The sequence below is a fragment of the Meriones unguiculatus genome, chromosome 7 (assembly GCF_030254825.1).
Source record: "Meriones unguiculatus strain TT.TT164.6M chromosome 7, Bangor_MerUng_6.1, whole genome shotgun sequence".
In the NCBI taxonomy this organism is placed as follows: domain Eukaryota; kingdom Metazoa; phylum Chordata; class Mammalia; order Rodentia; family Muridae; genus Meriones; species Meriones unguiculatus.
The window spans coordinates 83,333,579-83,463,504 of NC_083355.1; the positions used below are offsets into that span (position 1 = coordinate 83,333,579).

At 46.2% G+C, this 129,926-nt stretch overlaps 5 protein-coding genes across 22 annotated transcripts; 4 read left to right on the forward strand and 1 right to left on the reverse strand.

Annotated features, from left to right (window-relative positions):
- The first annotated feature begins 2,445 nt into the window (after positions 1-2,445).
- Positions 2,446-11,079, forward strand: Akap5 (A-kinase anchoring protein 5). Its single transcript, XM_060387672.1, has 2 exons — positions 2,446-2,701; positions 5,114-11,079. Exon 2 carries the CDS (start codon positions 5,348-5,350, stop codon positions 7,571-7,573), a length of 2,226 nt encoding a protein of 741 aa, XP_060243655.1. The 5' UTR covers positions 2,446-2,701; positions 5,114-5,347; the 3' UTR covers positions 7,574-11,079.
- An 8,999-nt stretch (positions 11,080-20,078) lies between these two features.
- Zbtb25 (zinc finger and BTB domain containing 25) lies at positions 20,079-41,764 on the reverse strand. Of its 4 annotated transcripts, none has more exons than XM_021635567.2 (3): positions 41,629-41,764; positions 29,502-29,681; positions 20,079-26,455 (listed from the first exon to the last, which is right to left on the reverse strand). In XM_021635567.2, exons 2-3 carry the CDS (start codon positions 29,672-29,674, stop codon positions 25,312-25,314), a joined length of 1,317 nt encoding a protein of 438 aa, XP_021491242.1. In that variant the 5' UTR covers positions 29,675-29,681; positions 41,629-41,764; the 3' UTR covers positions 20,079-25,311. The 4 variants fall into 4 exon arrangements, with proteins under 4 accessions (XP_021491242.1, XP_060243659.1, XP_060243660.1 ...); XM_060387676.1 differs by having other exon boundaries at positions 41,526-41,651; XM_060387677.1 differs by lacking the exon at positions 41,629-41,764 and adding an exon at positions 41,522-41,593.
- Positions 41,765-42,780: 1,016 nt separating this feature from the next.
- Zbtb1 (zinc finger and BTB domain containing 1) lies at positions 42,781-66,213 on the forward strand. 5 transcript variants are annotated; one of them, XM_021635539.2, is made up of 3 exons: positions 42,781-42,918; positions 54,563-56,476; positions 64,126-66,213. In XM_021635539.2, the coding sequence occupies exons 2-3, from the start codon at positions 54,579-54,581 to the stop codon at positions 64,160-64,162; spliced, it is 1,935 nt and encodes a 644-aa protein (XP_021491214.1). In that variant the 5' UTR covers positions 42,781-42,918; positions 54,563-54,578; the 3' UTR covers positions 64,163-66,213. The 5 variants fall into 5 exon arrangements, with proteins under 5 accessions (XP_021491214.1, XP_021491211.1, XP_060243657.1 ...); XM_021635536.2 differs by lacking the exon at positions 64,126-66,213 and having other exon boundaries at positions 54,563-57,767; XM_060387674.1 differs by lacking the exons at positions 42,781-42,918; positions 64,126-66,213 and adding an exon at positions 43,301-43,926 and having other exon boundaries at positions 54,563-57,767.
- Positions 66,214-72,483: 6,270 nt separating this feature from the next.
- Positions 72,484-75,314, forward strand: Hspa2 (heat shock protein family A (Hsp70) member 2). The gene is made up of 2 exons (XM_060387675.1): positions 72,484-72,629; positions 72,872-75,314. The coding sequence occupies exon 2, from the start codon at positions 72,877-72,879 to the stop codon at positions 74,776-74,778; it is 1,902 nt and encodes a 633-aa protein (XP_060243658.1). The 5' UTR covers positions 72,484-72,629; positions 72,872-72,876; the 3' UTR covers positions 74,779-75,314.
- Positions 75,315-83,381: 8,067 nt separating this feature from the next.
- Positions 83,382-99,919, forward strand: Ppp1r36 (protein phosphatase 1 regulatory subunit 36). Of its 11 annotated transcripts, none has more exons than XM_060387680.1 (11): positions 83,382-83,499; positions 84,805-84,869; positions 85,845-85,931; positions 86,978-87,075; positions 87,186-87,252; positions 88,174-88,272; positions 95,578-95,712; positions 97,817-97,859; positions 98,181-98,359; positions 98,502-98,747; positions 99,405-99,919. In XM_060387680.1, the coding sequence occupies exons 1-11, from the start codon at positions 83,431-83,433 to the stop codon at positions 99,589-99,591; spliced, it is 1,275 nt and encodes a 424-aa protein (XP_060243663.1). In that variant the 5' UTR covers positions 83,382-83,430; the 3' UTR covers positions 99,592-99,919. The 11 variants fall into 11 exon arrangements, with proteins under 11 accessions (XP_060243663.1, XP_021491239.1, XP_060243664.1 ...); XM_021635564.2 differs by having other exon boundaries at positions 98,559-98,747; XM_060387681.1 differs by having other exon boundaries at positions 84,808-84,869.
- Positions 99,920-129,926: the final 30,007 nt, after the last annotated feature.

Sequence of the window (129,926 nt, forward strand, 5' to 3'; positions counted from 1 at the left end):
TACCAAGACGCTCTGTATTGCTGTCATTTCCACTTGCATCTCTCATTTCCCAATGCTGGCTTGTTTGTTTGTCTGTCTGTCTGTCTTGCTGTATAGCCCAGCCTGGCTGGGGACTTGCCATCCTCCTGCTTCAGCTACTCAGGCCCAGGAATGGGCTACCACTCCTGGCTCCAGGTGCTTTCTAATAAGATAGCTGTGACCCCAGCCTCGTCGGGATCAGCCGCCTTCTTTTCCTAAAATGACTGCCACCCCCCAGGTCTGCTGGATCTGAAGCAGTTTGCTGCCTGAGGGGCATGGATTTCTTCTACCTTGTTTCAAGTTCAAAGCTGCAAGGCTAACTTGGAACCTCCATGTGGCTATCAAGACCCTTTTCACACACCTGCCAGATGAAAAATGCTAAATCAAATTCATTTTGGTTTTTGAGATGGGGGGGGGTCTCACATAGCCCAGGCTGACCTCAGGCTCCCTGTATAGCCAAGGATGGTTTTGAGAGTCTTATCTGACTGTCTCTCCCTCCTAAGTGCTGAGATCACAGTCTTGTTTCACCATGTCCAAACCCCGGGCCTTGCGAATACCAGGCAAACGCTCTACAAATTGACCTACATCTTCAGCCCTTCGATCATGTGTGTATGTGTGTGTGTGTGTGTGTGTGTGTGCACATGAGTGTGGTGCCTGCAGCAGGATCCCCTGGAGCTGTTTTGAGTGGGTGACCTGAAATGTGCTGGGAATTGAACTCTGGTCCTCTGCAAATCAAGAAGAGCTCTTTTTTTAATTATTTAATTTTATTTTATGTACATTGGTATCTTGTCTGCTTGTATGTCTGTGTGAGGGCATTGCATCCCCCGGAACAGGAGTTACAGACATTTGTGAGCTGCCATGTGGGTGCTGGGGACTGAACCCGAGTCCTCTGGAAGAGAAGCTGGCGCTGTTCACTGAGCCATCTCTCCAGCCCTCTGATTGAACTCTTCAATTACAGCTTAAATAGTATCTGCATTTCCAGTTTTACACTTCTTATCACTGACTTTTAAATCTACAGACTTAACATAGAGTCAGATCTGTTTTGTGCCCCAAGAGTTTATTCCTTGTCAAGACTTGGTGGGGCAAATCTAGACTAAAGAATCTTAGGAAGGTAAAGTACATTCCTAGAAAAACTATCCCCAAATGGACATCTGAGCTTGGCCCTCCCAGAGATCATGGTCCACTCAGGAAAGAAAGGGTCCTGTTCTTCCACATTACTGAAGCTCCTGAGATCTGTGCGAGGAGAGCCCTGGAGGAGGCTGAGATGTAATTTTTTTTTTTTTTTTTAGAATCTCAGTTCTCAAAAACACCCCCAGAGTCGCCGGCCCTGGGCTGTGGAAGCCACACCTTGTGTGCACAGACATGTATTTGTGCACTGTTTTTCACCCGAGCAGACGCCTTCCCTTTCCAGAGTGCGGACCATGAGCCAGTACCGTTTGCTCCTTAAGTGGCTGGAATGGGGAGTGCCCTCTCCATCTGCGAGGGGAGCAGACCCTAAGGAACACCTAAAGAAATCAGTAATCCGGTGGCGCGCTTGCGCTTCCGGTGTGAGAGGTCAGAAGGGCAGGGGTCTGGGCGCTCTTTACCTGTCAGCTCCATCCAGCTGACCCTCAGCGTGGCCTCTATAGGTCTGGAGTCCTGCTTGGCAAAGTTGTTTCAGTTTCTTCCCACACACCCGTAGTTTTCTCTCTAGCCAGGTGTGGCTCCCGAGGCAGAGGTGGGCGGATCTCTGCGAGTTCAGTGCCAGCCAAGCCCACACAGTGAATTCCAGGCCTGTCATCCAGAGCTACACAGGGAGACCCTGTCTCAAAATAAAATGTCTTTTTTTTTTCTCCAAGTGACCCACTGCGATTCTGTACGGTTATGCATCGTGCTCTTCTATTTGATTTTCAGGCATGTGGGGAGGCGGGCATGGGCACTTGAATACATTTTGCCCGCAGAAGCAAGAGCTCCCTCAGGACCTGGTGGTTACAGGTGGTTGTGAGCCGCCTGAGAGGCTGCTGAGGATCGAACTCCGCCTCCTCTGGAAGAGGGCCCCTTGGAAGCAAGCTGCTCGCCGCCGAGCCATCTTTCCAGCCCCGTCAGTCTTTCTTTGAAGATATGCTGTCTACCTTGCTTTTAATGTTCGAGGGGGATTTATGGTGGGAACCTTATAAATTAAAGATTTTTTTTTTTTTTTCGGCTCCGCGTCTTAGGAAACGAGCGGTCCTCCACCTTCTTCTCGAGGTCCTCCTGCCCTGCCTTAGTGGTCCCTCCACCCAGGCCCTGATGTCATTATGCAGCGGGGATGCGTCCGGGGCGGAAGGACGGAGGTCTCTTCCAGGCGGCGGGGCAGGGGGCTGGCAGGTGGCTGGCTGCGTTCGCCCCGCCCCGGGCCGTAGCCCCGCCCCGCTGCTCGGCGCGCATTGGCGCGGCCGGCTGTCTCTCTCGGCGCTGGGGAGGGGGCGCGCGGCTGCGGTCCCTCTGCAGAGGGCTGCGCGCCTCCGGAGCTCCCCGTTGTTTGGGCCCGTGCGCCTCGACCTCGGGATCAGGGATCTGGGTAAATGGAGGCAAGAGCAGAGACTCTGGGTCGGGATCGGATGCACTGAGCCCCTGGTGACAGAGAGCGGCAGACCCCGGGTCCCGGTCATCAGAAGGCGAGGAGCACGGGCTGCAAGGTCGCTTGATCCTCAGGCGTCTCAAGGTGGGTGACCCTGGGCAGTTCTGCCGCCCGCTCCCTTCGCACGCGGTGCAGCTGGTACCCTGGCCCGGCTGCCCAACCGTTTTCCTTCTTCAAGGCTTTTTAAGGGGAACTGTGGTTTGCAGCTCCGGGCTATGATAATTCTGTAGATAGCTTGAAGCTGGGCTATCTGCTCCACGCCCCCGGTATTTTCCTTTCTGAGCACTTTATCCGGAGCTCTGTCTCCTGCCACAGCGGCGTCGAGTCTGGAGAATCCTCCCTCCAGGAGGAAGCTTCGCGGTTCGGAGTCCGGCTCTGTCCGGATAGTGAGCAGCTCTTTTTGCTGCTCACGGAGAAGGACGGTGGTTGTTTTCTGTGGCCTTAGACATGGGCTTCTGCCAGGAAAGGACAGCAGGGACTTTAAGGTTTCCAAGGCAATAGAGCTCCTCTCGAAGATAAAGGCTAACCGTTTGCAGTCTTAACCCCGCAAAGTTTTACAGCCTGCAGGCTGCGTCCTTTCCCTGCCTCGCATACACTTGTTGTGGTGTTTATGTCTGTGGTGATGTACATTAAGAGAAGCCTCTGGTGCAAACATCTAGGCCATTCAGGTTAGTTTCAGATACTCTCCTGAATATGCTCTCATTTGAATATTTCTTCTATCAATACACACATCCTCTGCTGAGAGGGAGTGCTCGCTGGAGCTCTGAGAACACTTGGAGCCATTAAGGCTGGGTTCTAGTGCTTACACAGTGTGTGAGGAGAGACTGTAAATGTTTCCTTGATTCTATTACTATTCTAGAATTTTGTTTCTGCGTCGACAGATGAGGCAGACAGCACTTACCTTTAAAAAATTATTTCCTTAGATCTTGAAATGATTTTTTTTCCAGGGTTCCAGTTCGACAGAGAATTAGGAGCTGGTACCCAAATGAAAGCTTGGTGAAGAATGTACATGAAAGCAGAATAAGGAAGGAGTCCCTTTGCCAAACCCAGGACACCTGTCACCTAAAATTCATGGGGCTGTTGTCAGCTAATCACCCCAGGTCCCCATTCTTTAAGCCATGACATTCTATGGATGATTATTCTTTGGTGGCACTGGGGATCAAGTCCAGCGTCCTGTGGCATGCTAGGCCATTGCTGTCACCAAGCTATATGCCCAGACCAAAAGCTTAGTTCTACACTTTTTTTTCCTCTCTTGAGACATGGTCTCACATAGCCAGTGCTGGCCTCAACTCCCCTATAGCTGTGGGTGACCTCCATCGATTCTCTTGCCTCCACCTCCCACTTGCCAGAATTACAGCCATGCACCACCATAACCAGCCTCAGCTTAGCATCTTAAAGCTGTTCAGTCTCTCATGGAGACAGGCAGTCTTGGGTTAAATCTCAGCACTGTCGCCGCCTGCCCGGGAGCTTGGTAGTCTCAGGCAGGCTGCTTAACTGCAGATGGAGACATCACCACCTCCTCACTCTGGAACGCCGGGTGCGGGTTAGAGATGCATGTGAAAGTGCTCAGCGCTGCCTCGTACAGGAGAGTTGCGCAACCAACGCTGGCTGTTTTGTCGTCGCTAACTCACCTCCAGCTGTGCGCAGTCACGGTGGGAAAGTATGAGTAGCAGGCGCTGCGGTGCAGATGCCGAAGTTACACAACGCATTTAAGAGCAGAGAATGACAGCAAGTGCTGGGTTTTTCTGAGCATATGTATGGAAAGTAGCACCTCCTTGATGGAATGCACATTTTTAGAACAGAAACCTTATGCTACAATAGAAAGAACAGCAGAGAGTCAGAATTTCTACTTCTGACTCTGGCAAGGTCCTCATCTAGCCTAAGGCTTTCTGCAAGCCCCACTGCCCACTTGGGAGCTCGATTTTGTCAGTAATTAATCTTGAGTCATCTCTCAAGTCCCTAGCAGCATCTCAGTCCTTCACTGTCTGCAATGAGAAAATCATCCAGCTTCCCTAACTCCCTGCCTGCCATTGTTTTTTGTTATTTGCTAAACTTTCAGTGTGGGGCCATAAACAATTCCTGGAGAGGAGAACTAAGGGCACACTTGCAGAGTGACCCCAATCAAAGCTTTAACAAAAATAACACAATAAAATGGGGTCCCACTAAAATCTTTTTGATGGTGAAAAAAACAAGACTCAGTTTGTAGCCATACGTTTTAGTATGTACTTCCGTGGAACACTTGCCCCGTGTGATACGGTTTACATTGAAAATAATAAGCTTCCCCTGGGCGGTGATGACACACACCTATAATCCCAGCGCTCGGGAGGCACAGGCAGGTGGATCTCTGAGTTGAGGGCCAGCCTGGTCTACAGAGTTGAGTTCTAGGACAGCCATAGCTACATACAGAAAGAAACCTTATCTTGAAAGACAAAAAATAATAATAATAATAATAAATATGCTCACAGTGAAATAAACTCCACGCTTTTCTCTCATCAGGTTGGTCTTTGAATAAACGAGAATTTTGCCCAGGACAGAACTTTCATTCAAAGAGGAAATTAATAGAAAAGAAAAACCATGAGAAACAGATAAACAAGGCATTTGTGTCCTGAAGAAGCCATAGAAATAACTGTGGAGTGAAAGCAGGGTAGACGCCAGGGAAAAATCGGACTTGGTGTGATATTTTTGTCACAAAAGTCTTCAAGAGGAAGAAAGTAGACGCTTTTCCAGAGAATGAAGGAGTGCAGTGTCAAAACGGAGGAGACCGTGGTTTCTGAGATTCAAGTAGAAACTAAGGATGAGAAGGGGCCGGTAGCAGTTAGTCCTCAGGAGGAGAGGCAAGAGAGAAAAACAGCTACACTCTGCTTCAAGAGAAGGAAGAAAGCAAACAAGATGAAGCCCAAGGCTGATTCCAAGACTGTTGAGGTGACAAAGAAGCATCTCCCAGAAGCCGGGGATTCTGGTCAGTCGCAGCCAGCGGGGGCCTGGGCCTCCATCAAACGCCTTGTGACACACAGGAAAAGGTCCGAGTCTTCAAAGAAGCTGAAGCTATCTGAGCCTGAAGAGCCTGAGGACTTGGCCCTTCCTAAGAAAAAAGCAAAATCCAGACTTAAGATTCCTTGCATAAGATTCTCAAGAGGGGCAAAGCGAAGTCGCCATTCCAAACTCACGGAAGACTCAGGCTACGTCAGAGTCCAGGGAGAGGCTGATGATTTGGAGACAAAAGCCCAGACCCAGCTGGCTGACCAGGCAACCCAGGCTAAGTCCACCCAGGAAGGTGTGTTGGCAGAAGCTGGTAAGGAGGTCCGAGAATCGCATGTAAGCAACAGCGTCACGTCGGGGGAGAATGTGATTTCCGTACAACTGGAATTAGAAAATGAGTCTTCTGCTATTCAGATGGGCACCCCGGGGCTTGAAACAGAAACTAAAGTGATTAAGGAAACGCAGCATGTACAGGCGCAGCGAGCAAGTTCAGAAGCAGGCAGCCCGCGACCAGTGGCTTCTGCTGCTCCTCCCTCACCAGCAACCGCACATCCACATCGGTGCAGTGTGGGAGAGCCCAGTGAGGACACCCAAGAAAGCACACCAAGTGGGAAAGATGAGAGGAGCAGAAAGAGTGCTGCTGCAGAAAAGAAATCAGGAGGAATTGTGCTGAGCCAGGCAGAGGAAACTGCCGTGAGCCAGGCAGAGGAAACTGCCGTCAGCCAAGCAGAGGAAACTGCCGTCAGCCAAGTAAGGGAAGTTACAGTCAGCCAGGCGGAGAAAACTTCAGTGGGCCAAGCCAGCCAGGCAGAGGCAGCCACAGTAGCACAGGCAGAGGCAGCCACAGTAGCACAGGCAGAGGCAGCTACAGTAGCACAGGCAGAGGCAGCTACAGTAGCACAGGCAGAGGCAGCTACTGTAGCACAGGCAGAGGCAGCTACTGTAGCACAGGCAGAGGCAGCTACAGTAGCACAGGCAGAGGCAGCTACAGTAGCACAGGCAGAGGCAGCTACAGCAGCACAGGCTGAGGCAGCTACAGTAGCACAGGCAGAGGCAGCTACAGCAGCACAGGCTGAGGCAGCTACAGTAGCGCAGGCAGAGCCAGCTACAGTAGCACAGGCAGAGGCAGCTACAGTAGCACAGGCAGAGGAAGCTACAGTAGCACAGGCAAAGCAAGCTACAGTAGCACAGGCAGAGGAAGCTACAGTGCAGACAGAGGAAGCTACAGTTGGCCAGGAGGAGGAAGACATAATGGCCCAGGCAGAGGCAGCTACAGTCAGCCAGGCAGAGGAAGACACAGGGGCCCAGGCAGAGGAAGACACAGTGCAGGCAGAGGAAGCTACAGTTGGCCGGGCAGAGGAAGACACAGGGGCCCAGACAGAGGATGACACAGTGCAGGCAGAGGAAGCTACAGTTGGCCGGGCAGAGGAAGACACAGGGGCCCAGACAGAGGAAGCTACAGTTGGCCGGGCAGAGGAAGACACAGGGGCCCAGACAGAGGATGACACAGTGCAGGCAGAGGAAGCTACAGTTGGCCGGGCAGAGGAAGACACAGGGGCCCAGACAGAGGAAGACACAGTGCAGGCAGAGGAAGACACAGGGGTCCAGGCAGAGGAAGCTGCAATAAGCCGGGCACCAGATCTGAAAGAAAATGGACTTGATACAGAGAAACCCAGATCAGAAGAAAGCAAAAGAATGGAGCCAATTGCTATTATCATTACAGACACTGAAATCAGTGAATTTGATGTTAAGAAATCTAAAAATGTCCCTAAGCAATTCCTAATTTCAATGGAAAGTGAGCAAGTAGGGGTTTTTGCTAATGACAGTGATTTCGAGGGGAGAACTTCAGAACAATATGAAACACTCTTAATAGAAACAGCTTCTTCTCTCGTCAAGAATGCCATCGAGCTGTCTGTAGAGCAGCTGGTTAATGAAATGGTCTCTGAGGATGATAAGATAAATACTCTGCTACAATGACTTCATTTCCAGACCGCGCGAAGAGGGGGGAAAAACAACCTTTAAAGACGGATTCTTTTCTACACTTGTGGCACTTCTTTCTCAGTAACAAATTAGAGGCTTACCATCTGCGGGATCTCAAGGTGCGAGTTCAGCCCAAAAGTGCCAAAGAATAAATGAAGTTTGTAAAACCCTGTCCCTGGAACACAGTTCTGGACTGGGGGCGGTCAGCACAGATCACAGGGTGCAGTGACAGGCAGGGAGGAGTGGGAAAGGCTTGTGATGAGCCCAGCGCTCTGAAGAAGACTATTTCTTGAGCATTGGTATGCTAGATGCCCCTACTGTTCCCTAATGTCACAAAGGTTGGGTTTTGTTTTGTTTTTGTTTTTTTTCCTGATGGTTCGACCCTGTGTATAGGTGAACGCTGCATCCGCTTTTCTTTTACAGTGTGTGCTCCTGTTGTGTCTGACGGTGAATCACGTGAGTGGGGTTCTAGTCCCGAACAAGTTCCCTACAAAAGCCATTCACGGGTTCCTTCTGCCAGGCGAATAGCTACAAGTGTGTAAGCGTGGAAACAGAGTGTGTTCTCTCTCCACCTTCCTTCTGCCCAGCAGACCTGTGTATATACCCATCTGTGGGTGGACCCGTGTGCAGAGAAGTCAAAAGGGAAAGAGTAATTTTTATCCAGAAGGCAAACTTCCCAGATAGCAGAGCTATCTCCCCCTAGCAGAGTTACTTTTTTTTTTTTTTTTTTTTTTTGAGACAGGGTTTCTCTCTGTAACCCCTGGCTGTCCTGGAACTTGCTCTACAGACCAGGCTATGTGACAGCTAATTACAAAAGATGCAGGACAGAGAGATGGCTGGATGGCTGTTGAAGAGCATCCTCTTCAGGCCTGAGCACCACTGCCTCCTGAGCGCTGGGGTTAAAGGCGCGCGCCGCCGCTCCCCATCAAGCTCCCCTGGTTTTCATCTGCTCTGCGTTTACACTGTGTTCATGAACTGTGTACGTGTTCACTGCTTCTTCCTATATTTTCTCTCTATAAATACACACTGGGATCGAGTACAGAAGTAACTAACGCGGCTTTGGAATTTAACCAAGTGGTGGATGTTTAGCAATATTCTTGGCTGGAATGTGAAAATATTTCCTTCAGGCTTGCCTATCTTCTTCGTGTGCTTAATGGGTGGTGGGGATCTCATTCAGTTTAGCTAGACAAAAACACGTGGTCCCCTCAATAAATTTCTTTTCATTGTGTCCCCTTTAGACATAAAACCAAGAGTCACTGATAAATCCTCTTTAAAAACCACCTTATCCCACTGTATATGGTGCTAATAGACTTGTATACATAGCTACCAGCAAATATGTTTAAAAACGAGAAGTTTTAAAAGCCTGGTTAAAGTTGGTGCACTTTGCAGTATTTTAAATAATCCTGTATCTATTTACTTATAAGGATGGCTCCAAGTCAATATACTTGCATTAAAGTTTCTAACAGTCTTTTATGAGTGAGTAAAATCTATAAAATACACAGCTCTTAGCATTTATTGAAGGCGTTTTGGATTTGGGGATTTCTGAAAAGTAGGCACAAAGTGTGTGCTTTTGGGGGTAAGAAAGTAGCCTCAGGTTTCAGGTTTTGGGGGTGTGTGTTAGATCACTACGACTTTGGTCAGAATGTATTCTAATTGATTGGTTTATATAAGAAAATATATTCTCCTTCATTCTTAAAATGGTTTCTCTGGCTTTTCTGAGGACTTAAATAAACAGAATTTCCATCTGTAAACAGAATGCAGAAATTTGTTACCCGGTTGCAACCTGATACATCTGCTCTATGGTCAAATTACAGTGAATTTTAAGGTGAGCCGAACCAGAGAGCTGGCTTGTAAGTCTGCATAAAATATTTTTTTATAGGATGTACTTCAGGCAATTTGACCTTCTATGCAGAGCATGTAGAAAGATTCTGACTCCATTTACACTCTTTTGGCCTCAAACTGACCAGATTAAAGGTATCAGCTTATGGCACTCACATTAATTTTAATTGTAATCTGCCTCTAATGTACATTTATTAGCTAGAATCAACTTTCTTTTTGAACTCAGAATTTCCTAAGGCTGGGGGCGTCGATCAGATACCGGATGATCTTTCAGTATATTATCTTCACCCTCTTAAGAGCTGAGTATTATTCATTCCACTTCTTACAACACAGAGAATATAAGCACTTGCTGAAATTGTGTGTGTGTGCGTGTGTGTGTGTGTGTGTGTGTCACTATTCACTTAACATTTTTTCAAAGCCCTTTTTAGGGTATTAAAAATAGTACCCGGTAACATTTAAGTAAAGGTAGCAGAAAACAAAAGAACTTTCCAACAGAAATCATGTTCCCTGCCACCTCCTCCACCTCCAGGAATAATCAGCACGTGGCACAGATGAAGCTCTTCAGAAAAGCTGTCTGCATAATTTTCCTCCCAGGCAATGGGTTTGACAGCGTGAAGATGGCGGTGCTCTTAATTGATCTACTATTTAGTGGCGTCTTAGACAGGGCTTTACTTCTGAGAGATGATGTGCCCTCGACAAGATATTGAGTGAGGTTCCTTGCTAGAGGGGACTTAGTGGGCTTGGCCTGTGAGAAGGCCCAGGGGCCAGCCCTGCCCATGCGCACCACCCAGAGTTCATTTCGTCTGCAAATGTCTGACTTCCAACAGAATTTTCTAGGGGTTTGTGGCAGAATTTTTGAAACAATTGTTATACTTTTAAACCCTGTTGTTTGATCGCTCAGCCAGCTTGACTCAATAAGTAGTCTGCTTTCTAGTTTAATACTAAACACAGCAGGATTTGACTTTTCTGCCTGCCATTTGTGTATCTTTTAAATATCTTCATTTAAGTTGTAGAGTTCTTTCGAATTCCTGTTTTACCATGTAACAAAGTTTCTTATATCGAAGTGAAACTTTCAGTCCATTCTGCATTTTTATCACACCCTTTTAAAAAGAATTTTTGTAATGATCCTTGATGACAAAAATTTATTAAAATGAATCTACACAAAGTATGGGCACCCCAATTAAGTTAGAGTCATCCCTGATAACATGACCTCCCACACTCATCCTGGATAGGGTGTGTGTGTGTGTGTGTGTGTGTGTGTGTGTGTATGTGTGTGTGTGTGTGTTGGGGGCAAAGGAGGTGGCAACAGAAGCCAGGAAGGGGTAAGACAGAGCCAATGCTGAAAGATAAGTGCCAAACAGGGACGTTTGGGATGGGGAAGCTGGAATCTAACTACAGGGGCGGTCTGAACATAAACAGTGAACCCATTCTGATGTGTGCCCCTGTGCAGGAAAAGGCCTGCACAAGGCCATGTCAGTTCTTCTCCCGTAGAAATGCTGTGTAGATGAGCCACTATAAAAGTAAGAGCACCGTTTTGTATTCTCACTAAAATTAGTATTACTGTGAATCAAAGGCTAATACTACAGAAATAATACTCTGTAGAGAAAAGGTTTTCAAGCTAAATTAATTCATGTACCGACTAATACAGAATAAATGTTATATTAGCTCGTTTACTTATCTGTGTCTTTGAAAAGGAAAGTGGCTAATTATGTGTATTTCCTAAAACTGTAAAGATCGCACTGAAGAGAGAACATTTAGTTCTACAAAAAGTTCCGCTCCGTTGGGGGTTGGACAGACGTTACAGCGCCCATGTAACGGAGTCCAACTCCAGCAGAGAAATGCGAACAGTCGGACGGACTCTGAACCGATGGAACCGCAAGAACAGGCGGTTCTGAAATTGATGCCATTCAAATCGAGTGGTCCAGTACTGTTCCATGCATAATGGGGCATGCTATATGCCCGGTTCCCAGGACCTCGAAACCAAATGAAATCCAACCAAGGAAGGTTTTGTTGTGTCTCACCAGTCACATGGGTTGCTTTTCTGTATCGTTATTTATTATTATTTTCTTTGTTTTTGTTCTTCAAGACGGTTTCTCTGTGTAGCCCTGGCTATCCTGAAACTAGCTTTGGAGACCAGGCTGGCCTCGAACTCAACAGAGCTCCACCCACCTCTGCCCTCTTGCTGCCCAGGCTGTCTTTTCTTTATTATGTTAGTCTATGAGTTGCTAATAATCTCTATGGTTTCCTAGATGAGCGCCGGTGCAGAAGGACTTACATTATTCACACAAGAGCAGCTTTAGTTTGTTTCCTAAAGGCCTGATTTCATTCTGCTACCACTACTACCTGGGATGCACTGTGGTACAGGTGGCCTTAAACATCTGTCTAATCCTCTTGCCTCAGCCTCCTAAGTGCTGGGATTACAGGCATGCACCGTGAGCTGTTTTTTTTTTTTTTTCCTAACTACAACCTAATTATCGTAATTGGTTCCGATGAGACTGTATTTCCCAAGTCTTGGGACCCACTGAAAAGCTGACATCACCTTCCGAGGTCCAGAAACTACATCTGGCTTCAGACTCGCTTACTGCCTGATGTACAAGCACTGCACACACATTATAAAGTTCACATTCTTCAGAATTTTTATTATCATTACTATGTTTTAGTTCTTTTGAGGCAAGAGTCTTTCCATGTAGTCCTGCTGTCCTGGGGCTCACCACATAGACGAGGCTGGCCTTGAAATCACAGAGATTCCCCTGCCTCTGCTTCCTGAATGATGGAATTAGAGCTATTTGCAACCACACCTGGCTCTTTAGCATTTCTGGAAAGTTATTTTAGTTATTTGAGACACAGGTCTGTGTAGCTCAGGCTGTCCCCAGACTCAAGATCCTCCTGCCTCTGCCTGCACCTGATGAGTGCTGGGATTACAAGTGTGTCACTACACTTGGCATAAAGCTTTGTGAAATCAAATTTCCTAACAGAAGGGGCACGCTCCCACCTACAGATCATGTGCTCATCACCAAGAGTTCCTTACAGACTCACCTTCAAACCTGAAGTCTAGAGTCCTCTTGCCCCCACCTCACTTTGGTTTCCTGGCTAGATTTAGTAACTGTTTTGGAACTGGAACCCAGAGCCTTGTGCTCGCTGGACAAGTGCTCTATCATTGAGCCACATTCCCAGCAGCCATGCCCTTCGTGACCATGCGGTTAGTGGTCAGGATTAAGCTTCTCATGTAGCTTTCACACCTATATACCTGATGAGCATTCCACTTCTGCGATCCTGTGCCACAGAGCACAGGAGGGCGCTGGAGGAGATGAAGTCAGGTGCAAACGCACAAATCTCTATTTGACGATTGAATCACGAATTTGCACGTGTTCACCATGGACTTCACCCCTGGAAACCTGCCCTCGAACCTATTCACTACCGAATTCCTGCACCGACATCTCTAGGTTCATGTGACAGGAAGGTCTGGTCAGTACGGTCAGCAGCGGATCTCTGGCCACACTGTGCAGAATCGTTCTGATGACTAATGCCACCTGGCAAGAGGCAAGATCCTAGGACGGGCTTTCTGTGGGACTGTGTGCAGAACGAGGGCTTTAATCAACAAGAATGTCACACCTCTAAAAGAGGTCATCCCGAGCCGGGGCATCTCTAGCCTGTCAGAATCGCCCTCGGACTGCACAGGCAGGATGCTGGAACAAATGGCCACTGCTTGGTTCAGGGGAAGCAGCCAACTTGGCGTGAGCACTCCACCAAATACGACACAGAGCCAGCAGTGAGCCCTGATTCCACAGGAATCTTACTTAAAACTCTCTTTAATTTTCTGGACTCTCCCTGATCCCTTAATCTTTTGGTTATCTTTTTTCCTAAAGGATTACATGTTTGGACACAACTTAAATTTTTTTTCTATGTCTGTCTGTTCACAAATAGTAAAATCTACCATGTTTATTTAACTGATGTCATGTGTGAGTGTTCTGATCGTATGTGTATGCATCAGTTGCATGCCTGGTGCTCCTGGAGGCCAGATCCCCCGGAGCTGGAGTTAAGGGTGTCTGTGAGCTTCCATGAGTGCTGAGGATCAAACCACGGTGCCCTGCACAAGCAGCAAGCGCTCCTGACAGCGCAGCCATCTCTCCAGCCTGAACTTCTGGTGCTCTTGCTTTCACATCACAAATGCTGGTACTCTAGGTGTGTGCCTCCACACCATTTATGGGGTGCCGGGCATCCAATCAGGCCTTTAGGCATGCTAAGCAAGCACTCTAGAAACTGAGCTACAACCCCCTTCATTTGAAGTCTTAGATCTATAGACTGCTTTAGTTTCTTGTTGCTGTGACAGAATAAGTGGCAAAAACTTGAGGGAGGGTTTCTTGTCGCTCAGGGTTTGAAGGTCCAGTCCATCACTGTGGGAGAGTCAGTCCTGGGCTTCCTCAGGCTTCCGGTCACACTGGCTCCACAGTCAGGAAACAGGGTGAACGCTGGTGCTCAGCCTCTGTTCGGTACGGGACTCCAGCTCATGGACCAGGGCCGCTCAGGATAAAATTGGGATTTTCCACTTGAGTAATCTGAGACAGATAATCTCACAGACGTGCTTAGAGTGTCCTGGGTAGTTCTAGATCCTGCTGACAATCACAATTAACCAGCCGGATGTGGCTGCATGGCAGAGGCAGGAGAATCTCGAGTTTGAGGCCAGCCTGATCTACAAAACAGTTCCAGGACAACCAGGGTTACATAGAGAGACCTCTAAAACAAACAAACAAAAGAAACAAAAAAGTAACCTTTAAGATACCATCTGAGTATTTTTAGTTTAATATGATTTTCTATGTTAGTAAAACTTGGCTTTTTGTGAAAATCCAAAATAACTTCCCCGCCCCCTACCCCACTGGGTTTCTCTGTAAAATGACCCTGGTTGTCCTGAAATTTTTTTTGTAGACAGGCTGGCTTCAAAACTGTCAGAGATCTACCAGCCTCTGCCTCCCAAGTGCTGGGAATAAAGGCATGGGCCACCGCACCTAGCTAAATTAAATTTTTTAATCTCAGTGTCTAAATTTAGGAGAATCAGGCATACGACACAGCCTGCACCCATTAACCCACTAATAAACAGCAAAATACCAGGAGAAGCAAGGCTGGCATGCCTCACTGTCCAGCTGCACAGCTAAGCATTCAGTGATGAGCTTTGTTTCCCAAGTGGAATTGACTATCATCTCCAGCCATTGTGGCTCTGGGTGCAGCCATCAGAGAATGATCCGTTCCCACAGGTGCTGAACATTGGGTTTCCCTGATTACGCTTCTCATCCCAGTTTAAAAACACCATTTCAAAGAGAGAATAGGAAGGACTGTGTGTCTGTGTCGGAGTGCTTGCCTGGAGTGTGCAAGACCCTGGGTTTAATGCCCAGCACTGTGTGTGTGTGTGTGTGTGTGTGTGTGTGTGTGTGTGAATTTAATCTGGGTATGGTGGTGTCTCTCTGTAATCCTTGCTCTCTGGAGTCATGGTGACAAGAGAAAAAGTAAGCTAATCAGGAACCACTTTCTCACGGCACCTGAAAGTGCAGGCTTGTGTGGAGTGAGAGGGTGATGGAGGGCGAGATTAGCCTAGGAAGAAGAATGCTGAGTTTTCCCTCTCCCACCGAGTCTTTGGTGTGCAAAGAACTTTCCCAGATCTTCCCTGGACCTTCCTGCAAGTCAAAGAGCAAACAGCCACAGAAGGGAGGCGGGATGTTTAGGCCTCCTTCTTTGTATGGGCTTCTAGTCCTTTCATATTCAAGAGTCCTCTGGCAGCGCGGCCATTCCTTCAGGTTTCTGGCAGGAGGGGACACCATGGGAAAGCTTGAGGGATACTTTGTTTCTGTTATTTTGATACAACAGCACCAAAGCGTTTCAGCTGGAAGAGGTTTAACTTGTATAAACACTGGGAGGCAATTTAACGGAGGGAAAACCCGTCATTTCTCCAGAAGGCTCAGCTGTACAGAAACTTAAATGTCTAGCACAAAGCCCTGGACTACTGATAATGCTGCAGACAGGCCGGGGCAGGGCACTGAAAAAGGCAGACTATGACTTGAGAGGTCTAGTAAAGAAGGACCTGGGTTGAAGTGAGGAAGGAGGGAATCTGAGCGCATCTGGTCAGTTAGCTAGCGGGAACTGTAATTTTGAAAGGCAAACAGCTGATCTTGCAGGCAGCACGTGTGAGGAGAGGGAAGGAGAGCCAAGATGAAAGCTGAGCAGCCTCAGTTCTAGCCTGGGGAAGCTCCACGCTGATTTCCAATGGCTGTGCCTCTCTGCGTGCCCACCAGCAGTTCATGAGGCTTTCTTTGCCTTCCTCTTGCTTTCTTGAAGTAGCCATGCTGACTGCTGAGAGGTGGAATCTCAGTGTGGCTTTAATCTGTGTCTCAGTGCCGAATAAGGAGGCTGAGCACGTTTTAATGTTTACTAGCCATTTGTACTTCGTCTTCTGAGAACTGGCTGTTTATTCCATTAGCCCATTTAGTGCCTGGATTGATTTTGTTTTGTGTGTGTATTTAGCATTTTTAGTTCTTTACATAGTCTAGATAGCAGTACTGTCAGATGCACAGCTAGTCAAAGGTTTTCTCCCTTGCATAGGCTGCCATTTACTCTTTTCTTTTGCTACAGGAGTTCCTCCTCTTCTTTTCCCTCTCTTCTCCCCCCTCCTTTCCTTTTTCTTCTGTGTTTTTGGTGCTGGGTCTATGTGGCCCTGGCCGTCCTGGAACTCACTCTATAGACCAGGAATAGTGCTTCCTCAAGATCCAGCTATACCACTCCTAGGCATATATCCAAAAGATGCTCAAGTATACAACAAGGACATCTGCTCAACCATGTTTGTAGCAGCTTTATTCCTAATAGCCAGAAGATGGAAACAGCCCAGATGCCCCTCGGTTGAGGAATGGATACAGAAATTGTGGTACATCTACACAATGGAATATTACTCAGCGATAAAAAAACAAGAAAATCATGAAATTTGCAGGTAAATGGTGGGAACTGAAAAAGATCATCCTGATTGATGTATCTCAGAAGCAGAAAGACACACAGGGTATATACTCACTCATAAGTGGATATTAGACATACAACATAGAATAAATCTACTAAAATCTGTACACCTACGGAAGCTAATCAAGAAGGGGAACTCTGGCTAAGATGTTCAATCCCCATTCAGAAAGGCAAAGAAAATGGCCATCAGAGGAGGGAGAAAACAGGGAACAGGACAGGAGCCTAGCACAGAGGGCCTCTGAAAGGCTCTACCCTGCAGGGTATCGAGGCAGATGCCGAGACTCACAGCTAAACTTTGGGCAGAGTGCAGGGATATGAAAGAAGTGGAGATAGTAAGACAGGAGCTCCACAAGGAGAGCAACAGAACCAAGAAATCTGGCACAGGGGTCTTTTCTGAGACTGATACTCCAAACAAGGACTATGCATGGAGATAATCTAAGAACCCCTGCACAGATGCAGCCCATGGCAGTTCAGTGTCCGAGTGGGTTCACAGTAATGGGAACAGGGGCTGTCTCTGACATGAATTCAGTGGCTGGCTCTGATCACCTCTCCCTGAGTGGGGAGCAGCCTTACCAGGCTACAGAGGAAGACAATGCAGCCACTCCTGATGAGACCTGATAGACAAGGATCAGAGGGAAAGAAAGGAGGACCTCCCTTATCATTGGACTGGGGGAGGAGCAGGAGTGGGAAGAGAAAGGGAAGGTGAGGCTCGGAAGGGAGGAGGGAGCTACAGGGGGGATACAACGTGAATAAATTTTTATTAATAAAAATAAAAATAATTAAAAAAGAGAAAAATAAGATGGATACAGAAAGAAAATGTATACATTCCTTCCTCACTTCCTGCCTCGTACACATATACATACAACAAAAGGAATAAGGGAAAGCTGGGCATGGGGGTACACACGGAAGGCAGAGGTACGCAGATCTTTGTGAGCCTGAAGCCAGCCTCGTCTATACAGTGAGTTGCAGAATAGCCAGGGCTACTAACGGAGAGAACTTGCCTCAAAAACAAAGAAAATAAATAAATAAAACTAAACCAAAACCAAAAAAAATTGAAAGGGAGACAAGTGGGTGTGGGAAGGAAGGGGCTGGGGGAGGAAGTGGGAAGGGCTGACTGTGGTCAAAGGACACGATATACTTGATGGACCATAAAATCCAACAGTAAGTACAATGAATATATGCCAATAAAAGAATGAAGAAAAAAGGACCGAGCAAGGTAGGATTTTCTTGAATCTTTCCATTTAGCTCTCAGCCAGGCAAAACATTAACTGAGCTTGATAAATGATTAGAGGGGTCAATGTCTTTGGAGTAAAATCTCCATGACCTTACTCTCAATGACTTGCAAAAATCCTCAGACCTGTTCAATAGTACAGTCATGAGTGCGCTGCTCTCTGCTGATGTATTTCTTGTACATCAGACACACGAAAGGATGTCAAGATGCTATTACCTAACCCTGAACTGACTGTCAGGTAAGGAAAGATCCAAATGCAGCGCATCAAATACAAAAAACGCTGTGTAATGCCAAAACGGAGTAGTACCGTTTTTATGGTACACTGGTGCCATCTTTTGGCCAGATTAAAAGTCACACAAATTACAAACTACAATCATATCTTTCATTCACCAGACTTGAGGTACGGTTTCTTTAACACTGTCTTGACTAGAAAGTGGCAGCACGTCTATAATCCCGGAATTTGGGAGGCCGAGGTAAAAAGATTATGAGTTTGAAGCTAGCCTGCGCTACAGAACAAGAGGACTTGAGCTTTTTGTTTTGAAAGCATGTTGAACTTGAAATTGATGCCGAGGAATGTATCTGGTTTTGTTTTACTCGTGTTTGTGGCGTGTCCGTGTGTACTTGTTAGTGGGGGCCGGAGTATGTGAACAGAGGCGCACACGGGGCTTCCTCCACAGCTTTCCTCTTTCATATTCTGAGGTTCCTCCCTGAACCACTGCACTTCAGGAGTCCGCCTGCCTGTCCGGGGCCTCCCATCTTCACCACATCCTGTAGCTACAGGCATGCACACCGCACGGGCTCCACACGTGGCTTCTGGGGATACAGCTGACTTTAAATAAAACAGTTTAAAACATCTAACAGATGAGATAAAGGAGAATATAAATAGGACTTTGGAACAGAAACATCATACACTCCAAGAGATCAACATTAACTCCCAAATGACTAGAAAGAAATCCCAAACTTTTGTGCTCTTATGCACTATCACAAATTTTAAAGTTCTTAGAACTAGCCAACCTCAATTCCACTGACATCTTGAGAGGGCAATTGAGTGGGATAGGAACGGGAGATAGCCTTTTTATTAAGACACGGTCAGCAACCCCACTGGTCTCTACTCACCAGATGCCAGTAGCAGCCTTACCATGCCCTCCAGCCCAGGCATAATTACCCCAAAACCTCCATGCTGCCAATCATCCCCATGGTGAAGTGTTTTTACTGTCAGTTACATCTGTGCTGACTGAGCTACAGGATATGTTTCTGGGTGTGTTATTCTGCAGGACTGAACTCAAGTCCTTGTGTGGACTAAGCAAGCACCCTACTGAGCTACATTCCCACCCCTACGCTGGGTGTATGTGAATGGGGCTTTTTGTCTGGTTTTGCTTTGGGGACGAGCTCTTCTTGCTCAGTGGTCTCCATGTGAGCTGCTGATCATCCCACTTCAGTCTTAATGGAAATACAGTGTGTCGGCCATCGTGTCTGTCTTGGGCGGTGGCATTTTGGGATTAGAGCAGCATTGGAATTAGGAGAGTGGGTAAAACAGACTGCCTTCATTTAACCAGTTGAAGGCCTGAGCGGAAAGGTCACCTTTCCCTGCCTGAGAGATCCATCTTTCCCTAACTTTGGGCAAAAACTCAAACAGCTCTTTCTGGGTCAGCTATCTCTTCGGGTTTTTTTTTTTTTTTTTTTTTTTTAGATTTACAATAGGATCACATCATTTAGTTTCTTGGCACACTTGCAGAGTGCAGGTATTCATAATTCTGTCTTCTTAAAGGCATGGGTCAAGGTCATATTTACTATATTTTTTTTTAAATAGGGGCTATGGAAGCATAATTATACAGTGGTCTGTCCTACATTTGCTACAAATGCCTGATAACCTGACGATTTACTCATTAGGCCCTTTTTACTATGCAAGGTCTTGGGTTTGCTTGGGGCTTATTTTTAACTGTGTGTTTCTGCATGGGTATGTGCACACACATGGGTGCAGGTCCCTTGGAGATCAGAGGCATTGGATCCTGCCACAGCTGGAGCTACAGGCAGTTGTGAGCTGCCTGATATGGGTACTAAGAACAAATCTGGGTCCTCTAGACGCACAGCCAGTGCTCTCAGCCACGGAACCATCTCCCCAGTCCCTTTAAGACTCAGCTCAGCCTGGCCTTAAACTCCATCCTACTGCTTCAGCTTCCTGAGTGTCGACAGAGGCCTGGCCTGCACAGGCCTGAGCTTCTTTTAAAGTATTGGGAGTTTCTGTTCTGACCGATTCTGAAGTGACTGAGGAGCGGACGGCTGTGCTGAAGGCGTATCCAGGGACTCAAGTGAACACTCACACGGAAGCACTATGGGCTCTTACAGGGCAGGATGAGTCAGTATGGGGTACTTGCATGTAAGACATCCAGATTTAGGACGGTAACGTGCCACATTAAAAGAAAGACCAATTACACGAGCACGAGTAAGCACGGAAGCGTTTACAGAGTTCACTCCTAGGAATTTAACAGCTTATTAATGACACACCAGACATATTTAGTTTAAGTACACTCAAAGACACAAGTTACATTGTAAAAATTCTCCACACAACCTACTTGCAGCAGTTTCCACACAAACACCTATGGAGTAGTCACCAGGAATCCAAATTTCAGGGTCAACAGTCCACCTGTGCAAGCAGGCTTCAGGAACCGTCCGCTTTGCAGCCTGTTCTCCTCTCGTGACTAACAGCCATTCCTTCAGGGGTCAGAGAAAGCTCCTCCAGCTCTACTTCAAAAGAGCATTGATAGTTCCTATGGATTATCCTCTTTCCATTTCTCATCCCTATCTGCTAATTGGAGCATCTTCATCCAAGAAACAATGTTTTTTTTGTTTGTTTGTTTGTTTGTTTTTTCATTTTCCTTTTCTTATATGTAAATGGTGTATTTGGGAAAAAGTTTCGTTAGTGCAGAAATCAGTGTATTTTATTTCCAATAATGCTGACTCCTACTTTCCTTGCTGAACGGTAGGGAGCAACAGTAGAGTAAGAACTCAAGCGGCACTCCTGTGTCCAGAGTTTTTATGAAAGCGCATTTTCTCAATTGTCTACCAAGTAGTACGTGGCTGCTGCAAACATGCTCTACAGTCTACAGGGTGGAATATCAAGTAGGGCTCGCTGTGGAACTTGGCTCATGTTGGTTTTCATCCGTATACTAACACCGTTTCAGAACGAAGCCTCACACCACCCCTGTGAGGTAGGTGCTGCTGACACCCACTTTACCAGGGAGACGTAAGTAACCATCTCAAAAGTTACATGTCTTAAAAGGCAACGACACTTTTGAAGGCGGTCTGCACTTCCTGAGGCCTCCTCACTAAGGACGGACACCGAAAAGGTCTCCGCTTTTCTGCAGAAAACAACTACATGCAGGATCTGGGAAGAAGGGAAGACTGAACGCTGACCCAATCGGAAAAGACATTTACTATCTGCCTAATGCAGGGACGGGTGATAAGAACTTAGGTTTCTGCTTCACGGAGCCTTCAAAACGTCACCCAGCAGACACTCTGCTTTCCTCAACACAAGAGGGCGACATCTGGCAACAAAGTAATATGGCAACTCCTGATTCAACTTGGCAACCATTACACAAACCACACTGCCTCAGAGGGAGGGAGGGAGGGAGGGAGAGAGAGAGAGAGAGAGAGAGAGAGAGAGAGAGAGAGAGAGAGAGAGAGACTCCATTTTGCATATGTGACAAAAAGTAAAGGTTTTTCCTGGAAAAACGTTTAAAATATGAACACCCTTTCCCCCCCAATGAAGAATCATGTCTTAAAAAACAAAACCAAAACTCCCCAGACTGCGGGTATGATAGTGCTCGCCTGCCACCCCAGGCACTTAGGAGGTGGACGTGGGATTGTTTTAAGTTCCAGGCCAGCATGGGCCCTAGAGTAAGATCTCATCTCAAAAAACCACAAAGGGCTGGAGGGCCGACTCCGTGCTTAAGGGCACTTGCTGTTAATGCAGAGGACCTGGGTTCAGGTCTAGCACCCACATGGGTTCCAGAGGTTCCGACGCCCTTTTCTGGCCTCCACAGGCACTTTGTGTGTGCTATGCACAGAAACACGTGCAGCTGTGACACCCTAACGTGTAACATAAAAGATTTTAAAAATCAAAACAAAGCAACAGCAGTCACACACCACTCACTACATGCCTCTGTAGAAACCAGCTCTGGGGAACTTTCTCCATAACATGAGAAACTTTCTCTATAAAATGAGTTCTAAAACAAACTGTTGTTGGGGTTTTTCTCTTGAGACAGGGTCTTCCCATGTAGCTCCAGGCTAGTCTTGAATTTACCATCCTGCCCCAGTCTACTGACGGCTGGGTTACAGATGGCCGAGAACCAGCTTTCTGTTTTGTTTTTTTTTTTTTAGTTCTCCGAATTAAAAGGAACTTTATGAGTAATAGGAATAAGGTGAAGATCACAGTATTAAAGGAATTTTAAGGATGACAGGAACCAAGTGAACCACTCATTTATTCTATATGTGATGGGGTATGCGTGTCCATGGGTGTCTGCACCCATGCAGGCATGTGTTGAGATCAGAGACGATAACATGATGTCTTCCACCGTCACTTCTGTTCCTCGGTTTTTTGAGAGCGAGTCTCCCTGACCCTGGAGCCTGCTCTTTCTGCAAGGCTGGCCCGCCTGACCCCTGATATCTTCCTGTCTCTGCTCCTCTACCAGCACTGGGGCTACAGGTCCCACACCCAGCTGTCACCTCAGGTTCAAAAGCACGAGCAGCAATCACTTCCCATGGAGAGCCATCTCCCTGACTCCGGGTATGGTCTTATTAACTCCTGGAGACTCTCTACATACAGCTCCACTTTAAACAGTGTCTAGCACGGCCACTAGCTGTTGGCACACTCTTTTAGCACTTCTCCTGGAGCTCCTGTAGTCACCTACTCTGCAAGCACATCTCTACTCCCACCCTTTAGCTATATAGGGGCTTCCTGTGGGCAAGACTAATGACTTGGTAAACAGAAAAAAAAAAAAAAAAACATAGAAAAGTTGAAGGATAGAGAGAGCTGGGAACGGGCAGGAGAGGAATGGTCCTAGAATGCCAGTGCTTGGAGATAAGAGACAGGCAGATCAGGAGTTTAAGGCCATCTTCAGTTACGTAATGAGTTTGAGGCCAGCCTGGGCTAAACATTACTCTGTATCTCAAAAAAAATAAAAGTAGGGAATATATCCTAAATAGCCTAAAATACATGAAATCCCTATTTGTGTTTCTGTAAGATTAAATCATTGAAGATAGTATAATTGAGTAACTGCTTTGATGAATTAAGTGTAATGTGTCATTATGACACACCCCTCACATTTGTTTAATCAATTGATCCTACCATTGTGAGATTTGCTCTCAAAGCACGTCAGTCTTGATCCCAGAGGCAAATTTTCTAAATTTGAAATTCAATTACCTTAAAACAATGACCACCAGGGTTCTTCATTTGGCCCTCAAAAGTTACCAGTCTGAAGGCTGGCTGCTGCTACACCCCACAGGAGGCAGGGGTGAGGGGGGAAGGGGGAAACACAACCACTGGAGGACAGTGAGTTCAAGACCAGCCTGGACCAAAGAGCAAGGACGTCTCAAAAACCTAAAAAAAGGAAACTGCTACTTTGTTTTGGTGTGTGGTGGTGTGTGTTGTGTGTGCTGTGTGTGTGTGGTGGTGTGTGTGTGGTTTTTGTTTGAGACAGGATTTCACCATGCAGCTGCCTTGAACTCACCAAGATCAAACTCACAAAATCTGGAATTACAGGTGGGACCATTTTCTCTGAAACTTTTCACATGAAATCACTGTTTAACAGTACCCCCCAACAATTCCTTTCATTTCAGAATTAGCTGGATTCCTCTGCCCTTCTGACAGAAAGAGGTAGCTGAGCCTCTTAAGAAATGTCTTCAGAGGCATTCTCTCAGGGGATGGGGATGATTTGTTTTGTTTTTTTTTTTTTTTTTTTTTTTTTTTGCTTGTGGCTAAAATCGAAGAATCACAACAAAACAGATGTATCAAGTATCTGTGAGGCACATGCCCATGGTCCTGGCCACTTGAGAAGCTGAAGCAGAAAACTGCTTGTGCCCAAGCGTTTAAGGCCAACCTGGGAACATTGCAAAATTCATGTGTGTCAGGACCACCTCAAATGTTCTCAAATGTCTGTGAGGCTTAGACGTTATTTAATAGGATAGGGGAAGGAGACGGGGAGGCTGTTTTAGTCTTTCTTGCCTTCTGATCCTTGAGAACAGAACTTCACATTTAAACCCTTCAGAAACAATAAAACTTGCTGGGCTATTTTTAGGTACAGAAAATCCATCACTTAGTCCATCAACTTCAATTTTCCTGGGGCTCTAAGTTTCTAAGTGTCACCACTATAAAAGTGAAGTGAATATAGTCACAAAAGAAGAGCTTCCAGCAGGGGGTTTAAATAGTTCCGAGACACTGAACACACCCACTTCACTGGTTTTACTAACAGGAAAGTGAAAGCCATGGCACTGCACAGTTAGTTACCTCTATTAGGGACTTAGGAAAACTACCGTTGCTAGGCCTGGTGGCACACACCTTTAATCCCAGCGCTTGGGAAGTAGAGGCATTCGGATCTCTGTGAGTGCCTGGTCAACAAAGGAGTCCAGGGCAGCCAGGGATGTTACACAGAGAAACCCTGTCTCAAAATAACAAAACAAAACACAAACAACAACAAAAAATACCATGGACCCAGGCAGCCATGGAATGTCTGCTACGTTAAGGTAGAGAGATACTTGTATCATTTTTCTCTTAAAACTTGGGCAAACCTCTTGTTATAAAAATCTGAAACTGCCCTTACAGTCTCTAAGAACACTGTAGCTGTGGCTACCCACACGGCAAGGGGTTAGCTCTCGCTGCCTCTGGGCTCTGTGTGTATACTAGTTTCTCTATTCAAGGCTTCCTTACCACTGGCTTCTCTAGTCCTTTCTTTTAGCTGAAATACTTTCATTAGAAATGAGGTATACTTGATGTTAAGTAAATAAAAGGTCATGTAAAGATCAGAATGCTAGTAAGTAGCCAGTTAAAACTACTCGTGGTGAATTGGTATAGCCACGTCTTAAAAGAAACTTTTTATATATGATTATATATATATAGATAGATCTACATTAAAATAACTACTGATTTCCAATGTGGCAGAAAATACTTAAAATCACTTTCATAAGAAAATAATTCATATGAAACTTAAGACAAGAGTGACAGCTTAGAAATGTGAGCGTGTGTGTGTGTGTGTGTGTGTGTGTGTGTGTGTGTGTGAGCTGGAGACTGAACCTAGGGCCTCACACATGCTAGGCAAGCACTCTACAGATGGGCTTCATTTCCAGTCCCTAAAACATTCTTTGAAACAGATCTCATCTGCTTCATATTCATTTTACTGATTCTGCAGCCTGGAAAAACAAGAGATGTTGTAGTCATTCACTCTAAAGCTTCTATAGTAGCTTCTGATTTTCAAGTGATGATTTAATTTATAACAAAGCTCATAGGATAATTTGAACATTACATTTAATAGTCATGTCTTATATTAAGAACTGGTATGTACAACCTCAAAACCAGGGACAGATTATTTTAAGTTAAAAAAACCATGAGGAGGTGAGTACTTTGGGACTTCAGAGTGGCCTGTGACCCATGACAGTGAGACTTCTCGGGGAGAAGGTGCTACTCCACAAGGATGGTGTCCACACCTCCTTGGGTGAGCTCTGACTCTAAGGCACAAGGCAAGTCTAAGCGTTCCTGGGACAGGCGAGAACCTTTTAAGGGGACCTCGGGCAAGCTGTCATAATACTGCTGAAACCTCTGGGCCAATGAGTTTCCAAACCTTTGGCATCGGTTGTATCTGTAAGCTTTACCTTTATGTGTGTACATGTGTTCCAGTAACTGGCTCTTTCGAAGAAATTTATGACCACAGATGGTACAACTGATCTTTCTTTTCCTTGAAAAAGAAAAATTACAGTTTAACTCTACTGGCTCTGAGTCTTTGGAGATCAGGGACACCTGACTGATCTGCAAAGGCTCTACGGTCCCCCGGCTGGAGTGCTCAGGCGGAGGCTGCTGTGGCTCATTCTCCTTGACAGTGAAGGAGCTCAGCCTCCTGCACTCGAGAGCCTCGCTGCTGTCACTAAGTGGATGCACTTCCCCAAGGTCATTACTTTCCAAAATGGAGGCAGGGACAGCAAACGGGAGAGATCCAGACACATGGGTATGGAGGTGCTGCCTCAGGTTACTCCGGGATTCAAAGCGCTCCCCACAGTAGTGGCAGAAATGGACTTTGAGGCTGCTTTCTGTAAAAGAGGGGCCAGTCACCTCCAATGAGGTGGAGGAGTGGCCTTGGGAGCTCATAGACTCTGGATCACATCTCTCCTGTTTGATGGACACTGGGGGCTTCTGGTGCTCCTCCAAGGCCTGGGCAGCAGGATGGGCCCGCTGCTGCTCTGCACTGCCATCGTCTAGCCCAATTGCAAGAGAGAGCTGCAACTGGGGGTGGTCACCTTGGACAGCAGCTCTGTTTCCACTGCTACTGGGAGGCTTTTCTTTGATCTCCAGCCCTTGCTTGACAGCTGTTTTCTGAGTTGTTGAAATCTGAATACCATAAAGATTGGAGGTCTGCACAGTCTCTGGTGAGAACACTTGATTCATTTCAGTTGCAATGTGAGAAAGGTAGTCAGCGTGAAGAAACCGGATCCCTTCCTCCAAACGACTATGATCCACAATCTGTTTTGGCCCTTTTCCTGTGTACATAATATGCAACAAGTAGCTGAATATATCGGGCTGGATGTCAGTTGGTTGTATTTTTATGCATTCACTGTTAAAACAAAAACAAAACCACACAAAATGAAGCACAACCTTCACTGGCCTTTTGGTCTCTAGCAATCTTAGGTTAAAACAATCTTAGGTTAAACCTCTTCCTAAGAGGTTTAAATCTAGCAGTTTGCCTTGATGAAATAGAATAGCAAAAAATCACTCTGATTTTTAACTGCCTTTATGATGTATCAACAAGCCTTTGTGCATCCATTCTATTGCCTAACACCAAAACATACAGACAGGTATTTGGGTTAGTTCAACACTGAGTAACTCCTAAGCAATATGATCTTTTCTAGGTGCCACAGGATAGAAAAAACAGTGACTAAAATAGGCGCTGTTTTTATATTGAACATATAACAAAAGGAACTATACAAAGAAACTCAAAAGGATACCTATCCGCTGGTTTCACTGTAGCATTGTTTATAGTGGTTAATACTGGAAACAACTAACTATCCACCAAAAGATGAAATGGAGCCAGTTGTTGTGGCGCAGCCTTTAGTCCCAGCACTTGGAAGGCAGAGGCAGGTGAATCTCTTGAGTTTGAGGCTGGCCTGGTCTAATCAGAGAGTTTCAGAACAGGCAGGGCTACATAGACAAACCCTGTATCGAAAAAGAAAAAGAAAAAAGAAAAGAAAAAAAAAAGAATGGATATACAAAATAAGGCTGTAAATACAACTGTATGTTATTCTGTCATAAAAAACAATTAAGTTCTGGTGTGTGTTGTAACTCAGTTCAAGGCTGAACTCTTGAAGAGATGCTAAATAAAAAAGCCAGACACGAAAGACCAAAAATTGTATCATGTCCATGAAATATATAAAACAAAGCCGGGCAAAGTGGCACATGCCTTCAACCCAAGCACTCATGGAAAGCCAGGGATAAAGAATCCCTGTCTTGAAAAAAACAAAACAAAACGAAACAAACAAACAAAAAAGAAATAGCCAACAAAAACACATTCAAAGAGACAGAAGTGGGCTGGAGAAATGACTCAGTGGTTTAAAATACTTGCTGTTCTTCTGAAACCTGGTTCTGATGCCTGGAACCCACATGGGTGGCTCACAGCTGTCTGTAACTCCAGCTTTGGGGCACTTCATGCCTTCTCCTGGCTTAGTGGGCACCAGGCGTGCAAGTGGAGCACAGACATGAATGCAGACTAAACAGCCACACACAAGGGACGGGGACAGAGACGTATGGGGCAGGGGGAACCTTCAGTGAAATAAGGGTGGTTACAGGTGGCTGAAGGAGACCCAAGAGTTACTGCTTAGCTTCGCTTTAGAGTGATGAACATGTTCTGGAGACAGCAGTGATAGCTGCAGGTGTAACATGATGAATGTAATTATTGCCATTTAGTTGGATGATTTAAAATTGTTAATTATAGAGAGGCCCTATCTCAGAAAAAAAAAAAAAAAAAAAAAACAGGGGGCTGAAGAGCTGGCTCAGTGGTTAAGAGAACTTTGCTCTGGCAGAAGACCTGGCTTCAAATCCCAGCACCCTTGTAACAACTCACATCACACAGGCAAAACACTCATTCCTATATAAAAAAAAAAATCTTAAAAACAAACAAACAAAATGACAAACAACCAAAAGCAAACCAAACCAAACAAATATTCATATTTCTAAAGAAATTTTATGACATTATTAACAATTAAAATGTAAGTGATGCTAAATTTATTTTGGATTCTAAAGCTTTAAATCACAAATTCTGAAAAGCATTATAATAATTTCAAACTCAATTTGGTTACTAGATAGAATCAAGAGAAAGGGAAATGACGCCATGGAGAGGCAGTGGGCAGCATGGATGGACTCAGTCTCTCTGAAGCAGTGACTCTGAGTCAGAACACACTGGGAGTCAGCACACTGGCAACCTAGTTTCTCTAGCCCTTAACCCTGGGATCCCGTTTCCTCGATCAGGCTTCACTGCCTTTGCTCTGCTCTGTCTATTATTCACTGGCATGTTCGGTGACAGCATTTTGGGAGTTACCTGAAGGTGTCTGGCTGATGAATACAAACACAAGGCAGGGCAGGCCTCACCTTCTCGGTGCCGGTGTTTAGGTAGCACCTGGCCCACTGCAGGTACTGCAGAAGCTGAACAACCCACAGCTCAGAGGAAACTGGGGGGAAGATGGCATTTGTAATGTGGTAAATGTACCTACAGTGTCCTCTCGGAGACAAAGGCTTCCCGTTACCTGGCTTGCACTCCAACCCCGCCTTCTTACCGTGCCACACTTTCTAATCACCTCCTCTGTTCTGTTCTCTGAATGGTCATACCTTCTTCACACCACAAATGTTTTTATACCCCTTTTGTTTCGTTTTGTTCTTTTGAGACAGGGTTTTACTGTGGCCTGGCACTTGCAGTCTAGCTTAGGCTGGCCTCAAACTCAGTGCTTGGGGTTTGGCAAGTCTTTCTGTTGGTAGTGCTCTTTTGAGACAGGATCATACTAGGTAGCCCTGGCTGGCCTGGAACTAGGTAGACAAGTTGGCCTCAAACTCAGAGATGCACTTGCCTCCAGCGTGGTAAGATTAAGGTAGTGCACCACTACACCTGGCTGGGCTAAGCCTTGAGTCAATTTTAGTTATGCTTGTTTTCATTAGTATGTCCTCCCATGGGCATCTTGTGCTGAATTTAATACTGATACATAAATGTTATTATAAATAAAAAACTGTATTAGGGTAACCCCATAGTAATCCCTGAAACCAGTGGTTCTTAACCTGTGGGTCATGACCTCTTTTTGGGGAGTCAAACAACACTTTCAGAGGGGTCGACTAGGGCTTGGAGAGATGGCTCAGAGGTTGAGAGCACTGGCTGCCCTTCCAGAGGAGTCTACCATCAGATACCTGCATATCAGATACTTACATACGATTCATAACAGTAGCAAAATTAGTTATGACAGCAAAAAAAGAAATTTTATGGTGGAGGTTACCACAACATGAGGCACTGCATGAAAGGGTCTCAACATTAGGAAGGCTGAGGAACCACTGCCTTAAATGATATTATAAGACATATACATCACAATATTAAGCATTCTCATTTTACAAAAGCACATTCTTACCTTGTTTGGTGAATAAATATCATCTTGAAATAGTTAGAAAAAGCAGCAAGCACCGCTCTGTGGGCTTTGAAGTAAACATCTCCAATAGCTACTGTGCAATCACACAGAAAACCAAATTCTCGCTGCATGTTCAGCTGCTGCAGAAGAACAAGGCTATGGCTAGCAGTGTCCATTGTGGCTCTGAGAAAAACCAACATAAATACATATGTTCGGTATGTATAGCTACTTATACACAAATACATGGGCTTATACACAGAACTTATACACACTATTATTCACACAAACCTGCAGCACTAAGGCCTAATTTTCAATGAAATTCTCAGCACTGTTAACCTCACTCCCTATCTAACGTTAACCCCTTAATTATGAAAAACTAAGATAAGCTCTACTCAACAGTAACACAGTCTTCTTTAACCAAGGAAGAAGGTCATTTGTATGAGTGACTCATGAGTGAAAGAGATGTTCATTCTTTTCCACGTGATCATGTGTATCTGACCCAGGGCCTTGCACATGCCAGGCAAGCCCCACTGCTCCTCTCCTTCTGGCTCTAGGGATGAGCCCAGGGCTTCATCTACAACAGGTAAGCACTCCACTACTGAGCTCCACCCGCATCTTGTGATCACGTTTCTAATGCTGTTTCTTAACTGGAGAGATGGAAATGAGACACTGATGTGCGGCTCAGGGGCACATGAGACAACCTAAGTGAAAACTGAGTTGTAACAGAAAGTGCTATTCAAATGTTAGTTTTAAGGAGGAATCAACAAGGCATCCTACCTGGTTGTGAGCCCAAGCTATCTCTCCAGCCCCACAGGCATCCTACCTGGACTAGAGCTGCCAGTTTTCTTCTGAGACCCTCTGGCATTCAGGAGACACTGGCCTCTTGAGGGTCATAAAATGTGTGTGGGACTTAGCAGTCACAGATGTCAACCATACTCTGATTTATATGGGGCCTGGAAGCTCATGAGAAAGAACCTACAACCCGACCTCACATACACCTGCAAGCAGATTCTCCAAGGTAAGAAAAGGGAGATACGGCAAATGAGCCTCAAGGGGAAAATCCTGCATCAGGATATGCAAGCCAGTCCTGGCCAAGACAGACGATGTGACTGTGTGACTGTGACTAACAAGGACGCAGTAGGTCACAGCTGCAGGCAGGTGGGAGGCTGTACTTCACCACCACCTCTGCCCTAGCTGTGCAAACAGCCCTGGTGCTTTGGGGAGAAGGCAGCTGAAGTTCAATGGCTGTCACTGGGGACATCCTTTGAAAGAGCAGATTTTGAAAATGAGAATGAGGCTTCTGCAAGAGCCAGACAGACCAAGGTCTAAGGAGGTCAGTGATGAAGGGCGGGGCTAAACATCAGTAGATTAGCAGTAGCATGACTGGCAGACAGGTGAGCAATCAATAATACAATAAAAATAGCTAAGACTTCACAGTGAGTGCTTCCTATGTGCTGGGCACTCTACCCCATTCTGTTCTTAACAGAACTTCAGAAACAAAGGAGTATTAAATTCCCTCTACAGATGAAGGGCTGAATAAAAAAAACAAAAACAAAACCACCCAAAACAACACTGCTAGTAAGGGGCAGAGGATCCCAACCCAAGCTGCAAAGCCCAAATCTCCACCCCCATATTCCCTAAAAGGGAACATGACTCACAAACCAGAGGGGCACAGAGGAGGGCCTGTGCCTCCACGGGAAGCTTCAGGAATATTTGCAAAGAGGAATCAGGGAAGACACTTGGCTTTCTTGCTGGTTAAGCAGATGTTATACAGCAAAAGCTATACATACATGTATGTGTGTATATACACATATATGCACAAGTAAATCCCAAAATATAACTCAATAATGTTGTTGCTGACAAAAAACCTGTTTTTATTAAAAAACTACACAACATAGATACCACATAATCTTTAAGATATATTTGTATAAAACTATATAAAGAACACTATGAAAAAGGAACAGAATTGTTATTTTACTTTTAGACATGGGAGAGAAGGTTTTATGAAAATTCTGGGAAAGAAATTAAGGAATACAGGTGAAAGGATGGCAGCGGGGTGGGGGGGGAAGGTTACACCACCTGAACTTAACTTTATAAATATCCTGGATAAGCAAGTAGTACAGAGAATAAAAAATAAACCTAGCCACCCACAACCTCCACAGGAAATAATCACTGCACACACGGCAGGAGCCCATTAGCACATTCATTTCACCCTCCACCCACCTTGCCTCCAAACATAACCATCATCTGAATTTAGTGTTTGACTTTCTTACACATCATCATTACACATTCTCCTGTGTAGGACCAAACTCTTGACCAAAGGATAGTACTGCTTGCAAGTTTTATTTTTCCAATAATTAACTTCAGGAACTCCATGACTTGATCCGTTTAACTCTCTATTCAGACATTAGGGTTGTATTTATTTCAAATTATGTGTTTATGTGTCTCTGTGTGGATACTGGACATGAGTGCAGATGCTCCTGGAGGTGCTGGATCCCCAGAAGCCAAGTACAGGTCCCTGGGAGTCATTCTGTGTTGGTGCTAGAATTGAACATGGGTTCTCTGCAAGAGCAGTACAGACAATCTCATGCTGACAATTTTTTTATGTATATGGATTGGTGTTTTACATGTATGTGTATCTGTGTACCACACGCATGCAGTGCTGAAGAAGGCAAGAAGCTAGGCATGATGGCACACACCTGTGATCCCAGCACTCAGGGAGGCAGAGGCAGGCAGACCTCAAGTTCGAGGCCAGCCTGGTCTAAAAATCAAGGCTACACGGAGAAACCCTGTTTTGAAAAACAAAACAAAAGCCAGAAGAAAGAAAGAGTTAAAAATAGTTCTAAGGTATTATGTGGGTGCTGAGAGCTGAACCCAGGTCCTCTGCAAGGGTGACAAGTGCTCTTATTTGCTAAGACTCATGTATTACCTTTTTTTTTTTTTTTTTACAGTGTTCTGTCTGCATTTTTGCCTGCAAGCCAGAGGAAGGCACCAGATCTCATTATAGATGGCTATGAGCCACCATGTGGTTGCTGGGAATTGAACTCAGGACCTTTGGAAGAACAGCTAGTGCTCTTAATCTCTGAGCCATCTCTCCAGCCCCCTCATGTATTACCTTTATCCCTACGTATTAATGTCTCCACTCAGCCTCCAATAAAACAAAACCCTAACCTATCATCCCATCTACATTTAAAATATTATTTTAGGGCTAGAAACATAGCTCAGCAGAGTGTTTCCTGCTCAATCATGAAGAGCAGATTTCAGATCCCAGCACTGACATAACAAACTATGTGTCTTCCTAAATGCCTTTACCCACAGCTTCTGGCCTCCATGCCTAAAGGTGCCATGTACCCATTCATGTACACACACATATGCACACATTAAACTACGGAAACTTTTAAAACATTTATTGTGTGTGTTTGGGTCCAAGCATGCCATGGTACACATGAAGAGATAGGATTATGGCATGTAGAAGTGTCATGGTTCTATAATTCTACCGCGTAGGTCCAGGGGTTCTAACTTAGGTTGTCAGGCTTGGCACTTGTACTGCTAAGTCATCGCACTTAAAAGCTCATTATTATTACTTTGTATGTGTGTGGGCATGCAAACTACCAGGGTGTGCGTGTGAAGGTCGGAGCGCAATGTTGTGGTGTTGGTGCTGTCTCTACTATGTGCGTGCTGGGGCTCAAGCTCAAGCCATCAGACTAGAACAGCAAGTGCCTTCTTATGCTGAGCCTCCTCTCAGCATCACTGACATAATCAAACAGAAGTTACAGAAACTTGAGCCTACCCTTTGAAATAAACACCAAACTGCAAACTCTGAGTCTTACTCTAAGAGGTTATTTGATCAAAGGTTACTATTTACAATCATCACATTTGGTTCTAAAACATCATCAATTTACAAGAGGTTTTTTTTTTTTTTTTGAACTTTCATATGTTTGAAGTTTCAAATATTTGAAGTTTCAGCATACAAAAACACTTTAGAGTCAATAAACTGGCTCAAAGTGAAATACTCTCAATTAGCTGTTTAAAAAATGCTTCAAAAACAAAAACAAACAAACAAACAAAAAACAACAAACCACCAAATAAACTCCTGGATCATAGGTATTTTCATAGGTTTTCCTATATATATGGCCCTTTGGCATAACTACTGAGCCTTACAGAAGGCCATTGAGCCTTACAAAAATGAGAAATAGCATACACAAAGCTACAATACAAAGACCTTGTGGTTAGTGGGCTGAATAACAGTTAAAAATTGCACTTCCTCAGCAGATAACTCACTGAAACACACACGTCAAAAGTACACGTTGTACTACACTACAAACAGAAAAAAAAAAGATATAAATGCTAAAGTCAAGAATACAGAATATGATAAAACAGGATCAGATGAAAGGGGAGGAGGTCCTCCCCAATCAGTGGACTTGGAAAGGGGCAGTGAGGAGATGAGGGAGGGAGGGAGGGTTTGGGAGGGAATGAGGGAGCAGATATAGCTGGGATACAGTCAATAAAATGTAACTAATAATAAAATAAATAAATAAATTTATAAAAAAAAAGAATACAGAATACAGGCTAAGCAAGGACGTAAAACACAAACAATAATTATATTATAAATAAAAAATCTTAAAGTGCCACCAGAACAGCTGGAGATAAGTACAAAGAAGACAATAAAAATAAGACATTCAATCTTGTTTTATTTCAGCAGGCACGGACAGATAAGACTGAGTAACATTACAGGGAGGGTGTGAGTATTTTGATGTCAGGAGAATTCAATTCAGTATTAAGGGGGAAAGAGAAGGAGCAAACAGAAGAAAACGACAGGCTTGGCTCACTGAAGATGCTAAGTATGCCAAATTATACTTGAAGGTGCCCAATTGTGCTGGAAATGAGCTATGTAACACGATTGTGTGGAAACAGCACTGTCTCTTACTTATTCTGTGGCAGGGAGAAGAGCACAGTACTGAGAGCTTGGACCCTGCAACCCAACTAAAAGAATTTCAGCTCTGCCACTAACTACGTCATAATCTTGACAGGACATCCAATTCCATGGGCTTCAGTTTCACTTACAGAATACGGATGATGGCAGCATCTTCCTGGGAGGTGTCATATAAGGACGGGTGTGGTGGCACACTCCCGTACTCAGGAGGAGCCAGCCTCAAATATACGGTGAGACTTTGTTGATGAGGCTGTGTGTGGGGAACAAGAGGGTGTATCTGAGAGCAGAGCCCTTAGTAAGTGGTCAGTAAGTACCATCACTAGATGTGTCAGTCAAGGAGCCAACTAGAAACCATGTAATGGCAGTGGGGATAAAGAGAGAACACAAGAGCTATACCACACACCGCGCTGACACAGCCTGGCAGCAGACCGGATACAGCCAACCACAGACTGCAAGTTAAAGGTGAGTCTCGGAACTCCAGGACGGATTACTAGACGATGTCATTCATTTCTTCAGAACACATTTTCAGAGTAACTGCCATGCTCTTGATGTTGTATAAAGGTAAAACACCAGAGCTAGCCACAGCAACTGGCTTAGCAGAGGAGGTTTCTTACACAGTGACTTCAAAGTGTCTACTCCAGGAAGAGGAAGTAGAAAAGTTTGGTGATGAGTAGAGACAGCTCTCGAAGGCGCAGAGCCAAGGAGGCCTCTGAAGTGACATGACTGAAGTATGTATAGAGCTAACAGGGAAACCAAGTTAAGAGAAGAATGAAAAGCTAGGAGTGAGTTGGGCTGGTGACACAGGCATGCTGTAGGCAAAGGCACCCTGGATGCCGGGTACCTAGGTCACAAATTCAAGGCTTCCCTAGGATACAGCATAAGCTTAAGACCTATTTGGGAAACTTAGAGTTGGGTCAAAATAAAAAATATTTTTTTAAAGAGGTCTAGGTGGTGGCGGAGGACTTGTCTTTCATGCATGAGCCCCTTTTTTTTAAAAAGTACCGAAAACTTGGGAAACAGGAAAGACACAAGGTAAAGCAGGAAAACAGGAGAGCTGAGGGGAGGCAGAGGTGAGGAAAGGAAAGAACCCTGGGAGGGGGGCTTCCACAAGGGCAGGGAGGTGGCTGAGGCAAAGCTTCCGATTAAAGGGACCTTTCAAAATAGAGGCGAGGAGGGGCACAGTCAGGGCGGGGCACTGACGAAGAGCAGCTCCAAGAACTCTGGTGGAGGTGAGCCCTCTTCCAGCCAAGCCAGAAGGCACGCTCAAGATTAACTGGATCTCTTTCCAGCTGCAGAGATGACTGACGATGGATGTCTGAGCACCGTACAGAAAGGGAAAGGGCACCTCAAACACTAAGAGGATTAAACTGTGTAAGGAACTTTCATACACAATCATTTCTACTTTAGTTTCCATTAGTCTATTCTCAACATCACCGATGCCTGTCTTTTCTAACTGGCTAAACCCACTCCAGGAGATTCCAGATCTTTTATTTTCAGCTCTAAAATGGTTTCAAGTTCTGCCTCTCTTTCTCCAAGCATGTTACCTCTCCACTATCATCGGGCACCTTTGCCAACTTTCTCAAAAAAATGTTGAACCCCAACCTGGCAGCCATGCCCTCCTGGGCCTTGGTGCCGTTCCTTTTTTTTTTTTTTTTTTAGTATTTTCTGTGCTGAGATTTCCTATTTGCTTACAACCTTATTTTATATATTTAATCTAACAACTCTTCTGTCACTGTGGGGTCAATCTTCATGTCATTTATATCCTAAAATCTATGATTAGGGGCTAAAGAAATGGCTTCGTGGCTGAAGACCCTACTGTTCCTGTAAAAGACTTGGGTTCAGTTCCCAGCACCCACCTGACAACCCACAATCTTTGTTAAGTCCAGTTGCAGGCAACTGGCTCTCTTCTGGGCTCCATGGATACCAGGCATGCACGTGGTACACACATACATATACAAAGTGCTCACGCACATAAAATTAACAATTAACGTAAGAGACTCTAGATTCAGTAAAATTCCACCAAAGAGTAATGTTTCTGTTTTTTATAGTTCACTTGCCCGAATTTAACACTCCCAAGTTCTATTCCCTCCATTGTAGGCATCAACTGAAATCCGTGTTTTCGGCCTTTGGTGTGCTGTATGGAGGCTGCTCTAACAGTCAGGAGTATATATATACACATTATCCCAACATACCATTTCATGGGCAATCCCCTTACGTTCCCTCTGCATGTCCTGTGTTCTGCCCTTTTTCTCTTCAAGCAATAGTTAGCCCCAGTTTTAGCCAGCCACCAAAGCCATAGAGACAGAAGCGTCCACTGCTAACCCTACTGCCAGTTCAATTTTCAGTCACACATGTATAACAAGACCATGTGGGTGAAGCACCCACATACCAAAGTAATAAAAAATTAAAATCTGGTAGAAAGACATGGTGTTATACCCCTGTAGCCAAGGGCTTGCTGCAAATTCAATGGTAGCTAGCACTACGCATGAGTTCAAGGCTGGCTGGTCTGGGCCTATAAAAAAAAATTTTTTTTTTGGTGGAAAAAAAAAAGATGTAAAATAGGCTGCAGAAAAATGATTTCCCCTTCATTATTTATATTGAGATGCAAAGAACTTAAAAATTTTTATTAGCAAGTTAGTATTTTTAATATTTTATTCTTTGAGAATTTCATACATGCACACAAGGTATTTTTATCACAGTCACCCCAATCCTCTTCATCCAAACATCACGCCCTCACCCCAAAAATAATATTTATAACAATAGCTTAGTGCTGAGTTACAAGACTACAAAACCCTTATTACTTTCTAGATTACAGTAAATTAGTTCTGGATTAGTTCAAACTAAGATGAAATGAGTCTATCCGAGTTTGTTTATAATTAGTTAGCAAATCTGGTATCAGACTCTTTAGCTGGACTGCGCGCTAAGATCAGCAGCGGCAGAATGTCCTAGGCTACTCAGCTCTTCCTTCTCTGACACTGTAAGAATCTTCAAGACTTTATAATCAATTACCATTAAAAGATAGGGAAGTTGGCAGAGGACTGCCAAGCTTTTTTGAGCTACTTACTCATGGCTATAAATACAAAGGTTAAAAAAAAAATCTTTAGTGCTATGTGATAGAAGGCTTTCTACAACGACTGGAACTTGCTGATTGTAAAACGGTAATCGTTTTTAGAGGACTGTGGATGTGTGACACTTGATTACCTATGGAATGAATGAACTCACCTGGTTTTATATGAAACAAGATCTTACTATACACCCTAGACTGACTTGGAATTTACTATGTAGCTCAGGCTGACCTTGAACTATGCGTTCTCTTGCCTCAAACTCCTGAATGGTGGGATCAGATGCATAAACCATAATTCCTAGCAAGAATGGAAGAATGATTAGAGAAATAATTTTCTCCTGGAACAGAGGAACCTACCACTGACTAGCCAGTACAGGCTATGCAGAGCTGTAAGAATGCTCAAGGCCCAGCACAGAATAACCCACAGCATCGCCAGGGCTGAGCTCTTGGACTTTCATTTTATTTTACTCAAGGCTGCTTAGTGGAGAGCTTTTGTATACAGATCGGATGACCTGTGCCCGACCCCCTTTTCCCACAGGTGGTAAAAGAACAGATCCCAAAATTGTTTCCTAACCACTCAGTTTTAAAAATAAAAATAATTCACTTTTATGGCAGCTAACTGTCCAAACTCCAGTCCTATGAGATCTAATGCCCTTTCCTGGCCTCCATGGGACATGCTACAGACTTACATACACATCAATTTAAAAACCTTTATTAAGTGCGTGTGTGTGAGAGAGATCTGAGTACAAACCCACATGCTGCAGCACGCATGTAGATTTTACCTTCTGAGCCGTCTCACAGCATGCACACGTGCGTACACACAGACACACACTCTCTCCCTCCCTACAGGCTTTTTTTTTTTTTTATCTTTTGAAAAAACGTCCCAGGAGATTCTAACAGGCACCTTTAATCCCAGAATTTGGGAGGCAGAGGCAGATGGATCTGTGAGAACCCCAGAAGTTGGGAGGCAGATGGATCTGTGAGTCCGAGGCCAGTCTGGTCTTGAAAAACCGAAACCAAACCAAACCAAAAACCTATGGAAACCCCAAAACACTGCATTTGATGTTTTACAGACTACAAAACCTGATTTACTTTCTAGATGACAATAAGTCTGCAATAGCATAAACTAACTAAACTGAACAATTTTATTATACTTCTTTATAAATAAACGACTTCAAGGGGCTGAAGAGATGGTTCACCAGTTAAAAGCCTCGCTGCTCCCGCTGAGAACTTGGGTTCGGTTCCCAGCACCCACGTTAGGCAACTCACATGCAACTCTTGGGAACCTAACGCCCTTTTCTAACAAGGCTGCCTGCAGGCATGCAGTATCCATGTACACAGGCAGATGCACATACACAAACTAAAACTATTTCACATGGATCCAACAATCATTGTCCATGTTACTTTAAACCTCTGTAGTTTAAGTTAGACAGGCTGATGTGCACCTGTAATTGCAGCTCACGAAGTCTGAGGCCAGAGCTTAGGAAAACCTGTCTCGAAAAGAACACAAGCAGGGAACTTGGGGAAACAGCTCAGTCGGTAAAGTGTCTGCCACTCAAACATCAAGACCCTCCAGTACCCTTATTTAAAAATAAAATTCCTTGAACTTACAGAGATCTGCCTGCTTCTGCCCCCCCCCCCCCCCAGTGCTGGGGCTGAAAAGGTATGCTCTACCATGCCTGGCAATATATTGTATGTGTCTATTTGCATGAATTCAGGTGCACCATATGTATATAGGAGCCTATGGCAACCAGAAGGATCAGCTCCTCTGGAACTGAAGTTAGGGAATGTTGTTAAGCACCACTCGGGTGCTGGGAACCAAACCTGGGTCGCCTGCAAGCGCGGTAAGAGCTCTTAACTGATGAGCCACTTGACAGCCTACGGGGAGAACACTTGACTTCGGAACCCATCAGACTGCATAAAGCAGAGATCAGAGGATCTAATTCCACAGCTATGGGTATGGGTAACTATCAGCCGAGGCACTGTTTTCTTTTTAGCCTTCTCTTAAAGGACTCCGGTTGACAGGCTCTGTGGAATAAGCAAGCAGAAAGAGGGCACAGGAAGTGGTGTGACACTTGACAATTCATCAAGATAAGATCACCTGTACTGCCTTTCTAGGGGAAATCTACAGTAAGACAGCCCTCCAGCTCTTCTGATACTACAAAAATGGACAACTCGGTCAAACCACCTACATCTTTCAAGGGATAAATCACTCCGGGTCAGTGGTAGGGAAGGCATTATGTAACACTTCCCAGCAGCACAGCCATGGTCAGGATATTTCACTGCCAAGCCACTTGGGCCCCTCCTCCCCAGCTAGACAGCCTGGCTCCTTTGCATTCCCCTCAGGAGATAGGGTGGAAGTACATGGCTCCACTTTGTAAGGCATAGAGGGCAGCTGAAAGTCCTGTTTGGGCCTCTCTGGGCAACCACAGGCGCCAATAAACCAGCCACAGCCAATTCTCTCATCCCCTTCCCGGCTTGAAGTGGGAGCAAGACATAATGCAAACGAGCACTGACTAGACTCGGAAGATAAGTGACCTAGGCCTACATTCCTCCACAGACTACTCTCTTCACTATAGTCAGGCGTATCTCTCTGCTGCATTTCTGCAGGCTTAAAACATATTTGCAACAAGAAGGTAGTAACCTTCTAGGGAAATCTCTTATCAAAGCAGCTGGTAAAGGTGAGCACATAAAACTGAAAAACAACCAAACCTAAGTGGAAATTCTTTAAAGCTTAAAAAAAAAAGGCACTTATTACAGTAGTGAGAACAAACGTCTAGAGAGTGTGTGTGAGAGAGTATGAGCGTGCACGGATGAGGGGGACGCCCTTCTTACTGACCACTCCCTGACATTTCATAGCTTCCTAATTGCATCCCACCCATCAGAACTCTCATGTCTATCTTACTGTCCAGCAGTGGCTGTTTACCCTTAACTAAAACCTTTCTAGGTTGCTAAAAGAATGATGCCTAAACCTAAAGAGGGAACAGGTGGCCAGACAAGCGATCTACAGTCCCAGAAACACTGCCATCCCTCCGTCTCCCTAGAGCCATCACAATGGCCAGGCCTGACTCCTCAATCAACCTGAGAAGCCCTGTCAAGTGTTATCACAGCCGGTGGATACACTGCCCAAAGAAGGAAGAATGGCACAGCAGGCCTGGCACAATGCTGCGTTCAAAGGCAAAGGTGCTTGCGGCCCTAAAGCCTAACTATGAAAAGTGCAGAATCTTGATCAAGCTGCACTACTGTCCATAGGTCAGGTGTCATCTGCGAAACGAGAGGGACGAACGGGCTATGACTTAAGGTCCTTTTCAGCTCTGAAAACCCAGATTCGAAGATATACTTTAATCCTGTCAATCAACAGCTCTGCAGCTTTGAAAGGACTTGCTCCAGTAATCCCTTAGATGGATATGGGAGTTAATTTATAAGACACAACACTCGCTGCTATCGGGTTCCAGGTACAGCGCTGTGCGTTGCCTAAGCAACTGATAACGGCTTGATGTCTCCAAATGAGTGTTAGGTAAACGGTGATAAGACAGGGGGGGCCAGAAATCAAAAACAAAACCATTTGGCTAAGATAAAAAAAATACGTGGGGGGTGAAAATGAATTATTAGGTATTGGGGGCCACTTGCTCTAGAAACTAGGGACTCACACACTGGGTGGGGGAGGGGACAATGATGACTTTGAAGCCTGATCTGGACACCTGCCCACTAGCTAGAGTCCTAGGCCTGGCGCGGCCGCCCGGAACCTAGCTGCCACAGACAGACTGGGGCTCCTGGAACGGCCAGCATCGGGATGGGCATCCAGGCTGCGCGGCGCCCGCGCGCGCCATCCCGCCCCGCGTTAGGCCCCGGCGGCCCACGGCCAAGGGCGGCTCCGGGCGCCGCGCGCCCAGCACTCCGCTCGCCGTTGCTAATTTCCTCCTGGGCCCTGCCTGCCCGACATCTCCAACGGACCAGAAAAAAAACCAAAAAACCAAAAAACACCAAAAAAAAAAAAAATTACAAAACACCCCTCTCCCCAGCTACTTGCATCTGTCCCGCGACGGGTGCAGCTGCAGCCGCCGCCCGGGGCGGCTCGCGGCGGGAGGGACTGAGCCCGGGGCAGCCCAGAGGGGCAGGGCCGCGTCGCTTACCCAGACTCCGCCGCGGCGGCGGGCGGCGGGCTCAGTCCGTGCGGGAGGGGCGGGCTCCCGCGCTGCGCACAGCACGCGGCGGCGCCCGCTCACGCACCCGGCGGCCTTGCTCTCGCGCGGCTTCCCGCGCCCGGCCCACGTGACCCGGCGGGCCCCCCCCCCCCGGCTGGCAGTGCGTGCCCGCCCGCGCTCGCGTGCGTGCGTGCGTGCGTACGTGCGCGCCTGGCCCGAGCGGCCGGGCGGGGGGTCGGCCCGCGCTCCGGGCTCCTGTGCCACCGTGCCCAGTCGCGACTGGAGAGGCGGAAGTGTGTGTGTGTGTGTGTGTGGAGGGGGAGACAGGCTCGCGCGTCACAGGCTCCCCACACGCCTCCGCGTGACCCGGGACTTTCCCCCGGCGTTTGCCAAAAAAAAAAAAAAAAAAAAAAAAAAGATTAAAAAAGAGAAAAGAAAAAAAAAGCATGGGTGCCCTCCTCGGCCCTGGGTGGGGACGGGCCAGGGTGCACCCGCGTGGAGTCCGGGAGGGGCATGGCGGGGGAAGGGACTCAGGCCACGGTGGCCGACGGCTCCGGGAGGGCGCGGGGACCGGGCGACCCCCGAGCGGGCGGACGCGCTTTAGGAGCGGGCCGGGATGAGGGTGTCAGCGCCCCGAGGGCGTCCGGGGTGGAGCGCGGGGGGCGGGCCCAACTGCGGGGCCCTGCGGGGCAGGGGGTCTGACATCTGGGCCGAGGGCGCGCCGCAGCCAGCCAGCCCCGGGGGTGGGGAGTCGGGAGAAGCCCAGCGGCGTCCAGCTGTGCACACGGGAGGAGGAGGAGGAGGGCCGAGGCGGGCGACCCCGGGGGAGAGGGCCGAGAGTCGCGGGCCTCCCGCCGCCGCCCGGGCGCCCGCGCCGCGGGGCAGCGCCAGCCTCCCCGGGCCGACGCAGAAACTTGTTGCAACCCACAGGCGACCGCGGGTGCCCCCGGCCGCCGCCGCCGCCGCCGGCGGGGTGGGTGGGCGGGCGGGAGGGAGGGAGGGGAAGGCTGGCGGACGCCGCGGCGAGCTGGTGGGCAGACCCGGAGTCGCCGCGTAAGCGGGGCCGGCTCAGTGCGGTGCGGCAGGCGCGGCCGTGCGGCGGCGGAAGTCCTTTGTTGCAGCGCCGTCCCTGGCGGAGCCCGAGTGCCTCGGCGCAGCCCAGCCGAGCGCCGCGCGCCGTCAACTGCAGCCCCGCGCCTCCTCGCCTCCGCCCGCCTTCTTCCCCGCCTGCCCCAAACTCCTCTCGGACCTCCGCGGCCGCGCGTCCCGCCGCGCCCGGTGAGTTCCTCTGCCAGTCGTCGGGGCGATTTGCGCAAACTTTGGCCGGGGGACGGGGAGGAGGGGGGTGCCCGGGGCCGCGCGGGGCCTCGGCGGCGGCGGCGACCGGTGCGGGGGAAGCCGGAGCGTGGAGGGCGCGCGGCGGCGGCGGCGGGGAAGGGAGGGAGGGAGCCGGTGGCCGAGGCGAGGAGGGAGCGGGAGGAGGGGGCTTGCGGAGCCCGGCTCGCCCGGTGCCGGCGATCGGTCCGCTGCGCGTGGCCTCCCCGGGTCCGGGACGGACTCCCCCTCTCCAGGCGACTTCCCAGATTACTTCTTTTCCTTTTTTTTTATAATTTTATTTGGTGGTGGGGTGGCGGGGGGGGGGAGGGGAGCTGGAGGCGGGAGGCCGCGCTTGATTGACGGGCCCCGGAGCGCGCTTCGCTAACTTCCAGCTGCGGCTGGGCGGCCGGTGGGAGGGGAGCGTCCCGGAGCCCGGAGGGCCGCAGACTTGGGCGCGCTCCGAGGGAGGAGGCGGCTGGGCCGCGCGGATTCCAGCCTCGCTCTCTCCCACCCCCCTCCCGTCGGCCACCCTTGCTCTTTTTTTGTAGTTGTTGTTGTTGTCGATCGGGTCCGAAGAGGTGGGTCTCGGGGTCTCGGAGGTTTTGCTGGGTACGAGGTCACCCCCACCCCACCACCCCCGGCGCGCGCGCGCACACACACATACACACACACACACACACACACACAACGCCCCGAGTTCCGAGAAGAAAGTGCTGTTCGCCTCCAGCGGTGGGCGCTTCCAAGTAGAAGAAGTTGTGGGAGAGGCGGGGAGCGAGCTGGGTGGCGATCGCGAGTCCCGGCGGCCGCGGCGTGCGGGCGTGGGTGCCCAGCTCGGCCGCCGCTCCCAGGCTCCCTTTCCACCTGAGCCGCCCGTCCACGTGACCCGAGGGCCTGACAAGACATTTCCCAGCCCGGACGCGTCGCCAGCCGCCTGACGAGGGTCCTGGTCTGCAGGAGATATTTGTACTTGTATGTGTGAGTGTGTGATCGTGTCCCTAAACCCGAGTCGTCGCCGGGAAGGTGCGCGGAGATTCTCCACCGTATGATGTGTATGTGCCGATGCCACAGCATTTCCCCCTCTGACACTGGAGTCTACAAAGCGTTCCAAGTGGTTTGGTTTTTCCCCCCCTTTTTTTGAGACAAGGTCTGGCTAGGTAACCCAGGATCGCGTAGGCATAGTTCTCCCCCTCCTCGGGAAACCCTAAATTCAGTGGTGATAGAGTCGTGAGCCAACCACGCCTGGTTTTCTGTTCTGAAGCTCCGAGACTGCTTAGAATTTCCTGAGCCGAAGTTTGAGGCACCCTGAAGTAGATCTGGAGGAACGGTGTGGTGGTTCTGACAACTTTAAAGCAGCCATGGCTCCTTTTTTTTTTTTTTTTAAAGGTATAAATTTCTCTGAAATTTTGTCACTTCAAAAGGATGTGTTCTGGGGAAATGGGGAGAATGGCGGTGCTGGAGGTTGAAACCCGGGTGATGGATGGCTGCATGGTTGCCCGGAACCATAAAACTTCCCTTTTGAATCACTTGCTGTTATCTCCTAAAGCCTCAGTAATACCGAGTGACATTAGGAGCTGCTTTAAGAGAGGCTTCTTCCACTTAAATAGATGGAACTAGAGTAGACAAGAGCTGAAGTGCCTTTCCAACACTTAATAAGCAGAGATTCTGCAGTACGGAACGACAGGATTCCTCCATTGACCCCCAAGTTTTACAGGGTATGGTTGTGCACGTCTGTAATCCCAGCACTTCCAGAGGTTGGTTCAGGAGTTCGAGGCCAACCTGGACCTGGCCTACGTAGCAAGACCCCTTTTTTTTTTTCCAGAAAACAAAACTCGGGGGCGGGAGAGATGCTTAGTGGTTAAAGGCACTTGCTTTTCTTCCAGAGGAACTAAGTTAACTCCCCTCCCCCTCCCCCACCCTCATCAGGCCACTTAGAACTAACCACCTATAACTCCAGTTCCAGGCACCTGCGTGCGTTCCCGGGCTCTAGTTAGGGCAACTGCACACATGATTAAAAATAAAACTAAAAGCCTCATGATACCGAGTAAAACCCAGTGTGGGTTCATCATTGCCCAAAAAGAGAACCCATTTTCAGTTAGGGCATGAGCACAGATTCTTGACCTTGGGAGGGGGTGTGTGTGTGTTTCATAACAGTTTCTCTGTGTATCTCTGGATATCCTGGAACTCACTCCATAGACCAGGCTGGCCTTAAATGCAGAGATCCACTTGCCTCTGCCACGGATTAAAGGCATGTGCCTCCACGATTGATGTTTTTTGTTTTATTTTGTTTTGTTTTGCTAGCCACTCACTGTTTGGTCCAGGGCTGCCATTAGCCTTCTGTCCTGCTTCCAGCTTCTCAGCTAGTGTTGGGATAACAGGTCTGTGCCACCACGACAGGCTTTTGACCTTATAGGGTTTTTGTTTGTTTGTTTGTTTTTTGGTTTTGTGTTTGTGAAACAGGGTCTCACTATGTAGCCTTGACTGACCAGCCTACAACTGTAGACCAGGCTGTCCTCGAACTCCTAGAAAGGTGCCTCCCTAGGCCCATAGTGCTAGGAATAAAGGCTTGTGCTGCCAGACCTGCTCATGACCTTGTGCTTTTATTTCATGGTAGCTGCTAAATGTTTCTGCTTTCTCACTCTCTACTTTTGTCAGTTTCTAGTACAATTAGGGGCTTTTTTCAAAGTGTCTGGCAACACATTTCAGGAAAAAAAAAAGTTGCTGTCTTTTTTTCTTTTCTTTTTTTTAAAGGCCATTCTCTGGCCAGGGCACAGGCTACACATTTGGCTAAAAGAGGAAAAAACATTCATGTTAGAAATGCAGGACAGTGATTATTATTTTTCGGCTGCAGTCTGTTGTCTTGGGGGCATTAAATATGTAAAACATCTGCTTGGAGTTCTCTTTGGCCTCTAGTATTTTTTGGTAGTTTCCTGTGGTAGTGTCTCTGGCAATAAAATAGTGAAAATGCTTTGCTATTCATTCATATGTTTTTATGTGAGCCTAGTTATTTATGTCTATTTTCCCACAAAGTGGAAATGCCTTTTCAGTGATAAAAGTACACGTTCTTTATAAAAGTTCAATCTATACTAAAAGTACGTAGAATACAAAACTGAAAGTCATTCTGACTCCCACTCCCCAGAGATAATCACTGTGAACAATCAATTTCTTGTTTAAAAACATGAAGGTGACATCTGCACGGCCTCGTGCGCCTCGTGCTTCCCTCTTCTCATAAGGCAGACTTGTGAGACTTGCCAGGTAGAGGAAAAGAGAGGGTTTTTGCATTTAGCTGTCACATCCAGTAATTTAGTAACGTGAAAAATTCCATGTTCGGTAGGGCTGCTGTTTTAGGTGAGTCCTCATGAAGTTTACCTCGGTGGGCTTCTCACCCTTTGCAAATGTTGCAATCCATTACATGATGGATTTATGCAAACTAAACTCTTTAAATCAAACTAGGAGAGTTTCCTTTGAGAGTGAGTGGATACACTTACCACAAAGACCATGCCAAGATACCCCTGTGCCTTTTTTCTGACGGTGTGGTTTCCCCCGAGATCAGCGTCCAGAGCTACAAGAGCTACAAGGTTTGGAAGGAAATTAGAGGGACAGTGGGCATTAATGACGCTGTTATTCTAAGTTGTGGCGTGAAAGGACTAGCAGTGGGGAGTGGGGGAGGACAGTGGCCTGAATTTCACCCACATTGGGCATCTTCTGTATTCAAGGTAGGTTTCTAAGGATCCTGATACTTTGTCCTGTAGTCACTAGAAAGTGATTTAGCCTGGTGTGTTCAGGAAGGATGAGCTGTGAAGCTGGTTTTCTAATAAAGCTCCAGAGCAGCAAAGACTTCATCACGGTGGCCACTTGAGGGTGTTGACATACCTTTTTAAAAGCACTGCTGAGTGAATATAAGTTGTTCTCCAGATCATATTTGAAGGCTGGAGACAGAATTTAGTAGTGGTATGCTTGCCTGTGATGCCTGGGGCCTTCGGTTCAATCCCCAGTGCTTCAAAATATAATAATGAGTAATAGAAATTAAAGAATAGCAGGGTATGGGGATCGTGACTTTAATCCCAGCGCTCAGAAGGCAGGGGCAAGTGGATTTCTGTGGGCTCAAGGCCAGCTTGGTATACATAGTTCCAGGCCAGCTGCATAGTGAGACCCTGTCACCGAACAAAACAAAGCAACCCCAAAAATATGAAATAATAAATGACTAACTATATTTCTTTTTAAACTAAACACTAGACAACATGTGGGGTGCATGTTGTCCTTTTTAAGACCTGGAGAGCTCCTTCCCACTTGGAATGGCCAACAGTTGGGGCAGGCATGGATGGTCAGCAGGTGGAAAGGGAGATACAGAAGGGGTGCATTCTGTCTGGCTGCAAGATAAGACAGTGCAAGAATGACGGGAGCTTTTACAGTGGTGGAAAATGTGACTGTGGGAGCCTTAGAATGTTCCAGAGGGGCGTTTAATAATCATGCCCAGAAAATGTTGTCTGGACTGCAAAAACTGAAATGCTGCGCTTTGAAGCAAGAGTTAAGAACGTCGGGCCCCAGCTTCTTACGCGATAAACCCTTAGCTACTATGCTTGTTTTCTTCATTCACAAAATAAGGATAATTTAAAACCCATCTCAGGGTCAGGGTGTTGTGGGTATCTGTTAACTAATGTATGGAAAGGGCCTTTCGAAGTTTCAGTGACAGCCATAAGCAAAATAAAACCTGCCCTCTTCAGCATTTATTCCTTGAAAAGCCGATTAAATATCAGTTAAATGCCAGGCAAGCACTAGGAGCTGGGGGTGTCCTGATGATGGGACACCTTGATCTCAAGGAACATACAGTAAGTCAAGAGTACGTGACTGGAACGACCCCCAGGTTAAATGATCATCATTTGTCTCTCTGGTTCACCAGGCGTGCGTTTGCAGCCCAGAAAAGAGGTGCCTGCCCCATCCTGGCTCAGAAAGGACTCCCCAGAGACGGTTCAAAGGAAAGGAATGGCATGTCTGAAATGAGGGCTTTTACTTCTCAAGTGTTGTGGGTTGGGAAACTCTTTAAGAGATTTAAGGCCCAAGAATGGATATTTTTTTTTAATGATAAATTTTATTGGTTTCCTTTATTTTAATTAGATAGGGATTTGGAGTTTTTCAGGCTGTGGTGGCACATGCAGAGGCAGGCTGATCTCTTGGAGGCCAGCCTGATGTACATAGTGAGACCCTTTCTCCAAAACAACTTTGGAGTTTTCTCAGTTTTGGTTAGAACCAAACAGAAACCACTGGAGCTTCGGAACTGGGAAGAGTTGTAGGCTCTGCAGAAAGGAGGAAAATGGGAGCAGTGCATTCAGCAGCTTTTACTGAATACTTACATTCTAAAATAAAGACTGAGCCAACAGCCTGCCTTCCAGTTGCTCACACGCATAGCAGTGTGAGTGCACAAAGTGGAGACTTTGGAATAAGTAAAAGACTTACGAAACAAACCCTAACAAATACAGTGTGCTTAGCCATGCGGGAAGGGGACCAACTTTATGGTGTCTCTTAGGTCAGAGGTGCCTACAGTGCCCTCTGGTGTCAGCAAATAGCTATACTTCCTCTAGGACAGAGGGCTAAAAATGGAGGTATAAAACACCTTTCCTCTTTTATGGGAGAGAAAGGAGAGTTCAAAACGTCATTTTCTTCCCTCTGCCTTCTGTGTGGATGAAATCCTGTTCTAGACTTGGAATCCAGTTGAACTACAGAAACGGCTCATTGCTGTTACTTGGTAACATTTATTATCCATTGTCCTGCCATGAAGCCAAAGAATTAAGTTATGTAGGTTGTTTCACTGAGTTGCCTAGTTTTATAGTCTCTAACGGATTAAAATGGTGGGCAGCACATCAGCATGCTTGAGAAATGACAGCTGTTGGCTTGACTGGGGGAACAGAAACAGACAGACAAGCTGCAGTCTACAGAAGAGCGGCAGTCTGACAACAGTTTGAGTGGGTGCAGACAGTCCCTATACTCGGCAAGGCTTATTGATGATGGTGAAGTCAGCCGTTGCAGTCACAAGAGCTGTTAGTAATAGGAAGGGCCTAGACTAGGGTGGAGACCCAGGTCTTACCCTGATGTCCACTAACAACTAGATGTAACTTATTGTTTGACCTCTCAGAGCAGCGTTTCTCAACCTGTGGGTGAGACCCCTTCGGGGGTCGAACAGCTCTTTCACAGGGGTCACAATCTGTATGTCAGCTTTTACATTAGAATTCATTAACACTGGAAAATCACAAATTATGAAGTAGCAACAGAAATAATTTTATGGTTGGCCGTGTTCACAATGACAGTTAGGCAGCATTAGGAAGGTTGAGAAAGAACCACAGTCTTAGAGCTTTGGTTTGCTTTCTGATCTGCAGAGTTCTAGGCTGAGCTTGATTTCTCATGAAATTTTTTATTAAAATTGCATTCAATATAATTCACTTTTAAACATTGTCGTTGCTGGTTTATGCAGGAGTCCTTGGCTGAGTTGACAGTCCTGCTTTAATCGTTGACAGGTAGGATTTAAGCGGTGGCGAGGTTCCCTGGGAGCCACTGACCGGGAAGAACTGTACCCATGTCTAGCAGTGCCAGTTTACAGGACTTTGTCTTCTTTCTTCCACTTAACCAACATGTACCAAGTGCCAGCCACGTGGGAAGACTGCTGGGCACAAGAACACAAAGGCCTTTAAGTGCTGTCCTGTCCTTGAGGGCTCCGTATAGTGGCCATTACTGTACCATGCTGCTCCGTAGATCAGTGGGTGCCAACGACAAAAGCTGTGCCTCAGCGTTGTTGAGGCTGATGCAGGCACATGATGCTTCAACAGACTTTTGGGTGTGAGCGCAAAACTGATCCGCCATTTATAGCATTGTTTCTATGGGAATGTGTGTTTCAGGTTCCAAATAACTTAAAAATAAGTTTTGGAACATTATCCAATTATAAATTCAGAACTTCCTGTTCTAAGTACTGAATTTAATAGCCAGCCAGAATGCCTGGTTTAAATAGTGAACAGTATTTTTTTTTTCCACTTGTCGCTTAAGTGGCTCAAAGTAAATAAAACCTTTTATCTTGAGGAATCTCTGTAACCGGTTATTCCCACAACTGTCTCTGTCCCTGTGTAGCCCTGCTTCGTGGAACTGCTGGGATTAAAGGTGCGTGTCCCCACTGCTTTATGTTCGTATTGACAAGAGTGCTTATCTAGCGTGCCAGGGGCCCTGGGTTCTGTCCCAGGCACTTGGTAAACCAAGCATGGTGCAGGCCTGTGATTCTAGAACTTGGGAGGTGGAAGGAGGAGGAGGAGACGTCAAATTTGAGTTTGAGGCCAGCCTAGTCTACGTGAGCCCCTGACCCTATAAATCAATCAATCAATCAATCAAGCTTCCATTAGTGTCCTTCCTAAGGTTATAGCCATTCAGATGACGCTGTGCACTTACGTGATGGCACCTGAAATCAGGACCTGTCCCTTGTCCTTAGTTGGTGGTCTTCACAGAAGACTGTACTAGATAATGCCATCGGAGGTACACAGGAGTCCTTGTCTGTAGTCCCAGTACCTACCTTGCCACAGTTAAGCTGTAGCCGGATGTTTGCTTTTTATGGAATAAGACTCCTGGGCTTAGGTTAAAGTCTAGGCTCTAGGTTGATGGCTGTCTGAATTGCTTAATCCGGTCGCCATGTTTTGTGACCATTTTTGACTTTTAAAATGAGCTGGCAAACATTGTCAAAGCAGTTTTCAGTTGTAGTGTGAGACGAGTTGGACCGCTGCCTCCTGATTGCCGGACTACTCACCTGGCTGTCAGATATTTGAATGCGAGCTGAGGGTTTTACTTTCTGCCCCAGCCCAACTGCCAGCTATGATGAACGTGTTCTTCCAGTGAGAGCTGGTAACACAAGCAAATACAGTGGCAGATTTTTATCACAGGTGAAATGTGAGGGTTGTGTACGTGAATAAACTTCTTGACGAGCTACCTAAATGTAAAGCTTACTGAATTTGGTGACGTTTTTGTTCCGTCTTGACAAACAAAACAGGGTCTCACTGTGTAGCCTTGACTGGCCTGTAACTCACCATGCAGAAGAGGCTTGTCTGTGACTCACGGCTCTACCTCCCAGCTCTGGGACCGAAGTCACGCCCAGGAGCGCGTCTTCTAGATCTGTTTCTTCTCTTATTTTGTGTGCAGGAGTGTTTTCCCTCTATGAAGGTTGGTACACCACGTGGCCGCTGGGGTCTAAAGAGGGCTTCAGATTCCCCTGGGACTGGAGTTACAGTTGTGAGCCACTGTGAGTGCTAGGAACTGAACCGAGGTTTCCCGCAAGGGCAACCACTCAGTGGTTCTTAACCACTGAGCCACCTCCCCAGTCCCAACATTTTTTTTTTTTTTTTTTATGTTATAAATTTTTCTAAAAATTGAAAGGCAAACTTTCTGGCATTATTACAGTTTGGGATGAGGTGAGATGGGTAACCCTGCCTGTCCTTGAACTCTATAGGCTGGCCTGAAATCAGGGACCCTCCTGACTCTGCCTCCCATGTGCTAGAATTTAAGGAATGCGCCACCACACCTAGCTGCTTTGCGTGTCTCACAATAGGGTGGGAAGACAGGAATTTGACCAACCTTACACCAACATTTTGACTCTTGTTCTCCACTTCCTGCCTACATGCAGAAGGAGATCCATAATCTAGGGAAGAAAGCTCCAGGTGTCCTTGGGTTTTGGGATACCTGTGCCTTTGCTGGTCTCAGTACCTTTATGCAGTAACTGATTTATTGGGTGAATAAATGTGCATCAAAGTGCTCTAGAGGCTGTTTTAATTGTAGTGCTTATTTAGGTTAATGTGACGGTTGTGGATTTTACTAATTGAACACTGATTATAGCCTCATGTTTGTAGCTGGCTTTCTGTATGTCTGTATTCATTTTGAATAGTGGCTGAATCACTTTTTTTTTTTTTTTCCTTTAGCTAAGAAGGAATTTTTTGACTGTCGTTTGGCTTTTTCTTGGAAGGAAACCTAGTTATCTGGTTAGATTTACCTCCCGGTGCTCCAGTACACATGGCCACCATTACAGCGGCAGCCAGGGTTGTTTCCTTGAATTCTTACATGGCAAACACCACATCTTACACACGAGCCGCATGGTTGCTGGAGTTCTGTAGCTCTTTGTTGTTCCCACCTTAGTCCTGGGTGGAGTGATAGTGAGCTGGATGCAGAACGGGAGCCCAGGACTGGGACCGGCTCTGCCCGCCCTGGCTCTGCTGCATTGCCTCACTCAGTTTCACCCCTGCTCCGAGTTGGCATCGCTAGGTTTGTTTCAGTTTCTAACTGTTAATGCTAGAAAGTCTTTTTTTAGAACGTTTGATCCTTTCTGCTTCTCTCTTTATTTTTCATTAGAAGTTTCTGTGAATCCTACAGTGGAATGATTAGTGACCCCAAAAATCTCACCTATTTAAAATGGGCGGCTCAATGTTGTGTATTTTCTTACCTTTTGCATTCGGTTGTATTATTGTGTAGATTTGTTTCATAGTGCTAGCTCTAGTTGTAACATAATACATAATTGTTTCTGTGCCTTCGTTTGAAGATTTATTTCAGTTTAAGTGTGTGAGTGTTTTGCCCACATGTGTGTCTGTACTACATGCTTTCCTGGTGCTTTTGGAGGACAGAAGTGGGCGTTGGATCCCATGGAACTAGATGTCATGAGTCACCATCAGGTGCTAGGGATTGAACCTGGGTCTTCCACAAGACTAACAAGTGCTCTTCGCTGCTGTGCCGTCCTCCCGGCTTCTTTACCAATGTATTTAAAGGCTAGTAAACCTTGGCATATTGCCTTAGTGTCATTAGCTCTTAGAGAGAACATGAATGAAGTCTTTGAACATATGTTGCACTTGTATTTAGGCACATCCTCAGCTTAACTGTGGATATCCAAGACACAGGTTTGACACTTGCTACCTTCTTGAAACACTTGGTTTGGCTTCTAGGAGACACAGTGGACTCTTCTGTGCCTCACAGGCACCATCTCCCTAGCCCTGTGGGCGTTTAGGTAGGGAAGTGGGAAGGGAGACAGTAGGAGCCTGTGTGTGTGTGTATGTATATATATATAATGAGGTATGTGGTTTATGGGTGATCTGTGAGGAAAGATAATAGCAAAGGGAAACAAACGTACTTGGTAGTCTCTTAATGACTACTACAAAGATAGAAAAGTTTTAGAGCTACATTTTGGTGACCTGGCTCATGAGTGTAATCCTAACAGTCTGGAGGCAGAGGTGGGAGTGTCTGTGAGTTCAAGGTTAGCCTTGTAGACATAGCACATTCCAGGACAAGCCAGGGCTAAATAGAAAGACCTGTCTCAAAAAAGAAAAGAATGAACTTTTTTTTTTTTTTTTTTTTTTTTTTTTACTGAACAGCTTGTTATGGTTGTTGGATTTTATTGGATTTTATTTTTCTTTTATGTGTACAGATTAAAAGTTGAGACAAAAAGTAGAAAAGTGGGGTTTATTTACTGTTTCATTTGCTTTTGTTGTTTGTGTCTTTTGAATTAATGTCTGTTCCCTTTCAAATTTATTATGTGAGCACTCGGAGAGGAGAGACAGAGGTAGGCAGATCTCTTGAGTTCGAAGCCAGCTGGTCTGCAAAAGTCCAGAACAGCTAAGGCTACACAAAGAAACCCTGTCTCAAAAAACAAAAAGTAAAATAATATTATAGGTTTTTCCTCTAGGATGAAAACAATATTTATCTATCTTATTTTTCGTTTTTAAAGACAGGGTTTCTCTGTATAGCCTTGGCTATCCTGGTCTCTCTCTGTAGACCAGGCTGGCCTGCCCCTGCCTTTCCGAGTTCTAGGATTACAGCCATGCATCACTTTGGTGATGAAAACAACTTTTGTATGTAAATGTTCATTTGTGTTTCTGTGTGTGTTCCTGTGTGTGTGGAGGCCACAAGTTAACCTCTCAGGTGTTTATTCCTCAGTTGCTACCTACCTAGTGTTTTGAGACAGGGTTTTTCATTGTCTTGGCGCTTCTAAGAAGGCTAGTTGGCTGGCCCAAAAGTCTCATGGGTCTGCCCTCATGCCTCACTTTTTAAATATATGGTTTCTAGGGGTCCTCATGCTTCTGGATGGGTGGATGGATGGATGGATAGACAGATGAACGGATGGACTAACTGATTGGTTGATTGACACGAGGTATAAGTAAGTAGTCTTGGTTGGCCTGAACTTACTGTGTAGACCAGGCTGGTCTGGAATTCATAGAGACAGACCTTCCTGCCTCTGCCTCCTGAGTGTGGTGGATACTAGGGGCTAAAGGTTGCCCCACCACCTCAGGCCTGTCAGACCCTTCTGCTTTCTACAACAAGCACTCCATCAACTGAACTAGTTCAGGTTTGGTTTGGGTTTTAACTTAAAAAAAAAAACATATATCAAGGATTTTACTTTGGATGCCATTGTTCAGTATGAGACGATTGAAGAAATGGTTAGATATTTTCATCTTCAGATTTAAAAGATGGTTTAGGCATGTTACTGGCTTTTGCTTCATCAGTACAGGAAACAGTGCTTTGCTTGTAATAACAAAAATTACGCAAGTCAAAAATCATGCAAAAAGTGCCTTTCTGAAACATGACTGTCGTGTCTTTGCTCACATAGGTCTCATCAGTAGAAGATGGCGAAGCCCAGCCACAGCAGCTATGTCCTTCAGCAGCTGAACAACCAGAGAGAGTGGGGCTTTCTCTGCGACTGCTGTATAGCGATCGACGACATTTACTTCCAAGCACACAAAGCCGTCCTAGCTGCTTGTAGCTCCTACTTTCGGATGTTTTTCATGAACCATCAGCATAGTACTGCACAGCTGAATCTCAGCAACATGAAGATAAGCGCAGAGTGTTTTGACCTCATTTTGCAGTTCATGTATTTAGGAAAGATTATGACTGCTCCTTCCAGTTTCGAGCAGTTCAAAGTGGCCATGAATTACCTCCAGCTGTACAACGTTCCTGACTGCCTAGAAGACATACAGGACTCGGATTGCTCTAGCTCAAAATGCTCATCTTCTGCCTCCAGCAAACAGAATAGCAAGATGATTTTTGGGGTAAGAATGTATGAAGACACGGTGGCTAGGAATGGCAGCGAAGCCAGCAGGTGGTGTGCGGAGCCCAGTTCAACGGTGAATACGCCGCACACCAGAGAGCCCGAGGAAGAGTCCTTACCGATAGCAAGCTTTCCTGAGCCGCTGTTTGATGTGTGCAAAAAGAGTTCTGTGTCCAAACTATCTGCTCCCAAGGAGCGTGTGTCCCGACGCTTTGGACGGAGCTTTACCTGTGATAGTTGTGGATTTGGCTTCAGCTGTGAAAAATTGCTGGATGAGCATGTGCTGACCTGTACTAACAGACATTCGTACCAGAACACAACAAGAGCTTACCACCGGCTAGTGGATATCCGAGACGGGAAGGACGGTAGCATCAAAGCTGAACTCGGCGAAAAGGAGTCTTCCAAAACGTTTTCTGCACAGACAGACAAATACAGAGAAGACTCGAGCCAGGCGCCTGATGATTCAGCTTCGACCACTGCGAGCAGAAAAGGCACAGTGGAGTCTGGGCTAGCTGGTGAAGAAAAAAGTAGAGCTGCTGAGACGAAAAGAATTATCATCAAGATGGAGCCAGAAGATATTCCAGCGGATGAGATGAAAGACTTCAACATTATTAAAGTCACTGACAAAGACTGCAATGAATCCACTGACAATGATGAATTAGAGGATGAACCTGAAGAGCCGTTTTACAGATACTATGTTGAGGAAGATGTTGGCATTAAAAAAAGTGGTAGGAAGACCCTAAAACCTCGGATGTCCATAAGCGTGGAAGAAAGAGGTGGTTTAGAGAACATGAGACCCCCTAACAGCAGCAGTCCAGTACAGGAGGACACGGAAAACGCTTCCTGTGAGCTGTGTGGACTGACGATCACTGAGGGGGACCTGTCATCCCACTACTTAGCCAAACACATCGAGAATATCTGTGCGTGCGGTAAATGTGGACAGATCCTTGTCAAGGGCAGACAGCTTCAGGAGCATGCTCAGAGATGTGGAGAGCCCCAGGATCTGACAGTGAATGGGCTAGGGAACGCTGACGAGAAAATGGACATGGAGGAGAACCCCGACGAGCAGTCTGAGATAAGAGACATGTTTGTGGAAATGCTAGATGATTTCAGGGACAATCATTACCCAATAAACAGTATCCAGAAAAAACAGTTATTTAAACATTCTGCTTGTCCTTTTCGGTGTCCTAATTGTGGCCAGCGTTTTGAAACTGAAAATTCAGTGGTGGAACATATGTCTAGCTGCCTAGAACAAGATATGTTCAAGAGCGCCATCATGGAAGAAAATGAAAGAGATCACAGACGAAAACATTTTTGTAATCTGTGTGGAAAAGGATTCTACCAGCGGTGTCACTTGAGAGAACACTATACTGTTCATACTAAGGAGAAGCAGTTTGTTTGTCAGACATGTGGAAAGCAGTTTCTAAGAGAGCGTCAGTTGCGTCTGCATAATGACATGCACAAAGGCATGGCCAGGTATGTCTGTTCCATTTGTGATCAAGGAAACTTCCGAAAGCATGACCACGTACGGCATATGATTTCCCATTTATCTGCTGGCGAGACTATATGCCAGGTCTGCTTTCAAATATTCCCAAATAATGAACAATTGGAGCAGCATATGGATGTTCATCTGTATACGTGTGGAATATGTGGAGCAAAGTTTAACTTGAGGAAAGATATGAGATCACATTATAATGCCAAGCACTTGAAAAGAACCTGAGGGGTTTTCTCCTGTACGCATGCTTAGTTGCTAGGCAGAACACCAAAGCAAAAGGGTATGAGTTATTTAGAAGCTGATTTTATAAGAAGTGTTGGGAAGATTTCAAGGCCCTTTTACTTTAACATTTTTGTTTAGAACCTTAAGTACATTTTAGGCATTAAATGTTTATCATTTTTATTGCTTTTGAGAGCATTCTTGTTCCTAATTTTCTTACCTACCATTAAAATTACTTTTCAATGTAGACTAAGTGGCTGTTATCCCTTCAATAACTATTAAACTAGGTTTTTTTTTATCAATAAGGTAATAACTTCACTATTTCTGTGTACTTTCATTTTTAAGATTATCCTATGAAATTTTAAACCCAAGATCATTGACCATTCCTGCTTAAATTTTTAAAGAATTTTTAAATAACTATTTAAAACTATTCCTATTCATTTTTAGCTTGTTTTGTTTTTTGCTTTTTGAGTTTTTTTGTTTTTGCTTTTTGGCTTTTTGACAGTTGTATAGTGGGGTGGCTACTGTTCATTCTCCCTTATCAATGAAATCTATATTCTTAAATTGACAAACTTATTAGGCAAGTGAGGTGCACTGAATCTGACCTTTAAGGTTGACATGGGCTCAAGCTTGGCCTGAGATTGATGGACCTAAGGAAATTCCTATAAATGAGCATTTCCTATAATTGATAAAATGTTATCATTTAGTAATCACATTTAAAACTTATATTAAGTGTAAATCCCAATGACTTTCCCTCACTTGAGAAATTAGTGGGGATAAGCCATTTTGTTTTGTGATAATGATTTTAACTATGATAGTTAATTAAAAAGACATCTTGTATTCATTAAAATATTTTAATTTAAAAATATTCTGATTTCTAAAGTGTGTTAGTTTATCAATTATTTTGTTTATAAATAGACTTTAATAGCTCTTTAGGAATATGACATCTAAAGAAAAATGAATTTTCATTTTTAAAATTACTTTGGAACTGAGATTTGAAAAAGCTGCCATGTATATTGATAAATCTAATAAAATAAAGAAATCAATTATAAATCTGGTTGTTCTATAAAAGTAGAGTCCACAAAAGCGTGTTGTGTTTTACACTAAGATTTGGAAAAATTGTGTTGTGGCAAATTGCAGTTTCTTCTCTATGCTTTATATGTCATTTTCTGTAAAAGATGCAAGGTTTGAGGACTATAAAATAATCACAGCATATAAACGGAAACAGCTTCTACTTTTCAGGTAAAGTAACCACATTGTTAGTTGTTGACAGGGCCTATCCTACCTCAGTTACATGTGAACTAAAACACTGGTAAATAACCCACCAATAAACATGTCTACCCAATAGAATGCCTTTTCATGTGGATTGCTTGGGACGCCCTTCTTCTGAGAGGAGCTTTAGTCAGCATCTCTCTTTAAACGTAGTTTGAAAGCACTGCTCTCTTTTGCTCTCGTGGTATTTTAAAGGTAGGCAGATCCTATTTTCACATGCTATTTGCATAGAAGCGCAAGTTGCCAAGAGAACTGAGAGATATGTTGGTGAGGTCAGGGTTAGTTGAAAGTACTAGAGCCCAGTGTGAGCAGAGATCTGTGGGCGCGTGTTGAAGTGTTGGTGAGGACAGAATCGCTCAGGAGCGAGGACAGTTAGAGCATGAGGTCATGAGAAGAGGCACGAAAGCATGAATGAGATCTTGAGAATTGTTTTTGAAGGCTACAGAGTTAATAGGAAAAGCTGGAAAAGTCATTCCTTTAAAACTGATTTACAGTGTCTGAGGGGACCTAATTTTCTTTGGGGTGACTTGTCAATTTCTGTGGGAAACATTTTCCCATAGTTTAAAAGGCATTTTCTAAATACTCCCCGTCTTTGAAGAAGGAATCACTGGGCGTGGTGGCACACGCCAGCACTCTGGGAGGCAGAAGCAGGTCTCTGTGAGTTTAGGGCCAGCCTGGTCTACAAGAGAGCCAAGGCTACACAGAGAACCCTGTCTGGAAGAAAGAAGAAGCAGGAATCCTCTTTTTCACGAGGAATAGAGATTTAATATAGTGTTTTAGCTGGTGACAACTAAGAAATTGGCAAACAAATGTATAAACATAATCTAACTTTACCCAACAGTGTCTTTGTTTAGAAAAGCCATATTTGATTTTATGTTTTCTATTTCATGATATATGGTATACATGTTTTTACATGTTTTTTGGGGGAATTAAGCTACAGGGTAGCACAGGTTTCTTCAAGTAAAATGTACAGTATTTAAAAGACAGGGCTCAGGTAAAAAGGTACTTAGCTTGTAAAAGGGAATGAAAACCATCCACCATTTCCTTTCCCTTTGATCCTCTCCCTGCCTTCCTTCCTGGGCTGGGGCCAGAAAACACTGCCTCTTTTGCTATTGCTGCTCCTCTTGGGTTGTGGAGACAGACTCGAGGCTGGGATTCGCCTGCTGCTCCTGCCTTTGATATTTCACACATTTAGGATCCAGATTTTCAGATCTGAAGCAGAAAAGAGAAACTAGAATAGCATCTCTTCCCTTTGTTAGTGACAGTATTTTCCTTTGAAGGTCCATTTCTGGAATTTATTAATAACAATGAACAGTCTAAGTGGATTTTCTTCCTGGTGCTCCAGAGCAAACCCAGAACCTCAGCATGCCAGGAAACCAGCCATTCTGCTCCTGTGCTGGAGTTTCCTTTTTGGAAACAGTAGAAGTCCTGGAGACTGGACTTCAGAACTTTTGTGTTTAGTTGGTTGGTTGGTTGGTTGTTTTTTTGAGACAGGGTTTCTCTGTGTAGCTTTGGCTGTCCTGGACTCTTATTTGTAGACCAGGCTGGCCTACAACTCCCAGCGATCCACCTGCCTCTGCCTCCCTGAGTGCTAGGATCAAAGGCATTCTCCACCACATCCACCTTGGACCTGAGTACTTACTAAAGTAGAAACAAGGCCGAAGAAAACTAGAATTCAACTTGTAACCCTCCCATTTTTTTCCCTTGTAGCCCAGGCTGGGCTGTGACTCACTGCTTAGCCCAGGCTGGTCCTCTGCCTTATCCTCCCAAATTCAGGAATTACAGGTGTGCGCTAAAACACTCAGCCTCTCATGTCCTTTCAGGCTCTTTGTTTCTTGACACAAGGTCTTGCTTTGTAGCTTAAGAAAGGTTGGAAAAGAAGTCTTTTCTTTAGCCTTCCTTTGGGGATGCTGGGATTACAGTAATGCACCACCCAGCTAATTTGCCATATTTTTGAAGTGGAATTTTTCAGAGAAATCCACATGGGTAACATGGTATTCAGCAGACGTTTAATGAGAAAAAAATAGTAATAATGAACAGTTTGCCTCTAGGCAAAAAAAACAGATTAGAAGAAAGGATTCCAGAAGGGTGCTCGCAAAAGACTTATTCCGGTAGTTTATGCCTGTAATCCAGGATGCAAGGGCCTAGGCTAGGTTCAGGGCTACCACTTGAGTTTAGGACTGTGGGGGTGGGGGGTGGGGGTGGTGTTTACATGGTTAGACCTGCCTGAGAGAAAGGAACGATGCTGACGAGGACGGCTTGTAAAGAGAACAACAGTGGGCTTGAAAATCCATGATTCCGTTTGAAGCAAAAACAGGAACATGAGCCAGGCCTGGTAGTACACAGCGTCAATCCCAGGAGAAGCAGGTGGATCTAGGGGTTCCAGGACAGCCACAGAGAAACCCTGTCTCAGAAAGACAAGAAACAGAGCAGCAACAAAAAGCTGGAGAGATGGCTCAGAGGTTAAGAGCACTGGCTGCTCTTCCAAAGGCCCTGAGTTCAATCCCCAGCACCCACATGGGCCCATCCATAATATCTGCTGCCCTCCTCTGGCCTGCAGGCACACACACAGGCAGAATGCCACATACATAATCTTAAAAGTGTTAAGCTTGAGCATAAGTCAATGTATGGGAGTTGTAGGCTTTCAGGTCATTTGATTAGGCTAATCTAACTAACTGAAACACCCAATGGACCCGTGATTATGATCCTGCCAAGGATGGGCCCCAGGAGCCTGGTGGTGGTGGTGGTAGTGGTGGTTGGTAACCGCCTCACCAGTTAAGCTATATTCTTCATACGCTAAGAAAGTCCCGTATTTACTAGATCTCTGAAAGACCTTCCTACCAGCCAGTGTAACGGTTGAATTTTGAAAAGTGAAACCTGCCATCGTTAACAAAAGATGCATCAGCTCCAAAAGACAAAGACCTGCGCAAGAACATGCACGTAGGGGCCAGACAGCTTCAAGTGTGACGTGACTGATGCCAACTGGGTTTATCCTCACTTAAGAGCCGGATGTGGTGATGTGTGCTTGTAAACCCAGCATTTGGGAAGCTGAAGCAGGAGTGTTTTAAGAACTCAAGGCCAGCCTGGACTGCATGATAACCTGTCCCAGGTTGTGTTTAAAGAAAAGACATTTCTTGAGGTTGAGGACAGCCTGGTCTACAGAGTAAGCTCCAGGACAGCCAGGGCTACACAGAGAGACCCTGTTTCAAAAAAAAGAGAAGAGAGGCCCTCCCTCCCATCTGTTTTAATCAGTTCCTCAACTTTGTTCACCATCCCCTTCTGTGTCGGGCTTCCGACACAGAAGTGTCGGAATGAAATGATGAAATGCGGGTTCTCGACCACTGACCAGGACTGCAGAGCAGTGGAAATGGAGGGGCCGCATCTTTGTAGCGCCTTACCCTTAGTGCTTGGTAGCTGAGGCTTCGTAAACTAGGTGTGCTGGTGTGGGTGGTGGGAAACGGACGGCTGACGGCGTCTTTTCTGTTAAGAATTTGATGTTTGCGCCCCAGATTAGGAAGCCCATAGCCTGCCCATAGTCAGGCTCTCTGTAGTCCCAGCACCTGTCTCTTCGGCACGTTCTACTCAGATGTTTGGCGCACGTACTTTTAATTAAGCCTCATCCCCTTGGAGGTAAGTATATCAGTTTTCCAAGTGTGGGGCTAAGGTCAAGAGACAAACTATTTCTCCTAAACGACACCTTTGTTTCTTTGTTTTTTGTCTTTGTTTTTCCAGACAGGGTTTCTCTGTGTAGCCTTGGCTGTCCTGGACTCAGCTCTCCTGGACTTTGTAGATCAGGCTGGCCTCAAACTGACAGATCCTCCGGCCTCTGCCTCCCAAAGTGCTGGGATCCCAGGTGTGCGCCACCACGCCAGGCTTACAGTTTTTGCTCTTAATTATGAAGATACATTCCGTCTACAAGGAAGTGCCTTTCCAGCATAGGCCACGTGCAAAGGTCACGTGAGGCTGTGCTTCCTGCTCGTCTGTCATCTGTGTTGCCTGGGAAGGTGGCTAGGTAATAGTGGGTACCTAAGGGCCAACCGCAGGTGAGAACGTGAGAGTGGAAAGCAAAATGTGATTTGAACGAGTCATCCAGAATGTTGTTTCAGACACAGATAGGAAGTGCTGAGGAATGTTTTGATTTTGCTTCATTTAAACTCAAAATATTGGGTGGCATAGTTACTGGGGGCCCAGTAGTCACTTGGGTTGGAATTGCATGTCTTCCCTTCCTTCTTCTGTTCCTGCTCATTGTGTTTTGATCTCTCCACCAACCTCCATTTCCTCATACTGGTTATGAGCAGATGAGTTGAAGAAATCAGATTACTTGAGCAAATTTCCCTGAGAAAAAAGCAAGGTAACAATAACGAGTTTCTTCTTTTTGCCTTAATAGATGTGGATAAGGGACTCGTTATTCTTTTGCCAGCAAACAGATTCCCTTCCCCCATTGGGATAGTGTGCCTGCTTTGCTAAAGGAAGCTGCTTAAAGACAAAAATGGGGCGGAGGAGTGGTGGCGCACATCCTTTAATTCCAGCTGTGGGAGGTAGAGGCAGGTGGATCTTTGTTAGTTTGAGACCAACCTGGTTTACAAATGGAGTCCAGGAGACAGCCAGAGCTGTTACACAGAAAAACCCTGTCTTGAAAAACAACAAAACAAAAAGGTAGTAAATATAATGAATTTAGCCGAGCGCAATGGTGCATGCCTTTAATCCCAGCACTCGGGAGACAGAGGCAGGTGAAATTCTTTGAGTTCGAAGCCAGCCTGGTCTACTGAGTGAGTTCCAGGACAGCCAAGGCTATACAGAGAAACTCTGTCTTGAAAAACAAACAAAAAAGACTATTCTTACAATGTATAATTCCACCTATAAAAACACCTGTATTTCTAGGCAAGCTCCTCAAAGGCAGTCTTAACCTACAAAAGAGGTAAAAAATGACCCCAGGAAGTGACAGCTTCATAACCACTCCAATGTAGCAGCACTTAAACCAAAAAATAGTTTAATAATGCCTTAGGAACAATATGTGGAGGCCAGGCACAGTGGCGCATGCCTGTAATCTCAGCACTTGGGAGGCAGAGGCAGGCGGATCTGTGTGTTTGAGGCCATCCTGGTCTACAAAGTGAGTCCAGGCCAGCCAAGACTACACACACAGAGAAACCCTGTCTCAAAAAAAAAAAAGACATTTTGTGTAATAGTCTGTAATGACTTATTTGAAAAAGGATAGAGTTAAACGCCTTTAAGGCGTATTTGGAAGCATGTTGTGTTTTTATTCTCCTTAAACCAATAGTTGATACCTGTTTTGTTTTGAAGACAGGGTCTCAGATAGCCCAGTGTGGCCTTGAACTCCTGCTCCTCCTGCCTCCACCTCTCAAGTGCCTGTATGGAAAGCATGTATGCACAGCCACAGTGCTGTTTCTGATGGAACAGACTTAAGCACCAGGATTATGAAAATCACCTTTTTCCTTCAAACACTTACGTTCCTTAATGTGAGAAAAACATTTTAAGGGACTTTTTTTTTTAAAGGATATTAGAATTAGGGCAAAACATTCCTGCAAAAATATCGCTACCCACAAGGGAAGGGCCTATAATCAGGATGTAAGGTGTATAAATTATAAAGAATTAAAAAAAATCACTCCCTAATATCAGCAGGACAGGGTCTGAGTTCTGGACCTAAGACTATTCTGGCCATATTTGTCCGCTGCTTTCATTTGTAGCGTACACACCCAGCCCTGTTTGGGTGATGGCTGAAGCCTGAAAACAGCTTTAAAATTCAGGGCCTCTGAGTGTCAGTCAGGTGTTTGTCAGTAACGACCCGCTGTGAAGCATCCTGTCTGAAAGGAAGCACTCCCTCCCCTGTGCTCTCACTTGCCTGGCAACCCAGCTTATGTTACACGTCTCGTGCACACTCATACTTAAAATCCTGAATAAGGAAAATAAAAGGTGCCTGTATCTGGAGAGTCATATCAGCAGTAATACTTTATACCTGAAAGGTGTACATTTGAGAAGGAAATCCAGGTTCTCGGAGCTGGTTCCTAGTTCCTACTCTGTGCCAAAGCTAAAGTATTCTGACCTAAGAAGCATAATGTTGTCTTGTAGGGCAGTTGACTTGTACCATTTTTCTTGAGTTTTGTCTTTTTCTGTGTGGCAGTGGTGCAATAGGGCCTCCTAAGCCTCTGGAGAAGTGACAGATCTGAATATGGAGAGGACATGGGGAAGAATTCACTCTGCAACAGATAATCTTTAAGTGCAGACCCAGGAAATCAGATCTGACGTGGCACCATCTTTTCTGTCTTCCTGACAAACGTCATCATCCCCAAAGTTCCAGTGGCAAAGATCCAAGGAAACTCAATAAAGATCCCTTTGGAATCACTTTGTTGTAACAAAACTGATTCACAGTGACTGTCCTAGCACCTATGGAAACTCTGCTAAAGAAAAGTGACTGTAAAAGTCATGTGACATCAGTGACCAGAGCGCCACTAAGATGAAACTTTATGCCATGTGTCTTCACCGTTCCCTTCTAGAATGAAAGGGCTTGCTAGACTACTGTGCATACATTATAAAGGGAGGTAATTACATATTTTCATGAACACATGTCATTCAAAACTTAAAATAACCACAATCATAGCTTATATATTAGGAAATGTAGTTAAGCAATTTAAAAGGATACTAAAAATATCTATAGAGTCTTAAGTAAAAAGAAATGGGTGCAGAAAAAGAAAATCCAAGACCAATTTTTTAACAAGACAATGTAGCTGTGGCGGAAACGTGGCACTAGGCTTCCTTGCTCCCTGTGAGCCAGTGACACACTTGCTTCTAGAGATTAGTGAAGCTTCTTTCTAATAGTCTCTCGAAGAACAGAGGAGTGTTATTACTCAGTAGTCGTAGATTTCACAAATAATACATTTTCTTCTTCTGACCTTACCAATACAATCCAATAGTGTAGAAGAAATTTCTGGTACTCTCAGAACTAGTGTATCCTGCCATGTTTATCTTCAAATTTCAAAATTAAGTATTAAATGAAATGATAATATGCTTATATAAAAAAAACTTTCCTCAGGAAACTACTTAGTGAGATTTGAGTCTGGCTATGGCTGCAAACGCTTTGCTACACACACACATTTCTTAACCACATGAATCATATGGCCATATTATTTCCTTATTGTGAAAATGCTTTCTTTTACTTTTTTGTTAACTGTGTGACTAATTCCTTATTGCTTCTTTGTTTTTGTGTGTATGTAATATCAAATGTTTAAATGCTTACTTTGTTTTTATGCAAAATTTTTGAAATATTTTAGTAAGTTACACAAAGAAACCTGTCTTAGGAAATGAACAGTGTGGTGGCTCACACCTTTAATCCCAGTACTTGGGAAGCAGGGGCAGGCTGATCTCTGTAAGTTCAGGGCCATCCTATCTATATAATGAGTTCCAGGCTAGCCAAGGCTATGTAATGAGACCTTGTCTTTAAAAAAAACAAAACAGACAAAAAAACCAAACAAACTTTTTAATTAAAAAAAGAAAATCCTAACTCTAAGGTAGTAATAACTTGAATAATCATTCTAGAAACTAACTGGCTGAAAACTTAGAGAAAGAATCCACAATAATGAGATATTGGGGATAGAGGAGACAAGAGAGGAAAGGGCAATCCACCAGAGAGTTCAAATACAGGGGCCAGGCATGGTAATGCATGCTTATAGTCCTAGCGTTTGGGAGGCGGTGGTGGGAAGATCAAAAAAAGTTCAAGGCCAGCCTTGGCTACAGAGTAAATTCAAAGCCAGCCTGGGTACATGAGACCCTATCTCAGACAGACAAAACATATTCCAACTATATGACTGTTTTAAGACAAAAAGTCTAGACAAGTGTTAGAGTTTAAATGCCCATCAGTGTTAATTTGGGGAATAAGCATATAGAACTTCAACCTTCTTAAAATACATAAGAAAATAGAAAAACTTCCCAGTAATTAAGCCAGATCAAGGTAGCAATGAGTAAACAATTTTTACTATGTTTTTATTGCACTAGATTTACTAAAAAAATGGTTTGAATTTTGACTGTACTAACTCCAAGTGTAATGACTGACAATGATTTATTTCTAAGTGGCATAAGTGCTTATCATTATAATGTTATTTTCTGTATGTTATTTTAAATGGATAATTTGGATTACATACAGTTATTTTTGTTACTTTTTAAAATCCATTGCTTTTGCCTAATAAAATTTCCTCCTCTACATTCAGAAGTTAAACTGTCTGTACATTACTTTCATTTGTATTGCATTGTTTTGCAACCTGATTCTTTTCAAACATAATTAGTCAGATAAGTTACCAACTCCTCCCATCTGCTAGGGTCACAGTAACTTCACCCAGAGAGAAATAGCTAAATTTTTATTGTGAATCCTGTTTTTTGGTTTGTTTTCGGTACAGAAGAAGGATTCAAAGATAGCATTTCATGGCAAACATGAAAACAGATTAATCGGGTTTATCCGAGACAAAATAATTATAAAAATCCGATGAGACCACTAGCTTTTTTCAGAGACTTAATTCAAAATAGCAAACATATTTTACTATTCAGAGAGGGAACTTATCTGGTAGCATTTGCTTTGCTTATTTTCAGGTAAGGGATTTATGTGTTGACAATGAAGGGGCAGCCTTAGTTAATTGGCCTGGCCCGCAAGGAACACGATTCAGGTTGGCATTCGAGGCACCGGCACCTCTCCTGGAAAGCATCTCTTCTGGGTCCAGGTCCTTACCTGTCCACGTGGGACATGCCAGTCTCCTTGCCCGTCTTCCTGTGTCTCTTCAGTTTAGTTGTGACCTAACATTTTTCTTTTCTTTCTTTCCTCACCAATAGTTACTGTGTGTGAGGAACCACAGCAAAGCCTTGTTTTTGTTGTTTGTTTGTTTTGTTTTGAGACGGGGGTCTCACTCTATAGCTCAGGCTGCCCTGAACTGGTGTTGATCTTCCTGCCTCTGCCTTCAGAGTCCTGGAATGACAGGTTTAGATCGCCAGACCAAACAAGACAGCATTTTTCAGGAAAAAACAAGTAGTGATTCCCCCCTCCCACTGTCGGGACAGGGAACTTTAAGAGCAGGTACTTTCAGGCTGGTGAGGTAGCGGCGCCGGGTTAAGGCACTTGCCGCCAAGCTTGAAGGCCTGGGTTTGACCCCGAGAACTGTGTGAACGCTAACTCTCTCAGGTTGTCCTCTGATCTCCAGAGCTTGTGTGCTCACACACCGTAAATATGTGTGAGGAAAAAACCAAAACAGTGAAAAAGTGACAAAAAAGGACACTTGAGACAGGAGGATCAAGGCCAGCCGGTGTCAAGGAGCAAGACCTTGTCACAAAAAGTGGTGGAGGCACTTCTGAGAATTATAAAACGGCACTGTTCCTTAGAGACCTTAACTAGGAACTTTAGGTGAGTGCCAGTCTGCTTATGCGTCCTCAAATTAGATGCTGTTGCTCATTCTTTTTTCTCTTCAGACCTCCTCAAGGCAATCCCAACTCTGAGGAAGGTTGTGCCTGGGTGGGATTAAAAGGATTCAGAACAATTTAGCTTTGTACACTGCTGCCAGCTAACACTGGTACACATGCACACACTCGCGGGCACACACACACACACACACACACAATGGTACACACTAACGCAGGCCACGTGTTAGCTCTAGAACTCTAGTGCGGGTGTTTTCAGATGTGACCCTGTCTCAGCTGTTAGGCTCTGCGATGTCCTCTGATTCCCTTCTTCCCGCGGGGGGGGGAAAGATACACTACTTTCTAATTAAAGTAGTGTGCCTTGGATAATGTGTAGTGAACAGTGAATGGGCTGGGGATAGAGCCCAGAGATAAGGGGCATCACAGGCTTTGTGTGCGTGAAACCTGGGGTTCAATCCTTAACAGCGAGGCAAAGACGGAAATCCACCAAGCTGGGACTTCATCCTGTGTTCCACATACTCTTCCGGGTGCTGGGGACTAATTATTGAAGAGTGTTTACAGTATATTGAAGCTCTTGATTCTATTATTATTATTATTATTATTATTATTATTATTATTATTATCTTGATTCTTTGACCAATCTGTGAAAATTTAGCCTTTGGATTAAAAAATATTTTAAGGGGAGCTGGAGAGATGGCTCAGCAGTTAAAAGCACTGTCTCTTCTTCAACCCCAGCACTCCAGAGGTCCTGAGTTCAATTCCCAGAAACCACATGGTGGCTCACAACCATCTATAATGTGATCTGATGCCCTCTTCTGGCATGCAGGTGTACGTGCAGATAGAACGCTTATATACATTAAAAAAAAAAATCTTTAAAATTAGAAGCAGGGCATGGTGGTGCACGCCTGTAATCCTGGCACTCAGGAAAGCAGAGGCAGGCAGATCTCTGTGAGTTCTAGGCCAGCCTGGTCTACATACAGAGAGATTCCAGGACAGCCAGAACTACACAGAAAAACCCTGTCTCAAAAAAAAAAAAAAAAAAAAAGGACAAAACAACAACAAAAAGAGTCCCAGAGCTCATATCCTAGCATGCATATGATATGCACCACACACATCTGTAACTCCAGCTTAGGTGTAAAAAATTGACAGTTGTTGGGGCTCGCTGGCTTTCAGCCTGCACAAACAACCAAAAGCCTCAGGTTCAGCAAAACAGCCTGTCTCAAAGGAAAGGGAGGAGAGTGATGCAGAAAGAGTTTCCATTGTCTTTGACTTGTGCATTCCGGTAGATACATTCTGGTAGATGTATGTTTGCACACTGGTGTGCGTGCAAACACACACACACACACACACACACACAAATAATAATAAAAAGAAAATCAAAAGCATTCAGAAGTTGAGTATCTTCATTTTCACTTAATTATATCAGGGAAATGTCCTCTGTTATGAGAACTCTTGTAGACAGGGCTACAGAGAAGGCCCAGCAGTTAAGAGCACTTGCAGACTTTCCGTTTCTAGAGGCTCTGAGTTCGGTTCCCGACATCCACCTCTATCAGCTCATGACTACCTGTAACCCCAGTTTCAGCTGATCCAGTGCCCTCTTTGGCCTCTGTGGGCACCTGCATATATATATACCATACAGAGACAGAGACACATTAAAAAACCAAATCTTAAAAAATAAAAAGAGGCCAAGCAGTGCTGGTACACGCCTTTAATCCCAGCACTCAGGAGGCAGAGGCAGGCAGGTCTCTGAGTTCAAAGCCAGCCCAGTCTACAGCGTGAGTTCCAGGACAGCCAAGGCTACACAGAGAAACCCTGTCTCAAAAAACTTTTTTTTTTTTTTTTTTTGTGAATAGTTGGATATGGTGGCACATACCTTTAACCCCAGCACTCCAGAGGCAGAGGCTGGCAGATCTCTGTGAGTTCAAAGCCAGTGTGGTCTGCATAGTTTTGGGACAGCCAGGGCTAACAGGAAAGGCCCTGTCTCAAAATAAATAAAAATCCTGTAAATACTTTCGTAGCTACATAATAATTCATCATGAGCATATGCACAATTGCTTTTTTAGTGTTAGATATTGAAGCCATTTCCAATTTGCTGCTACCACCATGAACAATGACACAGGCATTTTCTATTATCTCCTTAGTATGCACACCACACAAACTAATATTATGTAAAGGGTAATCTCTTCAAGGTGACACAAAAACATTGCGGCATAGTCTTCCAGAAACTGCAGAATCAGGCAGTCTTGGTAGGGTTTGCCTGTATTGTCACACCACTGATAACATGGATATTATCTGGTCAAAAACTTGCTGATTTAATAATTTATACTGGACTGATTTTAATTATTTATTTACTCTGGGTTTCCTGTGTCAATCTATATTATAGCTCATGCTGGCCTGAAACTCACTAGGTAGTAATCCTCCTGCCTCTGTGTCCTCAGTGCTGAGGTTAGGTGTGTGTCACTCGCCCAGCTGAACTCAGTTTTTAATGAATTCTGAATTATAATTATCAAAAAGAAAAAAAAAGCCCGTTTTAAAACATAATACAATCCAGGGAAATGTAAAAGATATCAACAAAATGAATATATGCTACTGTTCTGTGACTGAAGAAGTTTCACATAAAAGTGCTATGGCTGGATCTTTATGGGGAAGGCTCAAAATACTAGAACAGTATGAAACACGTAAACATTGACTTACCAGGTGAAGAGTGAAAGCAGAAAATTATAGCTAATAGAAACGCAGGTACAGTTCAAGGCCAGCCTGTTCTACAAAGAGTCCAGGACAGCCAGGGCTTACACAGAGAAATCCTGTCTCAACAAAAACAAAACCAACCAACAAATCAAACAAACAACAACAACAAAACCCCGCAGGTATAACTACTGTTGTCATCTCGGAAAATTGTCAAAGATGAATGTGTTGGAAGACTGCAGGTTTTGTCTGCAGTGACTGCATAGAAAAGACATCTGAAACTCTCTCCCTTTGACGCTCTAAGGAGCTCTGTGGGAGGTGCTTGGGCCTGACAGCACTCAGTCTTGTTTTGCTTAAGCTCTGTGAAGAGAAACTGAGTTGTGTGCAGCGTTGTCTGAGGAAAGAGCTGGATCCTTGAGAACTCGAGGTGCGGATGGTTGTTAGCCCCCAGGTGGATGCTGGGAAACAAATCTAGGTCCGCTCCAGGAGCCCTCAACTGCTGAGACATCTCTCCGGCCCACTACCTTCCTTGTTTTTTTAAAGATCCATTTAAAAATATAGTAAGAATATAATAAAGGTGTTTGTCTGCATGCATGTATACCACCTGCTTGCCTAAGGTTTATTTTTTAATTTATGGATATGTGTGTTTGTCTTTGTGAGTTTAAGTACAAGAGCCCAAGGACCTCAGGAAAGGGTGACATTCCCCAGAACTGAGTTAACGGGGTGATTGTGAGCCACCATGTGTGCAATGGGAACTGAAGCCAGGGCCCGGCAATAGAAATAAGTGCGCTGAGCTGTCTCTTCCCCACCCCTCCCCTTTCTCCCCCTTTTGTTGACCCCTCTCCACCAACTCTGGTCTCTGCAGGCATTTGCACCACATTGCACATACCCCCTGACACACACATACACAGATTCTGAAAATTAAAAAAGCTTTTAAAAAGTTTTATAGAATTGTGTCAACACTGCCTTTTGGACACAAAACTTTCATGTTTCTCACTCAAAAATTCTTCTCCGTTACTGCCTCACACAACTTACTAGCCGCCAATTTCAAACGCCAGTTTCTCTACTGAAAGACCAAAAAAAGAAAAGAAAAAAATCCAGCAACACAAAAAGCTGCTGAACGTATCCTGATCCAGTCTTCAATCAATTCCGAACTCATCCGCCCTCGTGGCTGCCCACACTCCAGCTCAGCCTAGATGAAGAATGCCTTTCTCGCACTCCTCGGCAGGAGTTGGGCAACGTCACCTCCTCAGGGATGCACTCACTGATGGTTTCCCTCGGGCTGTGTGTGTCCCCTGCCGGCCCCCGTGTTCTCATCGGACTTCTCCCAGAGCTTCACCGGAATCATGATTACCCCCTTATCACACAGTGGCCTAAGGACAGACCGTTTCCTCTCCCCTTTCTCTCTCGCACCAGGCACCTGTCGAAGTCTACAGCAGTAAGTGTCCTCAGCCATCCGTAAAGTGAAGCGGCGGCTCTAGCTTACAGGTCTCCGCTTTCCTCCAGGAGCCCGCTCCCGCCTGCCCGCGGGTGCCACAGCGCCTTCCAGAATCGTCCTCATTTGCCGGCTAAACAAGAGCCGAAGGTGTTCACTCTTCTTCATCTACCTCCTCTCGCACGAGTCTGTCCTGCCAACCTAACTTCTCCGTCGGAAAAAAAAAAAAAAAAAAAAAAAAGACCAATCTCATTCCACCGAGCTCGGCCGCAAGATCACGTGTGCGGGGACGGGAGCCAGAGGGTGACGCTGGCTCAGCTCACGGTACCGCCAAAAAGTCCCAACAGCCGATTAGGGGCGCTAGGAAGAAAACCACCAGGAAAGCGGAGGGAGAAGCTGGGGCGGAGGCCGGACAGCCGGGCCGAGGCCTCTCGCGCAGCACGGGAAGCCTCCCGCCTCCCGGGCAGGCACCCCGCGGCATCCTCCGGGCGCGGACTCCCCAAGACGCGCGGGGAAAACGCTCGCGTCGGTCCGACTTCACAGTCCCCGCCCTGGAGCCGCCCCGCCCGCGCGCAGCCCCGGTCCCCGCTGCTGACACGGCAGGGGGCGAGGAGGACGCGAACCCATCCCAGCAGCTCTTTATTCTATGCAACCGCCCCAGAAAGCCTTCGGTGCCCGGGAGCCGCGTCGGTGTGGGCACTGGGCACCGAACCGCGCTTAAACGCTTCCGGAGGCCTGCTCTGCTTCCGCACTGCCTCCACGCGCCCCGCCCCGCCCCTCATCGCCCCGCCCCGCCCCTCATCGCCCCGCCTCTCTTCATCTCGCCCCGCCCCTCCGCAGCGCTCTCTGGGCTCCGCACCGCTCATTGGCCAGCTGCCCTGCCAATCCGAAAGATGTCAACGAATCACGCTTTTGAAAGGGCGAAGAGAGCGGGAAAAGAGGCTTACGCCCGGGCTCCTCCCGCGCGAGCCTAACGCCCCCAAGCGGCTGGAGGCACTGGGCGGGGCGTCATTTGCATAACGGCCGCCCCTCGGTCTCCCTGCCCGGGGCCGGAGTCCCGCCCCTCTCCCAACTAGCTATCTGTTGGACCGCCGGCTGGTCACTCGGACCAGGCAAGCCTGTGGGAGCGCTGCAGGGGCTGGGGCGGGCGGGTCCGGGGGGGCGGATTGGCTCTGGGGAGACTATAAGAGCCGGGAGGCCGGCGGCGGGACCCCGGAGCCTGGGGCGCGCTCGTGGAGAGCGGAGTGAGGCGACCGTTGGCTGGGGTCCCGGCTGGCCTCTCCCTCCCGACTCCCGCGTCCTAACGTCGCTCTTCGCCCGTGTTGTTTGTGCTGTTTTCCCCCCCCCCCCCCAGTCAGGATGTCCGCCCGCGGCCCGGCTATCGGCATCGACCTGGGCACCACCTACTCGTGCGTGGGGGTCTTCCAACATGGCAAGGTGGAGATCATCGCCAACGACCAGGGTAACCGCACCACCCCCAGCTACGTGGCCTTCACGGACACGGAGCGCCTCATCGGCGACGCGGCCAAGAACCAGGTGGCCATGAACCCCACGAACACCATCTTCGACGCCAAGAGGCTGATCGGGCGCAAGTTCGAGGACGCCACGGTGCAGTCCGACATGAAGCACTGGCCGTTCCGGGTGGTGAGCGAGGGGGGGAAGCCCAAGGTGCAGGTGGAGTACAAAGGGGAGATGAAGACCTTCTTCCCGGAGGAGATCTCCTCCATGGTCCTCACCAAGATGAAGGAGATCGCCGAAGCCTACCTGGGGGGCAAGGTGCAGAGCGCGGTCATCACGGTGCCGGCCTACTTCAACGACTCGCAGCGCCAGGCCACCAAGGACGCGGGCACCATCACGGGCCTCAACGTGTTGCGCATCATCAACGAGCCCACAGCGGCGGCCATCGCCTACGGCCTGGATAAGAAGGGCTGCGCCGGGGGCGAGAAGAACGTGCTCATCTTCGACCTGGGCGGCGGCACGTTCGACGTGTCCATCCTGACGATCGAGGACGGCATCTTCGAGGTGAAGTCGACGGCCGGCGACACCCACCTGGGCGGCGAAGACTTCGACAACCGCATGGTGAGCCACCTGGCGGAGGAGTTCAAGCGCAAGCACAAGAAGGACATTGGGCCCAACAAGCGCGCCGTGCGCCGGCTGCGCACCGCCTGCGAGCGCGCCAAGCGCACCCTCAGCTCGTCCACGCAGGCCAGCATCGAGATCGACTCGCTCTACGAGGGCGTGGACTTCTACACGTCCATCACCCGCGCCCGCTTCGAGGAGCTCAACGCCGACCTCTTCCGGGGGACCCTGGAGCCGGTGGAGAAGGCGCTCCGCGACGCCAAGCTGGACAAGGGCCAGATCCAGGAGATCGTGCTGGTGGGCGGCTCCACCCGCATCCCCAAGATCCAGAAGCTGCTGCAGGATTTCTTCAACGGCAAGGAGCTGAACAAGAGCATCAACCCGGACGAGGCGGTGGCCTACGGCGCCGCCGTGCAGGCGGCCATCCTCATCGGCGACAAGTCGGAGAACGTGCAGGACCTGCTGTTGCTCGACGTGACCCCGCTGTCGCTCGGCATCGAGACGGCCGGCGGCGTCATGACCCCGCTCATCAAGAGAAACACCACGATCCCCACCAAGCAGACGCAGACCTTCACCACCTACTCGGACAACCAGAGCAGCGTGCTGGTGCAGGTGTACGAGGGCGAACGGGCCATGACCAAGGACAATAACCTCCTGGGCAAGTTCGACCTGACCGGGATCCCCCCGGCGCCCCGCGGGGTCCCCCAGATTGAGGTCACCTTCGACATCGACGCCAACGGCATCCTGAACGTCACCGCCGCCGACAAGAGCACCGGTAAAGAAAACAAAATCACCATCACCAACGACAAGGGGCGTCTGAGCAAGGACGACATTGACCGCATGGTGCAGGAGGCCGAGCGGTACAAATCGGAGGACGAAGCCAACCGCGATCGCGTGGCCGCCAAGAACGCGGTCGAGTCGTACACCTACAACATCAAGCAGACGGTGGAAGACGAGAAACTGAGGGGCAAGATTAGCGAGCAGGACAAAAACAAGATCCTCGACAAGTGTCAGGAGGTGATCAACTGGCTCGACCGGAACCAGATGGCAGAAAAAGACGAGTACGAACACAAGCAGAAAGAGCTCGAGAGAGTGTGCAACCCAATCATCAGCAAACTTTACCAAGGCGGTCCCGGCGGCGGCGGCTCCTCCGGAGGACCCACCATCGAGGAAGTGGACTAGGCTTGCGCTGGAGTCCGCGTAAACCTCTTTTCCTTTTTTTTTTTTTTCTTTTTTTCTTTTTCTTTCTTTTTTTTTCTTTCTCCCCCCCCCCCCCACCTTTTTCTCCCTCTTGTTTTGGTTTCTTTGAGATGTCCTCGTGCCAAGTAAGATCTATTGTTGGAAGTCTTGTGCCTGTTGCGTACATATGAAAGGAAAGGTGCAGCAACTCAGTTCAGTTCTAAAAGGTTCGTTCTAAAGTTTGATTTGGGGGAAAAGTGAGGTTTCCCTTGGGTGCATTTAAAGTGGTTGCTGGCTTGAGCACGTTTTTGGGGTTAAGCTTAGTTTGTACGCGGAGAGTTGCTCGGAGGGGGAAACCTGATGTTTGCACACCTGTCCTATGGAAGCATGCTAACACCAAGCTACAGGGAAGCTTGAGTTGTTTTATTTTTACGTACTACTTTGAGATTAAAGTAAACACTGCAGTAATTTTACAGACAGGTATATTCTGTGAACACATGAATGCAAATTTAAAGTAAAGCTGAAAATTGATCTCAAAATTGCTGTCTGGAGTTTTCAATTTCTCCGTCCCATGTTTTGCTCACATTGGATCTTTAAGGAGTTAAGATGGTGTGAAACTTCTCTAATCCAGTTTTCTCTAATTCTCAGATGAAGTTCCTGCCTGGAATCAACAATTTAAGGGGTGAAGAATCTTGGTAAACTGTCCCACCCTTCAGGGTACAGAAAGCTGATGGGGGTGGGGGCTTTTCTTCAAGTGAGTCTAAACGCCTCAGCCCTGGCTTTAGTAATTAGTTTGAAAACAACAACAACAAAAAAACCTTCCTGAATGTTGCAGGAAAGTACAGGCTGTATTCCAGGGTCCTGTAGAAAACAGTTTTTCTCTAGGGTAACAGAAATGACAGCGTCTTTTCACGCTAGCCAAAGGGGGTATAGAAGCATGCTGGCTCCTGAACCTAAAGGCAAGTTTAAAAGTGATTCAGTGTTGAGTCCCCGTGTTCAAGCTTGTTTTCATCTCCAATAAAAGAGCTCAACTGTCTGAGCTTAGGGCAGATCCTGTAAGAACCTGAGTGTTTGGCAATTGTAATTACTTGGGAAGGGATTCCTTTTCTCATTTGAAGATCTTAGAGCTTTTACAATACCTGCTTCAATCACTTTTTTGTTTGTTTGTTTGTTTGTTTGTTTTGGTTTTTTTGAGACAGGGTTTCTTTGTATAGCTCTGGCTATCCTGGAAAACTCGCTGTGGACCAGGCTGGTCTTGCACTCATAGAGCTCCGCCTGCCTCTGCCTCCCAAGTGCTGGGATTAAAAGGGTGCATCACCACGATAGGCTTTCGTTTATTATTATTATTGTTATCACATTTGTTTATTTTGGGGGTGGATGACTTGTGTGAGTGGTTCTCTTCACGATGTGTGTCCCAGGACAGGTTTTCAGGTTGGTAGCGAGTGCCTTTACCTGCTGTGCCATTTTTAGTTTTTAATGGAATTACATTTAAAATTTTCCTTAAGGGGCTGGAGAGATGGCTCAGTGGTTTAAGAGCACTAGCTGCTCCTCCAGAGGTCCCAAGTCCAATTCCCAGCAACCACATGGTGGCTCGCAATCATCTATAATGAGAGCCGGTGCCCGCTTCTGTCATGTAAGCATGAATGCAAACAGCGTGCTTATATACATAAATAAAGCTTTTAAAAAGAGGAACTTTGGAGAAATTTGCTGTAGTTGATTTGAAAATGCGTAGGTTTGTGGTTTTTTGGGAGACAGGGTTTCTCTGTGTAGCCCTGGCTGTCCTGGACTTACTTTGTAGACCTGGCTGGCCTCAAACCCATAGAGATCTGCCTCTGGGACTAAAGGTGTGCACAACCAGCTTGAAATGCACAGTTTTAACAGCACATAGACAGTTTAACATCTAACATAGAGATCCGCTTCGTGTTATTTTTAAAATACCAGTGATTTTTAGAAGCTATATTTTCAATTTAATACTAGACCCTTCTTTGTTATCCATAGATTTAGTTTTAGAATAATATAAATTAATTTAAAAATTAGGAAACAAGCTAAGGATAGTGGGTTTTGGTAATGACCTTGTCACATTATAGTTGACCCTTATTATATAGGTAAGCCTTTCTTTTAACAGGCCTCGCTTAGGTTGGGGGGAAGAGGGTAAATGGGCAGTTGTAAAATTGCTTCAAAATAGTTACAACATTTTCAAAGATTACTCCATACTTCGGAAATGTGAAGGGAGATTAAGCCATGCTGATCATCGCAGCAATGAGCAGATAAGGATATAGTGAACCAGGACTGCACAGGCCATCACATAAACATCTGAGTAAATCCATACTAATGGATTCTAGACTTTAGTTTTTTGAGAGAGTGTGTTAAGGTAGCCTAGGCTAACCTGTGTCGCCCAGGTGACCTTGAGCTTTTGATCCTGCTTCCACCTCCCAAATAAATTACACGCGTGTGCCACCACCCTGGCTTACCGTGGCGCTTTTTATAAGATAACCCCGGTGTCCTGGAACTTGTTTGTAGACAAGGCTGGCCTGTAATTCACAAACTCACAGAGATCCACCCACCGCTGCCTTCCAAGTGCTAGGATTAAAGGCTTTAAAGGGACTTTTAACACGAGTTTCAGCAGGACGACATTCTTTATTGCTCTTTCATTAGCCCTTTATTAGTTCAAGGTTTTGTTGTTTGGTTGGTTTGGTTTTTATTTTCCAGTCCTCAGAAACGGAGGACCAGAGGGTGATACTGAACACGATACCTTGTTTGTGCTAGCTGAGCACAAGTCTCCCTAGCCCTCTGATGAACATGTCCTGCTCTGATTTCAAATAAGGCCTTTCTACAAGTGCAGACTGGTATGACTCATTTCAGGCCTCACTTCGGAAGGGATTGGTCTCTAAAGTGTTGGCGACCAATGCTACGATGGTCTGACCTCCGGACACGTGCTGTCACACTAACCTCAGTATGTTACATGGCCTCATTTACTATTATTTTGAGAAGTAATTTGTAAAACTAGCTTTTTGTGTGGGTTTTGAAGTTTTTCAATCTTCTCAAATTGATCTAGATTGGACTATTACTAAGATAAAGTCACTAAAAGTAACCCGTGTTTCCAAGAGTTAATTGAAACCGGTAACTCGAGAACACCTGGAAACTTGCTACCAGATGTTAGGCCAGTCCTGGTCAAATGACAGTGGAAACAATGCGTAAGCCCTTAGCAGGGCTTAAATTACAGTTCCCGGAATAATTAACATCATTTGAACTATAGTAGCTGCGGTGACTAAAGCAAATGCAGCATGTTTACAAATAGAAGGTAAGAGATAAACAAAGGTAATTTAAAACAGTCCCATCTGAAGGATTACTGTGTCTCTGCTTTAAGGTGATAAGTCGAGATAATCTGTCCAGTAAGATATGGTAATGTTTATGTAATTGAGATATGTGACATTTTGAAACAATCTCACTTTATATTTCTTAGAGCATTTTGTCTACTTATTGGAAAGGCATTAAACTTGTTGTATGCACCTTAGGGGATATTACATGACACTGAATGTATCACCTATTCAATACTCAGTGAGAGCTTAATGAGAGTTTTTGAGAATTAGTGATCTTTTATTATTTATTGGTTTTTCGAGACATGGTTTCTCTGTATAGCCTTGGCTGTCCTGGAACTCACTCTGTAGACCAGGCTGGCCTCAAAGTCATAGAGATCCACCTGTCACTGCCTCCCAAGTGCTGGGATCAAAGGCATGCACCACCACTGTCTAGCTGATCTTTTATTACATGTAAAATTATTGTATGAGTATGGGTATTTTGCCTGCATGTATATCTGTAGCCACATGTGTGCCTGGTGCCCACTGAGGCTAGAAGAAGGCATCAGATACCCCAGGGAGTGGAGTTAAAGACTGTGGTGAGCTTCTATGTTGGTTCTGGGCATTGAACCTGGGTCCTTTGCCAGAGCAACAGGTACTGAACCATCCTTCCAGCCCAGTCCTTTTTTTTTTTTTTTTTTAAATTACAGTTTTTGGGGTGTCTGTGTGTGTGTTTGCATTTCCACCACAGTGCCTATGTGGAAGTCAGAAGATAAGTTGTGAGAAGGGAGCTCTCCTTCTACATGAGCCCAGGAGCTGAACTCAGGCCTGTCAGCCAGCATTTTACCCCCCGAGCCATCTCACTACCCCCTTTCTTTTTCTTTTTTCTTTCTTTCTCTCTTCCTGTCTTTCTTCCTTCTTCCTTCCTTTCTTTTTTCCTTCCTTTCTTTCTTCCTTTCTCCCTTCCTTTCTCTCTCTCTCTCTCTCTCTCTTCTTTCTATAGAGCTAACCCAGGGCTTTGTGCATGCTAGGCAAGTACTCCACCAACTGAGCTATATTCTTACATTCTCAGCCCATAATTATCAATCTTATCTATTTATTTTGGTTTTTTGAGACAGGTTTCTCTGTGTTCCCTTGCCTGTCCTAGAATTTGCCCTGTAGACCAGGCTGGCCTCAAACTAGAGATCTCTCCTGTCTCCGGGGTGCTGCAATCAAAGGTGTGTGTGCCTCTACTGCCCGTATCAATCTTTTATCTCAAACAGGAGTACAATCAATATCTGGATGGAATAAAAAAGATCTTTTATGAAGTTAAGTGGATAGGCACATAAGACATTCCTATTTGAAAATGCAGGTTGTAGAAGTTGTGTTGTAAAGCAGATTCCCTTTGCCTTTGGCCTCTGGAAATTAAGATTAAAACCAACCATCCTTGACTTACCTGAGCTCCGTCCTCAGACTGCACATCGTAGGAGAGAGCAAACAAGCCACCTGCCTACAGGCCACACACAGAAATGAACGTAAGTAAAGATTTAATTCTAACACACAATCATGAGTTACACCACCATTGCCAAGGAAATACACAAGAATTAAGAAATGTGGGGTGGTGAGGGCGAACACCTTTAATCCCTGCAGGAAGGAGAGATAGGTGGATCTCTATGAGTCCAAGGCCAGCCTGATCTACAGAGTTCCAGGACAGCCAGGGTTACTATACAGGGAAACCCTATCTAGAAAAACCAAAGAAAATAAGAGTAGAAGAGGTTGGAAGATCACATATTTCTCTTCCTGAGGTCCTGAGTTCGAGTCCCAGCACCCATATCAGTGGATTACTATGACATAAAACTCCAGCCCCAGGAGGAATCTGACTTCTGTGGGCCTTTGCATTCGTGTGCCAACAACACATACACAATAATAAAAATGAATCTTAAAGAAGTAGAGGAGGAACATTCAATTGCTTTTGTATGTGTAATGCACAAATAGGCCTTAGTAAATGATCTCAGCTAGAAAATAGATACAAAGTTTCATTCCTGAGGAAAAAATCACAGGTCTTTAAAAGAATCCAGTTTTATTCTTGGTGTGACTCTTGGAATGTGAATATTTTAGTGCCCATTCCTTCCTAGTTTAGAGGGGCAGTGCTTAATTTTAAAAATGTCATTAGAGCAAGTCAAGATGGCATAGGCACCCTTCTTCACCACGTTCAGGGAAGGGAAGTTTAGGAGAATAAGCAGCCGAGAACATTCAGTATTTGGCATCACGAGTATTCCGTTTTTAGAGTTTAACTTGCTAAGTAGCTCAGGCTGAACTCCCAGTCCCCCTGTCCCACAGATCTCCGGTGCTGGAATTTTACGTTCATGGTGCACCACCATGATTGTCTCAAGCTTTGCTCTTTTCTCTCCTGGGCGGAGTTACAACACTGTGGAACTCACTAAATAAGCATGTGATTTTTTTTTTTTTTTTTTTTTTTTTTTTTGAGACAGTGTCTCTCCATAGCCCTGTCTGTCACTGTGTAGACCAGGCTGGTGAAGAACTCACAGAGATCTGCCTGCCTCTTCCTCCTGAGGGCTGGGACTAAAGGCGTGTGCCACAAGCACATGCTTATATCCAGCTAATGCCAGGTCTAAAAATCGGAGACCAGAAACTTTGTGTTACATGCTCCTTGTTTTTTAATTTTAAAAAATGAGTATTTTATATGCTTGTATGTCTGTATAAAAATAACCATATGTGTACCTCCTGCTCTTGGATGTCAGAAGAGGTTGGATCCCTAAAACTAGAGGTACAGATGAGGTTATAAACCACTATGTGGGTGCCAGGAACGAAACCCAGATACTCCACAAGAGCAAGCTTCAACTCTTAACCATCTCTTCAAACCCTGCTCCTTAGTTTCTGTAAGATTTTTTCCTCTTTTTAAAAAAATTTTATTGGGGCCTGGTGAGATGGCTCTGCAGTTAAGAGCACTGTCTGTTCTTCCAGAGGTCCTGAGTTCAATTCCCAGCAACCACCTGGTGACTCACAACCATCTATACCCTCTACTGCCCTCTTCTGGCAGGCAGATACACATGCAGAGTACTCATAGGAGCTAGAGAGATGGCTCAGTGATTAAGAGCACTGTCTACTCTTCCAAAGGTCATGAGTTCAATTCCCAACAGGTAGCTCACAACCATATATAATGGGAACTGATTCTCTCTTCTGGCAAGTGTAAATGCAGATAGAACACTCATATAAAAAATAAATCTTAAAAAAATGTTTTTTTATTAATTACAGTTTTTTTATATATTTTGTATCCCAGCTCTAGCCCCCTCCTTCATCCCATCCCAATTCCACCCTCCCTCCCTCATCTCCTTCCATGTCCCTCCCCAAGTCCACTGATAGGGGAGGTCCTCCTCCTCTTCCCTCTGACCCTAGCCTATCAGGCCTCATCAGGACTGGCTGCATTGTCTTCCTCTGTGGCCTAGTAAGGCTGTTCCCCCAATAGGGGGAGGTGATCAAAGAGCCAGCCACTGAGTTCATGTCAGGGACAGCTCCTGCTCCCCTTACTAGGAACCCACTTGGAGACTGAACTGCCATGGGCTACATCTGGGCAGGGGTTCTAGGTTATCTCCATGCATGATCCTTGGTTGGAGAATCAGTCTCAGAAAAGACCACTGTGCCCAGATTTTTTGTTTCTGTTGCTGTCCTTGTGGAGCTCCTGTCCCCTCCAGGTCTTTCTGTCTCCCCCTTCTTTTACACGGCTATCAGGGGATGGCACTGCATCGGCCTGCACTCGCACCGTGTGGACCCCAGGCTGGCCTCCAGCTCACCTCTAGAGCACTGGGCCTGCCCTGTACCACCATGCCTGGCTTCTCTGGTGAATTTTACATAATGCTTTAACTTGTCTGAAACTTCCTCTCGTCTTAGTTTAGGCTAAGGTTAGAGACAGCTGAGGCCTACAAACCCTTGATTTTCTGTTAGCATTCAAGGTGCTTAGGCCATTAGCGGAAGGTTGATCAAAGGTTTTCTACTAACTTTGGACCAACTAGATTCCTTGGTCTTAGTCTTTTCTGGAACCATACCTCATTTCCTCCTGGTTTCATTCCACTCCAAGTTATAGACACTGGTTGCTAAATGATTCTTGGCATCTAGGATACTGTATTCTCTCTCTCTCTCTCTTCCAGTTTGTAAGCAGCCTTTGCTCTTAGCCTCAAACTAGCATTGAACGTTTACAGGTGGGTTCCCATGCTCTTCAGTCAACCTGATCAACAGGTAGAACTGACTCCAGTGACTAGGACAGGAATTTATTGACTACAGTTTTAAACCACCAGGGCCAGGGACTTGGAGACTTGGAGACTAGGGCAGGCAGTGACATGCATGTCGCTGTAATTGCAAAGTTGATGGGCACATATGCTTGGGTACTTACGGTGTATCCCATACCTGTTCAGCTGTGGGAGTACAAAAGAAGCCTCATAAGGCCTTCCCAGTCGGTCTCTTCCTCTAGCTTTGCTTGGATCAGAGGGTGGAAACAACCGGTATCTGCCTATCTGTTTAACTACAGAGAGAAAGCATAAGGTTCGGGACCTAAGTGAACAGAAGCTCGCTTGGATGCCCATCTACACCCAGCACGTTGTTTTTGCTTTTGTCTTAAGAGCGTCACTAATTTGTAATGCTAAGGCTATTGCGTTACACGCTGTACTGACTAGTTTTGGGTCAACTCGATACAAGCTAGAGTCAGGAGGGAGCCTCAACTGAGAAAACGCCTCCCTCAGGCGGGGCTGGAGCAGGCCTCTGTAGGTGGGGCATTTTCTTACCAGGGATTGATCAGGGAGAGCACAGCCCATGGTGGGTGGGGTCGTTCCTGAGCTGGTGGTCCTGAGTTCTGTAGGAAAGCGAGCTGAGCTTTCGTTTGCTGTTTGTGGAGGCAGGGTTTCTCTTTGTAGCCCCGGCTGTCCTGTAGGTCATGGTGGCCTCAGACTCAGCGATCCCCCCTACTTTTGCAGATTTGGATATTTTCGGATGCAGGTGAAGACCAGGTTCCACGAGTTAGGCAGAAGTGCCCCAGACATTTAATTTCCATGCCCACAGTTTCTTCCACGGGCCGAACTCTTCCAACCTAGGCCCGCCCGTCTGTGTTTCAGCTTCATTGTGCTAGCCAGGGCAGAGGGGAGCAAGTTTTTACTATAGAACTGCACCTAGTTGTCCCAATTAAAGCATAGAGTGAGGGTTTTTAATGGGGGTTACCACCAGGCCAGCCCGGGACACGGCTTGGGGAGGGACTAGCAGAGCGCTCCGGGTCCTCCTCCGGCGGAAGCCCCGCCCCTTCGAAACCCCCCCCCTCCCCCGGCGGCTTGGTAGTTTCCCAGGCGACGGCGACGCTGTGGTCGTGGATGGGACCATGACCTTTTTCCCGGAGCTTTACGCGAAGAAGAGGAAATATGACGGGCCATCCTCCGCCCGTCTGGACGTAAGTGCATGGGGCCCGTCACAGGCGAGCAGTGCTGCACCGGGCGGTCTCTGGGCGTGGCGGGCGGAGTAGCAGGCAGCAAGGGAGTCCGCCTGGACCTCATGGGGGAGCCGGGGGACAGCTGGTCCGGTGTTCCGCGCTTGGGCTCCTACAAAGGCTTGTCGCCTTCTTCCTCTCGTGGCTCCAGTTTTCAAGAATGGGAAACAGTTACCGGCAAACAAAAAATTAAAGAGGTGTGTTGGTGGGATTCAATTCTGTCTGGCTGTCCAAGCAGAGATGTGGCTGTGTGGCAGGTAGTCCTCTATTACAAGAGAAGCCGGAAGGGCTGGTTGCTTGCCCTCTACTACTGGGTGAAATTCTGTCCGTGAAGATCAGGGACAACATCAGAGCCGGGTGTTCTCCGAGACAAGGTTTCTCTGTGTAGCCTTGGCTGTCCTGGATTCGCTTTGTAGACTAAGTTGGCCTTGAGCTCACAGCGATCCTCCTGCCTCTGCCTCCCCGAGTGCTGGGATTAAAGGCCCGAGCCACCATGACTGACTTTTTATTTTTTTTGTGGGATTCTAATTTAAATATAGATTAAAGGTTGCTGTGGGCATCCTCTGAATGGCTGTGGCGAGCCTTTAGCTAAATTTCCTTCCAACTTTTCCTTCCCATCTTCCCCTTTTCTGTTCCACGTTCCTTTCTTTCACCCTCTCTCCCCTTTCCATGGTGAAACTCCATCTGAAAACAAAAAGGATGAAACCAAGGGGAAAAAAAAAAACACAAAACAGTAGAGAGATGGCACAGAGAGTAAAAGTACTGGCTTCTCTTCCAAAGGAGCCAGGTTCTGTTCCCGGCACCTACAAATAGGCTCACGGCCATTGGTAACTCCAATGCCAAGAGATTTAACGCCCTCTTCTGGCCTCTTCCAGCATCTCTCTCTCTCTCTCTCTCTCTCTCTCTCTCTCACACACACACACACACACACACACACGGCCTACAGATACACACACAAGCAAAACACCAATACACCTAAAAAAGAACAGGCTACATCAAAGAACAGGCTGGGATGTCACTTAGGTGGTTGGATGCTTGCCCCAACCCTGTTTTGGATCCTGAGCCCCAGCACCATATAAACCAGGGGTGGCGTGGCGTGTCTGTAATCCAGCAACAGAGAGGCTGGGACAGGAGGGTCAGAAGTTCAAGGCCAGCTCCAACGCAATGAATTCGATAGGATTAACGAGGGAAGAGTAGGAATCAGTAAAGGCTCATGGGGGTTCTAAGATGGATTTTAGCTACATGTAATGCAGTCATTTTGTTTTGCAGCAGTATGGATTACGGTTAGGGATGTGGTACTGGAAAGAGGAAACCAAAACTCTGGAATTTAAAAGGTAAAGTTTAATAGAACTTTTTTTTTAAAGCATTTTTATGATAAGTACATGTGCTGGGGACAGGGGATACTAAGCTGTACGGAAAAGACTTTAGTAATAAAATTAGCCCCCACTATCTGAGTATAATGATTTTGCTGAACTGCCTTAAAGACATTGTTTTCAGATAATGCCTGGATCTTTGCTTTCTATGGACTAGCTATAGTGTTGACCATTTAAGCAGCCCTTTGAAACAGCTGAAAGGTTTATGGTTAAGGAACTGAGATTTCTTTTAGCTGGGCTCGGTGGCACATACCCGTGTAATCCCAGCAACTCAGGGAGGTAGAGGCAGGAGGATCTCTGTGTGTTCGAGGCCAGCCTGGTCTACAGAGTGAGTCCAGGACAGCCAAGGCTACACAGACAAACCCTGTCTCAGAAAAAAGAAAAAAGAAGCAGACACACAGACACACCACACAAAGGGCTGAAACCTTCCCAGAACCGTGAGTCTGAGACAGCTGCTTGGGAGGCAGAATTGCCTCCTGACTAAGTACACGGCTCTGTGTCCAGAGGGCGTGGAGGCCTGCTCTGGCTTCACCCGGCTGCTGTGTCACTGCCAAGCCCATGCCACACACTAAGGTGTGAAAATGACGGCAGTAAAACTTCCCTCATAAAGCCGATGAGGTGGTACCCCAAAGCACCAGCCTGTTACAGGACCTCCATACGCTTAAGGAAGTCTTCTGCCCTTATGAGCCCTTCTATTTGTGATAACACTAGAAGATGTCCAGGCAAGATGTCCATGTTTCGTCCATGGCGATGCTCTAGAAGCTGACTGTGAGCCGGAAAAGCTACTCTTCCTCTTGGTAGCGGTGGTATGTCTCCGCATCCTGAGTTGAACACTGCAAATAGGTGCCAGTCTTCAGACTCCGTGAGCTTTGCCCCTGACAGGACCGGCTTTCCCCTGCGGGAAGGGCACGCCCCTAATCCTCCCTTTCGTTGCAGTTTCACACCTGCTGTAGAACTCAAGGAGAAAGGCAAGAAAGGGAAGGCAGTTCACTTTGCTGAGATGGATGGCGCGACGTCAGAAAGGTGGCTCCTCTTTGCCCAAGGCATCCTTCAGTGGACTCATTTGTCTTCACACACTCAAAGAAATAGCAGTCCCACTTTCCTAGGTTGCCGTGGAAATATCCATCAAGGGAAACACAGGCAGCGTCTCAGTTACAGCAGGAGTTCAAACGGCCCCTACACATTCATTTGTTTCATAACATGGCTGCTAGTGCATTTCAGACTTGTTACGGGTTTTTTTTTTTTAATCTGAAAATAATAGTGACAATAGTGACACTAGAATTTCTTTCATCCATCTGTCCACCCATCCATCCATCCACCTGAAGTACTGGACCTTAAGCTAGGACCTCACACATTCTAGGCAAACTGAACCACATCCTCAACCCGTTAAGCGATTTAAATGATCTTTTTGAAAGCTGGGAGTAGTGGTGATTCACGCCTTTAATGCCAGCACCTGGGAGGCAGAGGCAGGAGGATCTCTTTGAGTCTGAGGTCAGTCTGGTCTACAGAGTGAGTTCCAGGACGGCCAGGACTACACAGAGATACCCTGTCTTGGAAAAACAAAGAGACAAAAACAGAGCTAATAACAGAAACAACACATGTGAGCTTACATTTTTATGTCAGTCTGCATGCTTCCCCTCCTAGCAAACACAGTGATCAGTGAGGTGCATTCCGAAACAGGACTACATCAAAGGAACCCATGCATGACACTCAAGCTCTCATTACTTTACAAGCAAACTTCTTGGGCAGCTTGGGGTAGATGAGATATGACCACATCCCTTAAAATACTGAGGGAACAGAGCAATGGCTCAGTGGTTAAGAGCACTGGCTGCTCTTCCAGAGGACACAGATTTGACTCCCAGAACCAGCACAGTGGCACACAAGCGGCTGTAAGTCTACTGGGGAGGGGCGGGGAAGAGGGGGACCCAACACCCTCTTCTGGCCTCCGTGAGCACTGCACAGAATGTGGCGCACAGACATACAAGCGAGCGAAAACAGCCCTACAAATAAAATGAGTCTTAAAAAACAACAACAAAAAAATCACCTGAGACTCTTCTATTTCCAAACAGGCTGACGGATAAAAGGTTTGCCTCCAGGGACGAGAAGTCAGTGAAGGCCTCGGAGAAAAAAAGCCAACAGGGCAATGTCACGCTGGAGGACGTTAAGTGTGAGCCACTCTCTTGCCTGTCACTTTGTCTCCTGCCTGTCACTTCAGGCAGGGCAGCCCCTGGCCTCCCGAGCCACCCTCTGCCTAACCGCCCTCCCCTCTCCTTTCAGTTGTGGCACTGTTTTTACTCCAGGACACTGAAATGCAAAGGGTCTACTCTTTCACAACCTTTATGAGGTAAAGCCGATAAGGCAGCACGCGCCCTTCCCCTTTCCTCTGCAGGGATTTTTTTTTTTTTTTTTTTTTTTTGTCTAATAAGTGAAAGCCGGCCCGATTCCTAGAGGAAGAGCACATGGCAGGGCATCCTTCTCAGACACTAGACTAAAGAGTCTGGGAGAGATACCTGAGGCCACAGGAGCGCCAAAGCCCTAGAAAGCTCTAGAGTACGAGGGGCGGGGAGGCGGGGGCAGAGCAGACTGCAGATGGACAGCCGGTATTTTATGAGTGGTCATCTACGGAGTAAGTTACAAAAGGGCGGGAGAAGAGAATGTTTGCTTCACATAGCTGTACTTCTGTTTGTATCTTGGGGTAGGGTTATGCTATGGAGACACTCTTCTCTGTCAGTTTTATTCAGCAGTGAAGGCTGGCCTGAAACTTGAGACCCTCCTGATTGTTGGCATCACAGGTGTGAACCACCATGCCCAGCCTGTACATTTTCCAAACGATAGAAATATGTTACTTAAAGATGAATACTTGTAAAGTGAAAAAAACAAAACAATAATACGTTAATAATTTAGTATCTTACTTCCCCAAAATGAATCTTGTTTCAGGTGCTTTTTACATCTTTATCACAGTGGATAGTGAGTTAATTGTGTGATAAGACTTAGAACCGTGTATTTATGGCTGGGTGGTGGTGGTGCATGTCTTTAATTCCAGCACTTGGGAGGCAGAAGCTGGAGGATCTCTGAGTTCGAGGGCAGGCTGGGCAACAGAGTGAGTTCAAGGACAGCTAGGACTAAAACAGAGAAACCTTGTTTCAAAAACAAACGAACAAACAAACAAACACTTACGCCGTGTCCCCACTGTTTTTCAAGATAAACCTGGTGTTTGAAATCGGGACTGTTGATTGATTTATTTTTTTGTTAAATTTCCCTGTAGGAATAAGAATCTCGACAGCTTCCTCATGGCACTCTTGTACTATATGTCTTACTACTTGGAGAAAATCTCAATAGAAAAGAAGCCCCAAAGCTACATGGTGTGAGTAAGACTTTATAATAGTCTTCAGAGTTTTATTACTGTCGACGTTATCTAGGGTGAGGGGATGGTAGCATCTTTTTGTCTCTCTGGTCCGGGAAACGTTTTGCACCCAGGAGGGTTTGCTTTGCTTTAAAGCTCACTGAGCAGCCCACACAAGAATTCTCACGGTGAAACATTCCAACAAGCATGGAGCAGTACTGCTCAATGAGGAATGTCATCAGAGTCATATTTGTAATATTCTACTATTGATTGATTGGTTGGTTGGTTTTTCAATACAGAGTTTCTCTGTGTAGCCTTGGCTCTCTTGGAAGAAGTCACTCTGTAGACCAGGCTATCCTCGAACTCACAGAGATCCTCCTGCTTCTGCCTCCCAAATGCTGGGATTAAAGGCATCTGCAACCGCTGCCTGGTCCCAAAATTTCTAATAATGTGTCTTAAAGATATAAAAAGACGTGCTTAAAGTTAATTCAAATTATTTTTACCCAACCTAGTGACCTAAAAATATTATGATGATAATATTAGGATGATAGTGTTTTAAAATAATTACTTCTTGTAAAAATTTCTATTCTTGGGCTAGAGAGATTAAGGTTCAGAGGTTAAGAGCAATTCTGTTGGCTTCCAGAGGTCCTGAGTGCAATTCCCAGCACCCACATGGTGGTTCATAACCATCTATAATGAGATCTGGTACCCTCTTTGGGCTTGCAGGCGAAATAGTGTTTACATAGTTAACAAATAAATCTTGAAAAAATAAAAACTTCTTTCTTTGTGTGTGCTTATGTGTGTGTTATACACATGTGTGTGTGTAGTAGATGCCCGTTGGGGGCGGGGCGGTGTGTTTACCCACGCACGGGCATGTGGAGGCCTGAGGTCTGTGTCAGTGTCACTCTCTATCCTGTGTTTTGAGACAGGACCTCTCACTGGATCTGGCGCTTGCTGTCCAGCTAGACTAGCTGGCCAGAGGGCCCTAGGGATTTGTCTGTCTCATTTCTCCTCAGAGCTGAGGTCACAGATGCCTGCCACTAAGCCAGTTTTCACATGGGTGCTGGGGATCTGACTTGGGTCCTTAAGCCTGAGCAGTGACCATTTTACCTACTGAGTCATCTCCCCACCCCTTAGGACATTAAAAATGGAATGGTGGGGGTTTTGGTTTGGTTTGGTTTTTGGTTGTTTTAGACAGAGTTTCTCTGTGTAGCCTTTTTTTTCTGGAACTTGCTCTGTGGACCAGGCTGGCCTCAGACTCACGGAGATCTATATACCTCTGCTTCCCTAGTGCTGGGATTAAAGGCATGCACCACTACTGCCCAGCTAGTGGGATGTTTTTGCTTTTTTCTGTACTCTTTAGAACTGGTGTCTTTTATGGTCTCAATACATCAGGCACATATAGCTGGTGACTTCAACTTAGAGCCATGCAGCCATCTCTCTCTCTCTCTCTCTCTCTCTCTCTCTCTCTCCCCCCACCTCTTTCTCTTTTTATTTACAAAATTCATGCTAGAAGGTTTGTAAGCATCTAATAACAAAGAGTTGTTTTGTTTGTTTGTTTTTGTTTTTGAAAGTAGATTTGACTGAAATAAAACATTCCCCATCAGAGGAAAGTCACTCCAGTTTCTTCTTAACCTATCTGTAGAAAACTTGACTGTGCTCGCTGTTAGGCAGCCGTGGCCTAGAGAGAAACACCAGGGCCAAAATCTGGGAGCTTGGAGCCTAGCTAGAACACAACAATGCCTGTCAGGCTTGCTGACCTTTCACAAGCCGTGGAACTTGCCAAGTGCCCAGCCCCACCCCCCACCCCCGAATGTGTGTGGGACCAACTCAATGATTTAGCTGTTAGGAATGTTGGGTAGAGTCATTAATGTGTTGCTACAGAACGTTTTTAGAATATAAAACTCTTGGACCTGATCAAACACTTGGAGAGAGGTTTTGTGAACTAATAGATGTCCCCGAATAGCAGTTTTGTAAGGGACCAGATAAATACCTCAGACACTGCTGTGCCTGTAACGCCACCACAATCTACGCCATGTGAGCGTTATTTCAGGGTGGCATTTCACAGCAGGGTGGCCGGAGCGTGAAGTGTTTCTATGGCAGCATCCAAAGCCAAAGCCAGCTGTGGCTTACAAGGCTGGAGAAGCCCTTGACTCCCAAACTGAACTCAATAGATTTTTTTATGGTTCCTTTTGGCTTGTTATATTCTTCTGCTTTCCTCTGATTCCGAGGCTTATTACTAATCTAGCAGTGACATTTGTTTCATATATTAATTTATAAGTAACGGAGAAGAAAGGTCTTCAGATTAGGTGTTTTGTTTTGTTTTGTTTTTCATCAAAACTAACTAGAACACAGTGGTACAGGGAAAACACACCAATCCAAATCTTAAATTATGGGTTCTGAATGTCAGCATAACCTTTCATCTTCAAGTGTCCAGAAGTCAGCTGGCTTACTTCATTATAAACAGAGTTAAAATTAGATTGCGTTGGGGCAGTTGCACAGAGGAAAATAACTGATTCTAGTCTCACAAAGTTAGTGAATTCCCCTTAAATTGTGACTGGCTGTATGAGGGACATTCCTTTCATCATTCCTCTGTTTGTTTATTTTGAAAATTCCCTGTTTTTTGTTTTTTGGTTTTTTTGATAGCTATATAATAATTGTAGGCCAGGCGTGGTGATGCATGCCTTTCATCCTAGCACTTGGGAGACATTGACAGGTAGATCTCTATGAGTTTGGGGCCAGCCTCATCTACATGGTGAGTTCCAAGCCAACCAGGCGTAGCTAGTGGGACACCCTGTCTCAATAGCAATGATAACAACAATGAAAACTATCATTATTCATCTTTCTATATTAATTTTGTCACCTATTATTGTTATATATTTATTATTGATATTATTTTGTATTGGATTGATTTTTTGACGTTTATTTTAGATGGTCTTATTTAGCCCAGGATGGCCTTTGAAATCAATATATACCTGAGGTAGATTTTGAATTCCTGATCCTCCTACCTCAACCTTTCAAGTGCTGGGATTACAGGCATATGCATCCAGTTCAGAATTCAGTATCTTCATTCATAAAATTTCTCTGTCTGATTTTGCATAATGTTTTTTAAAGAATAAATTTCCGAGCCAGGCATTGTGGTACGCACCTATAGTCCCAGCACTTGGGCAGATTGCTGTGAGTTCAAGGCCAGCTTGGTCTACAAAGCGAGTCCAGGACAGCCAAGGGCTACACAGAGAAACCCTGTCTCCACCAATCAAAAAAATTTTTGTTTTCCAAGAGAGATCTTATGAGACCAAAACTTAATAATCACTTTTGTGTCTCTGTAAGTTCCTTCTCAAATGTTCTTTTTTCCATAGAAGTGTGCCAATTTTATTTTAGCAACAATGCATGTAATATTCACTTTCAACGAAATTGTCAGTTTTCATTTTTGGTGATGCTAGGAATCGAACCCAGGTCCTGCACATGAGTGACATGCCTCTCCCTTCATTTGCATTTTAAAGGCATGTTTGTCAAGGCAGGTGAACCACTTACTGGGTTAAGTTTTTAAAGAATGTTTAAGTGAGTATCTTTCTGCTTCTGGGTTACCTCACTCAGGATGATCTTTTCTAGTTCCATCCATTTGCCTGCAAATTTCATGATTTCCTTGTTTTTAATAGCTGAGTAGTATTCCATTGTGTAAATGTACCACAATTTCTGTATCATTTTTCAGTTGAGGGACATCTAGGCATATAACTTAGGGTAAACATACTAAAATCTATAGACTTAAAGAAGCTAAACAATGAGAGGATCCTAGGAAAGATGCTTAATTCTCATTCAGAAGGGACACTAGAAGCTGTAAAAGAGAGGGAACAGGACTGGAGCCACCACAGATTTCTCTAAAAGACTCCACCCAGCAGGGGATCGGATCGAAGCAGATGCAGACGCAGAGACTCACAGCCAAACTGGACAGAGTGAATGAACACTTATCGAAGAAGGGGGATACAAAAGGATCCGGAGGGGACAGGAGCCACACAAGCTGACCAACAAAGGCAAAAAAGCAGGGCCCAGGGGGACTGTAGAGACTGATGCATCAACAAAGACCAGGCATAGGGAGGACCTAGACCCCCTGCTCAGATGTAGCCCATAGACAACTCACTGTCCAGGTGAGTCCCTAGTAAGGGGAGAAGAGACAGTCTCTGACATGAACTCAGCTGTCTGCGCCTTGATCTCATCTCCCAGCTGGGGCGACCAAGCCAGCCCACAGAGGAAGAAGATCCAGGCAGTCCTGATGGGACCTGATAGGCTGGGGTCAGACAATAGGGGAGAAGGACTTTCCCTATCAGTGGACTAGGGGAGGAGTGTTAGGGGAGGGAGAGGGAAAGAGGGTGGGATCTGGAGGAGATGAGGGAGGGGGCCACAGCTGAACTATAACATGAATTAATAATAATAAAAGAATGTTTGAGTGGCTTTCTCACTCCCTGCCATCTTGGCGGCTGATCTTGCTTGGGGATTGTCCCACACCTGAGGCAGGAAGATGTGACCACAAAGAAGACAAACAAGTCTCCAGAGTCCATCAACTGTAGGCTCCAACTTGTTATGAAAAGTGGAAAGTACGTGGTAGGATACGAAGATAATCAGACAAGGCAAAGAGACACTGGTTATCCTCGCCAGCAACCACCCAGCTCTGAGGAAATCTGAGGAAGAATACGATGCCTTGTTGGCTAGAACTGGTGTCCATCACCACACTGGCAATAATAATGAATTGGGCACAGCGAGCGGAAAATAGTACAGAGTACGCTCACTGGCTCTCATTGACCCCAGTGATTCTGATAGTATTAGAAGCCAGAAGAGACCGGTGAAAAGTAAACCAGGAAAAGTTTCCTTCAATAAAACTTTGCCAGAGCTCCTTAAAACAAACAAACAAACAAACAAACAAGAAGGTTTAAGGGTTGGGGGATGTAGCCTAATGACAGAGTGCTCACCTAACACACACAAAGCCTTTGCTTTGATTCCCGGTCCTGGATAAACCTGCCATTGGTGTTGTGCTGTGTAATCCCAGCCCTTGCGGGGCAGAGGCAGAAAGAGCAGGTGTTCACAGTTATCCTCGGCTATACACGAAGTTGAGGGCCAGCCTGGGCTACATGATGCTTGATCTCCACCACCCGCCCCTCGGCATGCACACAGGTCTGGGGCAATGTCGCCGAAATGAAAACACAAAAATCACGGAGGGGAACGATTCCCGGGTACAGAACAGACCAGCTCTGCCTCCACAGCTGCCCCCCTCCGCACTTGAGCAGGGGTTTAAAAACTCTTTAGAATTTTCATTGTGTTAGGTGTGCGCGTGTCTGCATGTCAGCGTGTGTGTGTGCGTGGGTGCAGGCACTCCAGGAGGCCGGGGGTGTTGGATCCTCTGGAGCTGGAGCTACAGGTCAGCTGGGAACTGAACTCAGGTCCTCCGGAAGAGCGGCAAGTGCTCTTCACTGCTGACTGACTCATCTCTCCAGCCCTAGGTTCTCTTTTGTTTTTTTGTTGTTTTAAGTTCTCTTTTAGTGTGTGTGTGTGTGTGTGTGTGTGTGTGTGTGTGTGTGTGAAGGTTAGAGGACAGCTTGCTGGAGTCTATCCTCCCACCACGTAGGTCCCGGGAACTGAACTAATGTCGTCAGTCTTGTTGGCAAGCACCCTTACCTGCTGAGCCATCTGGACAGCCCAACACCCAGGTCCCCCGTGTGTATTACTGAGTCCCCACCTTTGCCGTTGCTGAGAATGACAGCTTTAGTTTTCCTGGGCCCTCCCTGGAGTCTTGCAGAGGCGGTCGCACTGAAAACCTGCACTTTGAAGAGAGTCGGAATTTGAGAACCGTTGTCCAAAATGTTTCAGAGCGTCCCCTGATGGCTGTTTGGTTTGGTTTTCCTAGCAAAAGAAGAGGATTAGCTAGTGGTGCCTCTGGCAGAGTAGGGTGACGGGTACCGCCATTCGGGCTGCAGGCTGCGTGTGAAGGCTGTGTTGTTTGCACGACTTGACACCTGGGCTTTTTTTTTTTCTTCCCCCAAGGCAAGGTCTCTCTGTGTAGCCCTGGCTGTCCTGGACTTGCTGTGTAGACCAGGCATGCACCACTACCACCCGGCTATGTCTTCACCTAGCTGGTGTAGTAGCCTCAGAAGGGGCAGTGATTGGTCACTATTGAGAGCGCATTCTTCCATTTGCTTTCCTGTGACACTTGCCAGCACGCTCAACAGGACTGCCTCCCACTATGCCGTACCACAAACCCAGTTAGACAGCAGGACCTGCTGTAACCTAAAGCCTTTTGCCAAGTTCATTTGCAATTCAATCTGAGCTGGGCCGTATTTTCATACGGAAGTGACTTTTTTTTTTACACTTGATGCCAAAATCCTCAGAGTAGTGGCCAGCAAATGGTTCCTTACCAAACAGAGCTGGGAACAGCCTACGTTCAGACACAGAACTCCTCAACTTAATAGCAACACCGGGCCCTAGTGAAAAGCTGAGGTGGCAAAGAATCTCCACTGTGCTTTAGAAAACCACAGGAACGCTGGAGCCACCAGCTGTCCCAGCAGCCGTGGGGCTACTCCAGTGTTCTGTAGGAATTAGGATTCACTGTGGATATGACTGACGATTCCCAAAGAGCAGAGAGTCTAAGAGCAGAGAGTCTAAGAGCAGAGTCTCTAAGGGATCTCTGTGGGTGACAGTCACCCTAACCTTGAGACGCTGATTCCGCTGAGTAAGAGCCATTAAAAAACTTTGAGGGGAGCCAGATTGAGGTGGCGGAGCGCGCCTTTGATCCCAGCACTCGGGAGGCAGAGGCAGGCAGATCTCTGTGAGTTTGGGGCCAGCCTGGTCTACAAAAAGAGTTCCGGGACAGCCAAGGCCACACAGAGAAACCCTACCTCGAAAAACATAAATAAATAAATAAATACACAAGAAATAAATAAATAAAAACTTTCAGGTTTGCAGAGTGGCTTGGCAGGTAAGAGCACTGGCTGCTTTTCCGAAGGTCCAGGGGTCAGGTCCAGCCCCCGCGTGGTGGCTCACAGCCACTCATGACTCCCGTTCCAGGGAACCCCGTACCCTCTCTTCTGCTGTGTGGGCACCGGGCACCCACACAGTACGCTTAACGTACATGCAGGCAAAGCACTCACGCAAACGGAACAAAAATAGATAACATCTTTTTTAAAAGAGATTTTGAGGATTTTTTTTCCCCTAGGCCAAAACTCAAGTGGAGTCGAGTCGGTGAGCGCAGTCTATCGACTCACTACTCTTTCTTTCAAAGTAACCTGTACTTCTGACTTCTTGCTCCTTAACCCAGACTTTGTCTCTCCCTGCCCCCAGAGGCCTAGTAGAGAAGAAAGAGATAGAGCTGGTTATGAGCAAGTTAGAAGACGCACAGAAGTACCTGGCGCAGAAGTACTGTGTCCTCGTGCTGGGCATCGGGATGGCGGATAAACATCACATGAACTGTGGCAAGTACGCATATACACCCGCAGCGCTCAGGCTGGCACATCCCTACTGTCTTTCCGTTTGAGCCCTGGTCCCCTTGAGAAAGTGCTCCCCCGAGTGGGGCCCTGGTGAGAGAGCCTGTCCCAAGCTCTGATGCTAACCGCCCTGAGAGAGCCAAGTATGGAAGTATTTCCAGGGTCCCAGCATTTCAAAACCGTACCCGTCTTGGGACCCGTTCTCTTCTGCTGAATCTTGCTCAGCTCGAGGACCGGGTTGCGGGAGCCCAGGAGGAGACCCGGCGATCGCCAATGTCGCGGGCGGTGGGGGCGGTGTCTGCTTCTGTTCCAGCAGCCGCAGCTGTGAGGACCACCACGGAGCTGGCACTGCCCGTGGGAAACCAGGCTTTACCTCTGGGTGACAGCATCTGCCTACCGTCACTAAAACATAAAGGAGGCTCGCAGCCCCGGAAAGTTTGGTTCTCCCAGGAAGGGGGATCGCCGGTCGCTCACGCTGCAGCTCCTGGGTGGCTTCACAGCGGCCCAAGAGCCAAGGCCTTGAGCAAAGTTGAACCAAACAGTGCCGCCCCTTCAACGCTCACGTTGGTGATGATACATTCCTGTAGTGTGAAGCCAGCGAGGCTGGGGCAGGTGGATCGCCTGAAGACCTCCCTAGGTGACACAGTCATGTACTTAACCTCAACACGAAACACAAAAGCAAAAGAACAGAGAGGAAAGATTCCAGAGCCCTCTCCTGCCCTCCCAGATGTGGGTGGGGCCAGGAGCCTTAGATTGTGAAGGTTAAGAGATCCATTACCATTCATTCTAAGTTTCCTTGGTTACCCTGGGGTTTATGACAAATTCTTCGGAAAGTTTAAAGGTACACAGGTGCTTCAAGTTGTTTTATTTATACAGCTTTCCCCTTTGCCAAGGAAGAAATGGGAATCTGTATAGATTTTGTGTGTCTCATAGCAAGCAGTAGTGTTCTCCTTTGCTGATTTTTTTTTTTTTTTGCCCACTTATACACAGTAGAAAGATAGTCCACGTTTTTATCTATGTGAATTTGTTCAACTTCTTTCTGATGCTGTTTGATCATCATACAAGTTCGTCCTGGGTCAAACTATTTACCTTTCTCTCTTAGTTTAAAAGTATCACATTAAAATGCTACATTTTGATCCATTTGAAATGTGTCCTATACATCAGGCGAACTCTGAAGCTAAGATACTTCTGTGATAATATTCCATTTTCCAACACTGCCTCTTCTTGAGTTCTCCTTTAGTACAGCATTTTTTTGTTTATTGGATATTGAATTTTTCTAGTATTTTAATCCAGTCCGGAAAATTCAGTTATTTTAATCCAGTCTGGAAAATTCAGGTTGAATTTTACTGACCAGTGTTTTTGTTTTAAACACAACTTAACTTTTTTAAATAATTAACATTTTTACTGAAAAAAAATTATAAAATATACTTTTCTCAGGTTCCCCTCCCCCACTTCTTCCTAGATTCTTTCTTCTCCCTACCAACCCAATTTTACATTCTTTCTGTTTCTCTCTTTAAAAACAAATGACAACAACACACACACAAACACACAAATGTGGTGTATTTAACACCCTCAGTACCCATCCAGCAGAAAAGGTGGTACCAAGTATGAAGCACAGAGAAAAGGGTCTTCCCGGAGCATGTGGGGTAGCAGGTGGCCATCAGTGAAGAAAGGGGAGGGGGCTGACCAGCACCGAGCGAATAACGGGGAGACGGTTGGACTTTAAACTTCAGCCTCCTCGATGCTGACCTGAGTGCTGACTCCCTCCCGGGGTCTTGGCATGTTCTGGCCCGTGGCGAGGAAGAGTGCCATGCGGGAGGGCATGCTGTAGGAAAGCTGGTTACGTCCGGGCAGTGAGGAAGGAGAGAGGGAGGTGGAACCCCGGGACAGCCACCTGGCAGGGCATACCCCTCATGACGTAATTCCTCCAGCGGGGGGGGGGGCACTTGAGTTTCCACCGCCTCCTGATAGCGCAACCAGCCTATGGCCGCAGGGGACCTTCCAGATGCAAATTGTAATAGGGTCAACAGTTGGAATCCCACGTGTTGGGGATGACGAGCTTATCACCTCACGGTTGCGATTTGTCACATTTCCAGGGAGAAAATCTCAGACACGCAGAAAGACTGGAAATTCTTTGAGGTAAGCCTCTTACTTTTGGGACTCCTCCTTTGCTATGAAACCATAACACACAGCAATAGCCATTTGACAGGCACTTCTTTTTAGTAAGTATTTTTCTTAAAAAGGACGATAACACGTTGTTTGTTATACCTTAGAATTTTGGCCTGATTTTCCACCCGTAAATGTGAGTACGTGTGCGGTCCTGCACAGCTTCTAGGGCAATCGAGCGGTTAGGTCCTCCGGGTTTGTGTCTACTTAGGGATACCGTGGGGACAACAGGAGCTCTTCATCGCATTTCTGGGCTTTGTGATTGTCCCTTTTTTTTTTTTTTTTCCCTTTCAGTCCTTTTATACTTTCTGTACGTGTGTAGCTTGGGTTGTCTTCCGACGTCAGTACCTAAGAGAGATTGAGGAGGAAATAGGGAGGCTTTTCCGTACCAATATGTTCAACATTCCTCGAAGGAGGCGCGAGGATGAGGAGTCAGGAGGAGAGAAGAAGCGCATGACGTTGGTGCAGTTCAGGTAGGACCTCCGTCCTGGAGAGCCGAGTCTCTCTGCGTCACTCAGGCTGCCTCCACACTTGTGATCCTTCTAAGGAGCTGATCACAGTCCCATGCCACCGAGTCTGGCTCAGCTCTGACCGTCAGGCCTTTCCTTACCTCAGGGATGCTTACAAGAAAGAGGGCGGTGTGACTTGGCTGTCCCCACCTTCCTCCCGCAGGAGAATGATGGCAAAACGTCCAGCAATTAAAAAGGCCATGGACATGCGTTCCCCGGTCTTGTCAACGCTGCTGCCGTCTCTCAGGGAGAAGGCGCAGCACATCGCTGAGAAAAAGTATGTGGCAGGCATCAAGCTCCCACCCCGAGTAAAGGGGGGCATAGCAAATCTGGAGTCTGTGCCTATACCAGTGTAAGTGGCACAGGGGTGGTGGGCGGGTGGGTGGCGCCTCCTGGGAGGCTTAGAGGACCCTGGGGCTGAGTGGAAGGAAGCATCTGTCCTCATGCCAACTCCTGCCTTCCTGATCTGATCAGGGCATCTCCACTTAGGCCCATCTGGACTAGAAATCCCTAGCTGTCCTAACCTCCAGATAGTTGTGTCCTGAAAAAGTGAAGAGACCCTTTAGGGCTCAGTGTCTGTTATAACAGTTCATCTTGCCAGGCACAGTGCCACACGCCTGTAATCTTAGCACTCAGGGAGGGAGAGGCAAGTAGATCGCCGCGCGTTCAAGGCCAGCCTGGTCTACAAAGGTCCAGGACAGCCAAAGCTACACAGAGAAACCCTGTCTTGAAAAAACAAAACAAAAAAATTCATCTTGGGAAGATGTGGGTAGAGCCAGGGCAGAATCCTGCCTTGGACTGAGTTTTGGGCTGGTATGTAAGGCCACAGTGGTGGTATAAAAACAGGTCTGACTTTTAAAAGTGTATGAATGTCTTAGCTTTCGTGTGTGTGTGTGTGTGTGTGTGTGTGTGTGTGTATCACAGATAATCATAGTCACAATCACACTGTAAATCACAACCTTGGCCTTATCGTTCCCTGGATTAACTATGGCGATAATTCTGTTTACAGAGTTGGCATCTTGGGGGAGCCTCGGAATCTGTTCAACCCTCATACCCTCCTCCCCCGAGAGACAGAGGAAAATGGAAAACAGGGCGGAAGAAGCGCTTCTGTAGTAGAGAAAAATAATACACAGGTTCAGGAAACGCTGAACTTAGTCATGGCGACACTGTCATTGCATAGCACCAGCCCTAAATAACCCACTTTGTATCAGTCCTTTATTCAGATCTCTGTATTTGAATTAAATTACTCTGACTTAACACTTAGTTCATACTGGATTAATATTTATCATAAAATAGCTGTTTGAAGGCAACATGTCTTTGATCCCAGCACTCAGGAGGCAGAGAAAGGTGGATCTCTTTGAGTCCGAGGCCAGCATGGTCTACAAAGCGAGTCCAGAACGGCCAAGGCTGCATAGAGAAACCCTGTCTCAAAAAAATAGCTGTTTGAATTGTTAGCAATTTTTTTTCTCAGCTAGTAAAAGCTAATAACTTGTTTATTAAAGAATTTTAGGAAACTCTCGAAAAGTACATTTTCCTAATTTAATAGTTTTTCTTTGTGTTTATGTGTGTGTGCGTGCGCGCTTGTGGGTGCAGGTGTATATGGCACTTGTGTGCTTGTGCATATAGAAGCCAGAGGACAACCCTGACTAGAGAGAGAGACAGAGAGACAGAGAGAGAGAGGAGGGGAGGGACAAGGAAGGGAGGAAAGGAGAAGAGAGAAGCACACACTTGGTGGTCAAGAGACAATTTTGGGAGTTAGTGCTTTCCTTCCACTGCGTGGGATCTAGGGATTGAACTCAGGTTGGCAGGATTGCAACCTGGCAGGTTGGCAGCCTGGCAGCCTTCACCTTTTTTTTTTTTTTCCCAAGACAAGAAGGAGGTAAAAGACCTTTGAGGCCACCTTGCACTGTCAGCCTGCTGCACTGGCCCAGGCAGCCATGGGCTGGAGGCAGAGGCCCCTGCAAATGGCTGAGATAGGGCTGCCTTGGTTGGAGAATGGGCCACAGCCCCACTGATGGTTCCGCACAGTGGGATCATAGGGCTTGTGTCCCGCACAGGTGTAAGCCAGCTGACAGTAAGTGTAATCTTCATCTCTTTCTAGATCTTTCCAGGAAGAGACACCTTTTTTTTTCTAACTCACAAAGCTACAACCTTAAATGGATGTTTATAGACAGTTTGAGTGTGGGTCTCACACACATACAAACATGTGGGCTCGCTCGTAAAGCGTAAAGGCCAGAGGTCAAGGTCAGATATCTCCCTTTATTGCTCTCCACTTTTTATTATCTATTTATTTGAGATAATCTCTGAATTGGAAGTTTCTGATTTCTTTGGAAACTCAGGTGTGTCATGTGACTATGTTTTTTTTGTTTGGGTCCCAAGTTCGGGACATGGGAATGCTCCCCCACTCCCCGTCCCCCCACCCCCACCTCCGAAGAAGACAGCCTCCCCTGTGAAAAGGCATGTGATGTTGGTCAGCTGAAAGCTACCAAGGAGAGTGGCTTTATGTGAGCTGGAAAACCTCCTTTCGTGGACCCCGAGAAGGGATAACTAGAAGCCCACGGACAGCGAGACAACGCGTTTCCTGCATTTCTGCACCTTTGCATTGCTATTCTTTGCAACAGTTCGAATCCTCTGATGGACTTCGAAGATTGAAACCAACCAGAGTCCATCCTTTGGTAGACTCCAGCCGCTTCGGGCGGAGTAAAGTAGGCGTTTGAAAAAAAAATCGAACCCTACAAGTCTCTCACCAAACCTGGAGCTTGCCATTTCAGCCAGGCTGCCTGCATTCTCCCCCCCTCGCCCCCCAGGCATCCTTCGGTCTCCATCTCTACTACTACCAGTGCTAGGTACATGCATCAGTGCCTGGCTTTTACGTGGCTGCTGGGGTCCAAACTCAGGTCCCCATGACTGTACAGGAAACAGGTCCCCCCCGAGCCAGCTCCCCAGCCCTCACTGGTAGTTTTAAAGCAGGCGTGTTATTAAAGATTACTACGTTTTGGGGTTTTTTATTTTTGTATGTTTATGTATGTGCAGGAGCTTTGTGTTTGTGTGTGGCGGGTACATATGTGTGCATAAATATGGAGGCCAGAGGTGTGATACTTCAGGAGCCTCGGGGTTTTTGGTTTTTCATTTTCGAGACTGGATCTCTCACCGGTGTAAGGCAAGTTTGGGGTTCTTTGTATGTTATGTAAAAATGCTTTTGTTTTAATCCCAAGTGTGGGATTCCAGTCGGGCTATAGTTTGTCCACACCTGTTAATTGACACATGCGGGGCATGATTGTTGCCAGCTGGTCACGGCCTTCCACGCGTCACTCGGATCGGGGTGTGGTCTAGGACTCAGGGGATTGAATGTGAGGCCGAGAAAGAGATTGTGTGGTGTGTTTGGTGGAGTTCGGTGTGGGGTTCTGTGTTGGTGTGTGGTATGGAGCAGTTTGGAGAGACCAGAGACGGTGTGGCAGTTTGGAGCGGACAGACGGAGAGAAACGTTTCGGGGCGTAGCAGCGTGGAGGAGGCCGCTGGCTGCGTCTGTGGTTGATGGAGATTGGTATTGAGCCCTAAAAGAACCCCTTGACCCTAAACAGCTGGGAGAAGTGAAGGGGTCTGGGCTGTCTCTCCTCACTACCCTTTTCTCTCTCCTACCTAAGGCCGGAGGGTTGGTGGAAAAGAGGCCTAAACACCACAAATAAAGTAGAGTTTTGAACAAGAGCACCGCTGGTGGTTTTCTGCTACAAGCTGGTGGGGAGCTTTCTAAATAGCCTAAGCTGGCTCCATGGAGTCCTAGGGATTATGAACACACTCCACCACTGTCTTAGTTAGGGTTTTATTGCTGTGAAGAGACACCATGACCAAGGCAAGCCTTTTTTGTTTGTTTTTTCGAGACAGGATTTCTCTGTGTAGCCTTGGCTGTCCAGGATTCACTTTGTAGACCAGGCTGGCCTTGAGCTCACATTGATTCGCCTGCCTCTGCTTCCCTGAGTGCTGGGATTAAAGGCACGCACCACCTCAATGGGCTCAAAGGCAACTCTTATAAAAGCAAACATTTAATTGAGGCTGGCGTACAGTTTCAGAGGTTTCGTTCATTATCGTCATGGTGGGAAGTGTGGCGGTGTGCAGGCAGACCTGGTGCTGGAGAAGGAGCTGAGAGTTCTGCACCTTGCCCCAAAGGAGACTGTCACACCGGGCATAGCTTGAGCTCCCCAAAGCCGGCTTCCGGTGGCACAGGTCCTCCAACAAGGCCACACCTATTCCTGCAAGTCCACTATGTCTAGAGATCTGGATTAAAAGTGTGTGGATCTGGATCAAAGGCTTGTTGTCTTCCAGCCTCAAGGTCTGGGTGACAGGTGTGCCCTCTGTTTCTTCATTCCAGCTATGGTCAAGCTGACAACTGAGAATAGCTATCACAACCACACCTGGCTTTCTTACGTGTGTTCTGGAGAGCAAACTCAGATCTTTGTATGGCACTTTCCTGACGAAGCCATCTCCCCAGTTCACTAAGTTCTTAAAGATCAAAATACTCAGCAGTTAGGAAAGTAGAAACATAAGCTACAAGGTTAGAGAAAAATATTTACAGAATATCTAATAATTTATGTGATAAAATGTACAAAAAAACCTTAAAACTCAAGAATGTGAGAACTGAATTAACACTCAAAGATCTGGGTAGACACCTCACCAAAGACACAATGATGACTGACAAATGCGGAGACGGCGCTCAGCAACATCTGTCATTAACAAATGTGGTTCAAGCTACCCAGTGCCACTGCATGCTTCTTAGTGAGTGAAATCTAAAGCGGCAATTCCAAATGCTGCCGAAGATGCCAAATGGCACTGACACCTCAGAAGGCACCTTCCTTCCCTCCTTTCCTTCCTTTTTCCTTCCTTTCTTCCTCCCACGCTCTCTCCTTCCCTTTTTCCCTTCATTCTCTCCCTTCCTCCTCCTCCTCTTACTTCCTTTCTTGTAGAGCTCATTTTTAAACTAGTTTATTTGTGGTTCCTTAAAGCCTCTCTCTCCCACCCTCCAGGGTCCAGGGCGATTTACTTCTTCCAGCTGTTTGGGGTTGACGGGTTCTTTTAGGACTCTCCCAATCTCCGTTAGCAACAGATGCAGCAAGTAGTCTTCTCCAAGCGGCTGCGTTGAAATCTTTCTCTTCGTCTGTCTCCAAGCTGCCACACCATCCATTGTCCATCTCTGGTCTCTCCAAGCTGCCACTTGCCACACTTTCTCTTTCTGGGCTCTCATGTTTATATTCTCAGAGCCCTAGACCACGCCCCTTTCTGTGCCACACGAGGCTGGCCTGTTACCAGCTGTCAAAGACCATGCCCTGCACGAGCTCAGTTATCAGCCGTGGACAAACAGTAGCCCAAACTAAAATCCCATACCTGGGATCAAAATAAAACATATTTACATAACATAACCGAGTTCTTAAAGAAACCAAAACTTCCATTACACTTCCTTCCTCCTTCCCTTCCCTTCTTTCCTTCAAACAAGTTTCTTACAAAGCTAAACAACTGAGCTGGGCAGGGGGCATCACTGTATAAATATCCAGCAAAGGCAAGCTTGACCACCTGAGCTCCATCCCAGGAAGCTGTGTAAAAAACCTAGATGAGTGGTGTGCGTCACTAATTACAGCTCTCCTACAGAAGGTCGGAAGCAGAGACACAAGCCTCACCCACAAGCCCACAGGTCAGCTAGTCTTTAACACAGGACAACGTCGGGAGGAGAGAAAGTTATCATCTGACCCTAGGTACATGCTGTGGCGCGTGCACACACACACACACACACACACACACACACATCAATAGTAAGATTAAAATAATTTAAATATATATATCACCATGCACACAAAAGTATCATAATGATTTTATTTCATAAACATCATAACCAAAGCAATCAATATGACATTTAATAGGCCAGTTGATAAGTTGTGCTATATCTATAGAATAAAGTATTATTTGGCAATAAAAGAGTGATCTGTCAAGCTACACAAAGATACAGATGGCTGGGTGTGGTGGCATACACCACGCCTTTAATCCCAACACTCAGAGGCAGGTAAATCTCTGTGCGTTTGAGGCCAGCCTGGTCTACAAAGTGAGTTCTAGCACAGCCAGGGCTATTACATGGAGAAACCCTGTTTTGAAAAATCAAAACCAAAACCAAACAAAAGAGTAAACAAACAACAAAAAGATACAGATTAATATTATGGAGATATTATAGATATTACGGAATATTATAGCTATCATGGAGTCAGCCAAAATAAAAGAAATGGTTCCAAGGTCTTAGGCTGGGAAGGTTGGGAAGGCGAAGCATGATGTTTTCAGAGTAGCATAATTATTCTTTATGACACTATGATGATGAAAACAACATGCCTTTGCATTGGCCAACACCCACAAAACTTTCCAGTTATAAAGATAAGATACTTATCTTAATGATGCAGAATTCAGAAAATTCTTTAGGAGGAGGCAGGGTTCTGAGACAGAAGACAGGATGCAACAAGAGGATCTACAGAATTAAGGAAGTAGGAAACAATCTCCCTGGGGATGGAATGGCTCGCCACCACTGCCAACTTAACCAGATTTAGAATCATCATGGAAAAATACCTGTGGGTAAGTCTGGGAAGGTGTTCTCCCACTGAGAATGGAAGACCAATCCCCAGGGTGGGCGGCCCCATCCCTTAGGCCGGGGTTCCAGAATAAATTAAAAAAAAAAAAGAGGGCATGGAGAGATGGCTCAGCACTCATGTGGCAGCTCACGTGTCACTCAAGTCCAGTTCCCTCTTCTGGCCCCTACAGGAACCAGGGACCCATGGTGCACAGGCATGCAGGCAGACTACTCACACACACAAAATAAATAAAGACTAAGAGGAGAGAGCGGAACACCTGAGTCCTCTTTCAGTGTCCTGACTTCACATGTAGCATGACCAGCTGCCTCACATCCCTAGTTCCTTGCCTTTTCTCCTATGATGTTCCATCAAGATACCTTAGGTGAATACTATAGCGCGCTCTGGAGGATGGTTAGGATTAAAGCCATCACCTTGGGTTTACATGCAGCCACTTTTTAATAACCTGGTCAGGGCTCTGTGCCTTGATAGGTCCACGAGGAAATTGAAAGTGGATAACATGTGGAAGAGCTGAATGAAGTCAGGGCACAGCTTGGAAACAGAACAGGAGAGCGTGTGGGGAAGGCTACATAGTGAGGCAGAGACTAAGGGCCTAGCAGTGGACCGCTGACCATCCACGTAGAAGTGATGAGGACAGACGGCAGGACCTCTCATTTCCATTGGAGAGCTACTCCTCTCACTCCAGCGCTTGGATGACTCGCTTCCTTGGGAACACAGCTGTTCATCTGAGGTTTGCCTCTTTCCCCGTGCTTTTTGAAACCCAAAAAACCTCCAAACAGTAGGCAGTAATTTCCCTTTTAAGCTATGTCTCTGGGCAACCCTAATCATTGATGACAGAATTTTTTTTTTCTCTTTATAGAACCAATGTAAGTAATAATTAGAAAGGGATGGTCCCACTAGAATATTCTCATTTTGCAAAATTAAAAAAAACCTTAGAATATTAATTTAATGTAATTTAGAATATTAATTTCTCAAAATTAAAGCAATTCCTTTTATTTTTTATTTTAATGTTTGAGTGTGTTGACTGAATGTGTGTCTGTGCATCATGTAGATGGCCATGTTTGAGAGGACAGAAGAGGGCATCGGATCCCCCGGGACTGGAGTTACAGACAGTTGTGAGCTGCCTGTGGGTGTCGGGAATTGAACTCAGATCCTCTGGAAGAGCAGCTAGTGCTCTTAACTGCTGACCCCATTCTGAAAAACCGGAAGCAAACAGCAAATCCTCTACAAGGATCTCAGGTACAGTTGGCATCATGAGAAGCCCTCGGGCCAGAAGACCAAAGCAGGGATATACAATTACCAAACAAACAAACACAAACTCTCAGGGAACCAAACTGCAGCTGCCTCCCCTGTGCTCAGCATGCAGGGGTCGGGGTGTAAGGCCTCCACGCCTGTGGCAGTAGATTTACAGGCACTTCCCCCTGGGGGGCGGGGGAGATACGTTCTTTTGTGTGGCTTCTCTGAGCCACCGACTGTGTAATTGCGTTGGCTCCAATCCAAATACCGTCCTCTCATCCTTCTCTTCGAATGTGCCGTGGTGCAAAACTGAAAGGCAAAACGCGAGCGTCTGTTTGAGGACTCAAGACTGTTAGGTGCGTGGAGGACTTGTGCCTGATGGCACTGTGAGGAAGCAAGGGAGGGGGCACCCTAAGTGTCAATCATCCCAGGTCTCCCGTGGTAACTGGGCCCCATTAGGGAACTAGCATGACGATTCTCAACCCTGACAAAGTTTCTTCACTCGAACCGGAAAGAACGGTGGTTACAGATGCTCCGTCTTTCAGGCTGGGACTCTGAGCTGCAAAGCCGTTTTCACCTGTCTGGAGCAGCAAGTTTGCCCTTCTAAATCAGTGGTTCTCACCGCGTGGTTGCGACCCTTTGAGGAGTCAGACGAGCCTTTCACCGGGGTCGCCTAAGACCATCGGGAAACACAGATATTTGCTTTAAGATTCATAACAGCAGCAAAATTAACAGTTATGCACTTGCAATGAAAATAATTTTATGGCTGGGGGTCACCACAACAATGAGGAACTGTATTAGGGGGTTACAGCATTGGGAAGGTTGAGAAGCCATTGCTCTAAATCAACAAGTGTTTATTCTGCACCGGCTACCCAAAGCCCGGAGAACGCTCCCCATGACCAGCCCACATGTGACACGCACATCTCAGTGAAGGAGAGGTAACAGGGAGAAGGGGCTTGTGCTTTGTGGGCTGTGGCGTGTTAGGATTTTACACGGCGAGCCGGGGAGAAGGTGGAGGGTTTGAGACAGATTTGTGTTTGAAAGGATTTCTCTGGCTACTCTGTGGGATGTGGGCTGGAGGTGAGGAGAACAGGAAACAGGTACTGGAGGCATCTAGAGGCTCCGTGGGTTCCCTGGAGACAAAGGCAGTGGTGGATTCTGGATAGGGTAAGTGTCGGTAAGATTTGCAGATGGACTGACGGGCGTTGGGATAACAAAGAGACAGCAGGGATGATTGAATTTCCTGGTTTGAGGAGTCGGAGATTCTGTGTTTCCAAATAGGGAGAGAATAAATGAAGAACGGGCTCAGAAGGGAATGCCTGGAGTTCTTTTTCGGACTTGGGACGTTTAGAATGGTGACAGGTCATGGAAGCATGAATTAACTGGATTTTGTACAAATGCCACATTCTTGGGAGCTATCTCTGCTGGAAACAGAGACTTGGAATATAGTGGCCACAGGACTCTGTGTGTGTGTGTGTGTGTGTGTGTGTGTGTGTGTGTGTGACCAGCTAAGGAGAGAAGGCAGAAAGACACATACTCAGATGCAGGGCTCTCTCCATATTAGAAGTGGCAGAGGTGGGGAAGAAAAAGGAGCTAGATGCCTTTTGCCCTCCCACGGTGCAAATCAGTTTCAGAATGTGCCAGTAGCCAGTGAAGTAGGAGGGACGCTGAAAGCAGGGGGTCACGGAAGAGAAAAAAAAAATGTGGGTAGCTGGGCAGAAAGTGAGTAAGGTGAGATGGTCACAGAAAAGCAACCATCAGGTGTGGGATCACGCAGCCGGCTGTGCAGGCTCGGAGGTGTGGAGCCCTGTGATGAGGGTGAACAAAGACAAGAGAGTGTGAGAAAGTAGAGAGGAAACTGCGCAGAAGGTTCGCTGTGCTCCCAGCGGCAGGAGGGGGAGGGGGAGAGAAGGGGGAGAAAGGGGAAGAGGGTGGGGATGACGTGTTTGCTACGAGACGGTGTGAGGTCCGTCTTTGTTGGACTGATTTTCTGAGTGCCGGTGTTTTGTTCATTTGTTAGGGTTATTGAGATATTCATGTAGCTCGGGCTGGGCACAGACACCCCATGTTGCTGGAATTGCAGCCATGTATTGTCAGGCCTGGCCGTTGAGTCGTTTTGGTGCTTGGCTGTTCGGAAATAGGAATTACCAGAACATATCTGTATTTTTAAAAGTTGGGTATGGGGGCTGGAGGGATGCCTCAGAGGTTAAGGACACTGGCTGCTCCTCTACAGGTTCTGAGTTCAATTCCCAGCAACCACGTGGTGGCTCGCAACCATCTATAGTGACATCTGGTGCCCTCTTCCGGCGCACAGGCGCACATGCACGCGGAATCCAATATACATAATAAATAAATAAAGTTGAATGTGTAAGGGTGTTGGCCTGGATGTATGTGTGCCTTGTCTCGATTGATGGAGGCTGAATCCCCTAGAACCAGAGTTACGGTTGGTTGTGAGCCACCATGTGGGTGCTGGAAAATACTACATCAATACGGGGCAGAAAGCGCTCTGAGCCGTCTCTCCAGCCCTCATGTTTGGACTTTGATGCCCACGATGCAGTTTGTGGAGAGCCGATGAGGAGTCTGAGACGGTCTGGGAGGAGAAGCACAGGTTGGGGTGGCCCCGCACAGAAAGGCACAGGGGGTAAGTCTTTCCCACATCCCCCTGATGCTTCCGGATGCCCAGAGGCCCCTCTCTGTTTATCACTTGAACGAGTTGTAAATTTTCAAAATGTTTTTATTATTTGTGTGTGTGTGGCATGTGTGCCACAGTGTCTGTGTGTTGGTCAGAGGACACTTGCAGGAATTGGTTCTCTTCCTGCCATGTTGGTCCCGATGCCCAGGTTTGGTTGCAGGTGCCTTTGCCCACTGAGCCGTTTCACCAGCCTCTAGATTTTCACCATTGGAGCCTACAGAGTAAAAAAGATTTCCAGTGATGAGTTTTGATGCCACACAGGAAAGACAGCTGCATGGGACAGTCTTTTGTATTTCCCTAAAGCCAGCCTTCCCTGCTGATCTTCTACCTACCCAGGTGTTAGACCAGGCCTGAAAGCTGTGTCCTTCGACATTTTTCTTTAGGCTCCAAAATAGGCAAGTCAATGGATCATTAAACATTAAACACAATAGCCCCGATCTCCACCGCACTCAGCCTTGTGGAACTCACGTCGCGCCCTGTTGTTCTACTGAGAGACTTCTGAGAAAGCCCATTTCTTTCTCAGAACTGACTGCCAGTGGGAAGAATGTCTCCCCTAAAAATGAATGTGCGCATCTCACCAGAGAGCAGGAATATATAACCTGGCGTGCTAGCTTCTTTCCCCCCGCCTCTGGGAAATACAGAACAAAGTCCTGCATCAGAGTGGCCACTGGCACGCTCATGTATTAGCTGGGTTTTTTGTTTGTTTGTTTGTTTTGTTTTGTTTTTGTCAACCTGCTATAAACTAGAGTCTTCTGGGAGGAGAGAGCCTAGGTTGAGAAAATCCCTCCATAAGGTCTGGCTATAGTGCATCTTCTTAATTAGTGATTAATGAGGGAGGCTCAGTCCATTGCGGGTGGCGCCATCCCTGGGTTGGTGTTGGTGGTCCTTGTTCTATAAGAAAACAGGCTGAACAAGCCATGGGGAGCAAGGCAGTAAGCAGCCCCCCTCCTTAGCTTTTCCTTCTTTCCTTCCTTCCTTCCTTCCTTCCTTCCTTCCTTCCTTCCTTCCTCCTTCATTCCTTCCTCCTTCCTTCCTTCCTCCTTCCTTCCTTTCTCTCCTTTTTCTTTCTTTCCTTTGATTTTTCAAGACAGGGTTTCTCTGTGTAGCCTTGGATGTCCTGGACTTACTTTGTACACCAGGCTGGCTTCAAACTCACAGAGATCTTCCTGCCTCTGCCTCCCAGAGTGCTGGGATTACAGGCTTGTGCTACCAGGTCCTCACCCGCCATAGCCTCTGCATCAGCCTTTGCTTCCAGGTTCCTGCCCTATTTGAGTTCCTGCCCTCACTGCTTTTGACGATGAACTGTTATATGGAACTGTGAGAGAAATAAATCCTCTCCTCCCCATGTTGCTTTTGGTCGTGGTGTTTCATCAATAGGAACCTAACTGAGACAAATACATATATTTCATCACATCTGAGACTCAACAGTATAGGATATGTTAACCAGTTCCTTTTGCCAAAACTCCTCTGATGGTTCTAACCATCAGCCAGGTCTGAAGTTCCTTAGTAAATCAACCACTACAGAAATATGTGTTTAAAGACATCCAGTTCTTCAGTTCATAGCAGAGCTGGCCTGCCACAAGATTGTAGTTTCTTTGCTTATCCCACAGGAAAATCAGTTCTTGTCTGTGTACAGGATGAGGGCCACATAGCCAGACTGTGCCTTTGCTTCAAAAGAACACTGCTGTCGCCTGTATTTAGAATAAATCAGCATTGGTTGTCTTCCAGGAGCCGAGTTTGGGCCAAACATCAGTATTTCTTCAGATTTGGCAACAAACCAGGGGCTGTTTTCTTCTGAGAGGCAAACCCTTCAGATAACTAGCAGCAGCTCTTAGAAAGGATAAAAATGTGAACTCGGCTCCCCACTCCCAAGCTATCTGGAAGCCGGGAAAATATATTCATGGGGAAAGAGGTTTGTGTAAATACTTTCTTCAGTGTCCTGCATGGTATGGTAGGGTTGAGTCCGAGAATTTTGTGTTCCGTGAACGATGCCAAATTAGGAGCTGCTAACGTCCCAAGCAGCAAGGAGTAACCTCACCGGGACCTTTCCCACCAGCAAGGACACCTGAGACAAGACCCGCACACATAAGGATGAGAATGGGTTTCTCGGGGCTTTGGATGAAAACACTGCCCCATGACAGAAGCAAGGAGCCGGTGAATGCTAAAACAAACAGGGACTTGGGAGGTGGTTCAGCAGTTTGAGAGCAGTGTTGTCTTTACAGAGCACTGGGTTCAACCCCCAGCACCCACAGGGCTACTCACAACCATCTTTAACTCCAATTCAAGGAGGTCTAATGCCCTATACTGATCTCTGAGGGCACCAGCACACACGTGTTGCATAGACATGCACACGAGCAAAACACTCATGCACATAAAATAAGAACTAACTTTTTTTTTTTTAAAGAAGAGGGAAAATGCTAGAGAAGGGAAATAGTGTGATGCTGGATTTCTCTTTTAATAGGGTCATGCTCTGTGCCCCAGGTTGGCCTTAAGTTTGTGAGCCAGCCTGGTCTCTTCAGTTCCAGTGTTCAGGCTGAGAAGGGTCGCAAAGACCACTCAGACACGGGTCTCGGCTAGATATTGATGGTTTATTAGAACGCCTCTCCAAGCTGAACGATCAGGGCCACAGTAAGGACTCGGGGCCTGACTGTGACATCTATAAGGTCTCACATCAGGGTGTTTATAGAGAAATAACCAAACGCAAAGGACATGGTGAGGGCAGGACAAGGCAATATTACGGTTTTGTTTGTTTGTTTGTTTGTTTGTTTGTTTGCTAACTAGATAAAGTATTGTCAGCTAACCTTTAAGCTGATTGGTTCTACGTGAGGTAAGTGAGGGTCTTCCAGAGGTAGCCCACGTGCAATCAGGTGTGCAGATAACAAGAGTGCAGCCAGAGTGTAGCCAAGTGTATAGACAACCAAGTATGATTTACGACACTATTGAACCATACACATAATGAGGTCAGCTCGACCCTCCGGCAGGGTCTGTTGGTGTAGCTTAACTTGGCTCCTTGGCAGAGTTGGTTACTGTCAGCTATGAATGAGCTATGTCAGCTCCTTTAGGGAGCAAGGCTAGCAGTTTAAAAATCTGAACTTTCTTTCACCTTAGAAACAAAATTGAAGCTGAAATGGCTATAGCTAGGTCTCAAAGCAGGCTTCAATGTTCCAGATCTCAGCACTGGGATCTCAGGCATGTACCTCCACAATGGGCTGATGCTGGAATATTAATGAGGAAACGACAAGCAAAAATCCCGACTCCGCTTCCCAAATACGGCCTGATCGAGGCCTAACTGGAGAGCACACCCATCCACTTAGGAGCTTTATAATATAGGAAAAATATTTAAAAGATAATTACCTCCTGAAAAAAGATGGATGGGTTAAGATATGGGAGGGGACCATCTCTCAGAGGACGTTTAAGCCATTTGGAACTATTTAAACTGAAAATAAAATCAGAAGTGTCTTCTGGTACTCACGGTCAGTAGTCAAGTGCTGAGTATTTTTGGGGTCTCTTCCTTGGAAGACACAAGTGGAAACAAGGACATAGTATGGGAGAATTTAGATTTCCCAAGATCCAAGGGTGGGCTTGCCTGAGGTGGATTTGAGCCCTGGTACCTTGCCATACACCATGTGGGGGAGTGTCATGCATGGATGTGGTTGCTTATGAGTTCAGAACCAACTTGGCCAGAACCTGGTTAGGCTACTTTACCTCACCCTGCCTCTGCTTTCCCAGCAGCATGATGGGAGATGAATAGTGTCTGCTCATTGATTGTGCAGAGGATAGTATATGCAAATCTCTGACAATTGTACATTTTTTTAATCTTTTCTCCTCCTCCTCCTTCTCCTCCTCTTCCTCCTCTTCCTCCTCCTCCTCCTCCTTGAGATAGGGTATCTCTGTGTAGCTTTGGCTACCTCTGGTACTCACTATAGACCAGGTTGGCCTTGACCCCACCTTGGAATGCTGAGATTAAAGGCACACCACCTGATCACAATGGACGGTAAAGCCTATGAGAAAGGTCTCTGGAAGGATCCTGGAGTCTACTGACATTTAAGAGCCGTCTTAAACTAAGGGTTAAGTTCAAGTTCCCATGGTGTCTCTGTTAGACATAACTTTAACATAGTATTCAGCCATAATTTCAAAACTGCCTCATTTGTATCACTTTAAAAAGTTTTATTTATTTACTATTGTGTTTGGGTAGAGGGGCATGTGGGCATGCCATGGCACACTTTGGAAGGTCAAAGGGCAAGGAGCAGGAGTTGGTTCTCTTCCTCTACCATGTGGGTCCTGGGGATTGAACTCAGGTCAATCAGGCTTAGGGGCAAATACACTCATCAGTGACCCATCTCAACCAGCCAATTTCCACATTTATGTATCACAAAACTATGACTCTTGAACCCAGCCATAGCTGTATTCAACTTTGTGGTTTCTTTTGCATCACGGTGGCTAGAGGTTCAACTCGAGGCCTTGTACGTGTAGGCATGTACTTTCCCATTGAGCTACATTCCAGCAAACTTTTATTTCGGTTGAACCAGGTTGCTTTAGAAACCACCATGTAGTCCAGGCTGGTCTTGAACTTGGGATTATAGGCACCGTATCTAGCAAACACAAAGTCGTGGATTTTAGACCGGGATGGGGCTCATGAAAGAACGCATTTGTTGGCGCTTTTGGTATTCTAGTGGCACTAACAAATAATCTTCATAGCATCCCTTGCAATGTATTCATGTCAGAATTCTGTGTTGTGCTGAGGCCAGTGGAACTCCATTAAAATCAATTGCATTCAATTCAACTGTGCAGCACTGAGATCCTGGGTGGGGGAGGTGCTTAGAAAGACAAATAAATTTTGCTCTTTGCAATTCCAGATGCCACAGCCTAACTGACGGGAAAGAGAAGAAACAGAAGCACTCAATTGGATATCCTGTGATAGATTTCCGGATTTCTGTTGCTATCACTGCGAAAGCATAGGGCTTTGGAGATGATTTTTGCCACTTAAATCACTGAATTTAAGCCAACAGAAGCCCAGACACTTCAGTGAGCCTTAAAGGAAGGGTGGGGAGAAGAGAGCACTTCTTGAGGTAAAGCTGAGAGGAGGGCTGTGAGTGAATTTCTCTCAGGTCCAGAGACTGGACGATGCAGAGCTGGAGGAGGAGGCCTGTGGAGAGACGGGTGACTGACAGGCTACAGTTTAGTTGAGGGGCTGTTAGCAGACTCCACAAAAGCCCTATTCTGCTAGAGCTAAACTTCGTGGTCTTTTATGATCTGATACCTAGCATATTCACATATGCTGGGTTGGGAAGTTATTTGTGTAAGTCATGTGACTAGTCTCCTATGGCCTCTCTATATATGAGTACTTGCCCAAAGATTAAGGTTTCAGGCCTGGGTTCAAATCTCAGGTCTGCCATATGGCAGCTGTATCCTCCTAGGGAGGGCAATTGTTGGCACTCACGTTTCCTAGTAGGAGCTTGGCGCTGCCCAGCAAAGAAACTGCCGAGCTGTCAAAAAAAGGGATTGCATGTGAAAGCAGCTCACACAAGGTAGCTGCTGTTTCAGGAATTTCCTCCCTGGGGGACAGAGTGCAGGGCAAGATCTACCTCCTTCTCAGCCTTAACGGCAAACCAAAGTTTGATTCCACCCAAGTTCATGCCAGGGAACTGATGAATTTCTTAGAATGGCTTACAGAGCCGGGGTGAGAGGTTTCAGGCAGCATCGTGGGTGACCCTAGGGCAGCCAGAATGATGAAAAGTCTTCATCACAGAGCCCCATTGCTCCAGAGTCTTCCCCTTGTCTTCTTCAGTCTCCACAGGTCTACATTTCCAGGTTTACATGTGTGTCCAGGGCTCTGCACAGGACCTTTCTGCTTGTGCAGCAAGCACTTTATCTTATGAGCCATCCATCCGGCAGTTCCTGCTTGAAGGGCTTTTATTGCCATTACCATTGTATAAGTAGATCTGGCACAAAACTCTAACGTGCCAAGATGAACATGCAACAGTATTAGAGGCTGTGGGGAACCCGGGGTTTAGCTGTCCCTCTGCCTTGCAAAGAGGCCCAGGAGGAATCTGTATCTACTTGTTTCCCATCAAGACCATTTTCCACCTGGCAATGGTGGAGCAGGATGTCCCCTCCGTGACAAACAGGACAGAAGGAAACCCCTTCCTTGAGTCCCATGTCCAGAGACTCTAGAAATATCTCCCCAAATGATAGAAAAGCATTGTAAGAAGACGCTAGCCCCGGTTCAACTATGATCTGAATTGTCACCCGGGAAAACTCAAGATGTTCCGAACCCTGAAAGTCTCCATAAAAAGATCGGAAGACAGCTGAGACCCAGGACAGCGAAGAATAGATACCAGTGATGACACCAAGTGTCCCTAAAGATCTAGGCTGCCGGTAGATAGGGACCATCTTTAATCTGCACTTGTCATTTCCATCCAGGCAGCCTGTCTATCATCACAGAAGATTCTCTAAATGAAGAGTGAATTCTTTATAAGTCAGCCTCTTCTGGGTCACAGTAAAGGCAGTGGTGGTGCCACTGATGAAGTCTACCCTAGCCCAGCAGGCTGAGCAACCAGAGGCGACAGAGTTTATGGACATTCCTGGGCCTCATGAGCCTCTAGAAGTGAGGCATGGGGGAGGGAATGACAGCAACCACAAAACAAAACAAAACAAAACAAAAACCCCAGTATCCTTAACAGGAAATCAGTTTTTTTTTTGTTTTGTTTTGTTTTGTTTTTTGTTTGTTTTCCCCCAGAGCTGGGCTAGGGAGAGGCAGCTCGATGAAGAATCAGTACTCTCATGATGCAAGATCAAGGCTTTTGTTCCAAGCAAAAGACAGATTGTTCTTTGTCCCTCTGTAGCTAAATGACACCCAAGGTCCCAGGAGGAATGGCTGGTAGCTGTCACAAGACACCCGGCCTTGTCACACTCTGTGTCCAGCTCCAGAATGAGAACGTGATGCCACCCTCCTACTTTCGTTCTCTTCTTCTGGTGTTAGGTTTCACAAATGCCAAAGATAACCTCCATTGGCTGAGAATTTAATTTTCCATTACAACACATTTCAAGACAGTTATTAGAGTAAGATGAGATTTCTGCCAATTCAGATAATAGATATGGAAAAAAAAAACCTTGTTATTCCCTGGCAGTAGATTGGTTTTTTGTTTTGTTTTGTTTTGTCCTGACCAATCTCCGATTGACTAACAAAAAACGTGAAGATTGTTTGCCTAAAAACAAAACAGAGGGCTGGAGAGATGTCTCAGCGGATAAGAGCACTGGCTGCTCTTCCAGAGGTCCTGGGTTCAATTCCCAGCAACCACATGGTGGCTCACAAGCATCTAGAATGAGATCTGATACCCTCTTCTGGCAGGCAGGTATACGTGCAGATAGAGTACTCAAAAGCAAACAAACAAACAAACAAACAAACCAAAAACCAGAAGCGGGAGAGATGGCTCCGTCCGTAAGTGCTTGCTGTGCATGTACGAAGAGTTTCAGCCCCAGACCCCAAAACCTATGTAAAAACCAAACATTGTGGTTCACACCTATTGTCCCCATGGTGGGGAGGCAGAGAGAGGAGGAGGAGGAGGCGGCCTGGGGCTTGCTGGCCAGGGACTGAGTGAGCTTCAGGTTAAGGGAGATCTTACCTCACAAGGTAGAAGAGGCCTGTGGCTGAGGGAATGCATTGTGTTGTGTTATGAAATACTGCGCTTTAACATTTAAACATTTGCTGGGGATCAGTGTTCCCTCTTATGGGGTTTTTTCTTTCCTCTCCTCCCCCCCACCTTTATCTTTTTAAAGACAGGGTACTCTTTCTTATGTAGCTCTGGCTATGCTAGAACTTGCTATGTAGCCCAGGCTGGCCTTGAACTCCCAAAGATGCCTCTGCTTCTAGAATGTTGGGATTAAGGCATGTACCACCACTACACACTCTGGCTTAGTCTTGTAGGGATTTGGAAATGGAACCCATTATGAAGTTTCAGGACAATATAGTTTGAAAGAAGGACAAAGCATTAGCCTCAGGAATGGAGGTCTTCACCCAGCAACATGCAGGTCTTCAGAGAGTAGACAAAAATGTCCAGTGTCAAGACAGATATGTAGATGAGATTAGCCTCAAACTAATAGAGATCTGCCTGCCTCTGCCTTTGAGTGTTGGGATTAAAGGTGTGTGCCATCACGCACAGCTTCTGAAAGCTAACAAACAAACAAATAATATATTGGTGGAAGGTTACAGCACAGCAGGGAACTCTGCCTCAGATGCTACCTGATGACTTTTTTAGCCTTTGAGCTGATAGAAGCTGGGGGTTTGTTAGTAGATTCCACCAATAGTTTTATCTGATTGTCAAAAGGATGTTAGGATGTTCACAGAGGTGAACAATAAATAGCTACTTGAAGTGTGTCTCGGTTAGGGTTACTATTGTTGTGATTAAACACTATGACCAAAGCAGCTTGGGGAGGAAAGGGTTTATTCAGCTTATACTTCCACATTGTTGTTCATCATCAAAGGAAGGCAGGACAGGAACTCAAACAGGTCAGGGACCTGGAGGCAGGAGCTGATGCAGAGGCCATGGAGGGGTGCTGCTTACTGCCTTGCTCCTCATGGCTTGCTCAGCCTGCTTTCTTTTAGAACCCAGGACCACCAGCCCAGAGATGGCCCCACCTACACAGGTCTGGGCCCTCCTGCATTGATCATGAATTAAGAAAATGACCAACAGCCTGATCTTATGGATGCATTTTCTTAGTTGAGGTTCCCTTCTCTAAGACGACTTTCGCTTGTGTCAAGTTGACAAAACTAACCAATACAGGGTAATACCGCTAAAGATCGCCCCAGATAACTTGGCTCTCAACCTGTAACCTTCCAGTGCACAGCCATAGTCCTAATCAGTCAGTCAGCCTTGTAGAATGTTTAAAGAAAAAAGCTGCAGCTTTTTTCTTCTTCTGAAAACTCCAGCTTAAATCCAGAAGGGATTCAATTAGGTTCAGTAGGCATGGGAGTACTTTCAATTAAGGTAGCTCAGGGACCAGAGAGATGGCTCAGTTGGTAAATGCTTGCCACATGAACATGAAGACCTGAATTTGCATCTTCACTGGCCACGTCAAGAAAGAGAAAGAAACCCAGGCGCTGGCAAGATGGCTCAGCAGGTGAAGCGCTTGCCGCACAAGCCTGATGACAGGAGTTACAACTCTGAACCCACGTAAAGGGGAAACAAGAAAGCCAACTCCACAAAGCCATCCTCTGATCTCCACATGCGTTCTGTGGCACATACTCACCGGCCATCATCGTCGTCATCATCATCAGCAGCAGCAGCAGCAGCAGCAGCAAATTTCAATGTGGAACGTGACAGCACATGACTGTAATGACAGCGTGGGAAAGGCAGAGGCCACAGAGTGATGTCTGGAGCTTGCTGACCAACCAGAATAACGGAATTACTGAGCCCTAGGTCCAGTGAGAGTCCCTGTCCCCAAAAGTCAGGTAGAAAGCAATTGAGGAGGACACCCAGGTCATCTTCTGGTCTCCATACATGAATACAAAACACACACACACACACACACACACACCCCATAGCGTAGTTTATTAATAAACAAGTACGCTAGAGATGGGTACTTAACTAATTGGGTGAAGATATCTAACCCAAAATGTTCATGATGTTTTTCTTTTGTTTTGTTTTTTTTTAAAATAATTTTAATTTTACTTTATGTTTATTGGTGTGAGGGTGTCAGAGCCTCTGGAATTGGAGTTACAGACAGTTGTGAGCTGCCATGTGGGTGCTGGGACTTGAACCCCCATCCTCTGGAAGAGCAACTAGTGCTCTTAACTAGTGCTGGGGCATCTCTCCAAGCCAATCTTTTTCTAAAGGCGGCGAAATTGTAGATTTTTTTTTTCTTTTTTCCTTTATCTATATGGTTCCTATTTTTTTTAACTGAAAGATTTCTTGGTCCATTTATCCTGTAGAAATGACCAGTGATTCTGGCAAAGATGTTTTAACATTATTAATTACGAAGAAAACTGCAAACAATGTAAATAAAGGTTCACCCACAGGTGAATTGCTTTAGGTGGAGAGATGGCTCAGTGGCTAAGAGTACTAGTAGCTACGTAGTTCCGAAGGACCCAAGTTCAATTCCCAAGACCCACATGGAGGGTTATAAACATCTGTAGCTCCAGTTCCGGGTATCCAGTGCCCTGGTACTACATAAACATGGCACACAGACATGCAAGCAAAACACTTGAACACGTTAAAATAAATAGATCTTTACCAGGTGTCATGGCGCACGCCTTTAATCCCAGTACTTGGAAGACAGAGGCAGGCAGATCTCTGTGAGTTACAGGCCAGCCTAGTCTATACAGCACGTTTCAGGCCAGCCAGGGCTACACAGCGAAACCCTGTCTCAATAAATAAACACACCAAACTAAAACAAAGCAAAAGAAATGCTTTAACTAAAGATTTCCATACAATAGAGTGCAGCGCAACATTTGCAAGTTCTGTTTGTAACAAGCAGGGCCTAATGTTAAAGACAAAGAATCTATTTAATGACACACCTGGTAGCATAGCAAAATTTTAAAAGGCTACTGCTTTGTAGGGGTGTATAGGAGCTTGGCTGCTCAGGTCTGACCTGGTAGGATTGTAAATTGATACAATTGCTTTGAAAACCCTTCAATATGCTAGCCTGGAGACACAGAGTTGGGATTCCAGTTATTGCAAGGCTGAGGCAAGAGGATCACAAGTTCAAGTCCTTCCTGGGCTACAGTGTAGAGTTATTTTAATCCAGCAACATGGCTGCTCTGGCAAGGAATCACATCTAAAGACCTACTTCTGTGTGATCTGGCTGAATACAGACACACCCTTAGTACATATCTTTAATCCCTCCAGCTGGAATTTAGAATACACTTAAACAATGTCTATTGTGGGGCAGACAAAGTGACAAATCAGGGAAAGATTTGACAGAATGCGTCAGAGATAGGATACACTCAACTCTCATGAGAACAGACAGGAATGAGAAGCTACTTAAGAGCAGCAGCAGCAGCAGCAGCAGCAGCAGCAGCAGCAGCAGCAGCAGCAGAGAGCGTGAGAGAGAGCAGAAGAGTTCGTGGAAGCAGTACAGTAGAGTTTGGGAGTACATTACAGTTCATTGCAGTTCAGTTGAGTGCTGTCATGTTCCCGGCCTTCAGAGTCATTTTTTCCAAGCAAAGCAATTCAGTGAGAAGCAGAGAGAAGCCAGTTTGAATCAGTCAGCCTGGAGCGTTTTGAGCCAGAACAGCTGAACTGAACCAGCCAGCCAGAGTTTAGAAAAAAACTAGAAAGAGTGAGCCTATTCAGCAGTAAGTCTCAGAGGCTGAAAACATTCTAGGCCTAGTGAAGTGGAAGTTTCTGGTTTCTTTGAAGACTCAGTCTTGTCATGTGTTGTTTTGCTGCAAGCCGAGCACATGATGTTTTGCTGTGAGCTCTCTCGTGCAGAGGGCATGACTTTAGCCAGCTGAGAACATTCATGGGTGGCCTCTGAGGGAGGCGATATATAGGGATTCACACACAGTGAGATACCACTTTTTGAATCGACATTGCTGTGCTGATCTTCATGCTTCCACACGTGACTTCTTGGAGAGAAACATCCCAGAGAATGTCTAGGGACAATCCAACTGAGTCTTGCAGCTTTTGATGACTTGTTCCAATCTTCTGAATCCTGTTGCTGCTTGGTGTTGGCCGTCCGACCAGACTGTTGGTATCCCGAGTTTATAATCCCCTAAAGACCCGTTGACCCTAATCAGCAGACAAAAGAGGTCTACAGCTCTCTAATCTTCTATCTAAGGTAGGAGGGTTGGAAGAGAGGTAAAGGTGTTTAAGAACCCTAAATAAAGTAGGTTTGGTGAAAAATCTAAGCCTACAGCCTAGGTGAGCAGATGGAGGCTGGAAGCTGAAGCCTTCCAGATCCAGCCTTGCAGAAGATTAGATTGTATGGAGACTAGAAGCTTCCAGACCTAGGCCTAGGGATGGTTAGATAGAAACACTGTGGCCTCAGCCCAAGCCATGTATTCATAAAGCTTGGGTATGGCTCTTGTTTCATACCCTCGTCTATGGAAATAAAAGTAACATTTACACTACAGAGTGAACTCAAGGCCAACCTGAGTAACTTAGTGAGACCCTTTGTGGCTGAATTTCCTTCCTTGAGGAGAATGTAGACATTGTCTACCCATAACCCACCTTCTAAGATCGCAAGGACAAATCAAGGTAAGATTCTACCAAAGCTCCCTTGGGTAAACCAATGAACTCATTAGGCTTACTTCCAGAGCAATGGGTGAGTGGCTATGGGCAGGCACAGCAGCGTAGGTGACCCAAAAGCAGCCATACTGGAAGATCTACACCTGGCAAGGACCATGGCTCCCCCATGCCTGTTTAGGGAGGGAGCTCCTTCCCATCATCTTTCCCCACCTTTAGACTTGAGCCCCTCCCAGAGACCACAAAACCATGTGCAATTAGGGTAGAACTGTACATAACTGTTTGTTGGGGGTTGGTCTGATGCTCTGTGTATTCAGAGGCTAAATTCTCACATACACTGAACAATGTTGTGTAGACTTTGCTCCCCAGTTATCTCTGATTGGTTAATAAAGAAAGCCTGGATGGCCTGTAACTGGGCACAAGAGAGGTAGGCAGGGCTTTGGTTCCGGGGGCATGGGATCTCAGGTAGGGACCACAAGGTGAGAGGAGAGGAGAAGGAGGAGGAAGATGGAGAGAAAGGGTATGGCCTGATGGAGCAGATGCAGCGTGGTTAGGCCAAGTGTTTCTGGGCCAGGCCCACCTTCGTGCCTCTTCGCCTGTTCCTGCCTTCAGTGCTTCTTCATCTGGGAGATTCCTTTCACAGACTGGTTCTACCACAAGCACAAGTTCCATGGATTGGTTCCCTGTCCCTTAAAAATGGCCATTCTTGGTGAAACCTGCCCCAAGAGGCTTGAGGGAGACAGTGTGACTTGCTTTGTGTTTGCAGGCCCTGCCTTCTGGCTTCTAACTTGCCAGCTGAGGAGAGATAGCTGAGCAAATTTGGTCTTGCTGGTTTGCACAGCACTGCCACCCAACCCAGGATGTGGCCTGGGAAACCAAACCTGCCCTGCCCACAACATGCAATTACAGTTTTAGTATTTGGATGGTCCAATCCAGCGCCAGGTCTCTTGTTGTAGGAGCCAGGACATAACCCCAAATCCCTTTTTCTAAAACAAACCCAGGAGCCTTTATTCTCGAGACAGACTTCCTCTGATGCCTTTTACCTGGGCCTGTGTTAGTATTTATTTAAAGATGCCATGCACACAACAGATCTTACATGAAAGAGGTTTTATTGGGGGAGGGGGAAGCAGAAGAGAGTTAGGGTCTGAGTGAGCCGTGAGGGCAGAGAGACAGAGGAACAGAAATGGGGGGAAGGAGAAACAAAAGCAGAGAGAGCAAGAGAGGAGAAAGAGCAGAGAGAAAGAGAAGAGGCAGGGGCCCTTTTATCCCAGGCCCCTGGCAGCAACCGGCAACCAATGATGACATCACAGCTGCCTAAGCAACCTGGGAGTGGATAGTGCATCAAGATTTGTGAACTAACAAATTCCTCCCTTTCCCTATAATTAAAAAAGGGGTGGGGGGAGCTAGGAAGGGGTGATGAGGTGGGAATGAGGACATTGGACTGCTTTTCATGCAAGACAAGTTAAAGTATATAAATGTAGGTTCATTGGAAGCAGCTCTTGGCTTCCATACAAGTAGGTAACAAAGAGAGGAAAAAGAAAGAAAAAAAAGTAAGAGCACCAAAATGTCCAGATTACATGGTGAAGAGGAGGGGAAGCCCCTACCCTGGAAAGGGTAGAGGGTGGGGTTTGCCAGCCATGCCCAGCAGCAGATCAGGACTGAGGAATGCTGGGAGAACCTGGATCTGTTTGTCCTGGGCCTGAGGCACACCGTTTAGGCCTTTTGTTGATAATAAATGGACAACAGCTGAAAAATATTTTCTGGCTCCTTCTGCTGACACCGGGGTGGTGAGAGGGAGGCCAAAAAAAGGCTGAAATATTGGCCAAATGCAGGAAGAGTAGGCTGTTTTGATGTTGTCCAGGATCTGTGAGAACATCCGTGGCTGGGAGGGAAAGTGCAGGTCCAGCTGGCACAATCTGTGAGTAGCTGCTTTGGTGCTGTGGTGGATGTAGGTCTGGTAGGATACTGAAACATTTTATATATATAATATATGCAGAAGACAAAATTAAGTAGGTTAAGGAGAAAATTCCTGTTAGGTGTACATTTGAAACTTTTTGGGAAAGCGAGCAGAGAGGGAAGGTTTGGATAGGAGAAACTTGAACATAAGGAAGCTCCATTTACCTAATCACCGGCAGTAATTAAAAAGGTTTTGCTTTGGATCTGTCATCTAAGGGAAATTGAGGCCAAGTTTGGTTGCAAAGGTGTATAAGCTTAGAGGCCCTTAAAGCAGGCACTAGGTGTAGAAATCTGAAATTCTCCAGAAGGAATTCCAGAGGAGACCCTAGAGGGACGGGCGAATGAACTATTTCCATTGGGCTGGTAGGAGTCAGTGACCTGTCAAGGCATCCCAAGAGCAAGGTTTGACTCCAGCTCATCAGCGCTGGTCGGAGACCAAGGGCACAGTTGACCAAGCAAACACATTACCTAGTGCTAGGATTTCATAGATGAGCGAGAGGAAGAGGGAGTAAAACCGTGCTGGTAGAGGGATCTCACCCAAAAGAAAAAGGTCCTAGACGAAGGGTTTGGATGTAGGTTGGTGAGAGCGGTAGGAAGCGTTTGCGCCAACCAGGAGGGAAGACTCACCAGTCAGCTGGTGTTGAGGGCAGGGATGTAGCAGATGGGAGGCCAGAAAAGAGGAGTCCCAAAACCAGGGAGAGGGGGAGGAATCTCACCCTCTGAGATAGGCAATAGTTAGGAAACTTAGGCTGATGATTGGACCTGAGAGGTGGACTCAGATAGATTTCCTGTAGCTTATGAGAACCCCTTGTAAGTTTTATAGAGGAGATAAACGTCCTCATTGTAATCTGCAGTGAAATATATGTTGTAGAAAAAGGCAGTAGACATGCACTGTGTTAACAGCATAAATACTCTGTAAGGTGAGCTCTGGAAAGGCAGAAGCCTTCCGTGAAGCAGAAGGGGCCACAGCTCACTTGACCTTAACTTTTAGTATGGTTACTCATTATGGAAGAGAGGCTGCTTCTAACTAGGAGACTAGATGTATATAAGTCTAGCACAAAGAGAAAGAACCTTTAAGTCTATACTAAAAAACAAACCAAAGGAGATTTAAAATCTTGAGTGAATCATATAGTGGAATGTTTTTATCAGACTTAGATTAAAATCAGGGCTCTAGTGATAAATGTCAAAGCAGCATAGCAATGGAAAGAAATATGAAGCATCTTAATCTGTTTAGGATACCTTAAATCAGACCTTAGACCTTCCAACCTTTATAACTTGCATCTATCAACCTTAAAACACCTTCTTAGACCCTCAAATACTTTCCTAGAAGCTTTCCCTTATAACTTTTACTTACCAACCTTGAAACATTTTCTTAGACCCTCAAACATTTTCTTAGATCCTCTTAACTTAAACTTCTGTATCTTTGGCCTTGTATCCAGTTGTTTAGCATGAGACTTAGGCGAGACTGCTGTGAACATTTATTGTCCTTTAGCTAAAGGAGTGGCAAAAGGTTACATCTGAGACCTGATGTTTGAGTCTGGTAACAAAGCCGACTGTGTCCAGACCCGACAGTAACAGCTCGAGGAGTGAGACTTAAGGCCCGGTCTCCTGCATATGAAGAGGACCGAGAAGGCATCTGAAGCCTCCTGTGACAGAGGTTGGCAATATGACTGTGGGATCCGAGTGTGAGGTTAAAACAGACCTGCCGCGTTACCCTGGGCTCAGCAAGGGCGGTGGAGGTCTCTGAATCTAGAAGCCATTTGCCCTCCACCAAGCCAAGGAACTGGAGGTCTGGAAGTGTCTGTGGCACATGGACTGGTTGGGTCTCTGTAACTGAACAGAAAGGGCAAGCCTGCTCGGGAGCGTTTTGATTTCCAGAGGCCAGTCTGCTGGCAGGCAGGGCGTGGGTTGTTGAGGCAGCTAATAGATTTGGTATAATAAAATCAAACATAATTTTAAAGTTGTTTTATACTGTTTTCACTGCGGAGAATCCCAATCCCAGGCAGCTGGTGGCAGGAGGAACAAGCATTCATTTATTCATTTAGGCACTGGTAAAGACATAGGCAGTTAGACACCCATTTTAAATGAGCTTGTTAATCTGAATAGACATTTAGAGCCTTAAAATTTCAGCATCATATAAAAATTATTTTGAACCAGGGTTGAATCATATGCAGCACGTTGTAAAAGTATAACTTTGAAATTATGTAGAAATTCATACCAATTCAAAATGAGACTTGTTTTCTTAGTCTAAAAGGAGAGAAAAATAAACAGAATAAATTATGATTTAAAAGTTTTAAAATCGTTGTTTACACCATGTGCTCACCTTAAGGTTTACAGTTTAATTTTAAGATTTTTTTTTTTTGAGAGCTGAAAAAGAAACGAGAAAGGATTTTTTATGTTTAAGAGGTGGAAAGTACAGTTTCAGAAATGATTAGATTAGCATGGGAGAGCATAGATGAACAGACAGGACTTTGAGAAAAACCGAAGCAGGGAGCAGTGACCCGGAAGATACTGCAGTTTCGCGGCTCCGAAGGCGGTGGGATGGGAACACAGTTCCAGCTGCTCTCTCTCAGAATCAGCACGGTGGTTCGCCATGCATTGTTTGCAGCCACGGCAGCATGTCGGGCCGGGGTCGGCTACATGAGATTTCATACCTAAAAGTTGGTGGACGGAGGAAGAGTTGGCTGCTTGCAACCATCAGAATGAGATCTGGCGCCCTCTTCTGGCGTGCAGGTTTACATGCAGACAGAACACAGTATACTAAATAAATAAATAAATAGATAAATAAATAAATCTTAAAAGAACAAATTAGAAAACAACAAAACAAAACAAAACAAAAAAACCAACTCATGTTGCTCTTGCAGAGAGAGAATCCAGATTTGGTTCCCAATACCCACATGATGACTCACAGCTGTCCTTAACTCCAGTTTCAGGGGTGTTGTTTTTAAAACAAAATCCCAACCATTCAATTTTACCAGATACTGGAGTGACAACCTGCTAGCCCAGAGAGGCAAAGAAAGCACCCAGCTGATCTTCCTACTCAGCCAGTGTCCCAGAAAGAAAACGCCTCTTTTCTTTCTCCGTGTTCAGTTGTCCCTCCTCAACTCAACGTCCCTTCTTTCTGATTAATCCCTGTCAGCTGGTTTTGCTGCTCCAACTCTTGACATATATATGGTTGACTCTATTTAGTCTTTTTTACAAAAAGCTTTTGGATTAAAGGTGTGTGCTACGGTTGAGCCACATCAAACAAGAAACAGGTTTTTCTAGTTCACAATCTCTGGGTTCACAATAAAGATCAGATATCCTGCAACAGAGGGATCAGAAGCCCTCTTTATATCCATTCTGACCTCTTTGGGCACCAGGCGTGTATCCACGCATACATGCAGGCAACCACTCGTGCACATAAAATAAAATAGTCTGGAGAGTAATAGTAAGTCAGTAGGTGGAAACAGCGCCAGGCTTTGTGGGAGCTTGGCGTGACTCTCAGATTCGAGTTGAGGGAAGTCAATTCACTGTAGGAAGTACAGCTCTGCTACAGCTCTACTCTGCTTGCAGAGAGGCCCCGAGAGGAGTCAAGGACGGCAGCCAAGGACCTGAAAATACGGCTCAGTGGTTACGAGTGTGCGTGGGTCCTGCAGAAGGTCAGAGTGGTTCCCGGCAGCCACCGTAGATAGCTCACACCCATCTGTAATTCCCGCTCCAGGGCATCCGGTGCCCTCTTGGTTTTCGTTGGCACCTACACTCGTATGCATATATTCACAATCATCATCACACCCACAGCCCCGTGCATAGTTAAAGATAAAACAAAAAAAAAATTAAATGGCTAATGAACCACGTGTGTGTGTGTGTTTCTTTAACACCTGTAATCTCAGGAAGTGGGAGGTAGAGGCAGGAGGGCCTTGAGCTCAAAACAATTATTTGCTACATGAGACACTGTGTTAAAGGGGTGCAAGGGGGGCTCTGGAAAGATGTCTCAGGTATTAAGAGCAATTGTTGTTTTTGTAGGAGACCTGGGTTTGTGTCCCAGTATTGACATGGTTGTTAACAAATGCCTGTGATGACAATTTCAGAGGATCCAATATGTTTTTCTGGCCTCCTACAGACATGCATGTACCAAACATAAATTCACACGGGCACGCACATATATACATAATTTTTTTAAATAATAAAGTAAATAAATACATTTTAAAATAACATTTGAATATGCACAAAACACTTTTAGGGTCTTGCTCTGCAGTCCAGGCTGGCCTCTAACTCGACCCTTCCTGAGATTATAGATTTGCTCCACATCAAACTCAGCAACAGACTTCTGATGCATATGAAAATGTGAGCCAACATTGAACTGTTATACTGTATAAAATAAGCCAGTCACAAAAGGAATGGTGTGTTATGGTCTCACTTATATGAGCTACCTTATAACTCACAAAGTCACTGAAACAGAGGGTAGATACAAGGTTGCTAGAGGCAAAAGCCAGAGAATAATGAGGTGTTATTGCTACTAAGTTTTTGTTTGTTTGTTTGTTTTTGTTTTGGTGGGTTTGGGAAGTAGAGTTGATGGTTCTCCACTGTGAAGCTGTTTATATTTTGCCACATTAAAAAAAAAAAAAGTTAGTCAGGCTTAAGGGTCCATTCCAGGAAGATCACAAGTTCCAGCCAGCCTGGGCTACAATGTAATAAGACCTTGTCTGAAAAAAAGAGAGGAAAACTCACAGAGGGATATGCTGGTTTGAATAAAAATGGCCCCCTTAGGCCCATAGGCAGTGGCACCACTAGGAGATGTGGCATGGTTGGAGGAAGGGTATCACTGGGGGTGGCCTTTGAGGTCTCAGATGCTCAAGCCAAGTCAGTGTGTCTCAGTCTCTTCTGCTGCCCGAAGATCAAGATGTAGAACTCTCAGGGCCTCCTCCAGCTCCCTGTCTGCCTGCATGCCACCATGCTTTCTGCCATGAAGACAATGGACTAAACTTACTGTAAGCCGACCCCAATTAAATGTTTTCCTTTATAGGAGTTGCTATGGTCACAGTGTCTCTGCGCAGCAATAAAACTCTAAGACAAGGATTACTTGGTGTAGTTCCCTGAGGATGCAGCAAGTTTACTGCCCTTCACAGGGCGGCAGGCTCAGAAGGGGTGTACGCCGAGCCCGGTGTCAGCCCCGGTCAGTGCAGTGCTTTGATAGAGGGGGAAATAAACCTTCACATTCGTGGTCAGTGGATTTTGACAAGATTGTTGTGGCAGTTCTGTCAGGAAGGAGCCCTTGCAACCATTGAACACAAAAGCAACTGGATGCCAACATAAAAAAGGAGAGAACTTGGATTTCTACCTTGCACAATACGGCAGAATTAAAGTTATCACCTTGGTGTCTTTCTGTTGCCGTGATAAAATACTCTCGAGTGGGCAAGTGAAAGGAAAAATGGTTTATTTCAACTCCCAGCTGACTATGTCACATCATGCCAGTAGTCAGGAGAACATAGCGACGGGTGCATGCTGGGGTCAGCTCGCCTTGTCTGTTCTTACGCAATCCAGGATCCTCTGATGAGGGAATGGTGCTGCCCATGGTAGGCGGTACCTACTTCAATTATGGAAATCAATATAATCCCCCACAGACACGTCCAGAGGTGTGGGACTCTGCCGGATAAGGTTGAAGTTGGTTGTCTGTGGATAGCCAATTATTTGCACTTAGTCTATGATGATAGACTCCCTTTTCTCAGCAGCATTTTAAAAGTCTCCCCTGGTTGATGCATCAGTCTCTGTAGTCTTCCCCCCCTCCCCCCCACCGGGGTGACCTAGCCATCCACAGAGGAAGAGGATCCAGGCAGTCCTGATAGGATCTGATAGGCTAGGGTCAGACAGTAGTGGATGAGGACCTCTCCTATCAGTGGACTAGGGGAGAGGGATAAGAGAGGGGAAGGGAGGGATGGTGGGACGGAGAGGAGATGAGGGAAGGGACTACAACTGGGATACAAGTGAATAAGTTGTAAATAAATAAATAAATAAAAAGTCTCCCTGATCTGGGTGACCCCTAGCTCTTATAAGAAGCATCACAAATCCCTTGGAGTAGATTAGGTCCAGGCCCTTCCCTGATAAAGAAGCTGCTCTAGCAAGCACCTAGGAAATGCCCCACCCTGCTAAGGATCTTAGTCTGGCAGTGACCATCAATTATTCTTGGAGAGTCCACCCCCATAGGATAATTAAGTACTATATTTTCCTTCTTGTGATAAGACCATTAAGTATCCCTGACACCCTGACCCCAGCAAATCAAACACATTTACCCTTGAAATCCCCCCCCCAACAGGGTTTATATTGCCCTTGATTTCACAGGAATAAAGGCATGTGCTTTCTCACTTCAAGACCATCTGAGATTCGTCATTTATCCTTCTTGGGCAGCATCTCACCAGGCCTGCCCTCCGGCCTGCTGGGCCTGGGCCTGGGCCTTACCGGGCCTGTGTCTTGGCTGTGAGCCAACCAGCATGGGCTTTGGCCGGCACCTCTGCAGCGCTTGGCACAGCAGTTTAACCCAGAGTTGTGGCACTTTGGTATCACCAGAGGCTTTGGAACACCCCAGCTTCTACTGCCACCTGCGACCTCATGCTGAAAGAGGTAAACTGTAACACTCTGTGGAGAACCTTTTCCACACCCAGCTTAGCACCCTCAGGCCTCACCCTAAGGCGCTCTAGCTGCCCCTGAGAGAAATGAAACTCCCCCATCACCTTCCCCGTCCAGAAGCTGAGCTCCAGGACCCCAGCCGAGATCCAGGCCCCAGCCAGCCAAACAGAGGATGACACAGAGGCCCATCTCCCAGGGATTCCAGGGTCTGTCACACTGACAGCGAAAACTAACAACCACAC

Excerpts from the sequence above, each read along its gene's own strand:
- Zbtb25 (XM_021635567.2), bottom strand. The coding sequence starts at position 29,674 with ATGGACACTGCTAGCCATAGCCTTGTTCTTCTGCAGCAGCTGAACATG. Across the intron at positions 26,456-29,501 it reads ATATTTATTCACCAAACAAG|TGAATGCATAAAAATACAAC; the intron begins GTAAGAATGTGC and ends TTGTTTTAACAG.
- Zbtb1 (XM_021635536.2), top strand. The coding sequence starts at position 54,579 with ATGGCGAAGCCCAGCCACAGCAGCTATGTCCTTCAGCAGCTGAACAAC.
- Ppp1r36 (XM_060387688.1), top strand. The coding sequence starts at position 83,601 with ATGGGGGAGCCGGGGGACAGCTGGTCCGGTGTTCCGCGCTTGGGCTCC. Across the intron at positions 84,870-85,844 it reads AAAACTCTGGAATTTAAAAG|TTTCACACCTGCTGTAGAAC; the intron begins GTAAAGTTTAAT and ends CTTTCGTTGCAG. Across the intron at positions 87,076-87,185 it reads CACGCTGGAGGACGTTAAGT|TTGTGGCACTGTTTTTACTC; the intron begins GTGAGCCACTCT and ends CTCTCCTTTCAG.
- Akap5 (XM_060387672.1), top strand. The coding sequence starts at position 5,348 with ATGAAGGAGTGCAGTGTCAAAACGGAGGAGACCGTGGTTTCTGAGATT.
- Hspa2 (XM_060387675.1), top strand. The coding sequence starts at position 72,877 with ATGTCCGCCCGCGGCCCGGCTATCGGCATCGACCTGGGCACCACCTAC.